Consider the following 144,179-nt stretch of genomic DNA (forward strand, 5'->3'; position numbering starts at 1 on the left):
CAGGAGCCTCCCCTGATTGTCATGACCTCTCAAAGATAATTGAGAATGCCCTTACGATGACCTCTGCCACCTCCCTCAGCATTCACAAGTGCACCTGTCAGATCCCATAGACCCATGTATGTCCGGTGTGTTTAGATATTCCCTAAACTGATCCTCCTCCACCAAGTCTTCCTTGCTCCAGACTTTCCCACTGGACTCTGGGACCTGACTGCTGAGGTCAATCAGCAGATTGCTGGGGGGGGTGGCGGGAAGAAGTGAAGAAGGCATCAAATACCTTGGCCTTTTTGGTGTCCGTTGTAACCAAGCCCCTGCCCCATGTGGCAGTAACCCCACATTTATCATAATTTCCCTTTTGCTGATCATACACCTACAGAAGCCCTTCTTGTTGCACTTCACATCCCTTGCTATCTTCAACTCCAGATAGGCTTTGGCTTCCCTAATCCCACCCCTGCACACTTGCACAGTGTTTCTATCTTCCACCAGGGTCACCTGTTCGCTCTCCCCCTCTTATATGCTTCCTTTTTATATTTAATTTTAGTCAGGGGTTCCTTGTTAATCTATACAGGCTTTCTGCCACTCCTGCTTGACTTTCTGCTCATTGGGATGGACCATCCTTGAGCTTGGAGGAAGCAATCCTTGAAAATCACCAGCTCTCCTGGATCCCTCCTCTCCAAGACCATATTCCACAGGATTTTTCCAAGCAAATTCCTGAACAGGACAAAATCTGCTCTCCTGAAGTTCAGGGTTGTGATCCTGCTGTTTGTTTCTTCCTCCCAGGATCCTGAACTCCACCATCCCATGGTCACTGCAGGCAAAGCTGCCCCCAACCTTCACATACCCAACCAGTTCCCCCTTGTTTGTACATTTCAGGTCCAGCAAAGAGCCTCCCCTTGTCAGCTCCTCTACCATCTGTGTCAGGAAGTTCAGGAAGTTACCAATGCTCTCCAGAAACTCCCTTGACTGCTTGCATCCTGCTGTGTTGCCCTTCCAACAGATTTCAGGTTGGTTCAAGTCTCCCTATGACCAGGGCCTGCAAACATAAGGCTTCTTCCAACTGCCTGAAGAATGTCACACACTTGTCCTGATCAGGTGGTCTGTAGCAGATGACTACCACAACATTGCCACCTTGGACTCCCTTTAATCTTGACTCATTAGGTCTCAGCTGGCTAATCACTGGTCCTCGGGCAAAACTTCATGTGTTCCTCCTGCTCTCTTCCTTCCTCACTGCCCCAGCCTGTGCTTCCTAAAGAGCCTGTATCCATCCATTGCAGCACTCCAGCCATGTAAGCTATTCCACTACATCTCTGTGATCCCAATGACATCATAGCCCCGCAACTGCACACAGGCCTTGAATTCCTTCCACATTAAGCCACGAATTGTTTTAAAGTCTGTTATAATTAGCATCTTTAAAATAACCCAGTAATACTGTTGCCCAAAAGAATAATCACATACACAAAAGAATTTCAACAAAAGAGGAGGAAAGGAAGAAACAATCCTGTGCATTTTATTGGTATTGAGGTACAGTCCAATTGCAATTGGCTAAACAAGACTTCCCCCCCCTTTTTTTTTTAACTGAAATGCAACATATAAAAAAGATGATTGAACAGTCAGCTGTAAATACAAAACCTGTTCACAAAAATTAAAAAAAAAAAAAAAAGCAGCCTGTTTTGGACATATAACTTCATATTTATGGCCCAGTTAATTCAAGATCATAAGAATAGTTTTGTTTTCTGTACTATAGGTGCTTTCTACACAAGGATCCAACACAAGCATTGTTCCTGGGCTTATAAATTACCATAGGTGAAGACGCACGTGACTGACAAGATACAGGTCGCTTACTCTTCTTCATGGTAAGAACATTGTCTTCCTTTGGAGGAGGCACGTGTACAGGTTTCCAAGGAATGGGGTTATAATATGCTGGAGCTGGATACAAATTTCCATCAGCAAATCCTAAAACATGTAGAAAATACACATAACTAAAAAGGAATATGTACACTACAAGCTTTACAATCCAAGCAGTTATAATAATCATCTGGACTAACAAAGACACAACTTCTTCTTCAGAGGAAGACAGCCTAGGCACATCACATAATTCAAATGATTCAAAGTAATAAATCTTCCACTTTTTTTTTTTTTAACCAATAACTGGCGTATTCTTCATCTCTATTTAAAATAATAAGTAGGTCGAATGTTGTGTAACATTCAAAACGCTCAGTCCTTTGTATACTTAAAAGCTGTAAATGTCTACAAATTGGCTACTTCTGTGCATTATTTCAAAGCATTTATAAATAAAACTTCCTGTCACCACATACTTTTCAATCTTTGCTTAACTGTTATTCTTCATTTCATTGAGAAGAAAAATACACTAATTATCCACATATACATTAATAATGTGCAATTAATAACCTAGGGCTCATAAAGCAATATTAGAAAACCTAAACTGGAACCGAAGGAACATGTTGCCCTTTCAGTCATTTTGTGTGCAGTGAAATTTCAGTATGCACTGAAATCATGTGGTTCATATGAAATCATGTGAATCACGTGGTTGGGTAAAACAAAGTCTGTAATATATTCTGTTGCATGAACACAACTGAATAGAGAAATATTTTTCAAAAAAATCACTTAAGTGATTGCAGCTGTGGGGAAGTAATGAACGTCCAAAACAAAACATGAAGACCAAAGTGTTTCACCACCTATAAAAAGATGTAAGCAAAAGAGCAGAGGTTGTTCACCTGCTTTATAAGTTTTCTTAAACATTCAGAGCCCGGAATTTAGGTCCTAAAATATTTTCTGTTGCAAATCCAAACAACAACAATGATTTTAATTCTATGAATAAAGGCAAAAGTATATATATATTTTTAAAGAAAATTTAATTAAGCACTCAAATGCAAAATACAATACTGTTTCTTACTGCTCTTCTGCTTTTGTACCACGTGGGATGACAAAAAAATAGAAAAATAAAGTGAGACTCACAAAACACCACACTATCAACAGCATTCTCTTTAACACTTCCCTTTAAAACAAAAAAGGAATAGGATTACAGAAGCCAAGAAGGTGCGATGCAGGTGCAAAGCTAAATGGAAGGGAAACCTTAGCTCAGAACACAGGTTGATTCCCCTGTCTCCTTTTTCAGACAGGACTTCCATCAGCCTGTTATTAATCTTTGCGTCTCAAAACCCCGCCTCTTTTCTAAGGGGGATTCAGGTGCGATAAGGTGGCACACACCTGTAACACAAACACTAACTTCACAAGGATGCTAACATAACTGACTTGCTTCACAGGAACCAGTGATTGGCTCTACTGATTCCTATGCCTGATAAGGAAAACGCGATCAAAATCAGTTAAAATTCGGTATGCCACATTATTCTCTCAAATAGTATTTTCCCCCCATATATCATGAAGGGCTATGAAAAATGCACACAGGGTCTCAGAATAAAAGCTTCTCTGACTTATACCATATGAGATATTCATTCCTCTGTGCTAAAATTAGATATTGGATGAAAATCTTAAACAGGCTTCATTTTACATTAAAAGATTAGAGGGAAGGAACCACAAAGCTAAGTCACTACATATGTGTAGTAGAAGTACAAACCTGCAGACTTCCCATGTGGGAAGCCATAACCATTTAAAACAGGGCGTGGTTTATTTCTAGCATTATGTAGCCATTCCTTAAAGATCTTCTCTGATCTTGCTTTCTTCTCCTGCAGCTCAGCTTCCCTTTCTTTTTCTTTTTCCTAAAAATAAAAAAAATCTAAGATACTTATAGACAAAGCCCTGTACAATATATATATAAAATGGTAAAGAAATCTTTCGCAAATTCCCAGGCTGCTGAATATATTTCAAATATGTTTTCAAATACAAATATGTTTTCCTGACAATAGAAAAGTTGCATTCTTTTTTCTTTAAGTCTGAAAAACAAAAGCATCAACCTCCACATTAATCCAGTGTTTCTCCGAGAAAAAGCTCTCAGAAACCTTTTGGAAAACTACACGTAGAAGATATTCTGAAGATGATGGGCAGACAACCAGGGCCTACTGTGCTGCAGTTAGACTAAAGAGGCTATTGCATCTGGGAGAGCCATCCACTCTTCTCATTTACCCATACTCATACAGCCCTCTATCAGTCATGACCAGGCTGCCTCCAAGCCTGGAGCAGGCTTGGGGAACCATTAATCAGAACTAAGAGGAAAACCAGTATGTTTAGGCATGGCATTTGGATGTAAACTGTTTAATTGATACCGTGAGCATGGCTTACAAGAACCTACGCAATGAAAACATGACTAAAAGAACGCATGTGGTTTAAATCTGTCTGATGACTTTCATTTTCTTGGGTTTCAAGGTCCTTGCACTGTGCATTTTAGAGGCTCAGCAGAGACACAGAATCAGTTTGTTAAGCAGGAAATAAACACCACCAGTACAGAATATCTGAAAGTGTTTTAATTATATGGGACATTTTAAAAGACTGCAAAATTAAGGTCATTAAGGCCTGAAAATTGATCTGATACAGCTTATGGTATTTTAAAGTTAATCCAAAGTAATTATTATATGTAGTTGTGAAATACTTACAAATGTGTTCTGCACTTTAAGAACAACTGCTGTAATCACAGGGAGAATATAGATAAATTCTTCTCCCCACAATCCTCCCCCACACTTAGCTGCAACAGTAGTGTAGTACTTCTATTAATATTACGTATTCTACTAAAAGATTATACTGTAATGTTAATTAAATTAAAATACAACCAATTAACTTCACAGATAAGGCATCTGGTTACACATTTCATAGTTTGCAGGCATAATCATTACAAATATGTGATATTTCAGAGGAATTCTGGATGATTCCTGCAAGCGTAGCCATGTTCTAAGCATTTGTTCTAGTGAACCAGAGGACCTCAAAGCCTGCACTTTAGGAAGCTTACAAGTAAGAGGCCTTCTGAAGCTCACTATAAAAATACATAGGTGATTAATTAATATAACATTAAAATTAGAACTCCTAGCATCAGATTGGTACAGACAGATACAAACTAAAATGCTTTTAATTAGAAATATGTGCAAGTATAATAATAATATAATGGTAATAGTGGTGCTGGGAGAAAAATGCCCAGAATGCTGCCTATTTTCTGCCTGGGTCACCCTGCAAAGGCCTGAGTAATAAAGGTACACTGTGTGGTTTGCATTTCTCTTCCCCTTATCACATCACAATTGCAGTGGGTTTGCAAACCCACCCTATTTAAAAAAACACGTTAATACGCATCTTGCTTTGCTGACCATACCTCGATGTCTTCAATGCACTAACATTACAACTCTTGAAAGTTTTTTTCATGTACAACACTGCCATTTGATAAATTCTAATCAAATTGATCAATCAATATATTTGATATAAGTTACAGATTAGGTAACCCCACCCAAATAATTAGTTGATTAATACCTTCTCTTTCTTCTTCTTTTCTGCCTCTTCAGCTCTCTTCTTCTTTAACCATTCTTTATACTTTACTTCGGCCTTTTCTTGTAACTGCATTTTTTCTAGTTCCTTTGCGGCTTTTTCTGCCATTTCTTTGCTCAGCTTGCTTTCCCTTTCCCTTCTTTCCTACATGAAACAGATCAAAGAAACAGAATAGAAACTTTTCAGTATATTTCAGTGGGCAATCCTTTTGAGGGATACAGTTAATTTTATTACATAATTACAAATAAAATTATCATAAACCTGAAAAAATATCATATTGCAAGCTCTTTGAAGACAGATCCTATTCATCACTAGGTTCCAGATAAAACAGTTTTAAACATACAAACTTGACAGAAAACATGATTAAAAATTTACTTTCAGCACGCCTTATGCTATTATGTTTACTACTCTGTTTTATTTGTTCAGACATTTTTTTTACAACACTTCAGACAGTTCTCAATATTTCTGGGAAAGAAATGTATGTTGCAGTTCTTGACAACGGTGTGTTAGTTTTACTTTTCAGTGAATCCAGAACAAACTACAGTTCCAAATGGAAGTCAGGCAAACTGCCCCTTTCTAACAGTCACTGAGATATGCAGATTGTTCAGCACACTTAAGCATAAATTGATATGAAAATAGGAAGTTCACATGTTTTGTGGTACTCTCTACATTTTTTATATTCTTTAGTTTATGCACGTATGGACTTCTATGAATCAATCTACACATTTCTCCTCTTCAAACGATGAAAGCAAAAACTAGAAAACATATTCTAGGGCAGGCAAGAAGCGGTAACTGAGTGTGAAGTGAAATTTTTACCTGTATAATTTCGAAGATACAATACACAGAGGTGTCACTCACTTCTATGTCTTTTCAGCATGTGTGTACCTAACAGTACACAACAATGTTTTGGAGACCGTTCTCTAAGCTCACAAGCACATATTGATGGCCTTTTCTTAATCTGGAGAGGAAGGTATTTTCATTTGAAGACTAACAATAGCTCTCATTTCCCTTCCCTGTAACCTTTATGAAGTGTCTGGGATTCTACTCATTCAGTACTACTTCTGCTTAGCTTGCTTAGCTCCGAATAACCTGCATACACACGCAGAGGCAAAGGTCTTTACCAGACTAGCTGTGCATGTAACTGGGAGGAGAGGCAGAAGACTTCAGTCAAGCAGTTTCCACTTCACAGAAAAGAACTGCTGAATAACAATGTTGTTTTTCTTTTAAGAAATCTTTTTCTTGTGTGCTCCCCTGCATACTCCTCTTGAACCAAGGAGATGTGTAGTTTAGCAGGAACTCACGCTGACTCAAAATTATTATAGTTGGCAGCATGGATGTCAAGTGCCTAGAACTACAACTGCAAAGTACAATAAACTGGGTCGGTCTTCGTTATGGAAAAGAGGAAAAACATATTTACAAGAAGAGCAGGAATATCCTTCCCTTCCCATTTTACCTCTTATAAGCACAAAAAGGCAGAAAGCTACAGCTCCACCCTGCTCGCCCCATGGGCCCCTGCCTGCCTTTTTTCCAGATTTATTGCACTTTTGGAAAATCCAGTTATGCATAAAGAAGCAGAAGCCATAATACTGGAGCTGGGGATGAGCACAATTCTCTCAGTCTGGTCTAAACAGGATATCTGGCGGTTCAATCCCTGTCCTCCATACCAAAATTTACCAGTAATCCAATATAGTAGCATCATACAGAATAAAAACTTTAGCTTATATTGTTCTGCAAAACACTAACTCATTCCTGCAATTTATTGGATGAGATGACAAGGTGCAAAACCAGGGCCAATAAAGAGAAAATGCATTGCTTTCAGGTTAAAACATTTGCCAGTTTTTTTTAAGACACAGTACTGGATAATAAATGCTTTCATGTTTGAATCTTTATCCACACTACATGAAATGGTCTTGATAAAGAAATAATTCTAAGCCTAATCCTAGCTTACTCCTGGAATTCATTTTTTCTGAGCATGTCATAATGCTAAACTGCAGACTTCCTATCAGAAGCCAGTTTACAGAACTGCTTGAGTTAGTGTGCCCCTCTCTGTGTTTGGCAACACTAGAAGCATGACTACAATTTTAACATCGGCAGCTAAATTATGCATTAACTCTGGGTTTTTCCACCCTTACAAGCTACGCCTTACTAACTCTATTTACCATAATCTCTGAGGTAGATGTTTCTTCACCTGAACCATGGTGATATTTTCAGTACCACTGTTTTGGTATACTCTTGTCAAATATTCCAGTCTGATGACAAACAGTTATTTGTGTACACACTGCACACAATTTCACAAAACAATTAGCTATTAACTATATTTTCTCCTTGGCTTGGTGGGTTTTTTTTTTTTTTTTTCATTTCACATTCTAGTGAACATCAGCTGAATCTGTTCTGCAGTGTAGGGAAAACAGATAGGAATACACTCCAATTTCAATGCATATTCTGGAATGTAAAGCTTCATAGAACTACAAAATAATGGAAGTCTTATTGATATGTTTTCATAACACTGTTTGTAAGGCCTGCACATGTGATAAAATTATTATTTACAACTAAGACCAATGAAAAAAGAATACCATTCCAGAAAAAAAAAAAAAAAGTAGAGATCCTGAAACATTTTTGTACTAGTAAAAAACAGAAACAAGATCTATCTTAACATGAAACAAACCCTTCCATGCTTAAATAAGTTAAAAAGGAAAAATAATCTATTTTTGGCAAATTATGCAGATCCTACGTATCACCTGCCTGAAAAACAAATTACCAATTGTCTAAGCTTTTCCTCCTCCTTCGTCTAAAATCCATCTTAATCTCTTTTATTCAGAGCTGTTCTCTGTCCCTTCATTACCAAATATTCCCCACATGCATCTCTCAACAACTCTTGTTTTGAGACAACGATAGTCTGGGACACATAAAAAGCATTAATGAGATGAGATATACAGGCTAACACAGTGAGTTAAAACCACTGGTGAAGAAGGCTTACAAAGATTTTAAATCTTTTGTTGTTTGCTGGCTTATCTCTATTGTACATGAAAGTAAGTTACAAAAGTAAGGATCTTTCAAAGCTACAGTCTTTAGCTAAGGGTCTTACCATATAAAAAGCATGAAAACAAATATAGGAGCAAATGAAAAAAATGGGCCTCTTCCATACCTAGGGGAATTGTTCAATAATGGACAACAATTATAAGCAGAAAATAGACTAAAAACCTTTCTAAAGACTGTAATTAAACTGCAGGGAAGCTTCTTAAATTATGTATCTTTAATCACAATACTTCAGATGAGTTTAGCCACTATCCAGGCTGACCCAAAGTTAAATTAGGTCCTATGAAAACAATGATATGCCATGCACACTACCATGAAAGCCACAACTATTGCTAAGTTTTACTTCCAGTGAGACATCCTTAAGACAGGGAGAGTCCCTGCAGACTTTGCAGCTGCCTAGAAATTATTCTGCAGACAAATCAGAAACGCTTCCTCTCTCTCGTGCACAGAACAGCTTTTCGTTCACGAAGTTAGTGTACGCCACATTCCCAGCTGCCTTAATAACCTGTTTCATGTCAAGCTCCTGTCACCCTTGCTTTCCCAGCTTCCCCCCATCCTCATTACTTTCCCTTACACAAGTCTATCACAAATGCTAGGAATGTGCATGTCATGTACATGTTCTTCAATCCTCTCTTCACTCTCCTTCCACATATATACGGGGGGAGGGAAATTATATCATTTGTTTATGCTTGGTGTTGTCAGATTGGGTTTTAAAAATTCTCTTTGATCTTGTGTTCAAAACAGACATGATCTATTCACTAAACCACTACCAAATTTACATACACTTTAAAATATGATTACAGGTATTACATAAATTAAGGTATCGATTGTAAAACATCCAATTACTCATTGCAAGAAAGGCTTGTTCTCCTGCCACCCCACCCAAGCACATTATTAAGGAGAAAGGATACAAATCTGGCCTGTGGGTTCACTGCTCTGGGCTGTGATCCTATCAAGCCTCGGAACCTAATGAAGCCTGGGCTAGGTCAGTACTTGGAAATCCCCCACCCAAAACAAATCCAGCCGTCCCACAAAGCAGTGGTGGAGATTCAGTAGGCAGCATATGTCTCACTGAGTCAGTACCAAACCAATGTCTCCTCAGCAGAACTATGAACTTTTCAAGAAAAACCAGACCTACGTATATGTGGAGAATTGTCAAAGGAATGTAAAATTTGAAGCAGCATCCCACTTTCTTCCTGACAGAAGGTAGAAATATTAAATAATTTTCCACGCAGAAAATAGCCCAACTGCCATTGAAACAGAGACACTATATCCAACTGGAAGAAAATTAATAAAATATATATTTCTGTATTTTCATATCAATGATTAAATGAGAGGCTGGAAAGGGTCAAGCGCAGAGCTGCTTTCTGTCCTGCATTTTCTATACGAAGTGTCACTGAATAGAAATATTTCTAGCAATTAATGTTGTGGTTTATATTTTTAAGATACTTCTCACAGCAATCCTTTCCCATTTTCTGGTCTGCAGAATGTGACAACATTTTTCTTTTCATACATAACTGATGGTTCTATTTCACAGCTGTTTGCTCTGACATCTTAGCTACCGTATTTTAGCATCATTTTATGCTGACCGATGGCGAAATACAGGAAAAGTCCACACTGCCAACATCAGAACATACATCCAAATTTCCTCATTTACCCTCATAATAAGCCTGAACGCCAACCACATTTAACAGCCTCAGAAATCTGGGCCGTTTGGCCAATTGTTATTACCTTTTCAATTTAGCCCTATTACACAGCTCAGTCACCAAGCCTAGCCCACAGAAATACTTCTTTAATCTCTTCAGAATTGGCATGTGAAAAGCACAAGAGGCTGGAAAGGAGGTCAGTGAAACAACACCGAGCTGCAGTTGTCTACTGACAGGCAGGTTTACAATGATTCACTGCTCAAGTTCACACAAAGTCAATGCAGACCGCACTGCAGTCTATTAATTGGAGAATTGCAGCACGGTTACGTACATGGATCGTTCTCCCAAACTGTGTTGCTTTCATCTGGGTACTCCATATATGTGACAAGCAGAGAGTCTTAGTGTACTTGGTCCCTGAACACTCTTGGGGTCTACAGAAGAATGCAGACTCCACGAATGTTGCTGAAATACACGAGCACTCGTATTTTAACCATCTGCCATCCTGAATTCCTCCTCCACAAGTCTATCTAAAACTCATTCTAACACTAACCATGAGAAATTAGTTCATTCTGCTTACAGAAATCTAAAGGTAAGTCTGGACACAATACCCATGGCATTGGCCATGGATGACCTCACAGAAAAGTTTTGTGTGAAGACACATCAACACTGAACTTTAAAAAAAAAAACAACAACTTTTTTAAAAGCACTCCAGGTCTATTGAAACCTGAAACCACCACAATATGCAGAAAAAAAAAAAAAACCTCTTAAGAAAGTAAGCCCAGAGTTACAAAAAAAAGGTTAGATATGTAAAGACAGAGTTGGGCACGTAAACAGAAAATTTAGATTGGTTCTCAAGGTTGGAAGGTATTTATGCTAGATATTTAAGCTTCCCTCACAAACACATTTCTTGAAAGGGTTCAGTCTTGAAAAAGGTGAACATCTCAGTGTCTCTTTCAAGTCTAAACTGTCAGCAAAACCCACAGCACATCAGGCTCTACATAAAATGTAGCAGCAACCACTGCTTTGACTCAGAACAATAGTTCAGCTGCTAGAACATTAACCTAGGACAGGGAAGATCCAGATTTCATTACCTCTCTGCCTGAGGGGATTCAAACTAACATGTCCCACTGTGGTGAGAACATTCCATCTACCAGGCTGCGGGCTGGGATGACAGGATTCTCCACACCTTCTGCTGAAGCAGTACCACTCCTCACAAAATAATTAACAATTCATTGGATGAAAGAAAGAGAGCATCAGCGAGCATGACTTTTTTAACTTGAAAGTCATGCTCAAGCTGCCAAACAATCCGTGTTCTATATTAACAATGGTGAGATAAAGTATGCATTAAACAAGAAGTCTTTGGAGTAAGAGTTGGAAACTAAGTCTCTCTTCTGGGTGGAATCACGCAACACACCAAGAAATGAAAGTACTCCAAGAACACTGTCTTTCATTATTTTATAGTGTGTTGGTTCTAGGCTTTCATATTTCTTACTGCTTTTTCCTTCTGATAAAGACTATCAGCCAGTAGCAAAGTAAATTCTAAGAACAAAATTTTCAATGAAAAAGCATCAAAACAGAATTTTCCCATCCTGCATCTGTTTTCCATTAAAATTATATTTTTTTTGGTAAATAATGAAAGAAAAAATGAACAACAAAAAGTTGAATATCAAAGTTCTATGATTAACGCCTGCTTTGCTCATATTTACTTTTAAGAAAAAATAAAAACCAATGCCTTATTCTCTATTCAAAAATGCAGAAAGTATTTGAAATGCTACAGTCAAATTAAGATTGGTATTAGAATAATTAGTTTTTCCAATGTAAAATGTGTAACTCCATTCCTTGTGCTCTTACAACTTTGCTAGATATCACATTAATATAGCATAAAGTATTATGTGCAAGTTAAAGACTAAAGATAAGGATGTTAACAACATGAGTTTCAGAATTATGGTTATTTTGGGATGCAAGCATTCTGCTTTTGAGATTTCAGTTATTGTTGCAAATATACATATCACATATATGAATCATAGAATCGTTTAGGTTGGAAAAGACCTTTCAGATCATCCAGTCCAACCATTAACCTAACATTACCAAGTCCACCACTAAACCAATTAAGGGTACAGTAATAGTCTCATGTTTCCTGGTTTGGTGGCTGGATTTTTTTTTAATGAAAGTAAGAACTAGGAATCATTAAGATTGGAAAGGACCTGATCAGTCCAACCACCAACCCAACACCACCATGCCCACTAAACCATGTCCGTAAGTGCCACATCTACCCACTTTTTGAATGCTTCCAGGGATGGTGACTCCACCACCTCTCTGGGCAGCTTGTTCCAATGCTTGACTACTCTTTCCGTGAAGAAATTTTTCCTAATATCCAATCTAAACCTCCCCTGACACAGCTTGAGCCCATTTCCTCTCGTCCTATCGCTAACTGCTTGGGAGAAGAGACCAACACCCCCCTCACTACACCCTCCTTTCGGGTAGTTGTAGAGAGTGATAAGGTCTCCCCCTCAGCCTCCTCTTCTCCAGGCTAAACAATCCCACTTCCTGGTTTTTGGCTGGGATGGAGTTAATTTTCTTCATAGCAGCTCCTGCAGTGCTATGTTTTGGATTTGTGACCAAAACAGCGTTGATAACACAACAGCGGTTTCCTTATTGCTGAGCAGTGCTTACACAGCTTCAAGGCCATTTCTGTTTCTCACTCTGTCCCAACAGCAAGTAGATCAGGGGTGCACAAGAAGTTGGGAGGGGACACAGCTGGCACAGCTGACCCTATGACGCATTGCTCAGCAATAAAAGCTGGGGGAAAGGAGGAAGGGGAAGGATGTTAGGAGTTACCGCATTTGTTTTCCCAAGTAACCGTTATGGGAGATGAAGCCCTGCTTTCCTGGAAAAGGCTGAACACCACCCTGCCGATGGGACGTAGTGAATGAATTCCTTACTTTGCTTTGCCTGTGCGCACAACTTTTGCTTTACCTATTAAACTGTCTTTATTGCAGCTCATGAGTTTTCTCACTTTTACCCTTCCAATTCTCTCCCCCATCCCACTGTGGGGGAGTGAGTAAGCAGCTATGTGGGGCTTAGCTGCCTACACAGGCTAACCCACAACCATTTATAATATAAATATTTATATGTTCACATACGCATATACATGAATTGAATACCCTAGATATTTCTAAGTTCATATTCTACTGGCATTCCAAGAATGAAGTAGCTTTGCAGAGTCAATAAAGGTGGATTAAATATGATTGGAAGATACCATATTAAATAGAGTGTAGAGGGTGGCGTGCACTGCATCAGTGTTAATTTTTTAAATATTTAATCAAAAAGCTGTTGTCATCAGGCCTGACCTTGAATCCTAATATTTTATTCAGCATTAATTCATAAGGGGTTCTGACTGTTATGACAATATTCTAAAGAATTAAACTGTCACATCAGTTTACTTCACAGTTTATGCATCCACAATGCATTTCTCAAAGCCTTTGGTACTTTGATTTGAAGGCAATTAATCAGCAATTACATATACCTTACTTAAGTGTTCAGTTCCATAGCTGTTGAAAGGCATGAAAGACTCCATATCTCAGGATCAAAAGGTCATGTAAAACACGAAAAGAAAAAAACTTGGTACTGTCGACAAGAAGATTCCTATTCTATGGCAAAACGTTAGGAAGTCAGTCATATATAACTGGGGTTCTTCAGATACAGTCCTGTAAAACAGATACTGTCTTGTAAAGGACTCTTGATAGGTGGGCAAGTCAAATGCAAATTACACTTACAAACTATAAAGGCAGGGGCTGGGTCCCTGTTTACATGAATCATAGAATCATAGAATCATTTAGGTTGGAAAAGACCTTTACGATCATCCAGTCCAACCATTAACCTAACATTACCAAGTCCACACTAAACCAATTCAGGGTAGACTAGACTAAGCCATGTCCAAAAGTGCCACGTCTACCCATTTTTTGAATGCTTCCAGGGATGGTGACTCCACCACTTGTCTGGGCGGCCTGTTCCAATGCTTGACTACCCTTTCCGTGAAGAAATTTTTCCTAATATCCAATCTAAAAAAAAAAAAAAAAAAAACCAAAAAAAACCCCTATCTGCGTTGGCCGGGAATCGAACCCGGGTCAACTGCTTGGAAGGCAGCTATGCTCACCACTATACCACCAACGCTGTGCTATGAAAACAGCAACATTTCACCTAAGACTACGTAAATGTCAAAACCATCCTCAGTTCTTTAGAGAAATACCAGTAAGAAGACACAAAATAAGGAAGAAAGGGAGTCTGGAAAGACAAAGGTTTTATAAACCAAACTCTAGCAAGGAGTTCTCCATACTGCACCTCATTCCTGGGAGATGAGGTTGTAAGGGTAGTCTTCTTCCTGGAAGAAGGCTACATATGTCTTGAATTAACTAACTCAAGGGCAAATGAGGGCAAAAACCCCAAACTGGCTTCAGACAGCAGCTTACACATTTTCCAAAACAGAAGAGAAGCTTTTTCACTAGCATCTCCAGAAACTTCCACTGAATAGAACACAGCAAGTTATCAGGCAGTAGAACCAGTGCCTGGTCACACTGTGAAAGAACTTAGAATTGAACCATATTGGACAAATTCTGAATAGTGGTGGTCTTCAAAAGAAACACTACAAAAGAAAGTATGAATGAGTGATCAACTCCAAACATCTATGACCTCACCTATCACATTTTTTTGCACAATTTGTACCCAGCCAGAGTTTTGTCATCACATATTAATCCATCAGAATTTAGATGACAGAAAAATATCTTTGGAAGGAACCAGAAATGGGATTCCCAAATATTCTGAAGTTGTCAAGCAGTACTTTTTATCTTCTTCCTTCAGCTGTTATTTACCCAAGTCTGTAAACAGTATCATCTACAGCCTGCTAAGCCAAACAGTGACGAAACTTTTATTTGTTAAGCAAGAACACATTTGACAAGACACAAGTCGCAAAGATGCCACTATGGAGAGGAGATTTTCAAACTATATCACACATGTAGGTCCCCTAATCCAAATAATTCCAAGATACAGTTTGGCGGGGGTGAGGAGAGGGTGCTGTTGGTGGTTATTTAGTTTTTTAAACTTACTCAGTGGTGGAGAACAATGACTGAAGTTAACTGATCTGTTCAGTATCTACAGGGAATCAGCATATAAACATGAAATTATAAATTCTAGCCATTCCTTACTTCTTGATTTTATTTTCAGTAAAAAACTTCATTCCACTAAGAATGGGTCCTTTCTTGTCCGTGTCCCCCTCCCCCCTCCAAAAAAAAAAAAAAGAAAATAAAAAGAGCACATAAAGCACCAGAATGAATGGACCTGGAGAACATAAGCTTTCACAAGCAGTAATTCTAACCTGAAGAAATGAGACAGTAGTTAGTTTTCAATACGTATTCAAGATTTAGTTCTATTATGAGATGGGGATCAAGGACATCGATTTCTTTTTTTTTTTTTTTTAACGTCCACAGTTCAGCTATGAGTTGCCTACACAGAGCTCCTTACCAAACCTGAGCCTAAATACAGCAATTAGTAATCAAGCAAACATTTTAACATTCCAGAAAGATTAAGACAGATTCTAATGGCTTTGCTGTTCTATGTCCAGTTCTGCATACCACTCAAATCATGGCTACTTTAATAACGAAAACATGACACCGAACACCAACTTTGTTTGCTCAGCATTTATAATCATGCCCACCTCATTTTTACCAATAAATCTAACAGTAACTCAGAAATAAAAGTTTTATTTACATACAAAATCATGTTAGGTTCAAGCAAATTTTCTTCTGGAATCAAAGGCATGTTTGGAGATATTTTAGAGTTAAAATATTTTGATTGATATTCCTTGTCTTGTTAAAAAACAGAGCTCTGTTACATCTAAAAAAAAGCAAGTCAAACAGAAGATTTACTGTTTGCCCACAAATGACTCAACCTTAGGAGAGGGAGAAAATAAGACTATTTTTGTCCAGCAGAGATCTAGTATCTTACTGAAAATTGTAAAGGCATTAGTAGAACGAGGATAGCGCCTGACAGTTGATTTTATTAAGCTTTTAATTCGTAGTGAGCTGCAAAATTTTTCCGTATTTGCATAAACATATTTCACAGCTTAGAATGTTCTTTGATAGCTCATATTTCAATATTACTTCCAGTTCATTTATAACCTTTAAAATCACAAAAGCTATTTACATGGAAGAATATTAAATGGTTAGGATTCCTTTATTTTCAAAAATAGTTTATGCAAAATGATTGGAAGCATAAAAAAACTTCACAGCATATAGTTTTAAATATATATTAAACAATAAAAAATGAAACTGCCAGTGAACAAAAATAGTGCTGAAGCTTTGCTTCCTAATCTGACCCTAAAGGACTATGTTTAATAACCAGAGCATCACATCTGACATTGCCATGGAACAAAATGCAAGAAAACTCGCTTGGCATACAGGAAAACAGCAGTATTCTTTTATGCACATACATTCTCCTTCTGACATAAATGTGTCTCATATTCACAGTATGAAAATTTTTCCAGCAGTGTCTCCTGGTGCTGGATGCTCAAGATGAAGGAAAAAGTTTCATGTATGCTCAACCATCCCTTACTTCGTCAGTACAGTATTCAGCAATGGGAAAGGATACAGACTTGTGGAGATCATAGAGGTAACATCCCCAAAAGTACGGCCTCCAGTCAAGTAAAGCATTTTCTGCAGTCTACAAACAGGGGCTCAGAATTAGTGACTGGATATGAAAACGGTGAGTGCTTAGTGCATGCTTCAGTGAAGAATACTGCGACTTTTGCCTCAAGGAACACCTTTTGATGCTTCTAGGAGGAAATTAAGGGAGCTTTCCCAAATATGAGATGTATACACTCTCCCCAAGAAAATCACAGCAACTGTCAGTGCTCATGAATCTAACTTTAAACTTAATGTGAAATCTTCACACAATTTTAAACACCTTCCTAGACACTAAATTAACATATTTAGCCTTCAGTCTGTGTCCAGATCCACAAATAATCTTGTGGCAACTTGAAGTGCTAAGGCCTATGCAGCACAAATGCTAATATCCTAAAGACAGCTAAGCTTTTAAGTTCAGTTTGTTCTTGATTTGAGTGTGGTTTACAGAAAAGACTAGCCAATGAATCATCTGATTTAAACGAAAATCAGATTACTTTTGGTAAAAGCTTGGGACATGGCCTAAGGATGACCTTATCCTTCCAAAATATAGTATGATAAAGTCCAGACACAAATATGTTTTTTCCGCTGTCCTCTGGGCTGATGTGATTACCATAAAAAAAAACCCTCCTATTCCCATTGACAATAGAAAAGAAGTTGTTAATCAGTAAATCCACAAAGACACAGGTCCAAGGAGGACCCAAATAGGCAGACGTTTACAGAAGCTGACAGTGGGAGTGGGATGAGGGGGACGAGAACGTTCACTGTTTTGAACTGTGAACAATTTTAACAGGCAGCCGAAACTCTTTCAAGCCAATGAATAGTTAAGACACCTATAGTTTAATTTCCATTTTAGAATAGGAAAATACCATTGTTTGTGCTGAATATTAAATCTACTTTTTGCCATGTACTTTAATAAAAAAGGATCCTTTCTACATCATAATAAATGCTTAAAGCAGGATCAGTTTTGGGGCAGGTTTATGCCAATCACCCAGTCAGCATTGCGACTAAGAGTAATTAGGTTAGATCCAAACACAGGTTATTCTAGTGGTTCTAGACTGAATCTGAAGAAAGAGTTCTGAAATGGTGAAGACAAACGTGTGAGGTCTGGATATCTAGCCCAGCTAGTGCCACTGTGATATTTTTAATCAATTTTCATCTATTTCATTCAGAACTGGAAGTACAGAATGGTAAGCAACTGGTATTGCTACAGACTGTAAGACAATGAACACATGTGCCCACGAACTACCAGGGGCTGAACAAGCCCAAGCCTCCCAAATGTTCCTATTTTTGCCACCCAGTACACATGCTTGCTTTGTGTGACACAGAGCTGTACAGTGCCCTGCTGAGATCAGGATTCTGTCTGCTTCTGACCCTGGACTTAGGCATCCCTCTCAAGATAGCTTAAAAATTTTTTTGATCCCACTCAGAAATGACTTTTTGGATGAAGGAATTCCCAATTGCTAACTGTGGTCTACTGAGAATTTCCTGAATCTGGCCTCACACCTCAATTATCCCTCTAAACTCTACCATACTATTTGCCTGTCCACAATGGTACTTAACTAAATCCTTCTTCTGGCTCTACTTGGTGTACAAGACATTGCAGACAGTCGAGATGTACACTTTACCCAAAATGCTTGGGCATTGAACCTAGGAAGTCAGAAAGAGCAGGGTATACTGAAGACCAGAACACCAACTATAATTAGCAGAAGGCTACTGCACAAGATGCAGGCCAACTGTCAGTTATCTGACTACTCAGAAAACAAATGTCTTTATACCTTATGGAAAAAAAAAATAAATCAGTCTTGGAAAAAATGTTTAACTCTGTTGGCGTGGTTTTATAATTTTCAGCTGAAACAGTCATTCATTCAGCAAACTAAAAACGTGGTTGTCCAAACAATCTAAGTAAATTTTACATAGGTTTACTTAAGCATGGTATGTACTAGCATATTTGCAGCCAAAGCAATATTTACCTCTTCTCTTTTTTTTTGGACCCATTCCTTGTGCTTCTCTTCAGCTATCCTTTTCCTCCTTTCACATTCTTGCTTTTGCTTCATCTTCTCAAGCTGTATATTAATTTCCTAATTAAAGAGAAAGTATACATCTTAAATCTGTGGTGACCATCTACACCAATATTCTCAATACTGGAATTAGTGGTGCAGTTAAAACAATGTAAGCATTAGATTTTGAAATTCTTCCTTCATTAAGATTTTGGAAAAGATGGATGACAGTCAACACAGAAATATTATGAAATACAATCAATAGAAACGTGTAATTTTTAGAATATGAACTGGAAATGCGTATTTTAATTAGGTTTTGGAAACAATTCAACATAACAAGTCACTCCTTAGCTTACTTAAATGTCCTTTCAGGCAGTGGAATCTTAATTTGCAGCAGTACTTTTTTATAATACTTAAAATTTACATGCTGTACTGCTCTGCATTCATGAAAGCATCAAAAGCTAAGTGAAATATTACTCACTTGTAAAATAACAAGTACCAGAACTACAGGAACCTTAGAGCTTAACCCAAAGTGTATTAAAGACAAAATTATTGCAGATTTTAGCAAACTTTGAAACAGGAGCTTTATTCTGAAGATGAGACAAGAAATCTCTAAGTATCTGTACAGGACATACAGTATACATGCAATCACTTACACCTCTCCCAGGAAATTAACTGATAAAGAAAAAACATAACCTCTCCCAGGAAATTAACTGATAAAGAAAAAACATAACTAAGATGACAATCTGAGATGTCTAGCTTCTCTAACAGTAGCATTAGCACAAACTGCTATTTTCCAATTAAAATTCATACCTTCAAACATAGATGGAATTATTTCCATGAAACTGATTTTATGGCCCCTACACTGCAGTCAGTTTCAGAGAGAACCCCCTCTTCTTATGACATTGAGTTTCAATTTAGTAAGACATCAAGAAAAAAATAGGAGCCTACAGAGAGCTCAAAGAAAACACAATACAGACACAGTTGTTACTGTACTGAGGCAAAGTTACAGCAACTAACACCTCCTTTGAGTTCTGAGGTGTCTGTGTTGCAGGGATCCTGGTTTCTGTAAAAGGTGATGGCACTGTGTGGTACTCTAAGTAGCTTAGAAGACCCCATTCACTATCCACTCCAAATGTTTATTCACATTTCTGACACTCAGGGCAGACTTGGAGCTGTTGTCAGCAAAATATCTGGGACTTCGCAATTGTTTCTTAGGATATCAGTTTAGAATACTTTTCATATGCAAATGTAGTAAGACATTTTTATATCACAATCACATGCTTTGTTCTCTTCTGGCATCTTACAAAAAGGTTGATTGTATTTTTTCGCCTCATATAAGCTATGTGAGTTGCCTACATTGAAGTTTAACATCTAATGTATTCAAATTCTTACAAATTAAAAATAAAACATTTACCAATTTCTACACGGCTTTAAGTAATGCTTGTCCTATGACTGCTCTTAATATATAGTTGAGAGACATCTTCTAGATTACATTTAGTATAAATGCTATTGTGTGATACACAAGAATAAATTGCTTTGGTTCCTCCTCAAGACCACATGAGGACTCCATATACAAACCACATTTTCTACATGACACCAGAAATTACTTTGGTTCATTTTTTGTACTTAAAAATCAAAATAGGGAGAGACAATTACCAAACTGGAATCTAAACGGGAAGTCATGAAACGTGTGGTGAATATTAATGGATTATAACATATTCCTCAAGTTTAACAAACTATTTTGGTGTTATGCTGACCTCTATAAGTCTGTTCCAGAACCCTCTAGCGGTGGGCGTTTTATAAACAACATGAGGTAGCCCACATAAAACAGCTGTACATTATATTCACTTTACAGATAAAGTGAATCACAGGAAAGTTAGGACATTGCTCAAGGTCAAATAGTAAATCAGTAACTGAAGTGAGAAATGATCTAACTTTGATGTGATTGTTCTAACCACTACCCAATACTTCCGAATTGATTTTAAACAACAGCACCATTTAATCAACTGCAACTACAAACATACTGTGTTGGGTTTGCATGGCAAGATTTCTGTAACCGGGGGGCTAGAGGGGTGGCTTCTGTGAGGAGCTGCTAGAAGCTTCCCCCATGTCCCACAGAGCCAGTGCCAGCCGGCTCCAAGATGGACCCGGCGCTGGCCAAGGCCGAGCCCAGCAGCGACGGTGGCAGCGCCTCTGGGCTAGCAGATCAAAGAAGGGGAAAAAGAAACAAGCAGGGCCCCAAAGTGCAGCCGGAGAGAGGAGTGAGAAGATGCGAGAGGAAGGGCTCTGCAGCCGCCCAGGTCCGTGCGGGAGGAGGGCAGGAGGGGCTCCAGGCACGGAGCAGAGATTCCCCTGCAGCCCCTGGTGCAGCCCCTGCTGAGGCAGCTGTGCCCCTGCAGCCATGCAGGCCCCCGGGGGAGCAGAGATCCCCCTGCCCCCGGGGAGGAGCCCACGCCGGAGCAGGGGGATGTGCCCCAAGGAGGCTGGGAGCCCGGGGGAAGCCCGCGCTGGAGCAGGCTCCTGGCAGGGCCTGTGGAGCCGTGGGGAGAGAGGAGCCCAGGCTGGAGCAGGTTTGCTGGCAGGAGCTGTGACCCCGCGGGGGACCCACGCTGGAGCAGGCTGCTCCTGAAGGGCTGCACCCCGTGGAGGGGACCCACGCTGGAGCAGTTGGGGAAGAGCTGCAGCCCGTGGGAAGGAGCCACGCTGGAGCAGTGCCTGGAGGACTGTCTGCCGTGGGAGGGACCCCACGCTGGAGCAGGGGCAGAGGGTGAGGAGTCCTGCCCTGAGGAGGAAGGAGCGGCAGAGACAGCGTGGGATGAGCTGACCCCGACCCCCTGTGCTGCTCAGGGGAGCAGGCAGAGAAAACCAGGAGTGAAGTTGAGCCCGGGAAGAAGGGAGAGGTGGGGGGAAGGTGTTTTAAGATTTGTTCTTATTTCTCATTATCCTACCCTGATTTAATTGCCAATAAATTAAACTAATTTCCCCAAACTGAGTCTGTTTTGCCCATGATGGTAATTGGTGAATGTCCTTATCTCAACCCACGAGCCTTTCGTTGTATTTTCTTCCCTCTGTCCAGCTGAGGAGAGAGAGTGATAGAGCAGCTTTGGTGGGCACCTGGAGTCCACACATATTAATCAAGAAAAGATATAGCACTCTCACTTAATTCTGACCCCACCCCAGTATTCAAGAACTGTTCATTTGCAAGGGGGCAAAAGATAGAAGGAGGGAAAAAATTGCTGGGACAGGGAAGCCTATCCTGGGAAAGAACACCAAACAGTTGTATAATGACACACTAAGTGGGTAACAATGCTGTGCCTCATATCTAACCAAGTAGCTTGGAATACTTACACCCAGCACACGCCCTGTCGTGTTTTACTACCTACATGCAGACATATGTACCCATGATGAAAATCAAGGTACCAATTATATAAACATGTTTTAATCCTTTAAACTCAAACCATTACCTGACAGTTGGATAAGCAAAACATTATACAGCACCACTTCAATGAAGCATAGCATTTAGCAAAAGAGAATACACGTAGCATGAATCATGTTAGCATCGTCAAACGCAAACACTATGGAGGCCCAAGACACTAAAAAATAATGGAAAAAACTACTTGTGTTTCCACAACCAAAAGAAAAAAACAAAATTATTGTGCTTACTATCTTCTATTAGACTTAACATCAAGCCAATCGGATGTATTCACCTCTGCAGCTCGAGCTTGTAAGCGGGCACGAAGTTCCTTCTCTTTGCCAATGAACCATTCTTCCCATGGTGAAAGACTATCTTTCAAAGGTGACTCTTTTTCCCCCCCTGCTATTGTAGAGTCTTCAGCCCTCCTGAATTAAAAATGAGAAACGTAAAAGAATATTATATGTAATATATTTGATTGAAAAGTTAGGCAGTGCTACTGCCTTTAAAAATGACATTTCTTTTATGGCATACTGTGATAATAATTACATAATTTTTCTACTTGCTTAGTAATCTCCAGAATGGATAAATGGCATTTATAGTGCACCTCTGACCATCCCCCTTACATTCTACTTACTAAATTCTAGCTCGGTAGTGATTCCCCCCCCCCCCCCCATTCCAAACTGTGGAACAGATTCAAGCATTACCTTTTATGAACTAAACAAAAACTAACACCGGAAACATCAAACTGTCACCTTCCTTCTCACACATGGAAACCAAGGGAAATCAGAGATTTAACATTATCATCCTGTCCTTGGTCACAGAGAGGCTCCGTGTATCAAGTGGCCTTTAGCACAAGCAAAGGATAATAAATAATATCTTTTCTTCTTTCAAGGCCTGTAGAATTGGATTCATGGTATCAAGCCACCTCAGTATGAAGAATCCATTCACTCTAATAGGTAAAATTTTCCACCCTAAAAAGCTTTCACAGGAAACATACTTAATATGGCTTACATACAATACTTCATGATATTATACATGGTTCTATTAAACTTTTAATAGGATACCTTCCATAACTCATTCATAACTCATTTATTCATGCAGCAATCCTAGCCCCAGGCCAGAAATATCTTTTATGATATTCTATACATGTACTATCTCATAAGTAAGACAGTATATTAGGCTCTAAGTCAACAAAAACTGAAAACAAGCCAACAGATTTCTTTATAAGATTTCTTCTATCTTATAAAGAATTTTTTCTTAACAACAAAACAGCGAAACTAGATTTCACTTTAGTATATTATATGGGCTTATGGGCTCTGGAAATACCTACCTACGTACATACTTCACTACAGTGAGTAATTCTGTTTGCTGAATTCAAACCACAGAAGCATCATCGAAACAAGCATATGATGTTAATGCTCCTGAAATAAATCTTTTAAGCATAAGCTATCCAGTTTGTGTCAATACAAAAGTATTACGTATTCACTGGAAATAGCAATACTCTGTTGCAAAACATTTTATGTCCCAGTAATCTTTAGAATACATTTCTGTGATACAAAGCATTTGGGGACGATGTCAGCACTAAGTAGTTTTGTCCTACTCTTCTCAATTGTTGTTACCCATATGTGTGTGTGTGCCAACGTGACCGTTCGCTGGTGAAGCTGTGACATACCCAAGGGAATTCATTCACGCTGAAACTAACCTGGAAAAGGCTTGTTTTCCCCACACAGAATCAGCCCCCAACCCTCTTTACACTGTGCTGCCACAGAGGTGTAGCACAACGGAACTGACAGGACACCCTGACACACAGACCACGCATGGACAGAAGCAGCGCAGGCCAAGCACTCCCAAGCCCAGTGCTGTCCAACACATTCTGCTGCACCCTAGGGCTTTTATGCTACTTAACAAAGACCAAAAATTTAACAGAGACAGTTTTTAAACAGGCACATAGAGTAAGGGATGCAACTTAAGAATGCATAATAACATATTTTGTTAGAAAATAACTCTCGGAAAGTTTATTATAGATAAGGATAATAGTATTATGCATTCAAATTCAGGAAACCAACACAACTTTGTCCAGACTTGACGCTTTGGGCGGGGATACTTCCTCAATACATTCTTTTGCTGTGCACGATTTGCATTATGGCACCCTCTACTAGAATAATGCTGACGTATTAGACCAACCTGAGAAAAAGTACTAATAGAAGGAGTGAATTAAGAAAAATAATATTTACTATGTGTTTTCTTCTATCAGTAATTATAAAGTTCATGCTGTTAGCTTCTCAAAAAAATAATTCACAGCAATAAATTAAAAACTTACTGTATACAAAGTAAGAAGCAACAGAAAATGAAGCTTAAAGAGGAAAACACAAGCTCAATATAAAGAACTATTAGGAGAAACATTTCTCCTCTTCTGTAGTACTGTGTCTAAAGCTCTCAGATGGCACCGGAGCACGGACTGGACCCAAGCCTTCTCAGTGTGCATCCCAGGCACTGGTCGCACTCTCTCTGGCACACTGATTATGTATTTTGAGCCACACAGACCTTGAATTTCATGGGACCATTTTCTGAAACGCTAGCGTGTTCACAGCTACGACCTTCCTCAGAATAATTAAAATAACAGACTTCTTAAAGCACCACATTCTCAAGTGCAGATTTGTTTTTAAATAAGTATCTTAAATCAAATTAGATACATTTGGCATTAGAACTGAAGTCTGATTAATAGAAAACACTGTGATTACCATATACCATATATTCACTTAAGTCACACCATCAGACCTAACACCAATCCATAATGAAAGTATGAAAATGCCTAACACTATTTCACAAGACCTTGTTTTCAGTCTTTCTCTTTTGCAAATATTGCATTTCCCACGTTAAATGTCTGCCTCCGGCTAATTTTTGTGTAGTTTTAAGAGGACAACAACAACAAAAAGACTCTGAGAGAGCGTGTGCATATGTGGCAGGGTAGTGGCTATGTAAGAAGTGTTTTTTATTATTATACTTTTGAGATCTTGGCAGCTATACACGGAAGCTGCTATATGAACCTTTGGTAGACACTTATTACAACACAGCAGCAGTACTATTCAGGTGCAGTGTCTGCATGAGCGAAGCACATATTGTGCCTGCAGAGTTTTATGAGATTGCTCCAATTCAGGCCCTAACAGAGGTCATCTTCAGTTGCATCTTACTGCTGCCAGGGAATACTGCAGCAACAGGCCCAAAAATTGAGAGCTGTTTCAAGTAGCATCTCAAACATGCTACTACTACATGTAGTAGTTTGAACTGAGCGCTACAGAACTTCAAGGTACGTGAACAGAATTGCTTATTGGGAAGGAGTAAAAGGAGAAGTAACAGAAAACCTGATACAGGAGAGACTGTAAACTGGCTAATATCCTTTTCACTCTGAAGCTTCTATTTCTGATTATGCTTGAACGCTTCCCCTGGCCTTTTAGCACCTTTTTCAAGAAATGCTTGTAAGAAAAGTTCAGTGTGGTCCACATTCCTTCACTACTCTCCATGGAAGTTTGAGAACCACACTGGAACTCTGCACTCCTGTGAAGCTCAGCTGTCCTTCCCTTACCACACCGGCACTTTTAGCTCAGTTCAGTCTTGCTGGTTACATCCAACATCAGTTACTGCACAGATCTGCAAAGCTTCCATTGCGAAGGTTGTTTTTCAGAATGAGACAGGCACTCCCTGCTCTTCCCCCTTCTATTTCAAAGGGATGAATAAGAATTATTTATTCTCCTGTCAAGCAGAGGAGATCCCAAGGAAAAGAAGACATATTAAATTTGCATGTAATTACAAGGGAATGAAATTAAGCCACGGGAACAAGAACTGTGCAGCGCATACACACAAAACTGGCACTGGATATAGCTATATACATTAGCCGAAACAGCCCTTTAGTCTCCAAGAACATTTAAAAGGAAGACAGGAACGACTGTACCTTTTTAACCTGCAAAGACCCTGAGGCTCTGGTCAACAGCTCATGGATATTTTACAAACCCATAAAAATACTCAACTGCCCATAGAAGAGACTGCTGTAACCTGAGACTTCCCAAGATATGATAAAACGGGAAAGAGGTGCCTAAAGCGCTTATCTATGCGAACAAATCTGTATTTATGTGAACTAATCCTCCGCCCCCGAGGAAGGCCTCAAGCGGAGGGAGGGGAGTACGGCAGCCCGGCTCCTCACGCAAGGGGCGGCCCCGCGCTCCCTGCTCCAACCTAGGCCCAGACGCAGGGGTTACCTATGGCCTCGCCGGCTCCGGGAGGCCGCCGCCCGCTCCTCCTCCTCCTCCTCCTCCTCCTCGCCGCTCGGAGAGCTGGGGCGGGACGCGGGGGAGAGCGGGGAGCAGCCGGAGGGACTGAGGGGCTCCTCGCCCTCGGAGCTGGCGGAGGACGGCGGGCTGAGGCGGGCGGCCCTCCTCCTCCTGCCGCGGGTCCGGGCGCCGCTGTTCATGCCGGCGGGTGGCGCCTGAGGGAGAGGGCGGCGGTTAACGGCCCTTAACGGCGGTTAACGGCGGCCGCCGGCAGGCGCAGACGGCCCGGCACCACCCGCGCTCCCGGCGGCCCCCGCGGCTTCCCCGCCGCCGCCGCCATGGCAACCGGGACGCCGCGCGGCCAATCGCCGGGCCCGCCCGCCGCACGCGCCCCGCCGCCCTCCCGTGCGGGCCGGGCCGGGCAGCGCCTGCGGGCGGACACCGGGAACACGCGGGGCCGGGGCCGCGGCCGGCGGCCGCTGCTTTTGCGTTGCCCAGGAAAGTCCTGCCAGGACGAGGGAGGAACCCCGGCCCGGGGAAGGCAGCAGGCCCTGCAACCGCGCGGCCCTGGTCATCTCCACTCCCGTCTGCCGGTTCATATGAACCCTTCCCAGCTGTTCCTTCTTCCTTAAGAACATCTGTGTACGGTCACCGGCTCAATGACCAGGAACCAGCAACCTGATGATGATGCCAGTACATCAGAAGAAGGTAGCTTATGGTTTTCTAATAGCCAAGACAAAGATTGCATTGCAACATCCCATTTCAGTCCCCACAATTAGAATCTCATTTCTAATTTAAAGACTTTTGGTTTTCATACACCTCTGCTAGGCTAATGGTGTCCTTCCCCTTCTCTCCTATCAGTTAATTCTCCAGAGCCTACAACTATTTGTTCTAAATAAAACTTTTTTTTTTTTTTAATACATTCATGTCCTTTCTTTTGTGTCACTAGATACTTCACCAGTATTCCATCGTGGTTCCAAATCCCAGGAACACAGTCCTCCTTCACTGCCGATATCAGACCGCCTTGACCGCCTTTTTAGCCAAATCCTTAAGCAGGATCAGCAACAATCACACACATCACCAAAGCTTTTCATTGCCTTTGAATCTCATCTACCAAGGAGATAACCGCTGACTAGCAGTGGGTAGCGTTTTATAACTTCATTTTTGCTGTGGTTGACTAAGCAGAAGGGTCACTACTATTAACATGAGATGTAAAAGTTTGAATGTGATTGTAAATTTGGTTGCTATATTGATAAAATTGTCCTTGCCAAGATTCTCCAGGCAGGTGAGTTTAAAAAGAAATCTATTTTTAGTTGGACAAGCAAGTTGAAAAATAAGCAACGGTATTAAAAATGCTTTGTCTAAAATGGGAAAGTCATTTGTGACATTTAAGGCAACTGACTTGCCATAAAAACTGAATTTCACTGGCTCAGTGATACAAAAAGGCCATCAAACCTACACAACCATTATGTATGCCTGAACACCACCAAAAATGAGTGTCGTGAGGTGGGAGACATTTCAACGCCATCATTAACCATCCTAAAGAATGCCCAAATGATCATACTTGGGAATTTTAGGATGGGGTGCTTGGAACGCAGATTCATGGGCACCCGAGTCCATCATTTCTCTACCAAGAGGGCTGCTTCTCTCCTGTTTCTCAGGAGCATATACTTCTCCCTTCCTCTTGCTCACCGGACCCTTCACTGAGCCACATTACCTTACTAATGTAGTACAAAACCACTGCTCTGCTCTGGTGAGACCTCACCTGGAGCACTGCCTCCAGCTCTGGGGCCCTCAGCACAAGGACATGGACCTGTTGGAGCGGGTCCAGAGGAGGGCCACCAAAATGATCCGAGGGCTGGAGCACCTCTCCCACGAGGCCAGGCTGAGGGATTTGGGGTTGTTCAGCCTGGAGAAGAGAAGGCTGCGGGGAGACCTTGTTGCGGCCTTCCAGTACTTAAAGGGGGCCTACCGGAAAGTTGGGGAGAATCATTTTAGCAAGGCCTGTTGTGACAGGACCAGGAATAATGGATTTAAACTAAAGAAAAATAATAGATTTAGACTGGATATAAGGAAGATGTTTTTCACAATGAGGGTGGTGAGGCACTGGAACAGGTTGCCCAGAGAGGTGGTGGAGGCCCCATCCCTGGAAACACTCAAGGCCAGGTTGGACGGGGCTCTGAGCACCCTGATCTGGTTAAAGCTGTCCCTGCTCACTGCAGGGGGTTGGGCTGGATGACCTCTAAAGGTCCCTTCCAACCCAAAGCATTCTATGATTCTAAGTCTTTGGCCAAGCAACTTGCGGTCTGAGCAAGTTAAAGCTCAGGGAGACGTCTGACAAGCACAGAGGCCAAAACAAGGCAAGCGCCAGGCGTGCACGGCCACAAAGTGGAAGGGAGAGGCAGAGCTGAGGTGTGAGGGATTTCCCCCTTTCAGCAGTGGAGCTTCTTGATTTGGCTTACGTTCCCATGGGAACTGCAGTTTTGGCAGCTAGGAGAAATATCATTATGGTTCCTCTAAGGAAAAAAAGTTATCCTATAGCTGATAATGTGTGCTCATAACCAGCTGATCATCTGCAGCAGTTCTCCAGCAAGCTGAAAAATACAAAAAAAGCCTGAATGCATCTCTGATCTAAGCACTCCCATAATATCGACTACATCACTATGCAGGAAATTGATATTCATGATGTTAAAATAACTCTAGCCACTTGTGGTAAATTGTTGAGCTGATCATCATCAGATAAAGATGCAAGTATTACTAGCTACAGTCTCTAACAGAAAACAAACTACACCTCTTAAAATAATTTAAGCTGGTGATTCAGGTGTTGGAAACAGCAGAATATCACTAGAACCTAAATTTCATGCCACATAAAGTTACAACAAGAAGAGGAGTTAAAATTGCACTGCATTCTTAGGATACAAGGTGCACAATGCAGTGCCTCAGCTTTGTTAAACACAAACCATCTATAGTTCTACGTGAACGTCTGTGTATGTGCTGCAGGCAGCTAAGAGATAAAAGAAGTATAAAAGTTGTTTACTACAGGGCTAAACAAGCACTGTGAGCAAAGCTTCGCATCATGGCAGGCATGGAAACTTCCAAGCATTTCAACAGGCTGCAGACCAAGGGAATTTCAAAACATCTTATGAAGGCCTGAAAACCTCCCCCGACCTCAAGGTCCATTTCATAGTAAGAACTGGCAACAGTCTTAAATGAATAGAAGAAAGAAAGAAAAACCTGTCCTGTCTCACCAAATTGAGGAATTCTGGAGCTCCCTGCACTGGGCATCTCTCGCTTCTGATGAAGCCCCACAGCTGCTTATCCAGGATGGTCAGAAACTATGAAATGATGTCTCAAGGCAAGGCAGCAGCCAGCTGCACTCTTGCCAAAGACACAAACATTGGAGCCTTTCTCTTCCCTCCCTGTATTATTCTACAGAATAAGATAATTCCTTGGGGATTTGAGAACAGGAATTGGGCAAATAGCTTCTATTAACAAACCTTAGTATTGTGACAAGGTACCAGAGTTTATTCGTTGAGACTGCCTATACAGAGGGTGGTAAAACCAGTTCACCTTTTGGGGAATTAAAGCATCATTAGTGGAATGGCGGAAGCATCCAACTTTGAAGAAAAGCAAACGCAATAAAATAATACCGCCATTATCCCTCTTCTTACCGTTCTGCCCAACTTGTCAAGTCAGCTCCACAGTCACTGCACCCTAGTTAATACAGGCAAGGTAAGAGCCCAAACAATGTCATTTTGTAAAATACTACCAATTGAAACAACAATCCTGCAGGTTCAGGTACACAACTCCTGTGGCCATAGAAGGACTGCCAAGCAGACAAATGGCACATTACAAGGACGTGCTTCGTGGCAAAACCTTAATGCTGTGAACTTAGTGTCTTAATAGGAAAGAATGCCTCTAAAAAGCATCTGCTGCAGCAGGAATTAAGTGCCAACTCTGCCAAAGCCTATGGGCAAAATCAAACTGACAAGATGAAGCAGAGAAGTTGCCACAAACAACTGAGTATAGCGAATAAATACATGTACACACACCCCTATGGTTGTTACCATTGTGAAAAATCAGCCTAATTTCCCACCAAAGAAATTACAAAAACTGCATTCAGTCTTGCAGTGCTAACTGAATCAACACCACCACAGGCTGTGGAGTAAGTCCTTTAAGCTAGGTAGCAACAGGGAGTTAAATTCAGAGTAAACACAGAGTGATATATTCACAGACCTGTACCTTCTGTTTGTTCAGTCATGCCAACCAGCGTGTCTGAACATGCAAATGCTCCTGACAAATTGCTCACAAGTAATCCCTAATTGCCATCCACAGTATTCGAAAAACCATTTTACATAGAAAACGATGTCAAGAAAGCAATTTTACAGGTAACAAACATAGGAATGATTTAAATCCTAGGCATAAATCAACTACCCTGAATTACTAACTACCCTGATTTGACAACTCTCTGAAATATTTCAGCTGGCCAACTTTTCTTTATGAAATAGTTGAATTTTAGAAATTCAACTGTAATCTGATGAACTCAGCCTCTGAAAACATAAGAGCCATCAGAAGGAAACCTCTCGGTTCAACTTGATTAATACTAGCCAGATTTAATGAAAAGAATCAGATCACAGTGCTTTCAGATGTAACGTCTAGTTCTGTACTTGCATTCAGGAACACAGAAAAAGTATAAAAATAATCCTACTGAAAAAACCCAAAACTTAACTAAATTTAGGCACAAACTAAGGCTTAGACAACATGCCTTAAGCTTGTTGTCTAAGCATACATTTATGAAGGAAAGAACGTATATCTTAATTTTACTTGCAACCTGGAAAAAAAATAGGACATTTGAACCAAATGTAGTAAAATTTAAGAAGCCTTCCCGAGTCGTCAGATTTTCCAGTGTGGGGGAAAACAGTGCAGCAGGCATGGCAGTGAGGAAGAAAGCCACTTGGCTCCACGCCTAGTGTCAGAGCAACGAGCACTGCCTATACTCATCTACTGGCTATTTTTGCGCCTGCAGTTGTAGTTCTGCCTGACTAGAGGCCGTGACATCTGACAGGTCTTGGATTGCTTCAGTTTTCCTTCACGGTACGGTGTATTCTCAGCTTTGCAGTACACTGTACCACTGCTAGCCCCAGTGCAGATTCTGCTGATGGCAGATGTGGAGCCATCTGCTTTCAAGGAGCGCGGCCTTGAGAAGGTGAGAATTTCTCTCTTAGAATCACAGAATCGTTTAGGTTGGAAAAGACCTTCAAGATCATCCGGTCCAACCATTAACCCACACTACCAAGTCTACTCTAAGCCAATCAAGGGTAGACTAGACTAAACCATGTCCCGAAGTGCCACATCTACCTCTACCTGTCTTTTAAACACCTCCAGGGATGGTGACTCCACCACCTCTCTGGGCAGCCTGTTCCAATGCTTGACCACCCTTTCCGTAAAGAAATTTTTCCTAATTTCCAACCTAAACCTCCCCTGGCACAGCTTAAGCCCATTTCCTCTTGTCCTATGGCTAACTACTTGGGAGAAGAGCCCAACACCCACCTCACTACACCCTTCTTTCAGGTAGTTGTAGAGAGCGATAAGGGCTCCCCTCAGCCTCCTCCTCTCCAGACTAAACCACCCCAGTTCCCTCAGCCGCTCCTCATAACACCTGTGCTCCAGACCCTTCACCAGCTTCGTTGCCCTTCTCTGGACACGCTCCAGCACCTCAATGTCTTTCTTGTACTGAGGGGCCCAAAACTGGACACAGTATTCCAGGTTGGACACAGTATTCCAGGTAATCTTGGTATCTTGGTAATCCAGTATTCTTGGTTAGGGGAACGTGCAAGAACTCTACAAAACATATTTATATGCAAATGCCATCTTTTTGAATCAATAGCAGGATCTCCTCAACTCAGCTGTTTTACGTTAGTTGGGAGATCACAGCCCTGCTGCTTTTGAACAGCCTTTGCTTGTTCAGCTAGTTTACGCTTCTGCACAGTCTTTCTCTCTTTTAAAACTTCAGTTATTAACACATTTAGTTGTTCATTTTGGGGCTGGAATTTTCAAAAGACACTTATAGGCTACACTTTTGTCATATTTTGTTACCCTCAAATCTAAATAATTTCCCTGTAGCAAATGCCACAGTCACCATTAACTAGTATTTCTTAGGTAAAACCTAAATGGTATTTTGTAGTAGTGTAGTGTAATGAATACAGCATATGAAGTGTCCATGCACCCTCCAAGTTCTTACAGTATACAAGAGTAAAGAAAACAGTAATTTGTGATGTATTATCCCATTTCAGATTTCATTAAATTATCAACTGAACTCATGCTAAGAGTAAATCAGACTCTACTGTACGATCTATGAAAGGTAATATTAAAAAAAACTCTTGCTAAAAATAAACTTATTATGCTAGCAGTGAAAGATCAAAAGCATCTATGTAATTAAAAATTATTAAATTGAGAGTACATATGAAACAAACTCTGCATTGTGCTTTTAATTAAAAATATTACCCTGTAAATTAAAACCGAAGGCTTAAAAATAGTAATCAAGGTCAGAAGAATTATTGGAGAAAAGTATCTTTGTGTAACTTTGAAATTTCTGAGTAAATTTATGATTGAACACTGGACATTCTACTGGAAAGAAATGAAAAAGGGCAGAAGGGATCTAGACCAAAAAGTTGCTAAGTAGAATCATGACTTTTGTAAGAGAATAAAAAGGCTCCACTTCAAATCAAGAGATCTCACCAGCATACTGCCACAGAGCAGGCTAATAGCTGTCCGTAAAAAATTACTCTTAATGGGGGGAAAGGTAGGGAATACCTTAGCAACAATTTCGGCAATTTTATTTGACTCCCTGCAGAAAACCGCTTCCTCACAACAGCAGAAGATGAGGAAGGAAAACAAACAAAGAAATAAAATGTTCTCCTTGCCGTAAGTTTTCCTTTTTTTAAAAAGTCAAGAGCAAATTCTTTTTGTCTGCTAAATCCAGTGTTGGAGCTCAGTACAACAGTTGTTTAGAGGGCCTTAGAAGCAAGGTATGTGACATTGTCACTGTAAGAACACTTTCAGCTAGCTTTAGGCTCTAGGAAATCAGAGGATTTATTTCCTGCGGACACCCTAGAAGGGTGTAACTTGTGAATTTTCCGTTGTCCGAGTATCAAACCTGAAATTAGGAAGCTTTGCCTAACTGAGGAGATGGCTGCCTGGGTGACAGCTCTGAAAGCCACTTGGACAGAGGTAACCGAAAAACCGCACGCATTACTAACACAGCACGACTTCAAGGCAAGTTGTCCCCTCGTATTTGATACCGCTTTTGGAGCGGGGAGGGAGCGACTTCTCAGTGGATGGCTTTCCTATTGCAGCTGTGAACATCTGAACATTACGCTCTGCTACCAAGATCGGCTCGTCCAGCAAAGACACGACAAAGGAGACGTCAAGTACCTGGTGGCTGGATTTCTCCAGGTTCTCCTTATGCGATCATCCGTAGGTGTTGGGCACATAGTGATACTGAGACAGGCGAGTTTTGCAGCACTGCTTCTTGACGGGTTGATTTTAGTAGCCAGTACCTGTATTCTTTCACTTCTACCAGCAAATAAAACCTGCGTGTGTTGGAAGACACTGCGCTGACTGCATTAAAAATTGACCGTTAGCATAACTGTAACTTCAAAACCATATTGATGTAGAAATTAAATACTTCAACTCCAAATGGATCGCATCTGACCATTTTAATAGCATCTCAGTGAAGACTCATTTGTAAAACAGAAGAAATAAATCCATACTGAAGAACACTGTTTGAAACTGATAGTTGCATTCCCTTCCCTACCAATTACAAAATGGCATCTGACATTGATCATCCTTTTGGAGAAGTATTTTTGTTGGAAGTATTCTCGTTACCTGTGACTGGTTGGCCAACAGAGGGAGTGCGGAACAGACTGGGACTCTTATAAATGGCTAAAAAAACCCCCACAACTCTCAGCATGGAAATAGCATCAAAACCAAAATCATAATCTGTAAGCCATACTAAAAACATTTCAACTCAAATACAGTATGTAATAATGTCTTTATTAAAGAGATTGCTTTGTATGAGGGCAAACACTTCTCTGAAGGTTTTAACCTTTTGCATGCCAAGAGTCAGCATTAGTCTGAGATCATAAATCCACTTGTAAATTGAAAACTTTCTTTCTTCGCTGGCACTTCTTTCCCGAAACTCTCACCACATATAGCAGAGAGCAGATGACATGTTATTTATGCTCAATAATTTTACATGTGTACCATTTTCAGCCTTAACTTTTGAAAAACAGAGATAAATAACAATCAACATTCATGTACCCTTTATTTGCTTTCAGTGTAACATTCCATGCTAATTGCAGATGTAATATTCATGAGTGTAGATATAAGAATTAACAACTCTGGGTTGGTTTTCTTCTCTTTTGTTTCTACATGTGAATATTTTGGCTTACAAAATTAACAGCACACAGTAAATAATCCTCCCATACTTTGTACAAACTACATGATTTTGATATACAAGGATTCTGTTTTTATTACAGTGACAATATACAACCATGTCTATTTACAATGCAAAAAGTATATAAACCACATTTTAAACATTCTGCTACTGGCAGCCACTATTGTTTAGGAGGTAGCTTTAATTAACAAAATGAACTGAAGCCACATTTCCCATCATGTGTTCTATCAAATAATTTACAATACAAAGATAAAAATTCATTGTATGAACAGTATATACAGTTTAATTCTCAAAACAGCAATCTAGCTTTAAATCTTAACGAGAATGTCTCCAGAGTAACTGGGATGGCAGTGGATTTGCTCTTGATATAGCATATTGTTCAAGAAACATACATAATTCCTTAATCATGCATTCATAACTTTATATCGATCAGATTTCAAACTAAATATAGATAAATTGATCACTGATTGTACTTAAATCATTTGGGTCTCAGGACTTGAACGGTTTAAAAATAACGCACTGATCTACATGAAAATCAGTGACTTTGCACAGTGTACTTCACTCTCAGTAAAATAATTGGCAAAAATGCTTTTCTTTTATTGCAAAATTGCTTTCTGTTTTGTGTATCCGTAGCTGTTATTGGGGTGCTGTAACATTCAACAGGCTGCAGAGTATTAGCCAGTCCTTCTGCAAGGACACGAGCTGTGTACACTGACAGCACTGCTAACAGCCCCCCGATGCATCGATATTCCTTCCAATGTGTGACCCGACTGCGTAATACTGAAGAAAGCTGCTGTGGTTCACCTGAAGTAATGCATCATCGCTGGAAAAATGTGTTCAACCCTATTATTCCTGACAGCTGTTAATACGCTTATTTCATAGTCTACAGATATTGTGGATTACAGGTGCTTTATCGTAACAAAATCTTTTTTTAAAATCGAACATTGACTTGAAATACAAAACAAACATGGTATTCCTATATTGCTGTCACAGTTATGTATGGGAGAATTAATCCCTTTTTTGGCCCTGCAGTAAAATTCATCCTGAGATTCAATGCTGAATACACTATACAAAGCTAGCAAGAGTTTTTTGCTTAATTATAGAAAAGTCACATTTAAAAATAATTTCTTTAATATTAAACAGCTGTCCTTTATATTGTGCTTTGGCAGGAAAAAAAAAAATCAACAGAACTTACCTCGCCAAGAGCAGAAGCAAAGTACAACTGGAGTACAATGTGGAAACACACCATCAGCATGTAAAAAACTGTATAAAAGAAACCACTGTTGCGTGGAAAGAGTAAAAATACTGGGTAACAAATTTGGTTTACCAATTATTTACAGTCAGGGCAATTGATTTATTTGTTTAATTATTTTTAAATGTATGGCTCAAGAAGTTACTGCCCGCTTCCCTTCTTTACAAATGACACTGAACGATGATTACAAAAGTGCTTCCTGCTCGAAAGGTCAAAACAGGCAACAGTCTACGAAGCATTATACCTCTTTATTAGAACAGCTGATGGCAAAAAGCCTTTTCAGTCTTTAATTCTCGGTATGTTGTAGGCATAACGAACCAAAGGGAATCCTCGGCTTTGGTAGAAACACGCACGGCCGCAGGCCTGCACTTGGTCTGAGCTGTCCGACACGAAGGAGTCGTCCTCGTCCGCGTAGTCGGAGTGGGCTGACTGGGTGCCGCAGTCCGACCAGTAGCCATCCGGCCTTTGGCAAGGCACCACTGCCAGCGCGGGGCAGCTGTGTGATTTTATTAAATGTTTACAGGGCACGGGCTTGGATAAGAGGAGCGATTCACAACATTCACACACGGCGATGTTACCCTGCAAATGGGTGTACACGCCACAGTCATAGTAAAAATCCTGCGTCACGCAGCCCCCTTGAGTATTGACAGCAATCGCTACCGCTCCGTTCTTCCTGGTCAAATGGCGCCTGAGCAACTTCCAGTCTTCCTTGAACTTTGGGTTGAAGAACACGTACAGAACTGGATTCAGGCAAGCAGGTAACGGGAAAAATATCAAAGTAACAGACTTCATGATTTCAGGGCTGATAGATATCGCAGTGATCAACGGTGCAAATGAGAAAAACGCAACGGGGCAGAAAAAGATGCAGTTCGTGAAGATTAGCCAAGCGACATGCTTAATCATGCTGGACTGCGAGTTTTCGGAGAGGTCCTCTTTTTCCAAGTTGCAATACAGTTTAGTGTAGATAATAACCATTAGCAAAAATGCTAATGAATTCAGGAGCACTAGAGTTACTGTGAAACCTAACGAAGGTGTTTCTCCGGTGGGGAAGGGCAAGCAAAGGGGTGATGCTGAGTACTCCGCTTTATAAAAAAGTGGTAAGCATCCCGCTACCACAGCACACAGGAAAGCAAAAACTGCCGCAATTTGAAATTGTTTTTGGCGATTGCTTTTCCCCTTTTTAATGATCTCCTTCGCAGAGAAGCTCCGTTCAACAGCTGCCAACATCAGGAAAAAAATGGCACTTTCTGATGAAAAGACTGCGAGAAACCCAGCAACTCTGCAACCACTGCCAGTCTCCCACCATATGCCAAACTCAGCAAATCTTCCCCAAGAGACAGCATCCAAGAAAGTTAAAATACCAGTATAGACTCCCATAAATAAGTTAGAGACAGAAATCAGGCCTATAAACAGTTTGGAAGATGGCAATGGAGTACAGGATGCAAATATTGTTAACATGACAAGCAGGTTGAAGAACAAAGCAACCAAAAAAATAAACCAGACAGTAAGTCGAATCATCCAGCTGCCCAATAAATATTCACAAGGCTTAAAAGCACCTAGAAGAAAAAAAAAAAAAAAAAAAAACAGAAGGACAACCAATTTAGGAAAAAAAATTGGGCCTTAATAAGCAAGATTTTCAAAAGGTATTACAAGAGCACTCCTCATTAATTCATGAATAGACTACACAGCTGAACTGCTAAATAGGTCAGCTGAAAGTAAACTATTGTGCTGAAGCTATTTACTAATTAATTATGCCTGAAATAATAATTACTGTGATGAATGGTCACTTGAGAATACTTTCTATAAACAAGCTAGCTAAACAAACTTAATTACCTTTTAGCTACACAAAATAGCTTTTATTAGTGCCACCTAAATACTTTTTTTCTTTAGATTTCATACTTCGTAACAAAATAAAAGCAAGTGTCCGCAACTGACTTAGAAGGGGAAAGGATTTTTTAGAAGTAACATGTTCTCTCAAAAAATGATTCACAAACATGCCTTCCGGAGTAACTTCTGGTCACAAGGAAACATCTGTAAAACAGCCGACAAATTCAATTTATCAGCTTTAATAGGGACAGGAATTCATCACAAGCCCTCTCCCCCACCCTCGTCACTGAAAGGCACTGTGAGCTTGGAAAGCTGTACAGGGAAAATGAATTTTTTCTTCTTTTGCCACTTAGAAAAGCTTAAATAATAAAAAATACCCAACAAGCGAAATAATATGAGGCGAGACAAGGAAAAAAGGTCACTGCTGCTTACCTTTCTAATCCTTCTAATTGCTATTTATTCCATAGGGAAATCCTACTGATTTTAAGTAACAATTAGAAGAGTTTAACCTCTCCTGCATCCCCATTAGGCACTGCTAATTGTCTGAAACACAATAGCTGGGGTTGGGCACTCTGGGAGCTGAAGGCAGAGCAGAAAAATGCCAAGCAGTGCTGCCACCTCGGGCTGGGGCTTCTGCGCCAGATTCAGCCCGTGACTCCTGGCTCTGCGCAGCTCATGCCCTCCCTTTAGGCAGGTGAAAGGTAAGTACAACCCATCCCTAACGCGGGCTGGAGCAACCGCGGAGAACCATCAGATGTCAGTGCAAGAATCTCCCAAGGCCTAAAGCAATTTCCAGATACTTAACCGACAAGTCAAAAACCAATCTGTTTGTTTAAATGAGCAAGCTTCATTTCTGGGTGAGAAATAATGGTGCTAACTGGATTATGAGACCAGTAAAATCAGCAGCAGAATCCCTTTTTTTGCAGGTATCCTCGAGTAAGACATTCTCGCAAGAATAATTATTTTTACAGTACGTTCACATGATGCAACAATACCTGCTAAGCTGAATCTACTTAAAAATAAAAACAACTTCCTACTTAGGAAATTTAAAAACATCAATGCTGTGCTTCCAAAATCAATTTGAAGTCTGTTTTCTAGTAGCTGTACAGTGAGGTATCTTTAGATAAAGAAAACCCACCACATTTTCCTGTCTTTCTCGCAAGGTCTAACTCTCCTTAGAGTTAAAGTTACCCTCCTCTCTCGCTAATATTCCCAGCCCACCGGGGGAAATTCATGCTCGGAAGGATGAGTTTCACAGCTTTCAGTGCTATGCTACTTGAGGGCCACTGTTCAGCAATCCATTCCTGCCATTAGGCAAAGCGGAAAGTGGATATACGAGATGAGCAATGATTCAGAACTTACACAGTGGGTGGAGTGTCCTACTTATGACCAGACGACAGCATGGCATAGAAAACAAGTTGTTAGTATGGGAGGGACTGGTGAAAAACAAGGCAAATTGTGAACTTGTAAAACAAGCTCTTCATTCCTTTTACAGCTACAGCATCTCTGGCATGGGCAAAAAGAGACAGCTAAAGGCTTTAAAGATTTAACCCACGTAACACACCATCTGAATTCTCGTTCTGTGAACAGGAGATCAAAAGCAAATAAGCAGCATTGGTCAAATTAATTCTCAGATCACGTACAGTTACATTAATAATATATTTGACATTCTGACCACCAGGTTTTTTTTGGCTGTGATCAAGAAGTCCTTGTAATATTTTATATACTAAAGCTGGAGCTAGACCAAATTATGAAGAGTGAACAGATTTTCGTAATGGATGTAAAATACCAGTTTAGGAGAAGAGAATGAAAAAAGGCTTGGAAAACCCCTGTTCATCCAGACTTAACTTCACTGGAAGCATTCTGTTCCCCTATCTATGTGTTCCTATTTCTGCAAACAGGAGGGTACAAGATGTATAGAAGGAATCCTCTGGAGAGCCTGTGGCAAAGGCAAGGAAGTAGGAGGCACCACCACAGCAAGCGCTTTAGGAGCTGAGTGGAACCGTGTGTGGAAATTCACGGTACGAGGAAAATAGGCAGAAGGGCAGCAATGAAGCTGCCTAGAATGAAAATATTTGTTTGCAAGATCAAAAGACTTTCAACACTCCTGGACTGTTCAAGCCTGAATTGGAGTAGCTCTGGTACACCAATAAGACTACTCCTTGCACAAATATCTGTAGCAGTTTAAGATGATACTGCCTGCTCCAGCTACTTGTAACAGCCCTCTGCTGTCAGTTAATGCAGCTGTAGCAAGGGTGGCGAACAGATCATGTGAACGTTCCTCATCCTCTCTCCTGCAAAGACGTCAGGGTTAGTTAAAACCACCAACAACAGCAGTTCGAGTTAAGCTTTTGAAGCACAGGCCGACTTCTCACTGCAACAGATGAGCGTTCATACCGTCTGCTCCACAGGCATCTCTTTGTCAAGAGTAATGCAGAATTAGGGGGCAGTGCATTAAACGCAGCAAGCTCCAAATAAAAGTATTACAGTCTTGTATGTTCTGCTTATGCTTACTTCTCCAATATAGTGCTATGTGTCTAAAGCTGAGGCAAATCTTTGTGATTGCTCATCCAAAACAACACTGACATCAAATGAAGTTTCACCCAAGCGTTGTAGAATTTAATCTTCTATGTACAGAAAAACTACGAGGAATGAAACATGTAATTCTGCAGACAGCTATTTGCATAACACCATGCCTGAAGTTCACAGTGTGGCTAAAGCACATTATAAGATTTACCTGTTGCTGGTGTACAGTGAATAATAGTCTGTCCCAGTTCCTCATTTTCCTCATTTCTTAGAACATCTGCATCAGCTGTATCCAAGTAAAAATGGAAAACAGGTTACATGTAGGAAGAAAAAAAAAGTGAAATTGCAGCGAAGCTGCCTAGGATGGAAGTAGTCCTTTGAAAGATCAAAGGCTTGACACTTCACCAACATTCAAGGCTGTAACAAGTGGAACTGTTCTGGTTTGCCATGTAAGGTTGAACGCTCAGTGCAGAAATTGCTGCAGCGGTTTGAGTTACTACTGCCTGTCCCAGCTACTCACAGTTCTTTATAACAAAGCAGCAACATCTTTCATCACTGAGGAAAGACCTATGGGCCTTGAAGTAGACAGTGGAAGGACAAGTCCTTTCTGAACAGGAAGGTCGAAATACCGAGACCCATAAAACATTTTCATTCTCGCAGAAAATTACAGGAACAATACTAGCAGTTTGGATTTTTTTTTTCTCCTTAAAAAAAAGGCAAATCTTACACATTTAGGAAGAACATGGCACTGCCTATCTGTAAGCAGCCACTAAACGCTTTTAGAGACAGCTTTTGTATCCCTATAAAGATTTACATTTTCCAACTTTCCTTACTCAAAGACAACATACACTGTTTATTCGGTCTAGTCTGGCCCAAACTAATACTGCCCATTCAGTACAATGAAACACTTACCCTTCTCACGATCCATCAAGGCACCTTGATCTTGGTGACTGGCATCTTCAGCATTAGAGTTTAAATAAGAATCACAACCCCAAAACGCACAGCACTGGTAAGCATACGGTACAGAGAGTGACCTGAAATGCAGGGAAAACAACAAAGAGTGTTACCCATTGTAACCTGAGCTAAGATTACCATCTATTAAAAATATTTAAGTGGCACACTTCAGTGCTAAAACCTGAAACTTCTTTTTGTCACGGTCGCTAATAAAAACTATTGCAGATTGGATCAGTTGTAACCATTTCTGATGAACTTTTGCACTAAGATAAAGGACAGATGATGCATCCAAGTCTTGTCTGCTGCAAGGAGTACGAAGAAAGTTCTGTGATGTTTAGCTCTCTTTACTACTCATTCTACTCCATATACAAAACAAATTCTGATCAGTGTTTGTGGCGTTGCTGTACAAATTAAACTGAAAACTAATTAAGCAAGTTGATTAAAGAGCAACTGTTCTAAAAAAGTTAATTCCCAGATGACCACAGTGTTAAAAGTGTATCTTTCCTTCTCACTCTTCATTTTGTCGCCCCAAAATAAGACTTTTTTTTTTTTTTTTTCTGTTGTCTTTTTGTATGTTTGATAGAAATGGTGCATACTATTAATCCTGGCAGGGAAGTACGGTTGCATACAGAGTTTTTAAAAGTCCACCAAAAAAATTAAATAATAGCAGGCCAGAAGCTAATTTTTCTGACTCAAGGCTACAGTATCAACTACCTGCAGTATTGTTCCTGAATTCTGTTCTTGTAAATATTTAGAAGGAACATCAGTCTACAGGATCCCACAATGCATTAGTTCTCAAACACAGATGAAAACCTAAAAACCAATCTGCTGGTTCCACATGGGACTGCTGAGGCCTGACACAGATTCCTTTGCTGGCCCTCAGACAAATTAACGGTATCTTCCTCTCCATTTTTTCCATCAGACAATATTGGAAACAATTTCTAACTGCTTCTTGAGCATGGAAACATTAATATGCAGAAAGATCTTTGAAAATGCAAAGCAGTTAATCACTGTCTGATCTACCTCCCACTGAAATCAGGACCAGGTTTCCATTTGAATTATTACTGTGACTCTTATTGTTTGCCTCCAAGAATAAACAGCATATGTATAAAGCATATATTATGGAATCAGACACCTGTGTGTCTGCTCCCGTCTTCCACACTCTGAAAGACAGATGTGCTCAGTTCAATAAGAAACGGAATCCACCCAAACCACTACTCCAAATTCAGACGATACCTGCCTGAAAAGTGGTGGAGGAAAAATATACAAGGTTCCAAGAAAATTGTCTGCAAATGGCTCCTATACCAGAATAGTCAGATGCCCTTTTACGTAAGCCAACATTAAGGCCCTGCAGGAATCAGCACATTGTTCGTCATGAGTATTATCTACACTGGCTTAATTTATTGTCATGTTGCTCGTTGCTGTCAAGATAAGCGAGGCACTCTGTAGTGTTATTTACCAACGTACCGGAGCTTTGCGAAGTTCTTTGCCGCCAAAGCTTCTTTCAGCTCAGAATTGCCTGCAAGTTTAAGCTGGTTCAGTCCACTCAATCCTTCAGTTGGAACCGAAGTGAGTTCATTGAAACTTAGGTCTCTGAAACATGAATATTAAGACAGTGTTACAACACAGTAAGTTTGAAGATCCTATAGCATACAATTAATTGGAGGAGGAAGGCTTTTTAAAGTCTCACATTGAGGCTGTGGTCTGGCAAATGCCTGTCAGTGCAGCAGGCACTTTCAAGAAGTCTGCCCTGCATCCATTCAGCTAGTGAGAGGTTTTGTGATCCACAGAGATGAAACATTCGATGGGCACATGCCAGTTTTAAGCTAAAAACATTTACTATCTCAGCAGTTTAATGATAGAGAGAGGAGGTCGCTGCACAGAACAACCTACTTACAGGTTAACAATAGCTCCAACAGTGGTGAAAGCTTCCTTGTGGATCTGATGGATCCGATTTCTACTGAGGTCGCTGCAATGAATGCCAAATGAGATTATTTTAGCAGTTTCATCAAAATGTTGTAACAGCCACTGTACTGAGGAAAAAAACGCTAAAGGTGACAAATACATGATGCCTTTCACAGAAAAGGTGAACCAGACTCCCATTTCCTCTCTCTCCCCAGTCAGCCAGGTGCAGTAGCAGCCAAATCCCTTGGTAAGGCAGCTGTATCCTGCTTCACCTCATCCCCAAAGTAGAATCCATCTCCCATTCCTGCCCTCTTCCCCTTCCTTCTGTTTACAGCTCAGCCTGCACTCCCAAGGCAGAGGCCAGCTTTGACACCACGCATGCCCAGGCTGAAGGTGCCAGGACAATCCCTTTGGTGACAACTGCACCTGCAGCAGGGCACATCAGCAGAGGTGGGGGAAGACAACAAAAGAACAAGCAGAACAGCATCTGCTTTGTTGGATTTCAAAATGCAGACCAGCTCCTGCTGGACCACCATGACTTTTACTATGACATTCCTTTTAAAACACCTGTCAATTTGTGGATTTTTTTTTTTTTCCTGGTAATTTCAATGTTCCTATATAATCTTCATATAGCTAGAGATATAAGGGGAGGGGATAATTTTGTTTACTAGTCTGCTCCTCCTGAGGAAAGCAGATAGGATGGCTCCAATAAATACTATATAATGGAATAATATAGTAATAATGTAATGCAAAATAGCAGGCTACTGAGAAAAAATATCCTCTTTTCATCTCCATATATATATTTTTTTTTAAAAAAAGTCTTTATAGGCTATAAAACCAAAATGGAGAATAGAAAGAATGGGACTGAAACTGGCTGCTGCTAGTATCTCTTGTACATGGTTTGCTTCACCTTAGGATCCAGCATACTTGGCCTTTTGCCATCGATCAGATTTGTAACACCAACCCCTGACATCAGGTTACATGGGAATCAAAAATATTATCTTGTTTTACTCAGTATGCAGCTACATGCACTTACAGGATACGAAGGGAGGACAGTCCTTGAAAAGTATCCTCTGTGATTTCACGGATTTGATTATGCTGTAAGGAACTGCAAAGTGAAGAAGTAGAAACAACTTTATAGGCAAACTGGGCTGACTTCAAACCAAGGGATAGCTCGGTGCCTGCTAATACATAGATTCAGCCCTACCAATGGCAAGATTTCTCTAATTTCCCCTTGGAGGCAAACTGTTTAAGTATCTGCTCTGCACTTCACATTAGCCATGTTAATAAAACCATGAAGCTCTTTCGTGGCGCTTCTGCCCAATCCCAATTCGCAACTCATTTAATTTATAAGAGACTGTTAAGTGTGGACTGAACTATTTCCAAGCTAAAAGTAACACTTTGTGAACTTTGAAGAGTCACACTGAGATTTAAAACAAATCTGCTTAATTCTGAAGGAATCTTTAGGCCATATTCTTACCCTGGGTGCACTTTCACTTCTCAAAATACAGACTTATGAAAGGAAAATGTTGAGAAGAGCTAATGGACAAATTACACTCCCAGTTCACTAGCTCCCTTTACAATGAACCATGTGTACAATGAGCCCCGAAGATGTCAAAAGTGTAACAGCAAAAGCCTGTGAGAAGTTTATTAGCCCCACTCTGGTTAAGAGGAAAGAAGCTTGAGAGCAGTAGAGGTAGACGGAGAAGTGGGAACATATGCAGACAAAAAAATTGTGTAGGGTCTGGAAATTAAGCTTCAGCTTTAAAGCAACAAAGTAAGGAAAAGCAAAAATGAGTTTTGAATGTGTCTTACAGGCACTAGAGGAAAAAAACATTTTACACAAGCATAGGGTGATGGCTGGAGGGAACTGAAGAAGAGTGGAAGAGATAAGAGGCCGGAAAGAAAACACGTAAATGCTCATTCCATTTATGCATATGGCAATACTACTATGAAATGCAGGATTAAGGTGTCCTTAATTCTTTTTTGCACCATAGGGACAATTAAACCTTAGCTAATTGAGGAAAACACAAGTGGTTGAATCTCTGTCCAGCACAGTCCTCACATGAGATGGTCATATCATCTCTCTCTGTCCTTAATCTTAGAAACTTATGATCAAACACAAAGCAGAAAAGTTTCTAGAGAAACTTGGACTCAGCATACTAAGGAGATAATAAAGATAAACAGCGTGTGTTTCTACTTACATTTCTTCCAAGGAGTGGCAGCCCTTAAAACTTGGGAGGTCCTTTATATTGTTATAAGACAAGTCCCTTCAAAACAGAAAATGGGAGAAAGGTGCTTAGTTCAACTCTTTTCTACTTGAAACAATTAAACAGATTGGCAGAAAAGTCTGCCTGTTAGTAACATTCTGCGGAAAAACTAAGGGCAGTTTAGAGAAAAATCTTGAATGGAATCACAAGTGTGATCTCTCCACAGTCATCCTAACTAGCCCCATGTCGATTAGACATATTATACACACCCAAAAAAGTAGAAAGACATAACTGCTACGTCAAGCTTGCAACAGTCGGCAAATAGCAGAAATAAGGCTGTCTATAACTCTGTAAAATGTTGATTCATTGCCTTTTATTCACTCTATCCATGTAACCCTTTTAAAAACTACATTTCTATCTCTCTCCCCGTTTTTGTCTCTTTTTTTTTTTTCTTTTTTTACTTTCCTGAAATATTCAACAGTGATGTAAAGCAAGTAAACATGAAGAAAAAAAAAAATCATCCCAAAACTCTATTTGGCAAACATTAACAACTGAAACTAGTGTTCTGTAATTGAAAAGTAATGGAGAAACAGGCCATGCCTTTGTAGTGGCTTCAGCAGCTCACAAGGTCCCTCCCAACCAACATTTTTCATTCTATAGGCACTGCTTTCAGCTCTGCATCTAGATATACACATACCCCAAAACCATACTGTACAAATTCCCTGAATTCTGAGAGTGGTAACCTAAAAAGGTTTATTGATAATCTGCTTTTTTAGAATAAACTAGATAGATGGTATGCAACGCAGGAATTTGGTGCAAATTTTTATTTAGCATGTTGGTATGTCCCTAAGCAGGGCTAGGAAAGTTCAGATTTTCCTGTGAAACTATGCAACAAAAAGAGCCTAGAAACTTGCAAGCAACCTTCAAATTTCTGTTCAAAAGATAAACTGCCATTTGAAAATAAATCCTACCTTGTCATTCTTTTTCCCTAGTTGTTCTTGTATAAAACAGAACACATTTTTCTCCCCCATTTTTCAGCACTTGCTTTTGTTCCAAATTTTCTTGCATGTATCCTTTGTAAACATGATGGCTTTGTCTCTCCCTGCAATGGTTTCATTTCCCCCCCCCCCCCCCATTTATTTTAAACACATCCTTACTGCTTTTCCTGTCTTGCCTTTGTATCACTATCCTCCTCCTAATCCTCACCTCCATTTCTCTTGGTTCCGGGTGCTCTCTCCTGTGTTCCCAAACACAAAAAGTCAAAGCACTATAACTGAACTCTTTCTTAACCTCTGAATGTAGATGATTACTGTTGTGTTAAGAATGAATGGTGGCAGAGTGAATTTGAAGATGCAAAGACTGTTCTGCAGCACCACCTTACATATCTTTTATAAAATATGAAAGAAGTACAGTCCCCCTATAAAGGGGACCCTGTTTCAGGAATATAAGGCAATACATCAACTCTGCCATGAGTCTTGATTTGAAGAATCAAGAAACCAGAATCAGACTTCCAACACTGATAGAACTACTAGGATGAGCAATTCTAAGCAATACTTTTGCTTTAAATTAGATTTAAGTTTCTTTTAAAACATGTTGATGCAGATGAAAATAGGAGCAAAATGTATATACTTACAAGGTTCGAAGCACCTTTTGCTCTTGGCACAAATTAACAGGAATACTGTTTATCTTGGTCCCCGTTAGAGTTCTGTGGAAAAAAAACCCCAAACCATATATAAACGTTTGCATTGTTGATGGTAAATGGCATAACAAGCATATGTAAGAGCAGAATGAGGATGATGTCTCAGCTATCGGGGTGCTAGATTCACCCACCAAAATTTTTTTTAGTTTTTTTTTTTTGGAAGAGGCCAACTTTTCTGTTTTTCAGGTCTGTGACAGGGGGTTAGTATCAATGGCCTTTTTGGAGGCTGCTGTCAGCTTACCCTATTAAAAAAAAAAATTAAGAGGCACCCAGGTATTTGCTGTATAATATTATATATATAGAAATGCTCTCCAGAACCACTAATCATATTTCAATCACTTCAAAAGAGGCAAAACCAAGAAATTACTGGAAATTATTTCTGTAGAAGATACTTACAAACTCTCCAGATTAACGGTTCCTGTCAAATTAGGAAACCACTGCACCATGCTGGCACCCCGAATGACCCTAAGAAAAGCCCCACAAAAATCAGCTGTAAACTATTAGGCAAATAATCGTGACATTCAATCCTGCTCTCAAGTGGATGTTTTCATTAAGGAGACATTCTAACATCCTTATTGCTTTTGTTTAAGTTTTACACGTGAAGATAGTCTTTTCATTGCTTTTTATACTAGTAATTTGCTTAATAAATTACTCCTCCATGAGCAAACAACTGGAATTCATCAAGCTGGGAAGAGTCGTATCAATACACGTTTGAAAAGGGCATAAACTCTTAGGTAGTTTGTAGTTCAAAGTTTGAAGTCTCACTCCATTTTGCTTTCTCGTCACCCCCAGAACTGGTATCTTCTGAGAGCATGCATGCACTAACCTGCAAAACATTCTCACAATGTACATCCCTGTTCAAAAACCACCTAGGACATATTGCAGTTTGTTTAAGTAAGAACCTGAGCATTTGGCCTGAGGTTATGTGTCTTATGCAAGGTAATGAAGATTTTAAAAAAAAAAAAAAAAAAAGTTGTAGAGCATATTTACTAGAGCTTCTTAAGAAACTGGATATTCCCAACAATAACAATGTTTATAAAAGTTTACTCAAAAAAATTATAAGGTAAGAGGCAGTCAGAGAACTTAGTTATTTTGAGTTCTTCACCACAAGACTTCATATCCATTTACTGTACTATATAGTTGAGGTGATACTTACAGGGAATGCAGATCTGACAGATTCTGAAATGCTGAGTTCCCCACAAAAGACAAAGGATTATCATACAAATGTCTGGGAAATGAAAAACATGTTTCAATCACTGTTCTTACAGTCACTGTCTGCTAAAGACTAAAAATAGATGCATGAAAATTACTTACATCGTTCTTAGAAGGGGGTTTCCTGCAAATGCACCATCAGGAATTATGGAAATGTAGTTACTGTGAAATCCCCTAAAGATATTAGCAAAGAAGAAAACCAACATTTAAAAATATACTGCCAGTAGATTCAACCAATAGTCATTTTCTTCACACCTACTCAATTCCCAATCCTGCCAAAAATAGGACTGTAGTTAAATAGGAGTAAGTCAAACTGTAGGAGTAACTTTGAAGGCATGATTTCTGTCTACTGCACATCAGCTAAACTGAAAATATTTCATTAGAAAGAAACTGTTCTGTCCAAAACACGATCCTGTGCTTTCTCTCTTCTTCCTCCCCTCCTAAGGAGGGGACAAGGAAAACATGTGTGATCAGTGAATACTTAATTCTGCTACTGGAGGCCAAAACCAGCTCATGATTAAGATCTATGCTAATGGTTCTCCTGAATAAATTGCTTGCTTATGTAACTCCAAAATAATTTTTAATAGGTTCCCTCTCTAGCTGATGATTATATTTTCCTTTAATTATAGTATCACTTAGCATAACTTAATCTGATCTAGGCTGCTGCATAATGAGACAAGCCTTCTTAAATCCGGGAATTTCTTTTCCCTTTTTATTTATGGAAAGGAGAAAGAAAACTGGTAAAAAGGGAGAATAAGTAATACTCACAACTCCTTTAGACTTGGGAGTGCTTTTATGGCTTCAGGGAACTCTACCATGTTATTATAATTTAAATCCCTACAAGAAACAAAGCAGGAAAATTATAAAATTCTTAATAGTGATCATGAATTGTTAAAATAATTTTTATTTAACACAATTCAATGAAAGTAAAAAGTTCTCAGAACACCTTTAACTAGACCATAGAATAACTTGATTTTTAACTTAGATTTAGCCTTCTGACGTTTTACATGCTTTATAACCAGCTAATAACTTAGGTAAGATATTTAATATAATCCAGAGAATTATTCACATTAAGTCAAGTGACATTTCCTTACAGCAAAGCTCAGTATTTTTCAACAACTCACGGATTTTTCTTCAACAGAATTTACATGGAAATGAACTAAGATTTCAAAGTTTAAAAAAAAAAAAAAAAGAAAACCAAACAGTAGATATAAATGACTATTCTTTATTAGCTTACTAAGAAAACTTTTCTTTCAGGTTTTATAAAATAAACAGTAAATAAGCCGTTAGGTAATAGCAGACCTTGTAGCAAAACCAATTATAAATATTGAAAGGAAGCAGAGGGAAATCTCATCACACTGAATCACTGCACATCACTGATAGGGATCTGCTGAAATCTCAGTTAACCTGTCACTGTTCTAGCAGTAATGTCAGGGCTGGCTATAGTCTTTTTTCTGCAAAAAGGATTCCTTATGAGAGGGAAAAACATTTTGAGTGTCTTACATCAGCTGTGCACATTTACATAGCATCTCATTATGACTTAATTGAGCGTCTAAGAGAATGACAAGATAGCTGGAGTAAGCAGCATTCCTGGACTCATCCAAACTCCTCACATTAACAGAGGTTATCACTGGCTTTAACACACCCTTGCCCTCCTTTGTTTGTTTTATTTATTTAGCATTCTGCTAAGCATAACAAAATGCACTGCTGAAGGAGATCCTGCATCCACCAAGCAAACTGAAGGGAAATGGGTAGTGTAACCCAAGCGGCTGAAAGCCATTCCTCACCAGGGAGGCGTTCCGGAGGCTGAGGAGCGCTGTGGCGCTAGGATCTGGCTTCCACAGGCACCCGGTTCTGGGGGGAGTATGAGTTGTCAGCGGGGACGACAGACATGGGGCGAGGGGAAGGTGATGCTTCCTGCCCCCATCCCTTGTTTCTGTCCAGAGGAACATAAGGCTCACTGTTTCACATAGACCAGTCCACCATCTTAATATTTGCCAGTATTTGAAGTGAACTCAGGTGAATCTCTTGTATGAGGATTTCTACCAGCCTGCAGAGGATCGATTCGGGAGCTGTGGGCACGCATGAGTGACAGCCCCCTTGGCAGGCAGTGGTGCCCACCCAGCAATGGAGGAGCAGCAGAGAAACAGCCCGCTGGGGCCCTCTGAGAAACCTCCTATCGTCACACAACAGTTTTGGCAGTGTATCTGAAATATGTTTAATCCTACAGTAAATCTGAGAAATAAATATTTTTCCATTAGCACCCACAGAGCCACTCAAAACACTGACTCAGTGGAGTGCTACGCAAAGATACACCAGCCAGATCAGGGCTAGGAACATTAGAGCCACATCACCCAGAGTGACATTTCACCCAGGCTAATATTTACCTGCTTCTCAACAGGGTTAATTGGTTTTGGTGGAGCACTGCACTGATACTAGCCTTCAGTTCCAAAACCTGAGCTGGAACTGTGTTGTTGGTGTATGTTATGCTGTGCACACATGCCTTATTTGCAAAATCTTCCCCATACCAGTAAAGTAACCTTGATTAAGCTGGGAATGAGACAAACACCGAACAATTAATTACTTTAAGAAGCATACTTACAAGGTTTCAAGGTTGTCTAATCCATCAAAGCAGTGTTTTCCTATAGTTTTTATTTTATTATTATGCAGATGTCTAAAAAACAAAAACAAAACAAGTATGAAAATAAGTGAATGATTTCATGTAAGTTAACAAATTAGCAGATATTTGTATGAAATCAAGACAGTTAAATGGTTTAGAAAAAACATTACATGGGGTGGATTATGCAGAAGAATGTTTTTCACGTCTAGACAGAAATATTTCATCCTCATATGGGAACAGAACAGATTGCCCACAGTCAAGACAACCTATTCTAAACCTTTACTCACTATCCAGAAGTGTGATAAAAATACGATTTAAACATATAAGTCAGAGTAATTTTTATATTCATCCTTAGAGATATTTAAGACTACACAGAAACAGGTCTGTGGCAGATAATATTTTCATTTTTTAATATCTCTGAAAGCTTTCTCTGACAACCATTGGTTTGAAATATTCATTACTAAAATGAGATGTCAGGAAAATATACGGCAATCTCACTATCCATAGCCCATTTGACTTTCTGTTTAGGAGAAAGTCTTTAGCAAACCTTCAGCAGTTTGCCTAATTATACATGGTATTATCTCGTGTTGGCTGTATAGGCTGTTACTAGACAACTGAGCTAAAAATAGCAAAATACCATTTTCAGTGCCATCTTAGCTTAATCAAAACTGTAACTGAGGAGAGAATCAAAGCGACCTATGAAATACAGTTACAAATACTCACAGAACAACAAGACTTGAAAGGTTTGTAAATGCATAGTCAGGAATGTGTGTTATTTTGTTAAGAGCCAGCGTTAATGCCTGCAGAGAGGGGAGATTGCTGAGCGGATAGATGGGGACTTCTGTCAAACTGTTGTCATCCAACCAAAGGTGACGCAACTGCACCAGACCCTCAAAACTGTCTTCTGGTATGGCAGTAATATGGTTAGCATCTAAACGCCTACATTAAAACAGAAAGAATTCACATAGTAAGTTCACAAGCTATAGATAAGTAAAAATGTTGATTAAAGTGCTATTACTCCTGAATGATCTTTCTTTAAGCTTAAATATGGTTTTACTGAAATAATTTAGTATCAGAAACTTTGAAGGTTTACCGAATGATGCACAAACACCGTTTGAAGGCAAATGAAGAGCCCATAAAAGAAAGCTTCATAAAAATCTCTTCTCAGACATTTTTAATACGGCATTTTAACAAATTCATATGCTTATAATCAGCTTAAACTGAATGGGTAACTCTATAGACACCTGTCCCCCACAAACCCCCCAGCTACTAATACTGGAACAAGTCTTTAAAATGGTAGCTTGACAGTGCACCAAAGATTACAGAGGCATTTACTCATTTGAATTGAACTGATTATCCCTATAGGTACATTGTATACTGTCATATGCTTTGTTTTGTGGTACTACTACACACCTTAAGCAACTACTTTAGAGAACAGGATTATCAAAAGCAGTTCTTGAATGAAGTCGGTTATGAATCATCCTGGCAAATAAAACATTATACCATTAACTGAAACTGAGAAATTTCTTTCACTCTTGCACCTGATCCTTTCTAGCATGCTCCACAAAATAAATGCAAAATAGCACATTAGCACTGTTGACTATTGTATGTTATTGGATTTGCCATCACACTTTTTCCCCAAATGAACTCCGACTGCAAACATTAGCAGTAGTAACACATGTGGAAAGTGACTTAGCTATCTTTCATACGGAAAGTCAAACCACGTGCGACAATTACTTCTGCTACAGTTACCGGCTCATCTATGCTATTGGGTTTCACAGCTTCTTCAGGTTTCAAAGCATCAAACCAAAAGAACTCCACACCTGGAAACCTAGGAGGCTAAAATGCACGTCCTCAGCTCCAACTCCAGATGTGAAGCCCTCACGACGGGAGGCGCAGGTGTTACTGTCAGAGTCTCACCTAGAATCCTTATCCACGACAACTGACAAACCTGATACTGCACTTCTTGTCTGATGGCTTTGGCAGCAACAACAGAAACTCTTGTGCAAAATGACACGTGCTTCTTCCTCATGCAATATGCTCCGAACCAATTTCGTTTTTCATCTTCCTACATTAGCAGTGAGGTTACTTGGATAGAATCACTGGCAACCAGGGCAGGCAAATGCACAGACAGGGACCGGTTCCAAGTTTGTCTACACTATACCACATAACCAGATGCATTGGGGATGACGGTGGAAAACCACCCGTACTGAAAGTTCAAGCTTGGATTTACACAGACAGAAGCCCCAGGAATGGGGCATCCATGCAGCATCCCAGCAAGGGATGACCCAGGAAGCAGCAAAACATTAATAAAGTGCTATTCTTCCTAAGGCAGTGAGAGGAAAGGTCAGCAGTGATAGCCTGCGAGATGAAATAATCGGACTGTAACAAATCCGAGCTGGCGCAGGGCTGAAAGCAACAGGTGATGTTTGACTGCCTTTGACTGCCTTCTGACTTAGAGGCTGTCTTCTCTAGGTCAACACACAGCTGAACCATGGTGACTTCACTGCAAACATGGAAGAAGACACCTTGCATAACTGCTTTGAAATGACTGGTGTACCAGCCGTGGTATGTATGCTGCTGTCTGGGGAGACAAAACACATATATGCTTCTCCATTAGCATTGATGTTCATTACAATACAAATCAGCACAGGTTTTGAGTTATATTAAGCATTCACTGTTTCTAAAGCCATGATCAGACATGCTCTTGGAAGTCTAGCTGGGTTAGTTTAAGAAGTCATTGCCTCCAGCCGTTCATCCCGTCCCTCTCTGGGCTGGCAGAGTGGACCAAGTGACTGCGCTACATTTGTCCCTGGGCACAGTCACGACAGCTTAAACAGTAGTGAAAGTACTTCTGGACCCCAACACTTAAAGGACATGCTGAATTCAAAGGCAGAAGACAAACTTGATCAAGAATTAACACACAATCTATTTCTGTGAAAGAGAGTTTTGTTGTTGTGATGTACATGGTTTAAATACTTCAAATTATTAGGGAAAAAAGTCAGCAGCTGAATTTTCATGTAATAAAAAGTCAAGAAATGCATCAAATTAAGTAACAAATACACCAATATAAGTGGGAGCTTACAAAACTGTCTGCAGTCAAACGCTCTCTCCTAAGATGAGTGAGGTGCCATTAGCTCTAAAGCTGTACATCAAAGAGCTAATTCCTACGGTTCTTACACTGGCATCCCCTTATCATTCGCCCCATGGTCTGACAGGTGTGTACGTTATCCTGTTTGAATGCTTTTAGGCTGCACTGAGACTGGAACGTTTCAGAGAAATTAATTGTCTGATGATAATAAAGAAAAAACTTAAGGGGGGGTAAGGAAAAAAGCCTGCGGCTCTGCTTCAGAAAAAAAAAAACAAAACCCAAAACCCAACCTAGAAATTACCTGTCTTTTTTTCTCTCTCCTAAATTCACACACCTCCCTGAAGATCAAAAGAATTATTTTCCAGTGGAATAAACATATCCGAGTCTTCTCTTCAACTAATTTCTCCCTGCCTCCCCCCCGCCTTTTTTTTTTTTTTTTTTTTTTTTAAGCAAAGCAGCATACTCAAGAGGCAGGCCTCAGTCCTTGTGACTACTTGTCTACACCTATGTTTGTACTTTCACTGTGCTCCTTCCTAAATTCCATTTGCTCAAGCAGACTTTGGAAAACAAACACACCAAAGCCCCAAGCCCCGCTCCTCCTCTCCCACCGTTCAAGGAGAAGATGACCAGAGGAAGAACGGATGCATGCATTGAGGGAGTCGAACTCTCAACCAGCGAGAACAAAGAGGGTCACGGAGAAGATGATGGACCCTTCATCCCATTTGGAGGGTGAAAGCAGGCACCTTTCTGGCTCTCTGTCACTTCTTTGCAAACATTTGGCATCATCTTAACAAATGCAACGCCTGAGTAGAGCTGAAAGTAATTAGCGATGCCAAACCATAAAGCCAAAGTCAAGCAGAAAGACAGGACATCTCCCTGTGATTATTTGTGTGTCTCACTCCCCATTTACATAGCAACTTCCTCATCTCTGAGTCTGAAGATCAGTGTGCTAGCCCAAGGTTTTCCCAGAGGCCAATGGATATATCAATAAAATATTTGAAAACGGACAGTTTGCCCAGAGTTTTCATTGAGCTGCATTTATAATTTTAAAGCAAAAACCTGTGATTTGCAAATGTTACAGGAAAAAGCACAGCATCAAAAAAAACCAAAGTGGGCATTATTATGATTGCACAAAAAAATATTTATTGGTGCTGGATTTCTGTTATTAGTTGTCATGCCTCAAGACTTATTTTTAACTAATTTGGCTATTTCTGTCTCATCCACATTTTTTGTGTTCCTTCATGCCTCTTAGTGTAAGCCTGAGTGCCACAGTTTTTTTCTTTTTTTTTTTTTTCCTCTTCCAAATAGTCAAAGTGTATCCACATTATTTTCAATGCACGAAACACAGCTGAAATGCTTCTATTTAATGTCAAATGCACATAATGGAGTACTTTGTGAAACAACTGAAAAGCAAACCTATAATATTTGACAACTTCCACAAAATATTACAACTAAGGACCACACCTCGTCTTAGGATGGGGTAAGGGAGTATCCACTAGCTCCAGTAACTGGCAAAGTACAAGTAATATTCTTGGGCTGAACTTTTACGAAGCCTGTCCTTTTCCATTAAAGTGTTAAAGATAAGACTACGTTCTTTAAATTAGAGCTTGCAGCATGTACTTAAATTCCTTAATCTTTCAGAAGCTACTCCAATTCCAGCTTCCCTATAGGCATTGGCTTGTGAGAGACCTTTACTTTTAGTCTATAAATTCAGAGTTCACTTGCGCAGCTGTCATCTTCACTTTTATTACCTGTCAGGTTCCCTCCTCACACAAACTCCAACTTCACAAGAAAAAAGAGCAGGAGGATGATAGAAACCTATATATTCAGCAGCTCTTATATCAGTATTTGACATATTGTTAAAACAAGTAAAGAACATAGCAACTTAAAGGTCTTCAAACAATTAACTCAGCTTTAAGGAAACTGTAAAACTAATATGAACTCCCACCTCAATTCAAATGAATAGAAGTTCCAAAGTCTAACACACACATATATATGATTTTTTTTATATTTATATAGTAATATAAACACACGCAGAGTTACCATTCTGACTCCGGTATATTTCAAATTTCCATAAAGCTTTTCACTACAAATCTCAGGCCAAGCCTGCCAGGAGTATGTTAATGTACGCAGAGCAGATACCTGGGAGGTAGCAGAGCATGGCATCCAGCTTTTTTAGTACAATACAGTTGGGGGGGGGCGGCAGGAAAAAACTTTGTTAAATTTATTAATTTCTGAAGCATTGGGAGCTTAAGGTGGAAAAACCCAACCAAACATCAACCACAACAAAAAAAATCACCAAATCTCCCTAGTGCTTCCTCAGGATGTCCCAGGAGGCAGCCAAGCCTCCTCCTCCCCTGGTCTCCGAGCACCCCTGCACCGCACCGAACCACCGCGGAAACTGCTGTGCCAGACACCTGCACAAAAGCGGGTGTTTGCCAGGTACAGCAAGAAGCGGGCACAGCAGCACTGTCACTGGGCACAGGGTCTCCTGGCAGGGTTAAGAAGGCTGAAAGAAGAGGATCCTCATGGCCCTGTTTGGGCTGGCCAGCAGCACTGCTTAGAGCAGGCTCCCTGCCGCCCGCATCCCTCGCGGGTGGCATCAGGGAGGCCTCCAGGACCACGCTCGCACACCTCCGGCTGCCCAGTCCCTCCGGTGCTGCTTCTCTGGTTTATCCTTTTCCCATCCTCCGAAAGACGCCAGGTGCTAGGCAGCGGGGGTTCCTCCCTGCCCGACCGGGGGGAGGCAAGGCGGAGCATCGCGTGGCCGCACAGGCGGGGTCACGCCGCAGCCAGGCTGCGAAACCTGCAGCTTTGCGTGATCCCAGCTGGTCTGGGGGGAGCAGGAACGTGACGGGGAGAGCTGGGCACAAAGCTGGGTAGGGGGAGAAAGAAAAAAGCCTGTGTTTTGCTCTCATCCTGTAGTCTCTCCAGGCACGTTATGGTCAACCCTCGCTCTGCTGGGGCGAGCCACCGACAGCATGCCAGTGGCCATCGCTGTGGATGCTGCCCAAGGAGCCGGCCATGCTCCTCGCCACAAAGCCCGCCTGGGCGCTGCGGATGCGAGATACATCTCGTAAATGTTGTCTTAGTAATAATACTGATTATGAACGTACCGCCACACGTTTTGTTAACGCTATTTGCCTGGGAAGAGGAGACCGTCACGGATTTGTTTGCAGCTACTATCCCAGCCTCACTAGCTCTCATCTGTGACCACACTCAGCCTTCCGAGCTTCAGCAACTTGGAAATGTTAACAACCTTGTGCTAATAGCAGGAGTTTAACATTGATGTTAATAAAAGGGAAATCACTCCCGACTCTTGTGTTAAACCACTTCTGTTCAATGGCAATCATTAAAGAACTTTTGCTCTTTAAAGTGCTCCTTCAAAAACCACAAAGAAATCACTCAAATAACACTGGAGTAGATTTTTAGGTTTTGAAGTTGAGTACTGATAAGCCTGGTACCTAAGAAATTCTGCTACAATGCAAGGCAATAAACCCACCATGTTAACAGAGGTACTTTAAAATACTCAGCACGTTTGCTCACTGTATCAAGCAGCAGCTCTCTGTACCTCATGTGTTGAGAACATCAATATAAGGATTTGCTTTATTCAAAGACAAATTTACAGCACCTCTCAGAAACTAATGATACACGCCAAAGCTATTTCAACCATCAGTATTGATGTGCAAGCGTATCTGTGCTTCCATTTAAACATTTAAGATGGTACCAGTCAGAGATAACACAGAGGTTGCCGCAAATTACCCACAGAGGATTCAGCTGATCTTTACCTACACGCTGTGTAACTTCCACCATCCGGGTTAAGTTTCTGATCATTCTGTTTCTAAACGATTTCCCCGTTTTTATTTAAACATTAGCAATTCCCTGAGCAAGTCCAGACAGTTAAAAAAACATAAGATTACAAAAATCCCAGAAATTCCTGAAGCTCACAAGAAATACCCATACTTCACTCTCAAGAAAACCAAAACAGCTTCTAAAAGTGAACATGGCATAGAAAAATGAGATTCTTGTCATTCGGGAAGTATGTAAACTTCACGAAGCAGAATATTTAAACTGCTCACATTTAAAGATTTTCAGCACAATCAAACATGCTCTTATAAATTCTTTTCTCTTAAAAAAATGCAAGGGAGAAAAGCATATTCAGCATATTTGAGTTTGTGTTGTTTTTGCAGGTTACAGAGAGAATGTGTGTGAATTTCTCCCTTTCCCATAGTTTAATCCTATAGCTTAACACAGATTCACTTGAGGGCTGGTCCCCTTTAACCCTTTAGTAACAGTGAAGCAGGGAACTAAAAAAACCTCTGGAGAAGATGACCCATTAGCAGGTGGTTAGGTGAAAAACCACCTGCCACGGTTAAAGGTGCATACTACATATAAGAACATATAATGCTTCTTAACTTCATCTAGCCACTGCTGTTAATGAACATCTTCCACAGTCTCCCAGACAAGATTATCCTTAGAGAGCCCTGTCTGTCAAAACTCTGTCAAAACAGAAACCACAAAACACACTTTAAGAAAAAAATTAGCAGAATTAGAAGAGAACTGTGTATTTTTTGATACAAGGCAATGTTTGCATTGTCCTCTCCAAATTCAGGGATCTTCCCTTCTGACACCTTTCAATGTGCTTGTGGTTTATGTTACTAAAATTGTCACCAACATGAACCACCACTTAAAGCTGTGCTGTTTCATTATGGTACCAGCAGAATGTTTCCAGATTTGATTTGTGTTTTGGGTTTTTTTATAAATACAGATGTAACTTCATCTGTATAAGGAATCCTTCCTAAAATCAGAAAATATTAATAAGGCTATAGCAGATATGTGCTATGGCACATTTAAAATGTGCCCTGACTGACTGAAATATGCCTCCATCCTCTGTCTCCACCCTTTTTCCGTACATTTTTGCCCCACAAAGCAACATCCTGGTCTCATGTCTCTCAATCCCACAGTAGGACCCCAGTCTTTCCTGCCTGGGCCAAGCCGATTCCCTCTCCCAGAAAAATATAATCACATTCCAGTTCAGCACATTCACACCTTCTGCCGCATCCTGCCTCAAGCCTGCTCCAGCCTTCCGAGATAGGAAGGCAGACTGCAAAACTGGTTATGATCCTGCAGCGGAGGCTGCGAGCAGACCAGGCTAGGGAGGCAGAACTGCTACCGGGTACCACAGAAAATTACTGCTGACCCCACGCATGAAGACACTTAGCCTGCAGCTCAGGTGAACACCCACACAAAGAGAAAGGCAGGAGCTACCACAGCCGAGTACCACACTGGCATAGTCCCCATACCCACAATTTGGGAATCTGGTGGAACAGCGTAGCTGCAGTGCTTTGAACTATTGCTGCAGAACGCTCTAATATTCCCCGCATGTGGGCATGTGTGCACATGTGCAGGGACAGTACCTTGGTGACTCCTGAACTACAATTATACGTTAGCAGCTATTGACAAGCTTTCAAAAATGACTCTTGGATTTGATGGCAAATGCGCAATAAAATTAGCGGCAATTCAGTTTTTGAGTTTAAATAGAACACAGTTCTCCTTTCCAAAGCCCCTGAAAGTCTTTGTTTAAATAACGTAGTACCAGTATTCGTCACACACTCAGGATTGTGCTAGAATATTCCATGCTATGACTTAAAATTCATATGTAGCTGGGTTTCTGGGGTGAATTAGAGCAACCCTAGAAGCTGCTGTAGTTTACAGAACTACTGTACAAATCCCCACGTTCTGAGTCGAAGCTCAGAATAAGCAGCGTTACCAAAAAAGCCATCCCAGTCAAATATGCTTCTTATGCTAAGGCACCTAAACGAGCGACCCTCTGAAATGGCTCCGCGGTCCTTTCAGGCTCTGCACACGCTGCCAGGGCGGCACACCGCTCTACTGCCTCTGGCTTTCCGTATGACCCTTGGATCGCCCATAAACCTCACCGACACCATTTCCAGATCTGAAGTACGAAGTACGCCAGTTCATTACCTTGTGATAACAAAAACACACTGTTGGTGCTTTGCAGTAATTGAAATGCACCAAGACTATTGCTTACATTTGTGAAGCTCCTTATTTGTCAGGTTTTTCTGCTACCAAAAGCCACAGGTGCAAGCTGGGCAAGCAGCGCCTTCTGTCTCGGTAACGCAGTCCCACGCAGTCCCAGACAGCATGGCATCTTGCAATGGGAGAACACAACCTGCCAGACAAACTTCTCTGCCATGCTAGACGGCAAGTTTCCACTCAGTAAAACTCTTACATTTTGCTAAATTTCATGTCCATAAATAAAGGACTCTCTTCTAACTCTCTTTTGGAGGCCAGAGCCGGGAAAATATCCAATGTAAATGGAAAATAAAGAGCTGTCGTTTAGCATTCTGAACCAGGCTGGCTACTCGCCAGCTATAAAATAAACATTAGAGATCATGAAGCTCCTGTAACCATCTTTATTTCCACCCAGGTATGTTTACTGGGCTCGTTAATACATACAGTGTGGCAACCGTCTTCCTACGTAGCTAGAAACTGGAGCACGTTAAGAGAGAAATTGGATAGTTCAACAGGAGTTGCAAACCAAATGATTATCAATATACTATAAAGTTTTATGAGCAAGTAATTTGTGTCTTCACCAAGAAAAAATGCCCCTAAAGCCTACTTCAGAGCAAACTGGGAAACTGCCAAAAGAGAGTCAGTTAAGTGATGTTTAAACTTGCAGGTTCTGGATGGAGATTATGTATTAAAAACGTAGAAGCAGATTTTCTAACATACATTCTGCAAAGAGTTATTTGTTTTAGGAGAAGGTCACAGCAGCTCAGGAGCTTTAAATCCATTTTTGACACGAATTCCTTTAAAAAAAAAATCCTTTTTTTCCCTTTTTTTTTTAATTAATAAAGCAGCATGCTGGCACTTATGTTTGCATTTTCGCAAAATTCAGAGGACCAGTCCTACACTGCTTTGCCAGAAGGTACTCCCTACATTACTAGGTGATATGCATAACTATACTGTAATTTTACGAGTGGTGCAATAAGCTGAGAGTTTTCCTGAAGTTTGTTGAAATGACAGAAGTGCATTCCAGTGAAGTAAACAAATTGCATGGGGAAAATGCTTTACATTTCTCACTACGCTTGTCTTGAAAACCAATTTATTCTCAAATTGCTGCCAATTGTAACAAATTATGGTGATCTTGCAATGCAGACAGATATCCCTCTCAGGAACAGAGAGGGACAACCCAAAGATTTTTCTTCCACTGGTGTGGATCATGCTTTCTGAGCTTCTGACACTGATGGCTTCCAGACTGGATTTGCCCACTGTATTTTTAATGGCTATTCTGAAAACTCAATCTGGTTTTCCTCAGAAAAAGAACTAACAAGTAGCTTGCTACTTATTAACCCAAGTTCCTCCTTTTTTCACCTTCCTAAAGTTGATACAGTTTATCATTTGCCTATGAACAATGAAGCTCCCAGAAAGGGAAACCTCACCACACTTTAAATTGTTACTATTATATTTTAATTAATATTATGTCAAGAGATTATATTGGTTACATTATACAATATTACATAATCATTTAATGATTTTTTCCAACAACTGTTTGCTTTTTTTAAATGGTTCTAGCATCATCTTGTTTCCAATCATATTAAAAATATATGAATTTTTAAAAAAAAATGAAAAAGAGAGAGATATGCTGGCTTAATTTATACATTCATTATTTTTCCTTTAATTTTGTCCCTTCCCTTTTGCACATAAAACTATCATTGAACCAGCAACTGGAGATTTAAAATTTTAAACTTTAATTAGAGAACAAACATTGCCCTAAGTAAGCAGAGAAAAAAGTATGTTCATCAAAAATGAAACAGATGATTTGTAGACAACAGAAGTATTTACTAAAGTAGTTTCTTTTTTGGCATCACAGAAATGCTGGAAGCCAGGAAGGAGTTTTGTTTTGTTTTTTTAAATAATTACTAAAGGGTTATTCACATCATTTAATTTGAAGGATTTTTATTACAGTGCATAGAATTTGCACAAAGCAGACTGTGGCCCTCAGACCAAGGTGTTCTCTTCTACACACACACTAAAACAAGAGGGGAAACCTGGACATGAAATTTGCAAAGCGGATGCAAATGGAAACCTGCATCCGTCCTACCCTTGGATCCAGAAACCTGGAAAAGTCCAGGCCAACTCATGGCATGAAAACTCGCTGCTCTTTCCTGCTACGAGCTGCGTGCTTCCCACGCTCGCCGTCGCACGCAGGAGATTCTTGCTGGTAAGCAGCCCAACAGAAGCAGGTCGGTGGCTGCGCCAGGAGGTGGCACGTACCTGCACTGCACGGGCTCCCACTCCCCAGCGGGATAATCTGCAGCCAGTCTTATTCTCTGCTCCGTGCTGCTTACTGTACTTTCTTCGGATGGAAAAGGCGGGAATACCCAAGCAACTATGAGAAGGTAGTGGCCAAGATCCAAGTTCAGGGAATACAGAAAGCACCTTTGCGAAAGTTGCGTAATAGTTTTGCAAAGCAATACTAATTTTTTTTTTTTTTTTTTGCAAAGCTATTCCATAATCTGATGCAACACTGAGAGAAACAGGATCTTAGGCCAGAAACCTGAATTATGGCACAGAGGGAATAGATAATCTGCCCCCTCTCTCTGTAGGTAAGCAGAAAGAAGGAAAAATTTTGAAGCCCTTCCCCCCGTTCCACCTCCTCATCACAGTGATAAGCATCTACCACCTAGAGAGCTGTAACTAACTATTACAGTCTGATTAAGATGCTTTGTAAAACATAATAAACCATGAGATAGTATAAGCACATATGAAATATCTTATGAGCAACTAGCAATAATGGCTGAGGTGTTCATAACTGTGTGATTTCAACACCTTCCAGTAAAACCAATACTATGCATGTCTCAAGCAATACTCCTTCCCAGAAACCCCTTTCCCTCCTCCAGATACAAAAGACTTGGGCATGATTCATTTTTGCACAACATTTTAAAATTGCTTGAACACCTTAGGACATGCAAGAAGGATGATACATGTTTAACTCCACCACCACTGCATTTATACAGCAATTGTGTACCTGGATTTGGGTTTTGAAAGAGTTTGGATTTGGGTCACCCCACAAAAGGTGACGAATAAAATTCCTTATGAACTTTACTTGGGAAATTTTGCTCCAGTTGAAATTGCAATATCAGAAAGTCCAGGCACGTTATTACACACACGATTATACTTCAGAACTCTACAGAATGAAGCAAATGTGTATAAAGTGACTGAAAGTGGACGTTGGAGAACAATGCAAGAACAAAAGCAAAGTAAGAAAACTTACAAGGATTGTAAACCGCTTAATCCTCTGATGGCCTCATTAGGTATAGTCTTCAGCTGATTGTTCTGTAGGGTTCTGTAAAAATCCACTGTGTTAGTAAAGTAGAATTTGACAATAATCTTTATCAACAGTACAGATGACAGAAGAGCCCATGGTCCTGTTACGGTTTCACAGATTTGTAGTATACATAAAAGCATGTAGAATTATCAAGACCACATACCCAAAGGCAATGATGAAACAAGAAAATGGTCTATTTCAGTTTTATTTACAACTCATTAATTAACTGCATTAATTTGCAGAGAACAAGCCTCTGACATAATACGCCAAAATTCCCCTGGGAACTCACTGAAGAAGTTCAACAACTTAACACTAGTACAAATTTGCTACAATGAATGATATTTTATTATTTTCTTGTGAAATCATCCTATACAGGCTACAAAATACACAAACCTCTAATTTTTCTTAAAGCCGCATCAATACACAATGCATTAACAATCTAATTTACAAAGTGTGTTCACAACAAAGCACCTCTGGGCATAACATTAAAAAAACACAGAATGAAACTAGAGCCAAGCTGAATTAAGTTATACTGGGTTTTGTTTTTTGGTTGGGTTTTTGTTGTTTTGTTTTGGTTTTTTTAAGAACTTCTCTTATGGGACAACATATTACTGCACAATGAGTTCTTTTATAAAGAGAATGTAAGTAACTGAGATCTCACACATTACAAAATATTATTAGATTTTGGTGCTTACTGGGGTAAAATGCAAGTGGCCAAGTAAGTTAACTGTTAATTAATATCCAAGTCCCAAATTTTTCAAGAACCGCTAGAATTTCAGGTACCTCCAGTGTTGAGTACCCTGATGGAGACACCTTCCAGAGCCTTGACACACTGCATTCAATTTACAGAACATCCTTAAGTAGTACTGCAGATGGGCAGTTTCCTAATCTGTACCCTGCTTATGCTGTTTGTTTATGCTTCTTTCTTTACAACCTCAGGGTCCTTTTCCACTAGGTTTTTAAATATCTGTTCAATTAACTATCTATTACACTACTAGCAATTGGAAATATTTACATCAGCATAAATGCTACAATTTCTGGATACAGGTTTTTAAAACCCCAAACAACAGAAAGCTCTTTCATCTTTAGCTATGGGGAAACAGTTGAAATTAATATTCTTATCTCAGAAAAAAAAAACCAGGATATGGGAAACAGAGCATACAATTCTAACTTTTTTTATTAAAACTTCTTTTTCTAATAGTAACTCATTTTCACCTAAAGAAGCATCGAACTATGGAAAATATTTCTATCACCGGTAGGGAATAATTCAAAGGTCAAACAGTGCTTTAAACCTCTGTAAGTACTAGTACCACCTGATAATGTCAGGGCACCTGATGGAGTAAACTCAGGGGATGAAGAACAATAAGAAACTTTCCATGTCCTTTTTAGAATTTTTCCTTCTTAGGGTTCTTCTGCTACAAGATACACTCCAGAAGCAAGTGTTCTAATTAAATGAAGTAATTACAGTTTAGTCAGATTCACCACTGCTCATCATCACCAATTAGAGCAGGCTTTAAAAAAAAAAAAAGTAGGAGAGCTGTAATTTGGGGAGGGAGGGGGGCAGCAGAGAAAGAGGAAAAAAAATTTAATCCAGCCTACCAGTAAACAGGCTGGCTGTGCAGTAAGAAAGCATACAGCTAGCTATGAAGCTCTAAAACCCAATTACTTACAGAACTTTGAGTTCTTTCAACCCAGACAAGGCCTTCGGATGGATAAAAGAAAGGTCATTGCCAGCCAGTCGCCTGGAAAAAAATTGCAATAATAATTTCAGTCACAAAATACAGTACTTCTACAATCATCTAACAAGGAAAATCACCAATACATCAAATCTTGCAAACAGTTATGCATTTTGTATCCAATTATGCCACATTCACAATCTTCCAAGTTTGCATCAGTTATTTCGGTTGCCGCACATTTTTAACGACGAGAACACACTACTCAGTGTCATGGATATGCTTTTGCAAACATGCTAGAAAAAACACACCCCAGAATGATAAGGAATCTTCTTATGGTACTAGATTTGAAAAATGCATTTACCAACTATTAATGTGATGGTCCAGATTTCAGCACTGCTCTGCTGAAACTCATGCTCTGGTACCCATGTGTTTTTAATCTATACAGCAGTTTCTAAAGAAACTATGCAGTTAAGTAAAAATAGCTAGATGCTAGCATAAGGCAGGGAAATTTTCTATGAAAATCCCAAATGTGAAGATGATATTTGCAAGCAGGCAGCACATGTTCACGGTGCTGACAACTGACAGGATGCCTGCTGACATTACCAAGACGTAATCTTGGTAATCTCTCATCTTTTTGGTCAGCTATTTGGACAAACTTTTCGGAAAAGAAAACTGTTTTGGGGGAGGGAGAAAGGGAACAGGCTTCTCAGCCATACTCACTCTTGCTCAAAATGTGGCCAGTTTCAAACTTGGACTGCTCAATACTAACACAAAGTAAGTCGTGAAAACCACCATGGTATTAAAAGTAACAAATACAGGAGATGCTGCAGAAGACAAAGCAGGAAGGCAGAAACAGCAGCCAAAACAGCTGCTTTCAAATAGCTCATTCCCCCTTCCCCCACTCCTTTTTTTCCTTCACCCTTTTTACTTCTATCCTGACCAGCAGACCCTGTGTGGTCCAACCTTTATTGAGCTGCTAATAGTTGTGACACAAGATACTTTATTAAGGGTAAAAGACAATAATGCAGAACACCTGGTAATCCATAGCTGCCAAAAGATGCCATCATTCCAGCAAAAGTATTTGCTTTCAGACTCGGTTTCATATCCAAGCTAAGCAAACACAATGTTAGAGAAGGCTGTACAATGAAATCATCCAGTGGAAATACTATGTACAATGCAGTAAGTGTTAATAATTAAAAAACAGTCAATGTACTTTAACAAAGGTTACAGAACATCAAAACCACCTCTGCTGTTACAAGGCACTGTGAAGCAAGCCAGCCACACTAAGGGGAAAATATTATTTCAAAGAGGCAAATGAAGGAAATAACGAGAGCATCATCTAAAGTATCAGCTTGCCAGAACATAGCAACGTTATTACATTTTTATCTTAGTCTCTATTTCTAACTACATAAAAGAGATTACCCAAAGCATTTGATGCCTACATAAATCTGCTTGCAACAGAATTAATGACTTAATAAAATGCTGCCTGATAGAGGATGCTAGTTATGCTTATCAAATCCATTTGACAAAGGTAGATGGTCTTATTTATAAACCAAGGGAGAAGAGGACAGCTTCTCATGAACGGGGAGGTGACAGCAGCAGCAGATACTACTCGGTTTTAGAAAACTGTGTTACTATTGTTCATTAAAGTTGACCTTGGTATTTAGTCCTTGTATTCTCAACACCCCCTCCCCAATTGCCATAGCTGTGGCTCTGACATCATCACAAGCATGCTTAAATCTCAGTTCTTCTGTCTTTAAAAAAAAAAAAAAAAAAAAAAAAAAAAGACAAGGCATCTCCTGACTGCTGAGAGAAGTTTGTCTGCATGGCTTATGTATAACCAAACAGCTCTGAAACCGGAAAAGAAATAAAAAGAATCAATGTATACTTATTCTTGAAATCTCCTGTCTACAAACAACATCAGGATTTCAGAGCTGTGACATGATTTTCCAAATACTTCGTATTTTTAACAAGAATGAAAAATTCCAGATGGCAACTAAACACTCTCCTAAAATTCATTTTGTTATCAGCAGCTGCCCAAATCAACTGTATTGACTATATGGGGGGACATGGAGGGAGGTTTGCAGTTATTTCACGGCTTTCTTTTTAACAATTTCCTAAGAAGTTCACTGTAAACAGAAAGAAACGTTGATGAAACATGCTGGGTCTCTACACCAGACACCAGTGATCTGCAAAACACATGTTTATTTTAAAAAGTGTTCAAAACATCAAAATAGAAATTCTTAAATCGAGCGCAATTTAACTGAGGCTATAGCACCGAATTGTTTTGACACTCAAACACTACTAGTTGATGCCGATTACCTGCCACATGCTTCAAGAAGGGGCAGCCCTGGTAAATGTGTGTCAGGCAGCTCCGGCTGCAGCTCTGTCGAGGTTCCCCATTAAACGGGCTGGTGTGCAGCTTGTCAGGCATCTGCTGTAATTTCTCCCTCCCCCCAAAGAGGCTGGGGATTATGACTTGTTTTAAAAAAAGCTAAAATAAATCCAGTTGAATAGCCTCCCCCAATCTCACTGAGTGTCACTAACACAACCTACAGAGCACGGGAAACAAAATACAGCTGAGCCAGAGCAAGGCTTGCGTGACTTCAAATAGCAAGACTTGCCTGCCTCAAGGCAACTCCTGTTTATTCAGCCTTTTTGCAACCAACCAACAGAAAAAAACCAACCTGCAATCCATTACATTTCCGTTTCTCCTCCATCTGGCAACCTTCCAGGAAACAGGATACAACTAGCCAAGTGTGCAAAGGCTTTACTAATCAGTTTGCCAAATATACATTTATCATTCACGTCCTAGCCTTGGGGAGCGTGGCTGCTCGTTAGGAGGCTTCAACTGCAGCTCTCCAGCAGGCAAAGACCAACGTATCAGGCGCTGCTCTCAACATGCACTGCAGCAGCTGGGAGGATGTAAAGATTTCTCTTTACATAAGCAGGCTCAGGTTCATTTTAAAGAGAGAAACGAAAAATTAATAGCATATAATATAGCGCACGTACAGCATATAAATTAAGACGTCACTGAAGTCATCCAGTCAGGTTTCCCACATGTTCCCTCCTTTCAGCATGTCTCAAAAATAGTCACATTCAGATTTTCAAATACAACGTTTAAAACAAGTATTTAAAAAGCACCTCTGTTTCTCTCTTTCCACCTCTCACACACACAGTCAATGGGCTAAGGAAAATCACAGCTTTACCAAGCCCCAAACTCCAGCACAACAGAAAGGAAGGAAGCTTCATCTCCTTGCAACAAGACTCACTAACCTGCTCGGGATCAGCCCGTGGTGGGACAACTCCATACTGCTATGGAGCTGCCTGAAGGCAGCCCTACATTTACGCTATCAAGAGCCGAGTACTCATCCTTCCCTTCATTTTGAGTGGAAAGAGTTTCAGAGACCTGGTCTGGAAGTCCAGCTATAGTTACTGAGTCGAGGCGCATCACCATTAGAGCTCTTTTTCCAAAAGGCAGAGGACTGTAAAACAGATTCATCCACAAAGACAGTAAAGACTTTTATTTAATAGATGATTATAAAGTGCCCTGCTATGCTACAGGCCACAAAAAACTTAATTTGCTGTCTTTTATTTCTCAAGGCACACAGACACAGCAGCAGGCATCATATGAAGTGGGGTGTAAATGTGTAATCACACTGACCAAGAGTTTTCCTGCTAACTCCATCACGACTCCCCTTGTTTGGAAATTCTGCCCAGGACTGCGGGTATCCCGAGTTAGCCCAGCTGAGTTACACCTTGGAGGCTTCTGCAGTGGAATTACAGTTGTAATGTGTGACCACATTAGTATCTTTCTTCTAGGTTGGCAATCTCCTTGTAATTGCTTGGTATTGAAAACTGTGGTCCTCTATTTTTACTTTGAAGGAAAAAAAAAAATGGAGTGTTTCAATGGGACAAAATTTGTGCAAATTTGGACAAATTCAAATAGACAAAATCAATTTCAGCATAGCAGGATATTAGAGCAGGACATACAGAGGACAAAATACCTCTGCTATCCTGTTATATATAGGTGAGCAATACCCTCTAATCATTATTTTAAGTGACACAGTAAATGATCTCCATACGTAGAGGACACCTTGTTGTTATTACAGAAATCAGGATACAATCTGGCTGGGGAATAATCTTCCATGGTATTTCACCCCCAGAGTACATAGCAAGCATAGCTTCTTGTACCGAAACTCTTCTGAAAGCAGCAAAGACTGCTTTCTCTCTTTTGGGAAATTAAAACTTCTGCAATTATGAGTCTGGCAACCTGGCTGCATGTTAACTGAGCCAAGTTAATCACTGGTGTCACTGCAAAATCGGGGAGGATGTCCCAGGGATACATTTTTGTCCGTAACAATTAAAACCATCACTCTCATTTTGACAGGATGCAATAGAAACTTCTTGGAAACCTCTCTGCTTGCCTTGCATCCCAGATGGTGGCGAACCTCGGGTTACTTGAGCAAAGAATTAGGTCTCATTCTGCCCTTCTGAAGATCTCATGCACATAACACAAAGTGGTTTTGCTGTGGTTTTTTTTTTTTCTTTGTCGGTATTCTGGGATCCTCCTAACCTTATCTGTCCATCTTGTCTCTGATAAGAATACATTGGCTACTTTTTCCACAGATCAACTATAATCTTACTTCCTCACTGAAAATTCAAATACTGACACAGACTGCAATCCTGACAGGTCATTATAAATCAGCCAATATATTATTTTTATTTCTACATTAACTGCTTTCTGGTAAACCCCAAGACCTAGTCAAGGCTGAACATCCCAGTTGCCTTTGGACCATCCACCGCTGGCTGTCTGCCCACGCAACATCTCCTTTTAGCTTTCCAACTTTTACCTACCTATTTTCATCCCACTGAAAAAAATTCCATTGCTTCCCCACTTGTACTTTTGCAATTTCTTTACTTCTTTGCTGCCTTACGTCTCACTAGTCTGCCATCCTTACGTGCCCGTCCCTAACATCAACTTTTTCAGGGTTCTTCGTGCTTCTCACGCATACTTGAATTTTACTTCATGTTCTCCTGCAACAGAAGTAACCTTTGAAAACGCCTTATAGACACACTTGCTGGGTATCATGGATTACATTTTCTCAAGCTTAAGAAAAGAGCTTCAGGTTCCACTTATTCCAGAAAAGCAGCCACTTTGGAACAGAATTCAGTTTTCTTAACAGATGATGCACAGTTATGTGCTACAGTTCATTCACCAAGATTTGAAACTTTACACAAAAGGTACAGCCATCTGCAGGAAAATACCAGGGGCTCGCTGCTTCCCCCATGCAGAGATCCCCTGCCTGGCAAGGGCACACGCCTGTGCAGACAGCTCTTACCCAAGCTGGGCAGCTGCAGAAGGGGACGGGCTAGTAAGCGGAAGCCGTATCGCCGGACTAAACTTCGCTTTGCTTATCTGTGATTAGCAAACAGCCCCTTTGGGACTTTTGTCAGCTGCAGCCTGCTGCACGGCTGTGAAGCCAATCAATAACCCACAGATTACTCCCAATTCCTCCACGCCAATTTAGCATAACTAAATGGATACTTTATTCTACGGCTGCTAATGGAAAATGCATTTGTCCCCCTCTCCTTTTCTTGCAGTAGTTTCAGTATTATACAACCTCAACCGCTATTTATAAAATCGTGAGTATGTAAGCCAAGACACATCAGGACTGTAAAAGGAAGTCTGTAACTGCAACCAGCACTGAAACTGCACCAACTCCATCCAGCTGAGTAGGCACTTCTCATCCTGAGACTTCTCTTTCTAGAAGTTACAGCTTTCTCACACTTATGCTGAACTTCAAGGTAATAGTTTGTTTTCAATATGCATTCCTGGTCTAAAAATTTTAAATGTTTAAGTAAACTAAACTGATTGATTGAAAGTGTAAAGCCTCTCCATAAGTTCTACTGTTAAATTGTCAGCAAGAGTCACCAGCACCCACTACAAGACAAAATATGGCTCTACGATATTCTTTTTCACAGACTATCAAAGAATATTTAATTTTTTTCTTGTTAACAGGAAAATAAATTATGACGGATTTTGAAGAAAGCAAGCATTCCCACCCATGCAAAATAAGCTCTATCATTCAATTTGCAAGCAGTATCTGTACTGGGGCAAGACCTCCTTGAAGTAGAGCCCACAGGCTAGAACACAACACATATGCATGAAAGGCAACACATATAACCTAAACCAATTATTATATAACACAAGCTGTTGAAGCAAGCTGTCTTTGTAGTCCCAACTAGTGCTCTCCAGCAAAAAAACAGAAGTTCACACAAGTTTTCTAACATGGACATGTCTTCAAAATAAGCAACAATATCTTGTTGTCTTGTAAACTGGTAACACCTAGCCTACAGCAGTAATGACAAGCTGTTGCAGTATGCAACTTTGATTCCTCTTGCCTCCAAAGCAGAATAGATGTATAAAGTGCACCTTCTTCTCGCTAATTGTCTTTGCACATCTTGCAGTAGGTCATGATAGCCTCCCTTTGCTCTACCATCAGCCAGGTAAACCTTTCCCTTGACGGCTATCTTAAGGCACTTGGGTAAGTCTGCATATATACTGATCTAGGTTCTGCCACTCTGGATTTCTATTTCCCCTCTGTTGCACAAATAGCAATCATTACAGATGCCATTGTGTTTACTGGAGAAGGAGCTACCCAAGACAAATACCCCACGTTCCTCACCATGATGCACAAACTTAAATACTCAGTGGCAGAGTAAGTAGAAGCTCGGTGGCTTTCGGGATTTTATTCCTTCTTCCTGTCCCCTCAAAAAGCCGTATCTAACATTAACTTCTCCTTTTCGCTGTGGATGCCGAGACATCGGGGGCACTTAGCTGTGCTATGGGAATGACTTCCACAGTGGTGAGCCAGCTGCTGAGAAAGCAGAGGGGGAATTGTGGTTGACAGCTCCAGTTCAGAGGACTCCGACACTTTTAGAAGGATTTGTGGATTTGATACCAACTTCATCACGGTCCAGTGCAAAGAGCGGCATGCAAGGGAGATGGGCTCTCTGCTGCCCGGGCGGATCGGCAGATGGGCTGCTGCACTGAACTGACAGGAGCTCTTCCAGCATCAATACACTCTTTCCTAGCTATAAATACATTTCACTTACCTAGTCTGTAAAGCAGAGACACAGAGATGAAAGTAAACAAGCTCGGTTTTGACCAACTGGGATGCAGCAATTGAATTGACTATACATTTGTGCTTTTAGCAGATAGTGCTATTTGGATGCTCAGCAGGTTTCCAAGATCATGAAATATATCGATGGTTAGATGTGAGAGAGTGGAAAAAATGACCGTTGAGATACTAAAACCTCAAAGTTGCTTTGATCTGTCCATACAGCCTGTCCCTTGCCCTGGCACTTACTGGCTTTCCAGACATGGGATCTTTTGAATGACCATGCATATAGCAAGTGATGCTGCAACATGTGGAAGTGGATTAAATCTACATATACTTGGCAATTAAACCTCTGTTACCAGTTTTCTAACCACTTCAGATACATACTGGGTAAACAAAAGACCCAGGTTTTGCAGACACCTTCACAATGAATGACCTTCAAGAAGTGGGAGTAATTTTCACTATGATTCTTTGTTTCAGATTTAGGTCAGTTAACTTTTCCCCAGCTGAGAAAAAAGCAAATATTTTATCAGAATCATCTAGAATTTTACTTTTATACAGGAAGGGCAGGAAAAGAACTTTACATGAGTACAGGTTACTACTACTGTGCCAGGGTAAAATCTGCCAATGCTCATTAGGCAAGAGTGCCTCAGTACTCACAAAAAATATATCAAAATACAACCACCCAAGAGGAGGGGAGGAAAGGAGGTAAAAGAATGACTTAATTCCTCACCATGTCTTCTCATGGTAACATACAGTGTCATACCAAGACACTATGATGACAGAATGCACTCAATTACTTTCTCAGAGTACAGAGATAATCATTTACCTCCAACATATAGGATTTGTTTTTTCTGCTTTTCTGTCTGAATATCTAAGGCTTTTGCTACTCTTCTTAATGCTTGAGCCTGGACTTGGCTGCCTGCTCGCTTGCACACGTACATCTTTTGTCCCACGCTCCAATTCCTGAAACCGAAAAGAGGAGGTGGACTGCACGGTACGAGCACTTTTTGGGGGACTATCTGGAGAGACACAGCCTGAGAGCTTCTGCGGCTACCGCTCGGCCTCCAGAAGTTTCTTATCTGGTTTATATGTTCAGACAGCCCCAACCTGGCAGCTCAGGCAGCATTAATAAATTCAGTCTTGTAAGACGGGTCTTGAAGCACAACACCAAACAGTTCAGCCTCCAGGCCATTTAGCTAAGCCAGCTTCTGTGTGCGTGTGCATGTGAAAATAATGCTGAACACTGAAACTCGAAGACAACAGATAAGGAAAAAGTTTTGTTTCCCTCTAAATGTACCTGCAGCAGAATAACCAGTCTTGGGATCCTTACACACAGCCATGCCAACTCTTGAAATTAACATGTAGAAACAGAAACTGGAAAGAAACTTCCTCATCTTCTAAAAACAACGGAATTTATCCCCAACAAACAGGAAAAATATGCAACTGTTAAGCACAGCAAGAACCTTCTAAGCTACAGAAATATTATTCTTGTATCAGCAGGACTGAAATTCATGCAGAATCAAACCGATTTAGGACTCACATAGATAAGAAAACATTAATTAAACACAGGTTGGCCAACATGTTTTTAAACATCGTTTAGCATCTAGTGCAGACCAAGTAGGTGATGTTTAAAAATATCTTAGCTGACTGTGGTTAATTCTACTTGGGAGTCTTTGCCTAAAGGTTTGTCTTGACTAGAATTTGAAGGTGCAAGTTACAACATGCCGACGCACTTTCTAAAGCTGCGGCACACACAAGGCAGCAAATGTTTCTAATGTATGCTAGCTGGTCAAGTCAAAGCTTAGGCTCTTAACTTGCTACCAACACGTGAAACCTACACCTTGCATTTTCTTCATTAGAACTTTACCTCTTGGAATTTAAGCTGCAGCAACTGAGGAAATTACCTCCTCCAGCTGTTCAAATATTCAGAGCTGGCAGATGGATGAAGAGCACTCATCAGCTTCCAATCCAACGTCAGCCGGCTATTTTTGAAATACCAACAGAGGATGTCTACCCTGCTGCCTTTATAACAAAGCAGCTGAAGAGAGCTCTTGGCTTGTTCCTCAGGCTCTGCTGGTGAGGCTGAATAGACAGATATGGGGCGGTAGCGTCTCCAATCGTACCAGCTAGTTTCACAAGAGGATGTTTAACCACAGCCTCAGTTACCACATGTCGGCTAACACGAGGCATCAGGACAACTTTTCTCATGAAGATTCATCCTTACCTCTCCTACTCGAAACAAGCCCTTTGTCTCCAGCTTCCCACTACAAATCATGTTTACGAAAGGGAGAGGAATTACACCATCTCATCAACATTCTCACGCTACCTTGAAAATACCATTTTAAAAGACTTAACACAGAAGGACAAAAACCTCCTTCCACCAAATGGTCCACAGCCAGGTGAGGAAAGACACTGCATCCCAAACTAACAGCTCAGCGTTGGTGGCCTTGGCAGAACTCCAAGACATGCCTTATTCATAAAACCAAAGTAATAAAAAAGACAGACACTCCCCCTCCCTCCCCAAGGATAATACAACTTGGTGCTGATGCAGAAATTAGAAGGAAGGGGACCATCTAAATTACACACTGAAATAGATACTACAAAAGCAAGCAGCTGTGACATTTCAGCCAGGTGGTCATCTTCAGCTGCAGTCAAGAGGAAAAATAACACTAGACATTTCCCTTGCAGATACTTCCTGATTACAACCTTATGGCAAAAACACCTCATTTTCACTGCTAGTATGCATTTTAATTAATCCTTAAGTTCTTAAAATATACTTTGTCAATTAAAAGCCATGATTAGAGACTCTGGCGGGGCGGGGGAGGGGGGAGTTGAGATGTTTAAGCAGATCTCTTAGTGCTGTAATCAGCATAGATATAATTAACTAGTCAAGCAGATTCTCAGTTGTACTATTTCTCTTCCTGAAAAATTACAGTTGCACGCGTGCTCTCACTCGTTTATTCATCTCTCAAAAAGCTGATTAGGATTGTCTTTCAGAAAAGAGAAAACTTTTATTGATCTAAACCTTTCTTTTATCATTTTATTTCCCTAACCATTTTCACCAGCTATTGAATAAAAACCTTAATAAAGTTTGCCCTTGATTAAAAAAATAACTATCCAAGGGTAGTGTCACAGAAGAGAGACTGTTTCACATCATGTATGAACAGAAAGCAGAAACACAACAGACCCTGGCATCAGCATCCATCGGGAAGGTAATGGAGCACTGCTGTCTCTTGGTGCCTTCAGGAGCGGTTATCTTCCTTGCAGTTGCTGGGAATGATATGGTCTTCAAAACCCCAACAGTCAGAGAGCACCCTCCCTAACCCTTGCTGGAGAAGGTCATAGCCCTGCCCCAAGGCTGACTGGTTGGGAGGTGACTGGTGTTCCCCTTTGAACCACCACGTGCTTGTGTCACAGGAAACCTACAGACAGACAGCAGGACAGCTTGCTGCCCTCTGACTTCCTACCAGCTCTCACATGGACCCGCAGCCAGACATCCAAAACCTTATCTTCTAAACCTTACCCATCTGTGCAAGGCAAATAAGATGACACATTTTAAAGGGTTAAGAGTAGAAATCAAAACAAGGTAAAAGGTCATTAAGTCGAGGAGACTTTTGCTTTATTTGAGTGGTTCAAGCTTCTGAAGCCAGACTGGAAAACCAGCCAAGAATAAAAATCATTTTGATTTGCCTTCCTTGATGAAAGAGTGCCTTTTTAATTAATCCAGCAGATCATTCACAAATACAGTGAATGGAAATCATAGAGTTAAAATCCTTCAGACTACTTTAGATAACTCCAAATATTAGAAGGAACTGCAACCCTTCAGAAGAGCATCAAAACCATAACACAGCCTGGCGCTTCTAGTCAAAAATTCACACTGGAAAATGGTTTCTGCTTTCTAAAAACACTGCATTATCTAACTATATTTCCCTCTTCTAGCTTTCTATAAATACTTTAAGGTGTGGTTAGAAAACTGTGGCCAAGTTCTTCAAGGATTTTTAGTTTCCATATCAAGTTCAGGGCTGCAGCATATTTACATTAACATTTTCTGGAGAATACACTTCATTAACTGCTGTGGCAAAACCCTTGGTGGTCTGCTCCTCGCTGACTCTGACCATTGCCTTTTCAATCATTTGCAAATTCCTTCCAGATGGGTATCAGTTACACAGCGATGGAGAATTTTTATAATATTTATAAATAGTGCAAGAATCCTACAGACATATAAGCGTGCTATGCAGTGACACACACGACAAGGCTGTGAAGAGGGGCACGTGGAGCATGTAATGCAACGGGTGGATTCTGCCCACGGACAAGCTGGAACCCCTTTGCTTGTACCTGCGAGTAATACTCAGGTAGGACACTATCTCAAAGGTACCAAAAAAAATCAGATTATACCCGCAAATTTGATACTGCGCAGGGGAGTCAGTTCCCTGAACACAGCCATTTAGTGCCATTTCAGGTGCCCTCTTCTACCTGTCCCCAGCTGCCATTCCAGGCGGCCATCCGTCTCCCATCTGCATCAGACCTGCCAGTCTTGTGCAGGAGTCTTGGATAACCCAGCACATCTGAAAATGGCATGGGATGCATACATTGAAGCACCCAGGTCACTCCCCCTTTGGTGACAAAGAAGGCACCTTTTGATCAAGCAGCCAGCTTTTACATGTCTGGTACACTGCTTCTTTCACTTTTATTTGCTATTGTTCATTACAGGATTCAGAAAACGATCCTCTGAAGTCTCTCCAGACTACCAAATAATTCATTGCATTAAGGAAATGACAGCCCCCATTTTAAAATCACTCCTACTGCATTTTTTAATCCCATACTCTCTATAGATGCACTGCATAAAACTCAGTTGCCTACATAATACATCTAATTCCCTCCCATTTACATTCAATTCAATTCTGTGATACTATTTTGCAATATTAATTAACTAAGTCTGTCAGGGTCTAATCACCCAGAGCATTTGACAAATGGCAGAGGTAAAGCACAGCATAAAGAGAAAGGTGACTGGGGCTGTCTCCTGGATGAAGAGCTACCAGAGTCCGTGGTGGTGTGGGTACTTACTGCATTCCCTTTAAGTCTGTGGGATTTTCATTTGCTTTAGGTGTGTAATTCTTGGGAAAAAAATCTAGATGGAAAAGTCACTTCTAGCATAGACTTGAACAGCACTTCGCTTTAACTCTTGTCTCTTTTTCTTTGGCATGGAACACCCAGGTTTCTGTGCTGAAAAAGCAACTTTGCCAGTGCCTGGCAGTCAGAATTTGGATCTGTTCAACAATAAATAAAAGCCAGGAAGAAAGTTTGAAAATCATCTTAGAGCAGAGAGGGAAAATTGTGGTTGTACAGTGGGAAGTACGACAGTTTGGTATTTTCTGTCCACAACCAGCAAAAATAAAGACCGAAAAATTTCTGTACCCTGTCCCATAGAGAAAAACGAACGAGCGGAATGAAGCGAAAACGTGTCATGTCTGGGGCTGGTCATTTCTATTAAGGGGGGAAGCTGCTTTTGTTTGAATCTACTTTACTCTAGGAAGTACTCTAGAACACTCTAGTGTTCTTCCCTCTAGGAAGAACACGAACTGAAGCAAGGGAACCTGGAGTTGACTTGTGCACGGGCGACCGTAACCAGGGCTTTACAGAGAAGGAAGAAACCTTCCTCGTTTCACTGCTGGTGGGCATGGCCAGAGCCTCTGCAAATAGGCTTCAAAGTCAAAGCATTATGCTGATGCAAAACATTACTAACAGCTCACAGGTCTCGGTTCATGGTTTTCAACTGAGAAGTACTGTACATAGACACTCCCTACTTATGGCTCTGCTCTCATGGTCATTTTCCTGTCTTTCTGCATCCATGATAGCAGTTGAATTGGAGAAAGTTTTTCTTTTTAATCTTTCTGGACAGTCTCCTACCTCTGCAGCTGTAGGAGGTAACTCAAACATAAAATGAAAATATTTTTTTTTCTATTGTACTAAGGAATTATGATTGATTCTAATATGTCCAAACATTTGGCAAATATCATTTTTCCTGTAAAGTTGTTTTTTGGTGGTGTTTTTTTCTTTCAGAAGTTGCTTTAACATATCAAGCAAGCATGCTAGGAATGATTTAAAGCTTCTGGGTGTTCACATAGAATTCTGAGCTTAATGCTAGCCTAATTTTTTGCAAACTGAAATGCTGGAATTTAGGGGGACAATGATGTACACGTAGCAAATGGCTCTTACGCAATAAGCACAATAGATGATGGCTGAAGGCTCTGCCTTTTCTCTACCTCCTGACACACCCCAGGGTTTATGGAAGTTACACAATATGCACACCCACCAGTTAGGTTTTATTGCTTAATTACTTATAGGGAAAAAATGAAGTCTCCCACAGTCATCTGAAGTTGGGAAAACAGAATCGTTTGTTTTTTCAACTTTCGGTGTGAAATATGACTATAAAGAATATGGAAAAAACTCGACTACAAATATAGTCTACCAAAACAACATACAGACATACAGCAGCACATATTATAAAGCACATAAGGAATGTTGGCTAGTATATATTCTGAGCCAAGCAAGGCTCCCCAGACCTCTAATTATTTCTTTTAATTGACTACTCATGCCATAGAGCCTTTCTTAAATTGTGTCAATTACATGCACCATCCGAAATCCTGGTAAATCTATTTTCCTTCATGAGGTATTCTCGACTATATTGCAAATGTAAGCAGTGCCTGAAATCCAAGGGAATAAACCAGAACTTGTAAAGTCAGAACAATGCTTCCCTACTTCATAAGGATTTGCCTCTTTGGAGAAATGAGCTGTTCTTTCCCTAAGGTGCATTTATTGAAAAATCTCTCAACACAACATTCATCGATCCAGTCTAGCCAAATAAGGACAGCCTTACTTTGTATTTTAAATGCTCTTTGATATGAGAAAAGCTACTTTGACACTGTGAAAATGCAAGAGAAGCAAAGCAAATTGCAGTGGTATTGTCTTATCTATTGCTTATTACCGGAAGTTCTCAACGCTTGCTGGCAAAGGTTGCACCATTACCCTCTCTTCATAGATAAGGAAACTAAGGCACACAGAAGTCACTTCTCATATAATAGTACTTACTGAAGTAGTTTGATATTCAAAGCCTTCCCCCTGTGAAGGGAGACTCTGAAACCCAACCTAATCCAGGGCTATGCTGTGAAAGAGTGCTTCAACTTTGCAAAGGCATCTCAGTTAAGACTTCAGTTCAGCAAAACACCGGGTACATGAGTCTTAGTGCAGCTCGAGGATTCAGAATTCTGAGTATCACCTAAGTAAAACTTAAAAAAAAAAAAGCTAAAAAAGAGAGCAGGCCAAGAGGGAGATGGAAACTGGAGAGAGAATTTCTGCCAGAGAAACTAAGAACAAGAAGCCCTGTACCACAGAACTGGAATTTCTGATACAGGTCAGGATGGGCTTGTGAATGCTGCATCTGCAGCCTACGGGGGCAATGGGAGCAAGCTGCTCAGTAAATGAAACAACATATATTTTATGGAACTTATGCAACAGCTATACTGTAGCTCCTTCGGAAACAATGCTAATTACACACCTCTCGTGTTATCTTTGGATAACACTGTAATTAGTATGTGTCATCACTCTAGCCATGATTAAAATAATTACTGTAAAAAGTCCCTTGTAAGTAGCATTTACTGTTCCGGTTTCCAAACATGCACAGGATTTTTTTTTTTAAAGTATAATTGCTTTCTCTGTTCGCAGCTCAACACTATTTCTTTCCCCACCCACCTTCCACTTTATGCAGCCATCTGGTGTTGTAGCAAAACTTTAATGTGTGTGAAATACTTACAGCTCTTCCAAGTAGGGAAAGTTCTTGAATGCATCCTCCGGTAGCCTTGTGATGTTATTCATGCTGATATCTCTAGAGAAGAAGAAATACAGATTTATCAAGAAACAGTAGGGTATTTTGACACTCTAGGAAAAGGAGGAGAAAAAGAAAGCCTAATCAGATGGTATGATAACAGAAAGAAAATATTCTAGCATCCCACAGTAATATCTCTTTCTAGAAATTTGCATGCTAAACTTTCAAAGCACAGTAATTTGAGGATCCAGTCGCAGCAAAGACCTATATAATGGAAAGCTGATAAAAAAGTTTTCTGACACATCTAAGAAAAATTAAAAAAAATCACTGTGAAACTACAGGGTGTGCATGTATGGAAGAGGTTCTACAGTACTGTTATCCCCAGTACTAATTTTTACCAACTTACACATGCATACAATTTTAACACAGATGATTAAGACCGCTCTAAAACCACAGCATATGAAAAAATTAAAAAAAAAAAAAAAAGATTGTGACCACCCACCACGCAAATTTTCATCCCACAATGTCTTTTTAAAAAAAAAAAAAAAAAAAAAGAATACATGCATTGGGACTTAATAAAGAGCTTCTGGCAAACATGGCTTCTGGAACAACTGACAAGAATAGCAGAAACATGTCCTAGCTCTACCACAGTCATATTTTTTTTTTCTACAAAACCTATAGAAGTCCTCGAGGTAATAGTTTTAAGCAGATTTCATTCTCAGTCCGTGAGCAGAGACAGGCCGGCAGCAAGTGCTTACATGATAGGTATGCAGACCTGTTCAGCTTTTTTCTTTCCGAAGGAGCAGTAAGTGGCAAACTTGGTGCCATCACCTCAGTTCACACCTACATAACCATCATGGATAATCCAGTCCTAAAGCAAGTTATTACTCAATGTGAGTAAAAGTAGCACGAAAACAATTCAGTTTGATAATTAAACTAATAACTGCCTAACAATTCACGACATAACCCAAGTTCTTACTTTCCACTTGGTTACTGGTTTTTTTTAATATGTAGTTTAAATGAGCCATTCAGCGAGACTCGTTAGTACAGCTTCCTTCTGCTTGCTGTCCTCCACACATTGTTCACTAGCACCTATGTGCCACCTCCCCACGTATTTCAGGTAAAAAGCAACCAAACGAAACCAAAGCACCCCTTCCATCTCACTGATAGTCAGCAAGTACCACTGAAGCTCCTGCATGAATATCTGAAGGACTGGTGACTGCATGCAGGACAGCAGATTTTGTTTGCCACCTAAAAAGCTCAACCTCAGAATAAAGTACCAGTCCTTGCCTACTGCTGGTCAGATATTCTTAGCCCACCCATAGCCACCCCTGTTTTTCAAACATCTGCCTCAACTGGAATTATCACTTCTTCTGATGAGGTGGAAAAAGGTCAATTTAGACTCTCCCTGCTATGCTGGAAGGGCACAAATCCCTGAAGAACCATTTTGCAGCAGCAAAAACAGCCCCCTTGAGAAATTAAAAAGTTTCACATTCAGGTTATCTTCCATGGCTCCCACCCACGACAGGACTCGGTGCTGACCTCGGGAGGTTCAGAGTCGGGCCCCTAAGGGGAGCAAGGAGCATGCGGAGGGGTCGGTGCCACTGCTGAGGAAGTGGTGCCTTGGGATATCTGTGCCTTTTTTCATGCTCTGACAAACCAAATGCCATGTCAGTACCATATAACCTACCAAAAACGTTGCAACAAATTAAACCGCTTCTTGCAAAGAGTGCCCACACTATTCTTCCAGTTGCCAGACCATAATGTCTAACATAGCTCATTAAAAAAAGTTTCCTTATTTATACTGACAACAGAATGCACTATATAAAAAAAAAAAAACCATAGTTACTGGGGGTGTCGCGTGGAATATTTTTTCCCCACAGCAGTTGACAATGTCAACTGATGTCAGTGAATTTATGTTGAGATTAACACGTAACTGGCAACTGGTCTGCTGCCCCCGACCGAGCAGCACAGGCCCCCAGCCGCCACCGACACGAACACTGCACTCTTACATTAAATCTAGATGCAACAGTTTCATTAAACTATATGTTTATTAAATAGCAGGCCACAACTCCAGTTCTCATACCCCAGTGTAAACTAAGAGAGTTATTCCTCAGCAGCTGGCAAGAGCATACTAACGTAACCCAAGAGCAATGGAGATCAAAATAAGGTTCAGCACATACAAAACAAACCCAATTGTGAGAGATGACCGAGAAAATCCACTGTGGCACAACAGACTCCTTCAGGGAGCTGAACTGGAGATGATTTATTTCTGAACTCCACAGCCTGCGTGTTTTAAGAGGTGCTTTGTATCTCAGCGGCAGCTTGGGTACCGTGAGATGCTGCAGTTGCTGCAGGGGACATTTTTCATTCTTGTGCAGAGAAGTAAATAAAAGTATCAGATACATGAATCGTCAGCTGTCTGCTCCATGGTAGACTGCAAATTTTATTCTCCCTACTCCCCATATGCATTTTTCAAATTGTCATGAATACACGCATTCCACACATCCCGGCTAGTCCTCTCCTTTCCATATGACTACACATCCCCTTCCAGTATCAACCGGGAAGCATTTACGAAGAGGACAGAAGGGTAAGAATGGAGTGGAGACCCTACATGAATCCTAAGAAATAGTCACCTGTGCAAGAAAATTACAACTCTCTTAAAAGACTGTCCAGGTGATCTAAAACCCTATGCTCATATATACCGTATTAAACGGTGGTAGTAAAAATAGGTCAACAGTACGTATCATCAGAAAGCGCTTTATGAATGGCTATACATCGCTTTGTCAAGGATTTTGACTGCAGCCCCATTTGTTGTACTACATGACAGCTCTTTAGGACCCAAGTAGGAAATCACATCCATCTGAAAGCAATGGTCTTCAAGTTTCCAGAGCTATAAATGCCTGATTTTCAGAAGCGTCATATGCGATCCTAAACAAAGCCAATGGAAATCATGTAGACATACAGCATGGCTGACATCCCAGTTCTATGTATTTTGGGCTTTCCCTAGGATCTGAAATTAGCAAAGAATGTTTTTTGCCTGTAGCTCCAAGTGTTAGCATCTACAATTTTAATACGTGGAGTAAACTCTTTGGGTGTAATCACAAAACAGAACACCTTAAATAATGAAGATTTGAGAAGCATCATCAACAACCACAAATTCGACTGAAATTTATTTTCAGCAAAACTGCATTTGTAACAAAACAGGGACAAAAATAAATTGCAATTCTGTCTTCAGCATTATGATGTGAATCTTCAGGAACTGCTTATCATGATGCCTTGCTAAAAAGCTGGAAATATTACAAAATTTCTGTATTTGCCTTCATTACACATGATAGTAACTCCTACTCAGTAAATAAGCCAGGCTTTACACCACTGATTTGCAGACTTTGGGAAACACCAAGACACTAACTTTCAACGTATCTTAATGACCACCATACAAGTTTTAAATCAATTTTTGCTTAATTAAAAACGTTACGTAAAAGCAGTTTTGCTGCACAAATAACAAACTGATTGCCAATGCCTCACCAATCCAGGGGCTTGGACAGGTCACACTTCGAAAAACTGCTAGAAAAAAATTAAGTTTCAATGTAAGGGATGAGAAGGTCAAAACGCACTAATCTTATCCGAAGTGCTCTATCAGCAAAAAAACAACCAATACAGAAGGGAACAACTGATACAGAAGGAAATAAACACAAAGAATTGTAGAAGCCGAAATGAGAAACTTGATTTCTTTAAATATAATTCCCTCCCCAGTTTACAGAATATCCTCAGACAAAGAATGAGTTCATGGGCACTATTTGCTGGTAATAAAATACTAAGTAGTTCTTGAGCTTCAATGCAAGCATTAACAAACAATATTAGCAGACACATACCCATACCACTAAAATTAGATGAATTAATAACTGCTCCACAAAAAAGTCTGGATAGTCAATTTGGAAGATACTTTTAATAACACATACTTTATAGAACTACAACAAAAATGGACTAGCACCATATATTATGACAAAATGATGGCAAATACTCCCAAAAAACCACTGCCCAAAACCAAAAATAGCCCTTGCCAAGTTTCTATCGCTTTTATTTCAGAAAATAGTCACTTTACTGTTTCTACAATTTCACAAAAACAAATCAGTGCATGCAGAATCAAGGAGGCTGTCCACGTAATAAAGATAAAATATTACTACAGGCCTTGGATACGTCAAAGAAATCTCCACTGAGAAGTTGCCCTACTCCACCTGTTCCGCCACCTCTACCAGAAAGACCTCAGGCCTATGAGCCCAGAGCTCATTTAAGGTCCTAATATATAAAATAAAGTTCTAAGAACAAAGAAATACCTAAGAGTACTTTCCCGACCTCCAGCAGTGTCCATGGGAATGACGCTACCACACAACGGAAGGATCACGTCAGTAGTTGCCTGATGCAGCATTTCAGCCGGGCTACACTGAGGGTCCCATTCTGGATCAGGTTATGGCATCCAGACATAAGTCCCCCAAAACCAGCACAACACCTACAAACCTTTCAATCACTACCAAAAAAAAAAAAAAAAAAACCCACCCCCAAAAAACAACAAACAAAACTAAACACCAAAAAACCCCCACACTTGCCCTGAATTTTACTGGTACACTGAAGTTCTGGCTCAGTATCCGAAAAGCTTATCTTAAATTTCTTGTTCTTTCATCACTTCGCAGTATGATCCGTCAGCCCCAGCAACCTACAGCTCTGTCCTGAAATTAAACTCAGCCCCACGCTTACATTTGGGACATTTTCCCTGGGAAGCGCAAAACGGACACAACAGCTTTAAGAGGAAAAAGATGAGGACAGCGATGCCATGGTTTCACACCGTAGCTTCATCAAGAAAAGGAAGAGGAAGCCAGGGGCAGACCTGCACCTTTCAGCAGTTAGCCATTAACTGGGCTTATCTGTACTAAGCAGCCAGGCTAAATCTTCGCTCGCTAACCAACTTTAACCGAGGCAGGTCAGGGCGTGATCGGGCAAGGAGCTGGCATCAAAACTAAACCAGGGAGCAGCCGAAGGTGGTAACCTCTTTAGCAAGAAGAGGCTGCATCGCGGGGATAACATGAATCACAGCCTTATAGGTACAAGTAGTTTCGCCATTTCAGGTAGGAGAGATGTAATGCCAGAATAAAAACACAACCGGGCTCCCTCCTACAGTGCTCCTGCTGCCCTGCCTGCAGTTTTGACGACAAATAAGGCTCTTGCACTCAGTCAGAAGTTTTGTCCTTCTTCCAGGAAGGTACTACAGAAAGAAAACAAACAAACAAAAACCCAACAAAACACAAAACAACTAAAACAAGCAGCTTTAAGAAACCTACTAAAAATGTTATTTTACCATCCCAGGTACTGCAGAGCCTGATTTTTACAAGCCAAAGGTGAAAAATCAAGCCATGGTACTCCAGCCGTCACTTGCCGTCTTCACCCTGCTTCAGTAGATCCCTTCAGGTTATTCCGACAACTACTTTAATCTCTATTTCCAGCTTAGTTTAGCAAAGTCCCCTGCTTTCACCTAAACACAGAAACACTTTAAAGTCTTTAAAACACCTGTACGTATACTAACCAGCAAGGACACTAAAAGCTATGAAAACCTCCCTCTGTTGAAAACAGGCATCAAATGAGATAAATTAACTTGGGAGAGGAAAGCACCTTTACTGGACACAGTAAAACCACACAGCGCCACATCTCCTCTGCATAAAGCAGGAGGTATAGACTACTCTTAGAGCACCCAGCAGTGGAGATTTCAGAAACCTGAACTAGGCAATATAATCACATCAACTTTTTTATTATACTCCTCTTGTGCAAGAATTCCAGTTCCTGATGGCAAGTTTTGGTTGCGGTTTTGGGGTTTTTTTTAGGGTTTTTTAAGGATTCATTATTCTACCACTAACCAAAGTCAAACTTCCCCAGGCTTCAGGATGAGCAGAAACACTTCGTATCTCGAATGGCAACTTACTAATTCTCTCACATTTTAAACAAAGAAACTCCTACTTATCTTTAGAAAGTCGCTTCAGCCACAGCTTTCATCAGTGGTATCACACAGAAGAGAATTAGATAAAATGCACAGCAAGTCACAGCGTCTCCTGCAGGGCACAGATCACCACCTCTCTCATTTTAAAGTACTGCCTCTACCATAAAGTAGCCCGACTCTTGTTACATTTATCCTAAACATCTTTCTTACCGATTGCCAGAGCTGGATTCTGGCTAGAATCTGCTGACTAGAGATGATGGAAATGGAGGAGGGGGCCGATAATTTTTGCACGAGAAGAAAAGCTGCAACAACAGAGAGGGACCACAAAACGGGTAACAGACTTCCTGTAGAGGGCTACAGAAAGGACAGGCAAAAATGATAAATACATTAGCCCAAGATATAGTCAGAGCATGAAAGCTAATGACCCACAATAGCTGATGGGCATTGAAAAGGAAAATGATGCCAGTCTCTCTGGACTGAGGGACATTTAGCCGCAACAGCCCTTTTTTTTTTCCTGACAATACCTACTGTTCTTCACTGCATCTCCCCAGCCAAAAGGTATGCACATTTGAGGCAAAGAAACCTTCCTCGCTACCCAGCTCTGGTGTGCTGGTATGTCTCCTAAAACTGACAGGAGCTGCCGGTGGTACGCTTTCTATCCTGTGCTCCAACCTCGGCTATCAACACTTGGATCCGCACCGAACTGGGGCACACGCACCTTCCCACCACATTTGTGCACTGCATCCGAAGGCACGCTAACGACCTAAAATACTGCACTTTGTAAAAAGGACCTTAAGCCGGAAACACGTGAAATATCTAGCTACAGAAAAGGAAAGTTAGATCTCAGCCAAACCCAATCGAGATTGGCTGCTTAAAAAATAAAATCAAAATACACCCCTGTGCTCCCCTGCACTTCATTAAGAGCTAACTTCTTTTTGGCTCTCCACCTAACCTCTATCTTTTGCAAAGTCTAGAAGGGAAGGGAGAGAGGGAAGCGGGGGGGAGAGAGAGAGGAGTGTTTGTTGAAGGAAAGAAGATCATGTTTCAACAAGGCACCTTTAAAATCCTATAAAATACTCCCTCTGAGCAAGCTTAACCTGTTTGCTGATAGATAATAGCATGTAATACTGTAGGCTCCATTCAGTCTTTTCCAAGGTCTGGGCCCTCTGCCACCGAGTTATTTAATTATAACACTTACAAAATTATTTAGGCAGAGCTATCCATATTTGAATAAAGCCCTCCTACCTACTTGTACAAAACCATTAGGTAAAAGGTCTTAATCTTATGTAAAATTCCCCAGGTAGTAACCCTGATCCAGTTTCAGTGGTACTAGGAAAAGCTGGAGCTGTTAATATTTTTAGAAACTATGTTAAATAAGCCAGGTTATTGCAAATGCAAGTCAGCAAGATGCTGGAAAACACTCAGCAACAATTAGCCACCCTTACCACTGGGACCATTGATATCTGGAAGATGTCCCAATTACATTAACGTTGGTGAAGACAAAGCAACAGATGTTCTTCTTAGTATACCAGATCAACAATTTTTTGTTGATTATCCAAAAAAAGGGACAGAAGTTTACGTAGCTGTATGGCAATGGTCAATGCTTCAAATTCAGTCCAGGCCACGCCTGGATTAACCAGAAGAACTGCCTGGTGTTCCCTGTGGCAGCAGGGAGAAGCAGAGGAGCTGGAGCAGAAGGTGGGCAGAGGGGAGAAGAGAATCAGGGAAACTCAAGGTTAGAGCAATCCAAGTTGTACTGCGGTGCTACTGTCTTGAAGAAACATTTGGTGCCGAACTCCTTGTAGGAACACGCTCACATGATGAAAACCAACATAATTTTCAACCAAATCACACACCTCAGCAGCCAGTCCCAGGGGAGACCAGAAGCTGAATTACATCCCTGGTTTAGACCTACTTTCCCATTTAGCCAGTTCCTTCAGGATGAACATAAAACCACTGAAGGGATGGAGTAAATGAGCTTGCATTAATACTGTCCCATGTCTTAATCGTATTCAGTATGTAATGAAAGCATAGAAAGCCTAGAGGATCAGCAAGGAAATTCTAATTACATTAATTCAATTGAAAAGAGTTTGGGGTTTTTTTTGTTTTGTTTTACTGTATCTTCCTGATAAGAAGTGAACAATTCTCTTCCAGAAGCACCACCTCACAACTACTGCTTTGAACAGTAATTGCCTGCACCGTGAATCCAACGAGTGCAGCTAAAATTCAAGGATGTACGTTACATGCAGACATGCCAACCCCAACAGCTAGAAATCATGAACAGGAGGCAAACAAGTATCAGGCAAAGGAAAGATGATGTTTACAGAGGAGCCTACACTTGGAAAATGTTTGAGCTTGCAATGGTGTTTGAGTTTAAATAAAAGTTAAAGTAATACGCTGAGTAATTAGTTCTTACCTTTTATATACTACCTACATCTATTACTGCAAGGTTTGGCTACCTCAGCCTATACTATTAGCTAACATTTAAATGGTAATAGCACACCGATGCCCCAATATGTTAGACTGGTATTGTATTTAAAATTTACATTCTCCCAACTTCTGACAAGGTCTGCACAACTACCAGTGCCCATCTCTCAGAGGGAAGGGCCCAACTCGAGGGCACCTCTGGGTATGCCAACAGCCAGGACTCTGCAGTATTAACTATCCCATATCCTCCAATTCTTACTGCCATGCCCAAACGCATTTTTCTCGTTCTGATCTTCATCTGCTGTTCCCTTTAACATGGACAAAGCTGTTAATGATAAAACAAAATGGAAGATTTTAAACCAATTTTTGCATTAATGTAGATTTTTCTCCTTGTGATTCCATCTCTCCCCAACAATCTTAAGTATGGTCCCACTGCCTCTGACGTGATCAGAGACCTCCAACACTTAAAAAGCACAGAAACCTGTTCTATATTCACAGCCCATTCTGCAGTCACAAAAAGCCTATCAGCCATGCCATTTTTTCATTTATGAGCATGTTTCCTTTTCCACTTCTAGGAAACATTCTTGCAAGAAAGGAAATACACAAATACTTAAAGCCTTAGTCAACATCTGCTGTGACTGGCTAAGACACAGGTTGCCTTCCCACCCAGCAAATACACTTGCCATTTCCTAAGTACCCATGCTATCTCTCTAATGAGCACAATGTCTTATCATCTGTTGTTTGTATTGCAACAAGAAGCTAAGGGCCCTAGTTCAACATGTCAACGTGACTGGCACTGTACAAATACACAGTTGGAGACACTCCTCACCTAGAAGAGTTTGCTGCTTAAATGGACAAGACAAACAGCACGGGAGGGAAAACAGGCACACAGAGGTGAAGTAACCCGCCCAAAGTCACCAGCAGAGCCTGGAGCCCCCTCCAGTTGCCCAATGCTGCTCACGTGCTACGTCCAGCTAATACCCACCATGTCCTTTTCAAAAGACATGAATTACCTTTATTTTCCTTTTTTTTTTTTTTCTTTTTTTCTTTTTAGCAGTGAAACAGGACAGGAGACTGTTCTGACAGTTCCTCATTTGCTGGATGTGTAGGTTCACTCCATTTGGTAGAGGCAGAAAGAAGTTATGCTCTAACAGCTTTGCAAGCAGATTATATGCAATGTTTCCATCCACTTTTCTGTGGCTTTAACTAGAACGTTTGTGTGACCGCTCACTTTGGTATAAAGCACTTAACCTGCTTTTTCATGGAAGCAATCAAACTTCAGAGTACCCACCAACCCTGGCTATTAGAGGGGATTGACATATTCAGAAGTTTCAGGAAACAGGGTTAGATGGAGCCCTTTTTCAGTACAAATACAAAAAACCCATATAAATCCTGTTGATTCCAGTAAGCTTTTAGTATTTTGCTGAAGCAGGACCTACAACATTTTCACTGACAGCCACAGAAAGGCTGAAAAATTTCAGACAGGTCTGTTCCTGCAAAAGAAGTAACATCCCCCTCTTTCCCCCACCATATTTGTAAGTTATTTCTCCTGCCTCCTCCTTCCCATGTCACATCAACCTGTTGGGTTTTTTTTTCTTCCAACATGATGTCTTAGCTTTCTTTCAGACACAGTAACTAGCTCTAATGTACCCTATTCATGTGCCAATCAAGCCATCATCAAGATCTTAGTGAGAACAATACTTGTATGCAAAGACCTATTTTGAACTGGTATTTGAGTCACTGCAGGCCAGCCATTAAGCAATCACACATACGGTTAATGGCCTATGTTGACACATGGTGGGGAATTAACCCAGAAAAAAATTCCACTGCATTATTATGAAAGAGATCGTATCCTGGAATAGGAATATAGCACAAGTTAACATGCTCTTTGGTTAATTTTTAAGAGCCACACGTTTGGTGCGGATTACGGGCTGAAGGAAGGGCTTATTGTAAGCTGAGGAGGAAACAAAATGTCTTTCAGTACAAGTGTATTTCCCTTACATAGTTAGACGTTATTTATAGCAGAGAGTAAAATTATGCATTATTCATGGTTTTATAATCATTTAGTCTCAAGAATACAGCAACACCAGGGAATTGAGTTAAAAAAAAAGGAAAAGAAAAAGAAAAAAAAAAAAAATCAGGCCATGAGTGTGACAGGCACATTTAATCAAGCAGTCTGAGGGCAAGCCTGCGCTGAGACACTCCTCTTATACCTATGAGCATCCATCAAAATGGAATAACCAACCTGTGCAAGACCATGAATAAGTCCATGGACAAAACCGAGTGGGAACTCGGATGATCCACATCCCCGATCTGTAACCAGCCTCGTATGCCCTGCTACCACCCAAACTGCTGGCAGGGGAGCTCTCAGCATGGTTGCATCACAGCTACCCTCCACCTTGACAGTTTTTAAAAATCATTTATAAAAAGCAACATGGTTATCCAAGACTCCAAGGGTAACTACAGATTAAAACATCGGAAAAGTCATTGCGTTTGGTGATAATTCCCTCAAATTTACAGCCACTTGAGGTAACACAGACTACAGGGGGACTTCAGGAGAGCAGCAGAGCCGTTAAAATCTGTAAAGACCAACATTTTTCAAAGGACCACTGCATAGCATCTTTGCCACGCAGACTCATCATGCCCTGCAACTAGCACAGCAGTTGTTGAGGGGGATCAAATCTAAGCAACATCATTATTTTATGCTGATTCCATGTCTTCTACACTTTATCCAGCTTGTCTCCTGTCTCCAAACAGCACAGCTTGGGCTACACATGAAGCCAAGGCAAACTGTAACCCTGGCAGTGGAGCCTTTGCGTGCAAGTGTTCAAAATGCTGTCCTCCTATTAGTGATACTTTTGTATTTCACTGACATGTCTTCCAGACATGGGAAACTACAGCGAATACTTTAATACCTTCATCTCATTTAACAATAGTCCCAGTAAACTGGCTGGAATAACAACACTCCAGGTAAGAGGCTTGAACCTGGCATCATCATCAGTTTTGGCAAGACTTGAGATTATTTGTAAAATCCACTAAAGGTAAGCAGAAGGATTTTTTTTTTTTTTTTTTTAAATCCACAGGTCTCCACACATAAAGGGAAAAGGAGAACGCAGTAAGTTACATGCTTAAGGCTTCAACCTACTACATCGTCCAGGGTGTAGTTGCATGATGGGTTTTCTTTCTGATGAAGGAAATTGGCTTATATTCCCATCACTTTCCACCTCCATGGTGGAACTGTTTACGGGCAGCATTCTGTAATCAGATCATTATAATAATCTGGATATAAACAAAAACATTTCTGGGTTTTGGCCTCTACTATGGAGCAATAGACTCCTATGGTAGTAGGAAAGAGGAAAGGTAGTGAGTGAGACAGTGGGAACTTCGCACTCAAAGAAAATGTGACATGTAGCTATGCCTGCAATGAAATCAACACCAGATTCCCTAAAGGAGTTTTACAGAAAGGTATTTGTCATGTTTTAAGTAAATAAAGTTTAACACTGTGTTTGCAACCAAGTTAAAATAGGGCAGAATTGCCAGTTGCAACCGTTTTCCTTACCATCGCAGAGTCCTATTGAACCATCAACCACGAAGGTAACTATGTCTTTTTTTAATGACTCTACAGCTTTGATTTTTCTTTAATGAGTTAAGTCAGCCCCAGGTTAGAGACATATCCGAGTTTTAATTTAAAGCACACATTGCTAAACCCGACACAGACACTTTACACATGACCAAGCCAAGGTTTTGTTTGTTACTATTGAGGAAGTTCTCAAGCATTTTTTCCTTATTGAAAACTTCTGTGAACTACCATTACTGAAACACTAGGAACATCACCAAACTATGTAATCTAACCAGTTTAATGAGATCTAGGTTCCCCCCCCTCCAGTCTCAGGTCCCTGCTGCATACCCACAAACACCTACAAGGCACATTTTGTTCCATTTAACAGCTTCAAGGGCAATTCCGTAAAACTTAAACCGCCTCAAGAGGAGCACAGGGAGCCACGCTCACCCTTTGGACTCCAAGGACACCACATCTCGCTCCACCTAGCAACACAGTATTTACTACAACAAACAGTGCACACCAAAAGCTCCCTGTTACAACTCCGGACACAGACCCGTCAAAGGTTCAGTTCCTTGCCCCAGCACAGACTCATTTTGCGGGTTTGGACAGGTTGTTTCCTCTTCCCAAACCCCAGGTTCAAAGGAGAAAAATCTTTTCTGCATCTCTGAGAGGAAGGGGGAGGATAAAGCTGCCAATGATGTTTCTAAGCTGTCCAGACGGAGCCCAGCACTTAAATCTGCTTACACTGATAGAAAAGCAGTGCTATCATTACACACATACATTCATATAAAAATCTTCACTGCATTTTCACTCTGTGTTTTTGCTCTGTTGCAAAAAGAGAACACAAACAGCTACAAATCCAATTTCATAAAAATGCCAACTTTAGTAACTCTAAGTACTTTGAATTTTATTCATTTTCTTCTGGTTTATTTTTGTCTCCTAGTCTGTCCCACCCAATGTTTAGAAAGCAACCAGAGCCTCAAAAGTCTGGGTAAGCCCTACAGTTTTAGAAGGCTAAAAGCAAAAAAGCAAAACAAAATCGGTGCATGAACACAGTCACTGATACAATTAAGCCAGAAGACAAAATGTTTACATTTCAATCAGTCCAAACCTATATATAACAGCTTTAGCATTTAAGAATTTTTTTCACTTACATATAGCATGTAACTTGGATGTAACTAAAAAAAAAATCTTTTTCTGCAATACAGCACTATAATTATCTACATACTGTGGGAAAACTAAAAGCACACAGTACAGCTTTCTAGTGTCAAAATAGATTTCATGGCAGCACCTGGAATGGCCTTTATAGAACCAAACATGCTTTTACATAGCAATTTTCAAGGCATCTTAAAGTAGCTGACAAAGCACGAGCAGTTTTGATAAGATGTAAAACTTAGGTTTTGGAAATTCTTGATCGTCAATTATTGCACAGTACTTTAACAGAAAAGTAATTTCCACTTCATGACATTTGAAGGATTAAAGGCTGCCTGAAGTCTCCTGCGTGGCAGCATTCATGCGTGCTAACATACAACCCTTGCATTTCACTTGGGGAAATGCTACCTTCAACGAACTTTACGGTAAAGCGAGGGTTGCTGCCTATTGACAAGACATGTAGCTAAATGCAAGAATCCAAACAGCCTCACTAGCTGCATACGAGCTTCCCCTCCTTTTGAGTTACACTGGTTTCAGCTATATTCCTCTTTTTGATTTATCCGAGATGTATGGCCAAGTCCTTTACATGCATGAAGACATGGGTTGAGCATCCAACCTTACCTTCCAGTGAACCTTAGACATGACTGAAAATGTAAGCTGCATAAAACGTCTACCAGGACGCTCTTAAAGAAGAGCTACAGGTTCAGCTTCTACTTCAACAGTACAGGACTGAATAAGGGACATCAAGGAAGTATTTGAATTCAATTTTATTTTTTCTTGTATAATGAGAATGTCAGGAATTAGCTCATTCTTATCTGACTAATCACAGAGGCGACATTTCATTTCAAGCAGCAAAACTTCATGTATGCTTTGCCTCGTGAAAAAACACAACTCTTTCCTTGGTAGTCAAAGTTGTATAGCTTTTACTAATTTTTTTCAACCTGCATTTGCTGCCTTGGTATGTCTTGGTAAGTCTTGATATGCATTAAAGTCCAGGACCTACAGTGACAGCAGCAGTTGCGGTGTTTACATACATAACGGTGGATTTTCTCTCCCAAAGTCTGCAGTAAAAAACTAGCTAGCATTATGAGCGCTGGTGGGGGGGGTGGAATTTGGCCACCAACTGGAACAGTTCTCTCCCAGAAGATGGACAGATTAGTTCTACTTCTGCAAGTAACCCTGGGACAAAGCCTCCTCCCCCAGCCTCCCCCCAGACAGAGCAGGGTCTCACACCTAGAGACCTCCCTTTGCTGGAGCATCAGACTGCGCGACATTGCTCTCCCAAGAGCCGAGCTGCTCGCTCGCTCCCTCCAGCAGGCGAGCCAGCCCCCGCACCCAGGAGCCGGTCCCCTCTGTCACTGCCAGCGCATCTGCGTGCGGAGCCGTCACTGCCAGGGTTGTGCGAGCAACTTCACAGCACTGCACACGTAGGCGTCTCACGCGTTCTCGGGAACTTGGCAGAGGTACGGCCCTACTGCTGACACCGGCCAACAGATGACAAGTGCCCAGAGAGCTGCATCCTCCGACGCTTTGAGAGGCTGCCTGTGCCACGCTAAGCCCAAGGGGGGCACGACCAACTTCAGGGGATGTGGGTTGTCAACATAGTGGAAACTGCCAGGAGCAGTCACATCTGCAGGTAACAAGCCATCCAGTTAAAAACACAAATCTATAAAGGGAAATAGTCTGGATGAAGAGAAACCAACTGAAGGCACAAAAACTCCTCTGTATGCACCAAGACATGAAGGAGGAATGTCCTTATAGTGCTTCCACCTCCGAAGGTCAAAAGGCAAAAGGCAGACTCTCCTTCTACCTGCAGCAGAAAGCCACACAAGATGAGGAACAAGACTTTTTTCTTCTCTTCCCCACTCCCCCATAGTATTATCATGAACTATGCCTAAACGCAGATTTTAGGCGGCTATGCAGAGGCCACCACAAGCAACCTACCACAACCACCAACAGGCCTCCTGAGCCACTAACATGCCGAGAAGTTTTCCAGCGTAACAAACTAAGATAGACCAACTCTGACTGCGGTGTGGGTACTTAACTCAAAATTTGCCCCAAACTGGAGGAGACTTCTCCAGAATCCAAACAGTTGGTGAACCTGATTCTTCATCAACCAAGACTTTTCACACATTTAAACTACAACTAGAGGCTCAAACAAGGAAAATCTGGGGGAAAGGAATATATTTTGAATTATAAAAGCAAGGGTTGTGGGAAAAGATTTTATAATGGACCAACCGATAGAGATGTGGGAGAAGGAGTGGCAAGTTTCATGCACAGACTCTTTCTGAGGATCCTAATGGCATGCAGACATTTATTTTGCTGTTGTAGGACTTCCTGCTAACCTGCAGATGTTGTCCCTCCATCACTACAGCACACAAAGCAGCCAGCACAGTCTGAGGTGACAGCCATAAGAGGGTTAATGCACACTGCACACCAATTAGAAAAACCCTGCAGTTAATTTTAACTGCAATTGCAAAGAAAAAAAGAAAATAAGAGGAGAAAAAGAAACCCCCAAAAACCCCACTCTCCCACATGCCCAGAGAAAAAGCCGAGTATACTGTTGGCATGGGGAATCCAGCCCTTTACACATTCCCATTCCACGCCAGCACATTCACAGTAGTTTTCAATAAACATCTACACAAGTCACTGGAGGGGAGAAAAAAAAAAAAAATCTGTTTTCTTTCATACAATTCCACAAAAATAACTGTCATCACAACCATCCTTATGGCAGAAAAGTCCATATTTGCCTGCAGTGAAATCTGTCTGCAGCTGCCCTGTGGAAAAGACAGCCAATAATTGGCTTCTTTCACCTCTGTTAACCACGAACAAAAGTGTCATTCAGCTCCCAAATGGACAGAAGGCACCAATGGATGGTCAGCTCGCTGAGCCAATGGGCTGGAATAACAATAACCCTGAAGCATTTTCTTTTTCCTTTTGTTTAGTCTTTCAAAGCCCTTAATTAAGACCCTCACAAAGCACCCCTACAGGCTTCTTTCAATGGGGCATTACACGCCTGTTTTCTTGTATTTAAGGAAGAAAAGTAACAGGGATTTCTGAAACACATTAAGCAGTACACACAATTTCCATGTATTCACAACTGAAACACTGTTACATTTTAGCTTTTAAATATTACTGTCAATAAAGAGAAGTTCAAGCTTAGTGTGCCTGCTCTTTGCTGTACGTCCTTTGCTACGTCAAGAAAAAAAAAAAAATTACAGGCGGTCATAAATCTGGCATAACCACAACAGCTCACTCAAATCCATCGCAAGCCAGCAGCTCCCAAAATGAAGGCAAGTGGAACAACCCATGTTGATGAAACATCCCTGAGCATCCTGAAGCAGACAGCTGAGAAAGGACCGGGTAACGCAGGGAACTAATTTGTTGAGACTGCACATGACGCACTGGCATTGTCTGAAAATCGGAGCTTGCGAAGGCTAAGGTACAGACCCTGCTGGGTTTAGCGGCCTCGCGTACAATTAAGTATCTGCTTGCGTTTAGCACACGTGAAGGTAATCTGTACTCCATTATTTATGACCAAACTGACCTAATACCAATGTTTGTATATTAAACAGGACGTTTGAGGACTACCTCTGCTTTTTAGCAGTGTAGGCAGTCTCTGCTTAACAAAAACGCTATAGAAACTTGCAATATTTGAGCAAACAGCAGCTCTTTTCTTGAAGGACTTCTCTCCCAGCCACCAATAGGAAACAAAACAGTTTTAAGAAAACACCATTGAAATGTCACCCTCGTAGGTGCAGGCTGGTTTGAGGAAACCTAGCCGTCTGGCCCCTTCCCGCTCCAAAGCGTCCCGAGCAGCCGGCTAACGTGGCCCCTGGTTTTTGCGAGGCACCCAGCGTGTGCGGTGAGGGGAGCAGGGCTGAGCGGGGAGCACCAGGTCCAACCAGCACCTAACAAAGCCGTCGCCCGGCCAGCGGCGTCCAAGCCCTGGTGCCGGCCCTGCAGCGTGCGGCCGTCTCTCTCCGTTGCCTTGTAAACGCCCTTGTCCCATGAAAGGCGGCGTATGGGCAGCTTCCGCGCAGGAGACCGGCCCAGCAATAGGAGGTGCAGCCAGAAACTACCAAAACCATTAGCAGAGGGTATTTTTCATGTCAAAGAACCACAGGCTGAGGGTCTGGTAATCTCCAAAACGCCCTCTCCCCTGCAAGAAAATGGGAAAAGTCTTTTTATGACTGACAGAAACCCCACACAGCACGAAGAGGGAACAGAACAAAGACATTTTTCTTACTAACACCAATCTGAGCGAACATAAAAAGCAATGGTTTAAAATCCTCCTCTCTACGCTACCTACGTATCCAGCAGGCATTCTTTAACAAGCACCACTTGCTATAAAGACTTCATGAGTCTAGGCAAAATGCAACTGAGTATAAATCAGCTTAGACTTCTTTTTTTTTTTAATATACCAAAGAGTTAGCTGCTTGTGTCTGTATTGACGTAGTCAAGGAAGTAACTTGCCTTTCAGAAATGGTAATGTAGCGGCAGTACTCAGTGATTCTGCTATTCAAAACCAGACTGCCTATTTAAGTATCATACACCAAAATCTCTTCTAGCCTTACCTTAGGCCACTGATTTAAGGCCCCAACAAATAATACATGAGTATCACCTGTCCTACATGGTGTTCTTGTTTCCTCCTACTACAAGAAAATATGACATAACTGTACTAAAAGGGGGGTGGGGGGGGGGGTGGCGGGGAAGACAATGTCTGCTTGACTTCGTTTTGAAGGCCTAACTCCAAACACACGTTTTTGGAAAGCCTGTTCACAAGCCTTTATCAGAACGCTTTGTATCACTGACCTTGACAGAGCTTCAACATCGATCAAGCAGGAGTTTGCTCTCAAGTTCTGTTATATTATTGACAATTTCTGTGATTATTTACCACAGCAGTTCAAGATAGACAACTCTCCAGCAGCAAAGAGCAAGAAAAGTAATTTAAACTCTGAAAACAAGCATGAAATGTCATCCTAAGTGCATCCAATGCATCAGCTACAATCTAAATTCATACCATGCTGATAAAAATCTCACAAGAGTATCTGATAAAACTGCAATATAATGTGAAAATATGCCACTGCAATACAATGTAAAAAAGCAAAACAAGACCCAGCCTCCCCCTTGCCCGCCAAGGCCCCAGACACAGCTCCAAGTAGCACACGCAAAGGGTAAGGCTTGCCTCTCCCTAGTTGCATGGCTCAGCATCCAGGACAGAGGAATCTCAGTACCTAAACTTCTATGGTCTTAAACAACCAAAAAACAACACACACCCCCCCCACCCGAAAACCTGTCCAGACATCAGAGGTGCTCGCCATCATGACTGTTGGTCAGAAATCACATCCAAACTGGATTAGTTGTGCTAACCAAATTTAGTAGGACAGCTCTGGACTTCTGGATTCTGCCCTAACATGAATAAAAATAATACGACTTACCATTGCTGACCCAAAAACATAAACCAATACAAAATTAGCGTATTTTCTAATTTTTAAGGAAAATGTATACCAGCAAATGAAATCTTTCACAGAAACCCTCAGTCAAAAAAACCTGATTGCCATCGCTTGCCATTATAAATAAGAGGTCAAAGAAGGACTTACTACTAGTAATCTTTTTGAAAAGGTTAAGTTCTCTCTTCAATTTAACTCCATTCTCAGTATTCACATGACTACACCTATTTAAAACTGAGTAGATTTTAATCACTAAACTGTCAAGAAAAAAAGGGCATACTTAATGCAAACAGAACATTACAAGTATTTACATGAAAAACAAAGACCTACCACATTAACTATCCAGCCCACACTCTCAGCAACTGAGATTAAGGCTTGTCAAGTTTAATCATGTACATAGGATCAATTTTTTTATATAAACACATCTAATGCGCATGTGTGATGGAAAAGCAAGAGACCCACAAAAAGCAATCGAGTAATCCACCTGTATTTCTAGCATGCACATGCATCTTTCCAGCAATATGCATTTTACAGATGAACTCCAAGAAGAAGATTGGGCTTGTGAACCCTTGTCTTCTTGGCTATCTCCATACAACAAACCCGGGCATATTTTTACTTCATCATAGCTATCCTATAGGCAAGGTAATACGCTCTAGCTCCTACATAAAAGCCCCTGGTCAATGTAAATTCCTTTTTGATGTATAAACCTATGTTGCCGTGAAGACAACTATAATGGATGCAAGGTGGACAAAGAATACCCCTCCCAAGCTCCATTAATAGAGAGATCTGGTTTTTCTTGTTCTCACTTATTTCAAAGAAGTCCAGTTTATTTTGCCTTGAAAGACCATCAGTTTTACTGAATGAGTAAATTGGGCCCAGTAAAACTTGCCATGCAGCTTGAAACCTGCCCTTAAGACGGACACCTTAGTGCTACTCACACCCTGTCTTCCCCACTACTAATTTCATCATTTACTACCATCAACACATTAATTTTTCCAATCTACCACCAGCAAAATTGCAAAGATACTATTAAAAAAAACTAACCCCCTGAAAGTTTAGAGGGTGAAAAGGTTTTTATTGGAACTGGCAAACCATACCCTCTTTTCATTTTTAATAACAATACACCTACTAACATCAGTATTTAAGCTACCAGAAATGGAGTAGTGCTCTGCAATTATGGTGTCAGATCCCACAATAAATGCCAACACATCTTATATTCGCTACCAAATCTGAAAAATATAAAGCAGATGTAGTAATTTATTTTAGCTTTTAGTTGAGGGACAAGTAATCCTGCAACAGATCAGAGATTAGAGTGTTAAGGGATTACCTTAAAACAAAAGGCGAGAAAACATTCAGAATGTGATCTCTTTTTGTCTGTTTCTAAACAAACATCAGGATATAATGAAGACAGCAGTGTAATGTAAAAACATACATAGCTTTGTCATGTTGAAAACAGCTTATTTTTTCTACATACATGAAAACAGTCAATTTTACAAATATATTTACTTACTGTGTAATTAATAGTAGAGTTAAATAATTATTCCATCTTAATAAGAGCACTAGATATTCAGGGGTCCAAGACAAATGGAACCTTTTGCTACTTTTCATTTTATTTACCACAAAATCAGTTACAATAATGTAAGGACTATTTACAGTAAACATGGTAGAGAAGGAAGCATCCCCATCCCTTTGACATATCAGATTGTATTTGGTGTAACACAGAGACTAATTAAACTGCAAAAGACAAAGCTTTTAGAACTAATTCTGTACCACCCATTCCAAGAAATTATCAGTCATACCTCCTCTAACTACCACCGACTTAAAATGAAAAAGATTTTAACAAAGAATTTATGTGCTTCATTCCTGTTGGTCTTTACTATTCATGTTTTCTTTTTTTCTCTCCATACTGTGTATTAAGAAGGACAGCATGAGGAGCAATCAGAAGGATATAATCCTGAGAAATTTCCACAAGATTAAATATGTATTTCTTCGCTATCACAGGAGCGATCAGTCTGGCAGCATTGCCTCACATTCATCTCATAAGGAGTCATTCTCTTTTGACATTTAAATAGTGTATGACTAAACAACAGCTGCTAGTAAAAAGCAATGGTTGAATTAATGGATGTTATTTGCTAACTTAACGTCCTTTCCTTTTTACCTGTATTGCCCCACTACAGTATCGAAGTGCAGTGTAAATGTGCTTTGCTGCTGAACTCGTACTGCCTTTACTTAAGGGAGAAATGTTCGGAGCTTGTTCACTCAGTACATCTAGTAACTGGGTTCAGCAAAATGAAGCTTAACATGCTATGTAAAAAGGTATAAATTGCATTTCCAAGACAGCTCCAGGCACCGCCTTGTTTGGAGTTGCTTACCAAGCAACTACGTTTCTCCAAACAAACTAATGTGCAGAAGGGTAAAGGGCAGTGAAGGTAATTATTGGAAGGAAACCTCTCCCTAGGCCAGAAAAGAATAATTAAGCTTGTGCATGTTAAATCACATAGGGGAAGTGAACACTGAAGTAATCGAGTGTAAGCGATAGCAAGACCTATCTACAATCTTCTTGAAAGAAAATTAAGGCAGGGGGTCACCTAAAGCGGGATTGTTTAGGCAACACGAAGGCAGAATCCCCAAACTTCATTCACGGTTCTTTGTATAAAAGTACACGCTTTCCATACACACGCATGCATACCCCTCCACAGCGGAGAAAACGCTCAGTAACCCAGTAATTAAATGAGTATGCTGAAATCTAAAGCAGTTAAACTGCATTCTGCAAGCCTGGATCCAACATAGTTTACTTATTGCTCATTAATCTCTCCGCAGATGGTATCTTTTGAACAGTTCAAAATGCTTAAAATATGAGCAAGATTTTCAGTGTTTAAGATGCCTCTTGTGCTTCGACCGCCACGGTGTTTTGGAAACTGCCTTGTCTAAATGAATGCAACATATGGGAATAAGTGTGATGAGTTTCTAGTCTAGTCCTTCCACAAAAGCCTTGGGCCATTGTGTGAAAACTTAATGAAAGTCATTTGCACAACCCTGAAAAGCTGTTGAAGAAAAGCTGTAACAGAATCTCCTCCTTCCGAGTTGCATATCTGGGGCAAAGAGCCCTTCTAAGACATCAGCAATGCGCTGCTGCTGCTGACAAGGTGGCAGCAGAATAGGGGTTGTTTCTGTTTTGAATTGCGCAAACTCTTGGTTGTTATTTGCTGAAGCTTCTTGGATAATCTGCGTGTATTCTCTGAAAATAAACTACGTGCTAACTGCTTGCAAAATATGAAGAAAATACGGAGCAATGCTCTGTATTTCTAACATCCTATGTACTTCAGGGAGATCTAAACCAAAGAGACAACTTCATAATGACAAGTTAAGAAGCAATCCCATTTAAGGCCTTGTTTGTGTGTTCGAGCTCCAAAAGGAGAGAAGCAAAACGTGTAGCATAGACAGACCTTACAGCTTTCCCAATAATTTTGCAAATATGCATTGTTAAGTGACTTGCTACCAGCCTCAAAAGCAGCATCTGCTAGCACTGTTCTGCTGCAAGAACCCTTCTGCCTCCTTTACCAAACTTTAAAACTTTATAATCACTTGTCTCTTAACCCTTTTAGCAAAGCCCTTAGATTCACTTTCAAAGCTGGATCTTTCTACACACCAACAGATTCCCATTGATGTACAACAGAGCTAAACAGAACAGCATCAGGGCAGGGAACCTCACCACTATCCTACACAAGGCTTGCACTGCAATGCAAACAGGCAGGGCTCAGATCCTGAAGCAGGGTACCACTAGTCAATGGTTTTTCTTTCTTTAAATCAGAGATCCAAAGGACTTTTGTAATACTGAAAATGGTCATACGTAAAAATACATATGCATTTTCACTGTTGATTCACACTGTGATTCACCTGTTCTCTTAAAATCAGAAGCTACTTTTCAATTTGACATAGTAGTTTAAAGAAGGGCACCAACAATTAAAACTTACTTAACACACAAGTGATTACAGGCACTACATACTTGTCCTTTTTCTTAACAGCACAATGGCTACTAATTTATCATCGTTTGAAAGAAGCTTTTTTTTTTTTTTAAATGTATGTATATTATAAACACAGTATAGAATCCTCAGTTTCCCCAATACCTCAGAAGTGTGAAAAACCAGCAGAGACTGGTCACACAGGAGCTATCAGTGAAACTCCCACGTTTAACTAGCGCCTGTTGAAAGTAAGTACTCTGAACACGGATAACTCCTCAGTGATGCTGTCAGTCCTGAATGCTGCACTACAACAAACAGGGCAGGAAAAAAAAGGTGCAAACCCTTATTTTAAAAAGCCAGCTAAAGTTCAGAATAGTACCTGTTGCTTGTTTAGCCATTCAACAGATCAAGCTCCATGTAGGTGACTCCATACCCATTTTTGCCATGACTAATATTTACTATTCCAAGATGGTAGAAAATAAGATCGAAGTCCAGCTGTACCCTCAACAAATGGGGGGGCTCCGGTGAGTGTAACACGGTTTTATCAGACATAGCAAAACACAGACATCCACAAATGTTTGCCAGTTTGCACAGTATTCTATAAAACAGCCCAAAACCAGAAAGGCAATAGGAACCTACGGCAGGACGTGTATTCTGGCCCAGCAGGCTGTCGGACAGTACAGGTATGATGTCCAAGTGCCAAGTGTCCAAGTACCGATCTTGCAGTCACCGGGAAGCAAAGCAGGTGAACTAAACATTGCCCTTCCATACTGCGGGACGTTTACAGCTACGTATTGCCCGCTGGCACAGCTGAAGTTCATGGAGGAGGATTTCTTGCTGCCATGGTAAAGCAGAACTTCTCAACTTTGTGATTACTTGCACATTACATTCCTTATGGTTTGAAGCATTTGTTTCTATTATATTTATTATAGTAACAAAGCTTACATGGGCAAAAAATTATTAGTCTGGCACAGGCATTAAGACAACAAGCAGCCAAGGATCAAACCGTACAAAGCTCCCCCAGCCCTCCCAAATACCTTGCACAGAAAAGCCCGAAGGGCCTCAGCGGCTCCGTACGCACTGCGAGCCAGGAGCAAGCCCCGAGCCGTGGCTCCTGCCGGGCACTCGCGGGACAGAGATGAAACAGAAGCCGTCTAATCCCACTGAAGATGCCAAAGGACAAACCGGCAGGCAGAGCAATTTGCACAGCAAAGTGGCCTACAGTATCAGTCTGACCCTTTTATAGTAAAATAAATCAGACCAGACACCAAATTGTCAGAACTCAATTCACTGAAAAACACCGTTAGGAAGGAATTTTTTTTAATGTTTATATTATTATTCCACTATTCTCTACTCCTGATGGCTCCCAATCAACTGAGACCAGGTGATGCACCTTGCCTGAAAGAAGTGGGGAATATATTTGGCAAGACAAATATCCAGGGTATTTGGAAATATGCATCAATCTGATGTGTGTTACAGGATTTCTCCCATTGACGCAGTTAGTTATTAGGGTAAAAAAAAAAATTATCTTAGGTGAACGAAGAGGCAATGACAGTGCAAACAGTCCTACTCTTAAGCAGGATTTCTGATATATTATTGTTTAAACAATAGCCTTCTCTTTTGAACACATTGTAGATTTATTTGACTGGCACAATTACTTAGGAGAGTTGAAGAAGGGTTTTTTTGAAGAGGAAAAATTGGCGTTGCCGCACAATTGCAGAGGCTTCTGCTGAAACAATAAATGACTGCCATTTATAACCCTCAAAACAAATCAAAACCCTGCTTAAAACTCCTAAACATTGAGATACTGCACATTTTTGGTCTGGAAACTAGAGACCTGTTTTTGCAGGAAGCAGGTTAAAAAGAACACATCATGTAAACAAACTAGTTAGTTTATTGAAATTTTTGAAAATGAGATGTCAAGCAAGGGCAAGTCAGTTCTAAATAAATGATTAAATGACCTGGATATTGAAGACATTTAATGCCACTACTAAACACTTAGTACAAAGCCAGCATATTTGCCCTTGGAAAAGACATGGATTTTCTACACCTAGCAAAACTCACACTAGTTCTGTAAAATATTAACAGTTTGGTCAATATTAGCACATACACTTTCTTTTTTTTTTTTTTTTTTTTCTCCTTTTTTTTTTTTTTTTAAAACCCAAGTGTTAAAACCAACAGCAGTAAAAGAAGTACCAAAAGGCAGAAGCCTATCCAGGTCCAAACCACCAGCAATCACATTCTCAGAGTAGGGTCCCTTACACAGGACCATACCCTGTCCTCTCCCCAGCTCATCTTTTCCCCCTCCAATTCCATGAAGGCCACCAAGACCCCAAGGAGAGACCCAATGGCAACATAGCAGGGTGAGCATTTAGTGCCTCAAAAGGGCAGCGGCTTGAGTGAAACTGCAACCATAAGAGGTGAACAAGGAGTTTGTAGATTGCTGCTGGTGGTGGCTTTGCAGAATTCCCTTAAAGAACGTACAAATCTCAGCCTAAACGCACCAATCTTCCAAACAGCGCGGGGCTCCCCTCAGTAGGTTGAAGGGCTCCTAACTTGGAGAAAAAGCTCAGACAACTGCTGCAAGCTATAAACATGTTTCTCAGTCCAGGCAAGGTTTCCCCTAGTTAAAAACTCAACACATTTCTAGGGCTTTCAACCACAGTACCTGAAAAAGAAGATGGCTCCTTCACAGCTTTTACGTGCAAGAGTTGAGTGAAGGCCAAATCCACCAGTTCTGCCAAGTGGAGAACAGCAGACAGGTCTCCACACAGAAAGACCCGCTGCTCTAAAGAGAGAGGCCGGCACACCAAAGTCACAGGTTTCAGTGTCCCTTCACTCTTCCAGGTGAATCAACTATATTTGCTACTGTTCCAGAACAGCATTTAGAAAAATGGCAAGGAAACATCTGAAGTAAGAGTTATTTTTCAAAACATAAACGGAATTTAAAAACGATGGTCAGGACACCCCTTACATGAAATTTTAGTAATGAAGAAAGGATTGAAGCTAGACACCACCAAGTCCTTTTAACAGACATGGAGCAGCAAGCTTCCCCAGATGTCCTCTCTTGACTTGCACCATCTTCTCGTCCAAGGTGGTGCTGCAACAGGAGCAAAACATCCCTGCTTTCCTGCCACAACCCCAAAGCCCCGAGTGCAGGAAAAACAAACTCTCACTTTACAAGCTAACATGCTGTGGTGTCCTGTTTGGATGACAGGGAACAGTTGGTCCCATTTTGTACTCTGAAAGGGGAGGTAATGGTCATAGGAGGAGACAGACCCCAATACGTGTTCCAGTGGGACCCTCGCATTCTGTGCTCACATCTTCCACACCTGCAGAACACAGAACACCAAATACCAACCACCCCAGTGCCCAAATGGTTCAGAAAAAACATCACTTAGTATCACGTATCGGAAAGAATGAAACGCGACCGCCGTGAACTCTACCGCATGGTCGCATTATTAATATTGCATTGCCAAAATGGCTTTGCTCTGTATCTGGGGTTCTGGTCCCACGGCAAAACGCAGCATCGCCCAAAGTACGACGCCTTCGGCAAGAGCAGTTTGCTGGCTCACAGCAAACCTTGTGGCTAGCTTATAGATCAACCATGAAGTGTGAAGCCCCCAGCCCTCTGCCCTTACAGCCTCATACACCGCTTGCAAAGCCGGGAATGAAATATTCCGTATGTTTCCTTTGTCAGTGACATGCCTATTGAAAGCACAGCCACGCCGCTCTCCCCGCTGGGGCACTGGGTCAGGCTATTCATCTGTAACCATGCAGATGTCAAGAAGGTAATGGGAAAACTCCCAAACAAAAACACATTTTCACAGAACAAGGTTATAAAATACACAACTGCATTTACAGCATTATTAAGCTAAATTAAACAGGTTTAGGCCTCCCCTGCATACCTCTGAAATTGCACATCCATTTATGATTCATTGCTAATTGTGTACCATTTAAAAGTCCAAACACATTTGCTCAAAAATTTTAGGGCGAAAGAAGTCCTTGCAAGACCCTAGCATTCCTCCAGGATTGGTTTGGGAGAGAAAAGGAGGAGGTACACCACTTGGGGGCAGGGAGGGAGGAAGTCTTTGTATTTTAGTGAGAAAATGCTCAACAGACCTGCAGAGACGCCTGTTTACTCTCTGAGGACCTGACTGCTCAGGGCACTCTTCAGAGTGCTCTCAACAACTTCACCTGTCTTTGGATGTTGCTTCATCTTTTCCTTGAGACAAAGAATTAGCAGTCGCTCTCTTGGGAGAGAAAAAAAAATATTTTTTTCTGTCCCAAAGACAGCACCTTCTGCATCATTTCTATCCCTTCTTCCAGGCCACGTTGATGATTTGAGGCTCCTCCTGCATCTTCAATGCAAAGTTTACAGGAATTAGTTACCATATTTTAAAAAAAGTGAGAGTTCTTAAGCTTCGTAACAGTTTTCCTACCCCTGAAGAAAAGAATTAACTTTAATATTTTCTTAACTTCAGATCAAAAACACACCAAAAAAATTTTCAGACTCAAAAATTACTTCACTTATACCTTCACTGTGCCAAAAACTTGTCAAAAATCACCAACCATTGTCCAAATTACCTACAGGTAACAACGTTACAAAACAAGATTTTTAATTCCATGTATACTTATCAATATTAGACTTGAACAACATTAACAAAAAAACCCAACATTGATGCACACTGAGCATCAAATTTCAACAACAGACCTTACATGTTTTAGAGTTATCTCATGTTATACCAACAAACATCTGGCTACATTTAAAACTTGAGAAATACAAGAAACTTTTTTCAATAGTGAAAAATGTGTTGCTCTTGTCTTCCATATCCTCATTACTTTTCAGGTGTCCTTAATGAATTGTATTCATCAAATAGAAATGCAAAAAGCACACAAGGGAAGCCCGTAAAGAATTAATTTTTTACTTCTGCCATGCCATGAAGACTGTTCTTCCTTTGAGAAGACATCAAATTAAACAATACATATTGAATAATTAGGTTTTAAAAAAATTAATGTAAAAAGCTTAGCCAACAAACTTTTACTAACTCCAAAACACACTGTATGACTGTATGAAACAGGCCACCTAAGAAGAACAGGACTTCCCTATAACTCAGTAAGTATAAACAGCAAATATAAAAAAATATAGCAGGAAAACAAGGCTGACAAAGATTCATGAACATGATATTCTTACTTCCCAAAAACAAACACATCTCTCACAGATGTCAGATCCCAGTCCACCAGGGAATATATATCAGTATCACCTGTTCAAAAATAGCTCACTGCATTTTTTAAAACATGTTATCATATTGACTGACATTATACATAATGCCATCAGTTACATTATATATTCAAATTCAACAATAGTTTTCAGACACCTACTTTAAACTGTTATTTTTGAGATCACCACAGTCCTCTCTGTTGTTTTGTAAAAGGCATATATCATTAATAATGTAAGTTGACTGGCTGTATGCAGAAAGTGCTTTTGAATTCAGGGTGAAGCTAAAACACAGATTTCCCCTAATCTTTCAGCGACAGTAATATGTTTCTGGGAAGTGGAAAGTTCTGACCTTGTCACAATCCTGTAACAGTTAAACCATTCAACAGTAAAATAAAATACATTCTGCTATTTCAACTATGTATTTTAAAATAAATGACATACGATTTGAAAATATTGGAAACTTTCAACTTCAGTGAAACTCACTGACAGCTGCAGTAACTCAGTACTTTAAAAAAAAAAAAAAAAAAAAAGGCAAAAAGGTCAACTGTTTTGCCAGGTAGATCACATGCTGTTTCTGCATGATTTAATTACGCTTTCCAGGCACCCATACATCTAATGCTAGATGTTTCCTATTTGGACATACCCACTTCATTTGGAACACAAAATTTAATAACTCTGGGCCTGATTCCGAAACAAAGGCTTTCAAAGATGTTTATAGTGAGGGCGGTATTTATACAGTAAACACCAAGACCACCTTCTCCTCTGTGTGAGCTACTGTGACACCCATCGCCATGTGCAATTCTACATCAACCGAACCAGTTGCCTCTCTGTCAGCAAAGAAAATACCAACAGCTACCTCCACATTTCCAAAAAGGTTGTGCAGGGCAACCTGGCGGTGGGAGAGCATTAAGAACCAACATCACATGACCAGAAATCTCTTTTCAGACCAAAGTTGGAGAACATCTTATCAGAAAACTGCAGCGGTACCTGAAAGGCAGGTATGAAAAACTACGGAAGAATATTTCCCTATGGCAAAATCCTAGGTCGCCACTGCAGCAGACGGCGAGTCTACCAGGTGTGGAGGGTGGCCAGGGACCTCTAGCATGGGAAATGCTGTTGATACTTCTGTTAACAAAGGCCTCGTAACGTTCAAATCTCCGTTGCCTCAATTTACAGGTTTCTTCAGATAGGGATGGCTCCTTCTCCTCTTATCCTCTCTTACGTACCCTCTTCCACCTTTGTCTCTTATTTCTAGGATCATACAGATCTCTCGAATTCTTCCTCAAGCTATTTTTTACTTTCTGCTTCTTCCGTGAAGAACCCCAAAACCACAACTTGGCAGCACAGAGCTGCAGCCTGAAACACATTCATCCCTTAATAGAGCAACTGCTGGCCATGAAGTCCCATGCGGCCATGCTGAAGCTGAACAGCCCCATCCACTTCACTCCCTTGCTTATTTGCAAAACAAGAAGCAGGCAAACCTGAGTTGTTGGCAAATCCTCCAGAACATAAACACAACATCAGCTCATGCCCATTCCCAACAAGAGGACCATCTTTAGGAACAAGCTTTTAGGAAAAGCACAACGGTGGCCGAAAGGAGGGAAGGGAGAGGAGGGTCTCTGACACTCAGATGCTCCGGGAGCCCTGAAGCTCCCATGCTCTCCAAAATGAGATATGGGTGCTCAGCCCTTCTGAAATTTAGGCCAGTAATTTTCTCTGGGTAAATAAGAGCTTGTGTTCTGCAAAAATTGCTGGCTTAGATGTAGAATACAAAACAAATAAAGATCCTTGCGGAGGAGGTTTCTTTGGGTTTTGTTTTGTTTTTCAGTCCTTATATTACAGCTTCCATATTTTCCATCTCAAGCAGATAGTTACTAGCAAATTCCTCTCAAGAACTGAAAAGGTAATTATTTACTAGCATAAACTTACTTACTCTAAAGTCCAACTTTTTTCCATGTTGCAGACTTATCTTAGTCTTTATTCCCTAGAGTCACACTTAGGAGCCTCTGCCAGTAAGCACCAAACAAGAAATGACATATTGCTGATACAAATAAGCTCAACATACAAAATAAATGCCAAATACCTGACAAATTGCGTACTATGGCAGGGCACTGGGTTTTCTGAGGGGAGGAATAAAAGGAAAAGAGGAAAACACCACATTTGCTGCCAACAGAGAACACAAAAAGGGTAAAAACCATTTAGCAAACTCTGAAACAACTTCACTTTTCTGTGCCCTAAGAGCATCTGGCTTTTTACATGACCAACAGACAAATCGGCCAGTTTAAAATGAATCATAAAGACTCCGATCCCTGGGTGAGATCCGCCGGAGAGACTGCCGCTGGAGCCCCAGGCTCTGGTCCAGTCGCCAGGCTCTGCCCACCATCAGGCGCTGGATGCTGCACCGGCAAACTCAAGTCCCCTCCTGCCCACGGGATTTCACAGGCCTGTACAAACGCAACAACGTTTCTGCCAACTGATGGGAACATCCATATTAAAATGACATGATCGCGTCTTTCCAAAAGAAGTATGGAAAGCATGTTTTTTAAAAAGACGTAAGAATAAGCCTTTTATTACTTGCCATCACATCACCGGCATATGGCACAGGCAAGTGAAAAACTAAACATTGTAACTGTAAAACCTTCAAACCTCTAATTAGATAAGGCTTTTCTATCTCAGGAGGACTGCAATTATGCTACATTTTCCAGACTCAGGGTCATGTCTGGACATCTTTACTTTTCACCATAACAACTCTGCTAGGCAGCATTCACAAAACCTCAGCCAGGTCCTTACTGTGCTTATCTGACCATAGTGGGATGCTAAATATCTGCGTGTCAGTACCGGACGTATTAGAAGAAGACATCTCACATCTACCTACTGCGTTTCATCACCATTCTACCAAAAAATAAAAGCGCCAGTTGCAAAGAAAAAAAGATGGGGAAAAAGAAAAAAAGTGCAAGCTCTACTAAATCCAAACAGAACCATATCATTTTGCTGTTTATACATAAATGGAGTAGGAAATTAACTTAAACATGAGACAGCATAGGTACTTCCAGATAGTCCGAGTACTGAAAAGAAGATCATGAACTCTCTACAATTGCTGAAGCAACCTGTGGTATGAAACAAGTAAAAAAAGGATCCTTCTCAACCGCCACACCTTGATCTTACAAAGCCAGTGCATAACACAGCACACAGAAAGATGGACAGTATTAGGTTAAACGAGCAATTAAAACCAAGAGACCGTGATGACCATTTCATCCTGAAGGTCTATTCTCTAGGGCAGCCGGAGCTCAGAAGCCCTCCCTTCACAACTCAAAGAAAGTAAAATTAAAGCAAGGCACCCTGCCATTCCCTGAAAATACAAGCAAGAAGCACTAGAAGGAAAATTATCTGTACTGTTTTCATATTTCAAGTGCCCGAAATATAATAGCAGGCACTGAGAAGGGACTACATTCCTCGTGGTTGTCAGGCAAGCCCCTAAAACAGCCAGGCCCAAGTAAGACGTCTCCAAAGTCACGATCTAGAATTATCTGCTTTTCGTCTCCTGCACAAGACTCACACAAGTATTAAACCCCCAAAACTGGAATTTGAGTTCTCAAACTGACACCCATAAGAAAAACAAGTACAAGTGTGCCCTGCCATAACTTTCTTCCAGTAACATGGATGTTTTCTAGTACATGGCACGTTAAATATCATAACAAAGATCAGGAGCATACTGCATTGATTAAAAAACTCAAACAAACAACTTTTTCACATTCTTGCATAGGCATCTCAACTTGCTAGACGACAGTTATTTTGCAACAAAGCAAAATCACAACCTTCATAAACAGAAAAACAGGCAGCTGGTAATTAGGAGTTACATAAACACCTACCTAAATTATACAGAACAAATGGCCGCCTACAGTAAAAGTATCAAGTAATTATCCCTGGTCGTGTCCTCCTGACTCCTTCTGCGCTCCTTCCCATCCATCCCATTCCCTCCAGCCCCTCAGAGAGTTTGGATCTAGCGCTGCCACCTCTGTCTCTTCCGAGCACTTGGTATATCTCCCAAAAATCTCTTCACCAAGGTGACTGCGGTTGGGACGATGCACTCACCTTTCTTTATTCAAATTCCATCTCTCAAAGCGCACTCATGACTCAAAAGTAATGAGCAGATACTCTGTCTTTCCAGGCTGCGCGGTCTGATGCAACTACCCTCACGTGACCACACCGCACTTTGGTAACCAAATAACCCCCCTGCTATGACCCCAGTATTATGGTTATAATGCATTTAGCCAGGTATGAATGCAGTGGAGTGTCTACTCGATGCATGTTCCACAAAAAAGAAAATCTGCTGTGTCCGGAGGAGCTTTCTAGCCACCACAGTAGGCAAGGAATGAGCAGCGGATCAGTCAAGAGCTGAAGAGAGAGAAGTAAGGAAAGAGAAGGGGAATCTGAAAGGATACGCTTTTGGGGCTCTACAGAAATCACTGCCCGACCATTTGTGGCAGCCCAATGGCTGTATTTTAAAAATACACCTTGCATGTTAAATTATTAAAATTAATGCAAAGAAATTAAGACTGCAGGATAACAGAAGTAGTAAAACTTAAGTATCAACCCCCTTCCGTGATTCTCAATTGCCCCGAAACTCATACACTGCCAACTTGGGTTAACTGTGAGCAATTTTTCCTCAGTTGCTCCCTCCTAGCCAAGGCCAAAACGTAGGCACAACTTTGCTTTAGTATCGCGGAACATTGTTTGTAACACTCTCTCGGCCATCTCTACGCTACAGACTCTCTGCTGCTACGGCTATAATCAAAAAAAGCCCTGTAGCAATGCTAAGGGGATTTCCTGGCATCATTCGCCGCCTGACATGAAGCACAGAAAAGCTTTCTTCACATACCGAAGACACTTTGCCATGACACAAACATGTCAGCTAAGGGGTGTGATTTTCTTTTTTTTTTCCTCCACGCAAGCCAGCTCTGCTTCTCTGGCAAAACCATACATTGCACAGCCCGAGCAGGTCAGAAATGAGTTTTCTATTGCCTACAAAACTGTTTTCTACATACCCTAAACTTTCAGTGGCCTCGCTACAACACAGACTATTCAAGCATAGAAGTACCAAGAATTCACCCATTTTTTTTCCTTCTGTAAATAAGGAAACAGGAACTAAACACAAAAAATGAGGACCACGAGTATCCTTCACTGCCACAGAATGAGACGGGTAAGAAGTTTCTGCTCGAGTTTAGAGAATGCAAAACCAACAGCGACACAAACTCGTCCCAAAACACGCTGAAGTGCGTGCAGGTGTCCTCTCACTTGTGTTGTAAGCACAAGTCGGCTTCTGGAAATTTACCTGCACAGTAAGTAGGAACTTACAAACTGAAACTCTTTGGCAACCTTATCTCTCTAATGGGTGTTGGCTGTGACGACTTGTACCCATTAGACAACAAATGCCATGTTGCAGACACGCAGGGATGTACCGAGCCCGTTTTACAAGACAGACAGACAATATAGTAGCCATAAAACCTTGTGCTTAAATGCGGCTTTTACCAGACAAGCTTCAAGCACTTTATGAAATTGGGTAACATCTCTGTTTCATCTGTGGAGGAAAGAGAAGACAGTTTACCAGCGAGTCCAAGGCTTCACAACGACAGCTCCTGAGTCCCTACCCCAGACACTCACAAAACACCATGTCTGCCACAGAAAAACCACCACGAAGTCAGCTCCCACTAACACCATACGAGCACAAAAAGGAACAAAATATTTAAGCGCAGGTAACAACCGAGACCTGTAACTTTTGCCATTCATCAAGTACTACACAAGCAAAAGGCCCAGTAACCTTTCCCCACCCAGCTTGAACAATTAAAAGAAAAAAAAAAAAAGTCCAAACAGGTAGGAGAAATTGGAAACCTACTCAGTAAACAAAACCTCCAGTAACTAAGAATCAGGCTCCCTTTGCATATTAAGTGTAGGCAAACAAAGAAGAAAAAAGGTGACATTTTTGAAGTCATACGCTACTACTTTATTTTGACAATGCAGCAGTTCAGTACCGATCTGAAACCACGCGCCGTAATTTGCCGTAGTGTGCTCTGTATTATACGCTGTAAATGCAGCGAAGCTTTAGTAATAGCAGACCTGACCGCTGGCCCATACAAGACCTCGCTCCAGCCTGTGAAATCTTTGCTGAGAAGTGGGGCAAGACTGACAGGTTTTATTGTGAAACTTAACAGGTTCGGGGATTAGCAAAACTACCATACTGAAAGCTGCAAATCCCTCCTCGGTCATGTCTCTACAGAAGAGAGTGCTCGTTCCTCAATTAAAATTTTATTATTAAAGTTACCAAAACTCAACACCAGATCCACCGGTTTGTGCCTTGTTTACAATACCACAGGACACCGGAGAAACTGTTTTAAGAGTTTATATTTTTCTCCATCCACAAGCAAAACTCAGCAAAGCTCACGAGCCTTATTTGTGCCGGTTCTTCGAGGTTCAGCTGGGCATCCCATACCCAGAGATTTTGTAAAAACGAAGGCATCCTTAGTTAACTGGATTTACACATGCTGCGGGCTGAAAATGCCTTGACTTCTGGGAGAAGGTCGGCTGCCCTGGGAGCTGGTTTCTGAAGAAAGCCGCGGGGACAGGCGCTGCAGTGCGAGGCCATGGCGCAGGGCTCACGCCTGCACAGGCAGCGATGCCCCCGCCTCAGCACGGGGCCGGGGCCGCCACCGACCCGGACCCCACCGGGATCCCCCCCCGCCTCAGCACGGGGCCGGCACCGACCCGGACCCCACCGGGGTCCCCCCCCCCGCCTCAGCACGGGGCCGCCACCGACCCGGACCCCACCGGGATCCCCCCCCGCCTCAGCACGGGGCCGCCACCGACCCGGACCCCACCGGGGTCCCCCCCCGCCTCAGCACAGGGCCGGCACCGACCCGGACCCCACCGGGATCCCCCCCCGCTCCCACAGGACCCCAGCAGCTCCCCCGCCTCGCTCCGCTAACCCTCCCGGCCTTTCAGACGCCCGAGGCCGATCCCTTCGGCGTTTCGGAGGGGGCTGCCCGGCCGCCTCGCCCCCGCCCGCCGCAGCCCAGGAGCGCCCGCCGGGCCGGGCCGGGCCGGGCCGAGCCCCCCGCGGGGCTCCGAGGAGCGGAGCGGCGGCCGGGCCCGGGGCCAGGTGCCGCCGCAGGCCCCCGCCGCCCTCACCTGCCCCAGCGGGGCCGGGCCCTGCCGCGGCCCGGCGGGCCCCGCCGCTGCCCCCAGGCCGCCCCCCACGGGCCGGGCCGGGCGGGCGGGGAGCGCGGCGGCCCCGGGGGCGGCCGTGTTACAGCCGCGGCAGCGCCAACAAATACATAAACACGCAACTATCGGGTTTTTCCTTCAATAAAGGGGGGACGCAGCACCCGCCCCCCGGCCCCACCGCGGCTGCCTGCCCGCCCCGGCCCCCGCCCCGACTCACAGGGCGTGCGTGAAGGCGCTGAGTCCCGGGGGCACGGCGGCCAGCCCCCGCCCGGAGCAGTCCACGCCGCGGTCGCCGTCGCAGCTGCAGGAGGCCGGGCAGGGCGGGGGGGACGCTCCGCCGCTGGGCCCGGCCCAGCTCCCCAGGCCCCAGGCGACGAGGCCGAGCAGAGCGAGGCACCGCATCGCCGGCCCCCGCCGACCGCCGGCCAGCCTCCCCCGGCTCGGCTCGGCTCGGCCTGCCGCTCTCCGCCGGCGCCCTGCGCGCACCGAGCCCCCCCACCGGCTGGCGGAAAAACAGATACTTAAAAAAAAAAAAAAAAACAAAACACAAAAACCACCAGCAACAACAAAAAAAATAAAAATAAAAAGGCGCCTCCGGCCGGCGCAGCGCGGCCCTGGGGCTGCCTCAGCGGCGCGCCCGGGAAGCCAGCCCTCCGCCGCCCGCCCGCCCCATCCAACGCCCGCAGCGCCCGTCGCCGCCGCTCATCTCAGCCCAGCAGGTACCGCGCGGGGGCGGCCATGGCCGGCTCGCCCGCGCCGCTGCCGGCGGGTGGCGGTGCCCAGGGAGCGGAGCGGAGCGGAGCGGGCCGGCGGCCGTGCGCCCCGGCCCCTGCGGCTGCCTGCGGCGGGGCTGCCCTCGGCGCCCGCCCGCCCCTGCCGGCCCTCGGTCGCTGCGAGCCGCGGCGGCGGCTGCTGCTCTGCGCCCGGCGCCGAGGTGCGTATGCTAATGAGGCGGCCGCCCCCGCGCTCCTATTGGCGCAGAGCGGGCGCGGGGCTGGTGAATATGCAAAGCGCAGCGCGGCCGCAGCCAACGGGCGCGGGGGGCGGGGCCGCCCGGCGGGGGGGGCGGGGCCACCCCGCGCTCCCGCCGCGCCCCCGGGGACGCGCGGCCGGCGCCGCCGGGACCCGCCGGGACCCCCCGGCCCCTCGCTCTGGGGCCCGCCGGGGAGCGCCCGCTTGCGGAAACGCGACTGAGCGAGCGGAGGAGCCGCGGGGCCGCGGCCAGGCTGGCCCTGTGAGCGAGGGCAGCGCCGGGCGCCGCCACCCCGGACACCATTTCCCCTGCTCCAGCCCGGGCTTTGCCGCGGCGGGACCCGCGCCGCAGCCGCCAAGCACCGGTGCGAAGCAGCCCCCGGGCCTGCGGCGAGGGGCGGCAAAGGCGGCAGCCGGCTCCTGTGCCCCGTGCGGGGCCCGGTACGAGAGGATCCCGGCTGGCACCGCACGTCCATCTTGGAGCAGGGCGCGGTGCCGGGCCGTCCCTCGCCCGGGCAGACCTGAGCCTTTCGCTCGCCCGGTGCCAAAGCAGGCGCGGCTGCATCACAAACTCTTCTCAAAATCGTTTTGCTTTAGAACCGCTTCCCTGGCACACAAAACACCACCGATTTTATCTGGCTTTTACAAAACCTATACATCTTCACCAAACTTGTGCGGGCTGCCAGCCTGTGTCCTCTTTTCCTTACTGCCTTAAAAAACAAAACCAAAACAAAACTGAAAATCTGTCTATTCTTGTACTTAGGACCCTCCGTCACCACATGCGTGCTGCTTTTCTCTTTAACCCTTTTTTTTTTTTTTTTTTAACATGCTTTCTTTTCATAGAATCATAGAATCATTTAGGTTGGAAAAGACCTTCAAGATCATCCAGTCCAACCATTAACCTACACTACCAAGTCCACTCTAAACCAATCAAGGGTAGACTAGACTAAACCATGTCCCGAAGTGCCACATCTACCCGTTTTTTGAACACTTCCAGGGATGGGGACTCCACCACCTCTCTGGGCAGCCTCTTCCAATGCTTGACCACCCTTTCCGTAAAGAAACTTTTCCTAATTTCCAACCTAAACCTCCCCTGGCACAGCTTGAGCCCATTTCCTCTCGTCCTATCGCTAACTGCTTGGGAGAAGAGACCAACACCCGGCTCACTACACCCTCCTTTCAGGCAGTTGTAGAGAGCGATAAGGTCTCCCCTCAGCCTCCTCTTCTCCAGCCTAAACAACCCCAGTTCCCTCAGGAACTGAGGTTTTGGACCCTTCTAGCCTGCAGCCACCACCAGGAACGAGCCCGCTAGATGTTCAGCTTGGCTCGGCCACGCACCGAGCACCGTGCACTCGCCGCATCTCACTGGGGATGTCACAGCAGCACTCGGGTACCACCCGCTGGGACCTCTCATAGAATCATAGAATCATAGAATCATCTAGGTTGGAAAAGACCTTTAAGATCATCCAGTCCAACCATTAACCTACACTACCAAGCCCACTCTAGACTAATCAAGGGTAGACCAGACTAAACCATATCCCGAAGTGCCACATCTACCCGTTTTTTAAACGCCTCCAGGGATGGTGACTCCACCACCTCTCTGGGCAGCCTGTTCCAATGCCTGACCACCCTTTCCGTAAAGAAATTTTTCCTAATTTCCAGTCTAAACCTCCCTTGGCGCAGCTTAAGCCCATTTCCTCTTGTCCTATCGCTAGCTACTTGGGAGAAGAGACCAACACCCACCTCACTACAACCTCCTTTCACACTCTCACTCTTGGCTCCCTCGGGCCCAGACCCCGAAACGGGCTCTGAGCAGATGGAGCTGGCTGAAGTGAGCACCGCAAAGGCACCGGGTGCCCTGATGGCAAACACTCGCACTGTCTACTTTACGTGTCTCGTTTGGATGCTCTGAATGTGCCTGGGGAGTTGCCGGCCCGGCTCCGCTGCCGGCACGGCTCCCAGCTGCAGCTGGGGCCACAGCCAGGCAGGTGCCTGCGCAGCCCAGCCTCGACAGCCCCGATACCCAGAGAGCCCACGGCGATCAGAGAAAGCCCACGGCGATCAGAGAAAGCCCTTCTGCCGCTACGTAGGTAGGTAGGTATCGTTCTGTTCATTTCGTGGGCGGATGATGGAGGAGCGCAGAAACACGTAAGCCACCGATAACCCGCCTGCGCCGTAGCAGGGAAATGGGACGAACCACACCGCTGCGCACGCACCGAGCCCCGCCGACTTCCCCGAAGCCAGGAGCGGATTTGCGACGGTGGTTGAACCCTCAGTCCAAAGCAAGAGCCACCGTGCAAGGCGCGAGGGTTTCACACGGCGCGGCGACGCTTACTTCAAGTTGCTGCAGTCGAATCTGAAAAACCCCAAATAAGCGCCCATGCACGGCGAGTCAAACGCGTCGGGGACGAGGCGCGCTTGGCCCTGGCCCGACACCGGTGCTCTGATGCACGTGCCGGCGGGTCAGGAGCCGGGGGGCCCACACCTTGCACCCCACCTTACCGAGGGCCGTCTTCGCCGACGCAGGCATCGCAGGGGACGCTCTCCACACCGGCCTGAGGTCTGGGCTAATCACGCCTGCCTTGCGCGGAATAAGGTGGGGGAAAAGAAGAAAACTGTCGGCCTAAAAGCGGTCACTTGGTGAAATAAAGCGGTCACTTGGTGAAATTTAAAAATCCGGCATGTAAATAGTGGAGACCTGAAGATTTAAAATCATCTGTGCTCAAGAAGGTAGGGTACACACTGAGGACCCTAGAAATACAGACCTTCCAGCCACTGCCTCCACCTCCTACATGTCTCCCCATAATTTTTCAACTGTTAATTCCCTTCTAAAAATGCTAACGCTATTTTACCTAGTTACTAAAAATATTATTCTCTTCCATATTGGGAATCCTGTTCCTGATGCACTGATTTTTTTTATGAACATCATCATTCATCACTGCAAAAATAAGGTCATTTTAATAACTCGCTGTGTGCTTGTCCTACAGCTTGTGAGCAGTACAAAGTTCTCGCCAAAGTTGAATTTACCGACGTATGATAAAGCTTTGACATAGATATATAGACACATACAGCTATCTCTTGTCCTTCTCCCTAGTCGATCTTGGCCGGGGAAACACATCAAGTCAAACCCATGTTGTTCTAACAACTGTTGGGGCCAAAGAGACTGCACGTCCGTGTCACTCTCTGCACCTGCGCGCAGGGACAGCGATGGAGTAGCAGCAACCAGAATAGCGGGGGAAAAAAATTTAAAGGAATTATTTTCTAGACGCAGTTTTACAAAACAGACCCAAACGAACACAGATGAGAAAAAGTGACCTTTTTTCCCCCAGCTAGCAAAGAAAAATAGCAAAGTGCTTTTACTCAGTCTGCAAATAGTCTCACTTCACTAACCAAAAATAATGGGAGCAGAAGCAGCCCTTGTTGGCTGCACAGCGTTTGGAAGGCGAATAGTAGCATGGAGCATACTTTGTACTGCAGTACTGGCGACTTGCAGTGCCCTCAGACCTTCTCTTCTGGAAAAAAAGGACAGATTTCTAGTAAAAGCAGAAAAACAAAGCACTTTTTTTTTCATCCTTTGAAACACTGGAATAGTTTAGCTTTTCCTCTCAATCCTTGCCTGCTTCCAATCTTTCGATTTCTTTTCCCAGCATCACTTTGGGTGTTTTTTCCTTAGTGGAGCTATCTCAGGTCTCCATCTTCCAAACTCCTGTCCTAAGAGCAATCCACTTGTCCTTTCCATTCAGAGGATACGGCTTTGCTTCTTCCAGTTAATCTGTAACTCGTTCTGGCAAATTAACTTCAATCCTTTCCTTATTTTTTCAACCCCTGCCTCTCCCTCACTAGTGCTGTTGGAGTACTGCTCTCTCCTCTCCACCAACATCCCACAGTTCTCTCTCTTTCTTCTTATACAGCCACCTGTTTGCAGGCACTTATTGGGTTTATTTTCCTTTATAAGGAAACCCCTAATGTTTATTGCAAAGCTGGTTTATTAATGTAATAAAGATCTACAGGCTACAGCATATTTAAGCTGAAGAAAATAATGGGTACATTTTATTAAATGACCTATTTAACTAAAAATTGTACCCATGGACTTTGAAATTATCATGGTTAAAAAATCTAGTCCGAAACAATCCTCAACGCCACAAATTCCAAGAAGCATCCTCCGAAATACAGCGTAAGGCAGCAATTAGCTTGTTTAATAGAAAAAAAAAAAACCTACAAAGGAGAGAAAAACCCCAAGGGGTGCTTTAAACCACGTGAAGGAGATGAGGATCTAACAACCAAGTCAATTAAAAAAAAGTAAGTGAAAGATTTGCTTCAGTTGAGCTGTGGAGAAACTACGCTCTGCTCTTCAGGGAAACTGGAAAGCACGGTAAACCAGTCTATCACTGCATAAGTTCTTCAGGATTTAAAGCCCAGTGTACAGGCAGGTGTTTGTGAAACTTTTGTCAGGCGTTTGCTGAAAAAACATTAGGAAAGCTTGAAAGTTGTAGGGAAAAATTACAAATACCTGGACATAGTATTTTTTCTGCTATTGCCACAAAACTGTCTAGCAACACTTCGAAGACACAAATTAATTTGGATTTGATAGGAGTTTGATGTGAAAGAGCATACAGATTAAGACCCAAAGAACAGGCACAAAAATAAATACAATTTGAAGTTTGACCGGAGCAGCAGAACTCCTCAAGGCTGGAGCTGTGCCGTGGGAGGATGGCAGGTGAATGGGAATGGTCATGGTCATGGTCACGATAAAAACTTTGTTTTTCTTTAAGAAATTATTAGACTTTATAAAACAGGTAGCTCACCAGTATTGGACCATCATCATCCTCCTCAGATTTTTCTTTGTCCAGCGTTGCTTTTGCCAATTGATGCCATGAAAGCAGCACTGATTTAAGACAGAATTGTGCAAATGGTTAATGCTAATATTGGTCCAAAGCAGGTGAGAGGTGTGGCAGAGGAAGGCAGGGACCGACACGCTGTTGGTGTGTTGGTCCTGCCTTGTGAGCTGCTCCTTTCCCCCATTCAAGTCCCATATTGTTGAGAAATTAATTAACACTTTGATTCCAGTTCCAAGGACGTTAACGGTATGCTGGAGAACATCACACAGAGCTGCTGTGAGTAGAAAAACGAAGTCTGGAATACCTGCACTGACAGAGCAAGTTCTCTTAAAAATTAAAGTATACTCCTTCCCAGAAAGGAGGCTGGAACTTTTACTCAGTTGAAGTAGAACTGAAAATCTGTTCCGGAAACAAGTGTCAAATGAAAGAGAGAGGCTAAACAAGAGTTCAGAGTTTTGTTAAGAAAATGACTGCAAAGATCCAAACCTTGATATAGCAGAAAAGGAGAAACAATTATTAGATTGGGAAAAAAAAAAAGTTAAGAATTGTTTTGGTAGGGCCAAAAGCTTTCCCAGCAAATGACTTTGTCAATACCTACTTTACATCTCTGTAACACAAGACAAAATAACGAGGACAAGCAAGACCACTAAGACCCATAGTTTAAAGAGTAAAGGAAAGAAATATACAACTTAAATATTGCATAAAAACAGGAGAGAAAATTAATTTTAAAAATGCTCATAATTAAGTATTACCTCTGTATGTACACAATACTTGACTTCCAACGGTACAGTGCCTCTAACCCCATTTCTGTATATGCATTGCCTACATGGTCCAGAGCGTAGTGTATTTTGCGGTCTGGCATGGTGAATCTATCCTTGCTCAGTTATCTGAAAAGCTGCCTCCAGAATCCAGTGAGCTGGGCTGTGAACAGAAAAGGGATGTTACACCATAAATACAAGAGAATAACACCAGACAGTTTATTCCCACACCTTCAGTAAATTGAACAGAGCAAAGCTAAAAGAGAAGACAGCCCAGAAAGTGGGGTCTTTGTTGGTTTTTTGTTTGGTTTGGCTTTTTTTTTTTTTTTTTTAGCCTAGAAGTATCAGCTTCTCTGCTGTCTAGAATTAGCTCTGCAGATTCTCCAGTACTATGTATTCCCTTTTAAATAAATAGTTCCCATTATACTGTAATAGCATCATAACATACCTAATTTTATCTTAGCACTCTAACCCAATGATCAGCTGAAAATAGGTAGCTACACAGGATTGAAAAAGTGATTTAGGGCCAAATAACTAGTATGTAAGGTTAGGTTTTAGCCCAATATTCATGTCAATCTGTATTCCATCTAGAAATTGTTGTACTGAAAGATGCTAAAACACGCTCCAATTCCTTTTGTGCATCTTATTCTAAAGGTAGCACGATATTCCACTGTAAGTGGAGTACAGCACATGATTGTCTTACTGTACGAAAGCAGCGTAAGGCAGGAAGCATCGAGCACCCGTCCTTCGGGCACCTTCCCCTCCTGCCCACCCCCACCCAACCTAGGGCAGCGATGGGCAGGCTGATCCCCCAGGCAGGATCCCGGCTCCTCCCGCTTTCCGATGAATCCCCCCCAGATTGCAGGCCTTTGGCAGAACCCCCGGGATGGGCCGACACCGCACACCCCTCCTCTCTGCCCAACCCCTTGCCTCCTCCCTGAGATGCTGCGTTAGATTTGAGCATCGCTTGACTTCATATGCACTTTGCGGTAATTCAGCAAGCTTCCGAGTTACACGGAGCTAAAGGACCCTCACATTTTAAAGAAACGGGAATGATCTGTGCTAAAATGCAGGTGGGTCCTAGTTTTAAAAGTTACTTTTCTTCTATGAAATATTCATTACAGGCACGGCGCTATCAAGACTTTCTACAGACATTCTGGCCTGAAATACTTTTAACATCAAGTCAAATCAAATGATAGCCAAAGCGAAATCAGCTCGTGACCAGAGGGTTTATATATGATGAGCAAATACTCGGCAGGGAGGAGGTGGCAAAGAATGACAGCAACTCAGCCAAGACAGAGCCCCCGCGATCAAGAGCTGAATAGGGAAACAGCCTGCAAGAGCAAAGGCTAATAGCTCCAAGCCAAGCCTACCCGCCAATACGAATACAAATACGCCAATATAAAGTGTTCAAAAAACGGGTAGACGTGGCACTTTGGGACACGGTTTAGTCTAGTCTACCCTTGATTGGTTTAGAGTAGACTTGGTAGTGTAGGTTGATGGTTGGACTGGATGATCTTAAAGGTCTTTTCCAACCTAAACGATTCTGTGATTCTATGATTGCTAACAAGGCAAGGTACACATCCGCTGATGGGTACGTGAAGCATTTGGGCATGTTTCACGGTATGTGGCCAACTGCGAAGGCGCGCTAAGGGCCCCAGGGCTCCCCGGCAGCACCGGGGAGCAGCCGCTGCCCTGCCCAGCCCCCCTGCCCGGGAGCCTCCGGAGGAAACGACAAGAATTTCACTTTTTGAGTCACGCAGCCAATTTTTAACTGTTTTTAATACGCCACGGAAGCGCTGACCAGTATGAAATTTAAGGCCAGGCATTAAACTAGGAATTAAAAAAAACTAAACAAAGCAGTGCTTTGAGGGTGAAATCTACCTTTACGGAGGACCAGCTTAAGGATTATGTAGCTTTAAATCCTCCTTAAACCCTAGTTTGAGGAATTATAGCAGAGCCCAAGTAACGTAAAGGAGTAAACTTAACTTTGATGATAAATTACTCCCAGAACATGCCCACGATCCTAAGCTGTTTAGCAAAATATTATTAAAGCTCCTGTGTTAGAGTGAATAAAATCCTTTTGTTTAAGTTCTTCATCAAAGAAAACTTGATTTGATACATAAGCTATCATCACCACAGAATAACCCAAATGCTCTGGAAAAAAAAAAATACACCTGGAGAGATACATGGGCTCTTATAAGGGAATCATTAATCATAATGTAATCATTTGGTAACAAACTATTTTCAGTGCAGTGCTAACAAATTATTTCTAAGTCATAGATGTAAGAATATCCCTGATGAAGACCGAGGGGATACATGTCTCCTAGGTTTCAAGCTGAATTTTCTATTAGTATAAATTAACCCAATAACACTCCTGGATGCAATGCATTGATTTAAATCATGCTGCACAGGTGCCAGATACCTTACTTTGGAGCGGTCTCCGAAATGACTAAGTCACTGCACAAGACTGATCTCCTGCTGTACGTGGAGCCTTGAAGATGAAGCGTTGGGTTTGTTTTGTCATAGCACGCAATTCCTCATCGCTATCTAACACTTCGTCCGTACTGTCATTTGTGTCTCATTCAAACACTGCAGTGGAACAAAAATGTTATTTTTATTCGTATTTTGAAGCAGTATAAACATTACTAATCTGTGGGTGCCTCAGTTTCTGTAGGATTGACTTTAGATTGTCCTTTTGAAAAGCTCTTATCTTCACAAGGCAACTGATACAACAGGCTTCGGCAGAGTCCTTATTACCAGAGTAACTGAGGAATCCCAGCCTTATTTTACATAGTTTGTATCTTGGGGGAAGGAAGGGAAGCGAACTGCTAAGTAATTAAGATTTATCATCAAATTGAGCTATCAGATACTAAGCTATCTTCAAAATTTGGGGCATAAGCGTACACCGCTCATTTTGGGCCTATTTTATCCCATTTTATCCTCCCCGCCAATGTCTTACCCTCATCTTTTTTGCTCACTGCTAAGTCATTCCCCGTAATTTCTGCCTGGCTTGCCATGCAGAGAGGTTCAAGTTTTGTCCTGTAGCGTGAGGTTAATGCAAAACTGACTGCAGCTGCAGAACAAACCAAAGAGCTGCAAATGCCAGAGCCCTGCTGTTCGCCCAGAGAACAGCCCTGCTTTTAACTCGCAGAAGACGGTCGCTACGGTTCTTCTGCCAGGTGACAAGGTGACACCCCTCGCCAAGCCTCCCAAAGCTTGCCTTCACTATTTGCAGATGGGGTGTACGCCGCAGGACAAAATCCAGACAAATCAATCCTTTAGAAGCCATAAACGTTTCTCCACTTTGGGGATCAGCCTGTTTGGAGGCAGCCAACTCATTTTTGGAAATATTTTTATGTTGTCTTCTCTGTCATTAGATATTGAGAAGGGTATATGAAAGTTGAAACAAATTCTTCACGTTTTGAAATCACAACCGAGGCTGAAGTCACAGTACGTATTTCCACTGCGGAGGGGCTGGTGCCGACTCAAGAACAGGCACGCGCTAGCACTGATGCTCTCCAAGGGGGCCGGGAGCTTTTCGGGGATACTTTTAGTGGAGGGGAGCAAACATACCAGCCACCGATGAATCGCTACTTGGGACATACATCCACTGGCCACCACACCAAGAATGACCTAACACCACAATATTAATTCCTAGCATGCCAGACAGGACGTGGAAATTAATGTGAAAACTGTGGGGGACACCTAGGACAAAGCAACGAACCTATCTGGCAGTGCTTAATAGATGACAGAAACTTCAAAGCCACAACCATCAGTTTTCATAAGCGATAACTGCAACCCTTTATCATCATGATCCATTTTTTTTTACTTACCGAGTTGCATTCTACTTGTCTAATTAGAATTAGTCTTGCTATTTCATTTGAGTATGTCCTCACATTTATCTAAAGCTGTTGCTGTACATGGTTAAATTACAGTGTGACCCACATCTAAGGCCAGCAGCAGCTCAGACAGACACGTTATACGTATTTACTACTTCCACGAAACAGCAACACAAATAAAATTTCTTAGGGACTCCATATTTGTCATGGAGATGACTGAAAATCATCATAGCTACTGCAGCCTCTCGGCTTCAGTAAGATTATGGTCAGGAGTCTGCCAAAAAAAAAGCAAGTTTTAATACGTATACCAGAGTAGGTATTTGCATCTCAAGCTGTCTGCTCGTGCTGAGGGACAGGCTCACTTTTGTGCTCCTTGGAGGGGAAAAGAAAAAAAAAAAAAAATTTGCCCCAAATGAAATCACAGAGGAAATGCAAAAAGTCTTATTTAATTTTCTATTGTAATTTTTTCCTACTTCTCAGAAACACTTATCTTACGATACCAGCCACAAAACCTACAATTTCTTAGCAATAGATTGAGGCTCTCTGGAGCCAAACTATTTGTTCTGTGTTTGCACGCTGCACAATACAATAGGATCCCGATTCAAACCCGGGACTTCTAGGCGCTACTGCAATGCCAGTAGTACAATAAATCACTAACTTTTGCCTTTTACTTACAGCCACTTGAAGTAGGTGAAAGGCCTGATGACTTATTTCCCTGCTGTTAGCCATCCAGGCTCCAACACAGATTAGATTTTATTCAGACAATGCTACTGTACTGCTCAGGCAGAGAAGCTAAGCTGCGATTAGATAAGAACCACGTACAGGTGGTTTTACTTACCTTTGGAAGCACACAACTCAAAAGTCTTGCACTCTATGGGAAAATGACTTTTTGGTGATGGTGGTGGGGTAGTTTTGGGGCTTTTTTCCCCCTCTACAGATCTATTTTCTAGCTAGCCAAGGAGAAATCAGAAAGAAACATGGAAGAACGTTTGTCTGAGTGCCTCTAACATGCTATGATGGAAAAAATGTAGTTACTTCATACAAAAACCTGGGTAACTTAGATAGCATGTTTGCCTCTATGCTATCAAGTCAGAATAACCAGCTAGGAAAATACACTATTTTTAAAAAAAAATGGTGAAAAGGGTGGGAATTTACTTTAGTGGGAGAAAACAACTGTTTAAATATCACCACTTCTCAACAGGACACACCATTTCAGTGTAAGGTTTTATAAGACTGAACACGAATGCTCAGCAATATTGGAATGTATCCATCTTCCTCCAGCTTTTATATTAAGAGAAGCCTTTTTATATAAGGAAGATTTATCAATACATAAACTATACAATTAAACAGATACAAAGGTCATATAGGTATCTGAGGATTGTTCAGTTTGGAATGAATAGATGCAGTTTTGTAAGTCTTGCAGTGTGTGACAAGGCTCCTTCATTTTTCTCTGAGGAGTGGGGAAGAATGATTAGCATGTGTCTGAGCAGAAGACTTTATTTTAAACCTTTTAAGCCTTTGTTACCAATAAAATACCCAATTTACTTTGTAAAACCACCCAAACAAACAAAAAAAAAACCCCAACAAACAAAGGTGAGGGATGCAGAGTTTGTTTTACTTTTCATTATTTTGTCACTCTAGACCTAAGATGGGTCTCTAAAACAACAAGAAATAGTAGCATATCAGAACTTCAAATTCAATGGTAATTTAATTTTAAAGGATTTCCCTGGAACTTCTGTTGCAGTTTTCTTGGTTTGTTTTTTTTACAATTAGAACTAGCTACCAGTTTTATCCTGAGGCACACTTCTGAATTTCTTATGTCTTTTGTTGAACGTGCTGGTTTAGCCTCAGACCCTCCAGGCAAAGGACAACTTCCCCTATAAAAGTGAGCACTGCAACCCAGGCTTTTCTCAAAACCAGCTTCTCATCAGGGTTTTTACAAGATGAAGGATCACAGAAATCCAGACTGTTTCATATCTTGGGCATCCATGTAATTCCAATCAGTTTGTCTACCTACTGTGGTCTCACCCTTTCCTTGCACCAATGCAATTCCTTTGACCATGCACTTTGCTTTTTGAGTTCACTTAGGCCAATGCAAATAGACTCAAAAAACCTGACCATGTAATTCATTGGTTTCTGCTAGCTTACTGAACTGAACTGGCTCCGTACACAGCCAAAACCCAGCAGATGCCAGCACAAGCAAGTGCTCATAATTGAGGACAAGAGGGTGACAGGAGTGCCAAGTTTCATCAGTTTATGCCAATATGTAGGCAGCCTCAGATACAGAGAAGTTTTGCTTTTCAAAATTAGCATTTTTGGGTTTAAATCAAGATGAAAACACTTTTTTGCATTCAGCATCAGCCTCCAGAAGAAATGATCAGAATAGAGGAAAATAATTTTGCAGTAAAACACTGAAGTTGCTTCTTTTATTTAGTTTACGAGTAAGTTTGGTTCTGCTCAGTCCATGCATGTTCAAGATGGGATACTAGCTTGGACAAAATACCTTTCCAGCTTGTTTGGATACTGACTGCTAAATCACAGTTGACATCAGAAGTCAGAAATAAACTATGTTCCACCACCTTCTTCAGCTGTTTTAAAACCAGTTAAGCCTGTAATTGCAACGAAAAACATGAGGTAGATAAACTACTGGGTTTTTAAGTCATGAAATCACATTACTTCAGTCAGCCTTCAGTTCAGTGTTATAAGCCTTATGTTGAAATTCACAGTTTATCTCTAAGTCTGAACCATATTTAGCAGAACAGATAGCCACTGTGTAAACCAGATCATGGAAATTACTTGATTTTAAAATAAAATTGAAAATGTGTTTTTATTTCCAGTTCATGTGTTATCAGTCCTACTACATCAAATAGTCATATAAATACTTTTGCATATATTTTTGAATTCACAGTACAGCCTACCCACATTAAGAAGAAGTCTTTTTACATTCAGAACTGAAGCATTTTCTCCTACCTTTATCTCACTTCATAACTCCAGGCACATTTTTCTGAGGAGCTGACAACCTTACAAGGTCTTTAAACAAGGAATTACAGAAATTCAACATCTCATTAATTGAGATACATGCTTCACACAATTAAAAGATAATATCTGACTCTGAATAATATGGATCATGTACATTTATGACGCTGAGACTAAAGAGGTCTCAAAAATGCAGGAGGTCCCAAGGTATTATAGATATTTGATAGAATTCTAATTTTCTTCTCCAACAAATCACAAAACATTGGGGTAGAAAAGGGAAGATCTGTAAGCAATCAGGTGAACAAAACAGTAAGTTTTTCTCATCTGACGTCCACGCACATGCAGGGTATTTATGTTATGCCCTAGACATTATAACACCCAATTATAGCAGCCGGAAAACAGTACTCAATGTAAAGTCAGAAGAAAAACACACAAACACAATGCAAGTGAAATTTAACTTTTATTTTTCTGTTGATAAAACCCAAAGATCCCTCACAGCAGCAATAGATGCAGAAGTTATCTGCAGAAATGATACCTCTTCTTAATCTGTTTGCATACCCAAGTATGCCAAGTGTGTAGGGACTGCATATCAACACAGTACAGGCACTGCTCAGTAGTAACAGAGATCAAGTTTCTTGGCATATTTTAACCCATCCTTTCCTTAATATTATAAGGTTTTCATAGTATTAAAGATGACTGTTAATGAGTTGTCTGTTTATTGGATTTTTTGTTGTTGCAATTTAAAACCTTTTTATTAAATTCTACACATACAACTTATATGCCCAGCTACACCTCCCCACATTTTGTAGTAGTTGACAAACTGTATCCAAATGCTACAATTCAGAATGAAAATGCTACCGCATTTAGCAGCTCTAGCTGCACTAAATATTTCCGTAGAGTAACAAAACACACGTCTTTGTTCAGTAACACAAGGGATACAGGTTTTAAAATGCACATTTCTATCTTGTATCCATACTTTTCTTTAATATATATATATATTTATATATAGCTCTAAAACAAATCTCTACTATTTTACAATTAAATTAAAACACATCCACAATTGGTCTAACTAGTCATTTTGGTCTCAATACTTTAAACATTAGTTGTTCCATAAAAATATACAATTCTGCAACATGGTTGTATCAGTAACATGAGGCCTTTTGAAAGAGGCCTATGACAGATATCAGCCGTGCAAATCAGTGCTCAATGCCATCTAACCGATAAATATTTATACTGCATTTTCAAACTATCAGTATCTTTAAAATCCAAATTTCTCTTTGCAGGCTTACCATGCTTACAAACATGCAGAAAGCAATCACATTTCTCATTTGCCTGTAGCAATCATATTTTTTTCATTCCCAATAGATCAACTGACAAAGCACAAACTTCATGCTGTCATTTTAGATCGCTAACCTTTTCCTTTCTTTCACATACTGAATTATTTCACAATGGATCATACTGCTCCATGTGAAAAGACTAGGGATTAGCCACATAGTAAGAACTGCACTTTTTAGTTTAAGCCTCTAAGAATCAAATTACTAATAGTCAATTAGGATGCATTCATAGCTGCCATACAAGTGAACAGACACCCAGTAGACAATCAAGTTAATTCTAGATATATACCAAAAGGTGAAGCTTTAAAAACAAAACAAAACCCAAAACCTAAACTACACAAGTACAGCCTCAAACCTGGTAGATTCCAAGAAGTGGACCTCTGTCCAGAAAATGTTTCTTCAAAATGGCACACAAGAACCATGCCACCATCAACCACGCTTGAGATAAGATATTAATCGCTTATACCTGGACATTTCCTTATTACCACCACAGCACCATTCCACATAAAAGTTTTATAGCAATGGCCATGTAGTACTTCTGTAGTACAAACAAGAACCCTCCAAATCAGAAGCAGTCAGTAATAAAACCCTGGACAATTTCACATGTCAGCGTAACCTAGCATATAAGCCTCAGAACATTTACTCTTACAAATGTAATAATCAATAATTTAGGTACTATCTATTCCAAGACCAGTACAGTCAGTCTGTAGATAAGACTACAACAGAGCATACCAAAAAACGCAAGAGGTATGACAGTTAAGATGAGTATTTCTTTTAAACAGCAGAAAGTCAGGGAAACATCTGGAATTCTTTTGCACTGCATTAACATATCTTCTGTTTGTGAACATAAAAATACATCCAGAGAGTCAATCCAGAACTGCATACACAATTACATTTCTCCCCTTACTGCTTTAAGATTAGTACAAAATAATATAAGTTTCAGGAATGATTGTTGCAAATTTGTAAATGTCAGCTATTACAAAATCATTATGTGAGAACACCAACTGTAAATTATTTACAGGTGAGGTAATAACAATTTCCAGAGTAACAAATTACAATTTAGAAGTGTAAAAATAATGTACTCACCAAAACATTACAAAATCTGGTATCATTATCAGCTACACAGTAGATAATGATTAGGTTTTGTAGTTGATATACAACATATTCTTAAGAAAAGTGCCAAAATACTGCTACATAAGAATCTTTTTTCCCAAAATCATTCAGCAAAAAAACCTGCAGATTCTACATTAAGTAATGCCAAAAGAAAAGAGGAAAAAAGGGATGCTAATTGTAGAAGTATGTCTTATTAAATGCCTTTGAAAAATCTGCAAATTCACTTCCATGCTTAAAGGTCTGACATGAAAGACGTACAAAAAAAAAAATCAATAGCCATATCAACATATATGCTTTTTTCAGGGTACTTTAGGCCATTTTAAAAGTACACATTCCTCTTATGCTACGAAACACATGGAGATTGAAAACATTCTAAAAATGGCTGAACTGCCACGGGTTGTTGCGATCAGTGGCACAAAGTCCTGCTGGGTGCCAGTCAGTACTGATGCACCCCAGGGGTCTATACTGGGGTCCGTGCTGTTTAACATTTTCATTAACTAACACGGGTGACAGGACAGAGTACCCTCCCAGCCAGCCATTCAGAGGGACCTCGGCAGGCTGGAGAAATGGGCAAACAGGAATCTCACAAAGTTCAGCAAAGGAAAGTGCAAAGTCTTACACCTGGGGAGGAATAACCCCATGCACCAGTAGAGGCTGGGGGGCTGCCCAGCTGCAAAGCAGCCTTGCAGAGAATGGTACCCAGCTGACCATGAGCCACCGATGTACCCCTGTGGCAAAGCAGCCCAGCAGCCTCCTGGTCGGCATTAGGAAGAGCACTGCCAGCAAGTTGAGGGAAGTGATTCTTCCCCTCTGCTGAGCCCTGGTGAGACACAGCTCAAGTGCTGGGTCCAGTTTGGGGCTCCCCAGTTCAGTACAGCCACGGGCATACAAAAGCGAGTCCAGTGAAGGGCCACAAAGGTGATTAGGTGATTGGAGCATCTGACAGTCAAGGAGAGGCTGAGAGAACTGGGATTGTCTAGCCTGGAGAAGAGAAAGCTCAGGGGTGATCTTACCAATGTGTGTAAATGCCTGACAGGGCATAAAAAGAGCCAGACTCTTCTCAGCAGCAGCCAGTGACTGGACAAGAGGCAATGGGCACAAACGGAAATATAGGAAACTCCATTTAAACATAAGAATGGACCTTCGTAGTGTGAGAGAGATCAAAACACTAGAACAGGTTGCCCAGAGATCTTCTGGAGTCTCCATCTTTGGAGATGCTCAAAAATCCAGCTTGTCACAGTCCTGAGCAACCTGCTCTAGCTAACCCTCCTCTGAGGAGGGGGGTTGGACTAGATGACCTCCAGGATCATCTGTGATCTCCAATCATTCTGTGATTCTATGAAAGGACAGTGTCTTTTGTAGCCCAGGCATTGGATCAACTGAATCACAAAGCAAACTATAAAACGTAAATGGAATATATTTTCTCTTTAAGTTATTGCATACAATGTTAATTTTGCTGCCTGCGTTTTGCCGATCTCATTTTTTCAAATCTCGACTCCATTTCTTCCAGGACCTTTGGCGTGTATCGCACAACTAATTTAACCTTTCCTTGAGCTGCCTTCAGCAGTTCTACTGCTTTTTCATGGTGTTCACCTTCAACACTCTGCAAAGCATAAACCATTAAGTACAGGATTAATAAAGACATACACTGAAACCAGATTTTTTCTTTTTTTTGTACAACTTCTATATAATCAAGTAGTGGAAGTATTCTAGTTTGAAGACTACACAAAGACAACGTCACCCAAGTTCAGGATTTATTCTTCAGCAAATCAGTAAGAGGTGATGATAAATATACTCATTAGTATTAACAAAAGAATAGAGCAAAACTTTTGGTTAGGTTTATGCTGAACAATTAAATTTTGTATTTACATACAGTAAGTGAAACAAGGCTAACATCAGGCAATTATGAAGTTACACTTAAATATCAACAACTTCAGGAGGACACTTATTTGAAATTCAAGATTGTTTATCTTCTTTCGGCATGCATTTTAAATTCAGTAGTCATCCTCAATTTGCCTAATAAGTTGCCACAGACAACCGCAAGATAGCTGCCTTCTTGATGTTATCCTGCGTTACAACAAGGCAAAACAGTGCATACTGGGCACCTGCAATAGAGCAGCTAACATGCAGCGTGCTGCTTATCTTAGTGCTCCACATGTCTCACAGTAAATGCAAGGTATTCAAGTTAATTTCCCCTAAACTGATTAAGAACAGCCTAACCCAACTCAGTAAGAACAGAATAAAAACACTTTCCTAAAACAACTCTCAGAATTTGTTAGGGTTATATTAGATTCATCTAATTACAAATTTTAAGCAACAATTCTCAACAACTGCATCCAAATATACATTCCTGGACAGCATACATTTTATCAGCAAAACTTATTTCTCCCAAACTTATTAAACACAACGATGGGACTACCCCAAGCCTACCTCCCACTGGTGCTATTAGAAGCTAGAAGGCAGGTGATGTACCTGTTGATTGGAGGGTTTCCCCGTTACTATAAAGTTACTTACAGAAAGAAAGACAACAGTTAAAAAAACCCAAGTTATTTCTCTTCTATCAGACTTAGACAACACATACATTTGAATGTTTTCATTATTGTTATTCAAGTGGATGTGTAGGCTGTTCTGTTTAAAACTGGTAATAGAAGGCTTTGTAAAATTCTATGTTTAATTATATCAAAACACCTAAAATTCTGGAGTACGCTCAAAATCTCCCAGTTGAAAAAAAACTTAAACTTATTTTAAGGCAGATTCACTGCAGTCTTGGCAGTGGCAATTTTTTTTTTTTTAAGTATTAAATTACAAATTACAATTACAAGAAAATGCCTGTCATGTATTAAGATGACAGGATTCCATCCGTAAACATCAGAAGCTGCTTCTTCTGACACCACATTAGCATTCTCAACAGTATTTTATGCACTCACTCACTGTATTCTTACAATGGCTCTATATATTTATACATCTGCATGCACACACACGCAGTCATTGTTAGCTGTACCAACTCTCTGATGATCAGGTTCAGTTTGGGGTGGAGTGGTGGTTTTGCTGTAAGAGGGTCTGTGGGTGAGGAAGGCCTCATCTGAAGACAGGTCTACACCTGTCCCTCAATGCTTCAAAATAACAGGAAGGCTACGCCAAGGACAGTTGCATCACCATGGCCATGACTTCTCTTACATCTCCTGAAAAGGACAGTTGGACTTCCAGGTAACAGTCAGGAGCCAAGTATGTCAGAGATCTGTGCTAGCAGGGACTTCCCAGAGTACAGACACCCAGTAAGTCTCTCTTCCTTTCATGTGTTAAAAATCCCCACTTGGGTTAAAGAGCACAGGATTCAGTTTGACCCTCAGTCAAACTGGGTTTCCAGATGTAATTATGAGAACATTAATTTTAAGCTAGCATACAGCTTCTCTGTAAATAAAAGCAAGAGTTTGAGAGCTATTTACATGCATTTGACTAGCAGCTGCCTTAAGTCAAAGCCTGTCAGTAGCCTCCTCTTTCCAGTCACCCTGTGTTTTGCTTTTTGTATTGTAACTCTTCAGAAGAGGATACTTATTAAAAATTAATATCCACAACAGCACTTTAGACACATACCCCTTAAAAAAAATGCTAGAAAGCCTCCGTTTTTGAAGCTCAGTACAATTAAGTGGAAGGAAAAAAACCCCACACAACTGAAGATAACACCAACTTGTAGTTCCATCTTATTACAGCTCTCATTATGCAGTAGCATTTTTACTGGGATAATGAGAATCTGGTCAGTCTAACGCAACATAGCATAATTTACTACTTACCTTAGAAGGTGCAGAAAACCATATTAATTAAAATCTGCATCATGAAACTTGGATGTAAGAGGAAGCCATAATGGCAGTTTAATACTATTTCACAAAACAGTACTTTGACTAGATTTGTACAACCCCTCAGAATCTGAAATACTGACATAAATAGCACAGTTCCCAGTTGAGATAGATAACCACAGTATAATCCTAGAACTCTCAATGCACACAACTCTACAGAAACCTAAGCAAGTTGCTCTTGCAAGGACAAAAAGAAACTATTTTGCCAAGATTAAAACACGACACCAAGCTTGTGCCATGTATATTCTCTGCATGCCCCCAAGTGGAAACGAGTAGTTACTGCTACATAAAGTGAAAACCAATTCCTACCACTCCGTTTACAGAAAGCAGCTGGTCTCCGCGTTTCAGGCCTCCATGTCTATCAGCTATACCGCCAGGGATAATTCGAGAGATATAGATTGGAGAATTTTGTTCTTTGCCTCCCATAATGTTGAATCCAAGACCTTCTTCGGTTTTGGGTAGTTCAACCACTCTGGGATGGGAATGACCTTCACTAGCAGCAAATGCAGCTACAGTGGCCTGTTAAGAAACAAGATTTTCTGATTTATAATAAATTAAATATAGACCCCTTAGCTAGACACAGTGAGCAAGCCAAAGAAGTATTTTTATCTTAAAGTACTCAAATATTAAGACAAATGAGATTAATTCCCTAGATACCAACACTAGCATGAAAAATTTAGAACTCCAAGAATAAAATTAAAATAGAAGAAACTTAAAAACAACAAGTCTTTTGTTATACCTTTTAATAACTCGTTAAGTTTATCCATTTTATCAGACATCTACATAATATCCTTCTGAATTTTAAATAATCTTCTTCCGCTTCTAAAGTAACAAACTACCATATTTCACACAAGTTAAGGTTTGGCTTTTACCTTTGCTGTTGCATTAGCTCGAACTTCTGGGCTACTGCTGATATCCACAGTTTCATATACATGTTCATACACCTTTAGAGACAAAACAGTTTAAGTGTGGGGAAAACACATTTTTCTGCTTAGATAATATAACAAAATATCAGATACCACTTCAAAATGTGTAAATAAAAAAGTACACACCACTAATAAGAAGTTACTCTCTGATTCACTACAAGGTGTCAAGGGACAATCTACCATACTATGAAGAAACAACTCTCTCAGCATCTTTATTGCTCACTTAATCCATGCATATCTAGATCTCAACCTAAACGTTCCTTCCTTCCACACCATTCAGACCTCACCATTAATTTAGAAGTGCTTATGGCTAGTCTAACACACCTGACTGGAGACATGGACAACTACCTTCTCATCTGATTCAAGCTGGAACTCTTCAGTAAGGATGCATGTGAAATCACTTAAGGACAGCTCTTCAAAGCCCTCCCAACAACCCAGCCCTCCCCCCAAAACCTTGTATGTTCCTTCAACTGATGCAACTGACTGAATCTCTTTAAGAAAAAAATGGTATCAAAATGACAGAGGCAGTAAGAATACTAATGCTAAAGAGGTGCTTACACTGAGAGCTAACCCACATCCTCACATCTACCTGCCAGTCATTTGGACTTGCTAAGCAATAAACACACTGTCCTCCATGGGATGAAAACATTAAGATGACACCTTAAGGATGAAAACATTATGATGCCTACAAACAGATCTCTTAAATCATTCCAGGTGTTATCATCAGTGGTAGCACCAACAGCAACAGTAGGGCATATTCAATCACTTAATCTCCAAAAGGGTATCTGGAATGAAGATGAGGTGGTGCAAGGCTCTACCTCAAGGTGATGTGCAAGGTCACGTGGATTTGGCTTAAGAGAGGCAATTTGTACTTTGTCCATTCTTACATTCCAACAGAAAAACAGCCTGCTAGCTGCCAGTAAGGACAGACTCTCAAAATAACCTCTAAAAAGTGATTTGCTCCTGAGCCATTATTTAATACACCCATGCTATCCCAAATTATCTTCTTTTTAACTTTTAAAAATAAGTCTTGTTCTGTTAAGCTCTAAGCCAAATCAGCTTTTAGAAAGAACAAAATCAGATTATTACACTGAACGCAAAAATGCAAAAGTATAACATACTGGTTTTTAACTCAAGGTAACTACTTACGTCAAGTTAACTTACCTCCCTTACAGCATTACAGAATTCACTTTGAAGGACCCTTTGCAAAGCCTGTAGCTTTTGTGGTGGCACTTCTCCACTTCTCTGTAATTTTTCCAGCAACTCAATTGCTCTGCAGATGTCTACAGAAAAATAAAGCACTAGTAATGAGGAATGACTGAGAAAACTCAAGGGTAGTTTTTTGGTTTGGTTTTTTTTTGTTTGTTTTAATTTAAGTTAATGGAGCAGTCTGTGTGTGTGTGTGTGCGCACTTTTATATACCTTAAAACCACGTATTCATTTCTCCCATAAAACTATGTATCTACAAAATGTTACAATAAACCACCACATTTTTGCACTATTTTTAAGTCAACCAGAGCAATCCAACCCTGTAACATATCTGGAGGTACCACTGCCATACGTATATTTTAAAGACAATCTGATTTTTCCTTGAAGTTTAAATCAGGCTGAAATATTTCACTGATATAAACACTTTCAATATTTCATATGCATAACTTTGTAATTTATCTACTGCATGGATAACATTTTCTTAAAACCAGCTAGAATACTGTCAAATATGCTAACGTTCCTTTTATATTAAAAAAAATTATTTCAACAAGAGCACACTCGATGCTTTCCCTACAACAGGGCTGGGAACTATCTGGCCTATTTTTTTTTTTCCACAGTGCTCAGAAAAACAACCAAACTCCTTTTGATATTCTCAGCTGAGAGAGAACATCTCATTAGTCTAGAATCCTCAACCCCAAACCTCTTTGTTCCAGTTCCTAGAAATTTGTTCCTAAGAATTCGCATTGTCCGTATTCTCATAAATGCAGATGCTGCTTTGTGAAACTGAACACCCTGTGAAGGATTTGATTCCAGACTAGTATGACTCAAGATGGGCATCAAACGCTATGTGACATGCTCCTGACAGCTCTACAAGAGTAGAATGCATTAATACCTCTCATTTGTATTTCCAAAGTGTTACATTAATGATGATTCTGAATCACGCAAGTCCTAGAACAGTCTCTCAGAAAAGCAGACAGAAAGGATTCATTATCACAAAGGCAAAGCAGTAGTGATTAATCTACTACACAAATAAGGCACAGATTATTTTAGAAAAGGATGAAGTCCAGGACACTGCTATATCCCAAACACATTGCTTCCTTTTTTCAGTAATTAACCCTTAGGCAATCATTTCTCACGTGAATGCGCATCTACTCAATGGCATCATGTCAGCACAGAAGACATACAAGAGTCACAAACTTCTCCTAAACGGCAAGTGTAAGAAGGGAGAATTTACCTAACAGGATGAAAAAACAGTGGGGTGTACGTTCTGAAATGAAGTGCACTGGCAAGAGACAAGCCAGTTATGTTCTGTCCACTTTCATAAATTATCAGTCAGACACATCTTACAGACTCCTACACTGAGATCAGGTGGTGCAGTCAATTAAACAAGGTACGACTTAACCTCACAGACTGGTCATCCACTAGCACAGTTAAAGCTGTGTCCATATCACGGACTGGAAACAAACCCTCCATGGAAGAGCATCCAAGTATTATCACTACAGCCACAAGGCACAAATTACTTCAGATGAGAGTTAAGGTTTCTACGTGCCATGAGAACTTGGCATTTTTTGGCAAGCGTTTTCAAGCTTTACAAGCATCAGGTATCTAAAGCAAAGAAATACCAAAACCTAAATTTTAGCTATCACTAATCCCAAGTCTGCAGAGAACTTTTCACACAAGCATGCACATTTGCTATTTGTACAACAGTTACAAAACTGAAAAAAAAAAAATGCTTCTAAAGCTTTTTAATTTCCTGATTTAAAATACAAAAGATTTGTTGAAATTGAAGAGATTCTAGATGTGATTGTTTATTAATCCTTCTATCTTTTTATGATGCAAAATCACCAACATTCTTAGTAATCTTTGTGTTCAGCAACAGCAGTACAAATCATCTTAATTTCTTGAAGTCTTGCACTGAACAGCTTGAAGCTGAACAAATGGCAAAAGCAGCACTTCCATTCCTGCATCACTCCATATATTCATGAAAGAAGTCTAGTAAGTATGCAAATTACAATACAACTATCATTTAAATACTTGCAGATGTTTGCAGACAAATGACTATTTTGTGCACATAGAGAGTACAGTTCTCCACAGCTGTTCTTGAGTCTGTGGTCCATGAACCATGTTAAGCTGTAAGGTGCATGAACTTGTTATCTAACAGTTCATTAGGATACCGCAAGAAATTTTAAAGGGTGAGAGCAATCTCACACTGCACCTCTTGCTCAGGTAGATACAGGCAATGGATCCCATTACCAGGACACCTTTTCCCCCAACAGTTGTTTTGTTTTACCCTGTTGACAGGACTCCATTATATCAGTCTGAAAGTGAAATGAGCTAACTTTCTGGCACTGAACTGCATTAGCCACTATTAGTCAAAAGCTCAAGATTCAATCTCTCCCAGCAACACTGCTCTGGAAAGGAACTAGTTTGGCTGGGAACAGATGGCAAAACACACCTTACAACTGTGCCCCGGAGAAGAAAAGATTGTTGACTGCTCTGCGGATGTAGTTTGCTTCCTCCTGAACTACTGCTCGGGGTATGATCTGCTGAAAGCTGTCTTCCTTGCAATATTAACACTATAGTTTGTCCAACTGTTCAGAACCAGAGACTGAAATGAACACTACATAATTGTTTCCATGATGAATTTCAACAAAGAACGACGTAGAAATAACTCCAGAGGTAGGTGATTAAAAAAACCATAAAACTAATTGTGAAATGGAATCCAGACAAAATTAAAAAAATTATTTTCTTTTAACCTTTTCATCCTTTTTGAATCAGTTGCCTGTTCACAAATAATTTTTTGTGATCACAGGATACTAGATTGAAGTTCTGAAAAAAAAAGATACGTTTAAACTAAAAGAATGTGGAAAAAAGAGCCAGCAAGATGCCACCACTACAAGCATATGTGTGAACAAAACACAGAAAGAGTAAAAACACAGCACCCTCATAGATACTCCTGATTAACCACCTCCACTGCTTATGTTCCAATAGCCTGGATTCCTAAGGTGTATGTAGAGTTATCACACAACACCACCAAACCATAAGAATAACTTTGACACGTTGAATGTTTTTTCATCCCTGCACTCCAGTGAATTTGAGTGGTGGTATTTGCAATACAGCTTAGAGCAGAGAACAGACGGGGAGAATTTTCAATTGCCCTGATGGTAAGCATATGGTAACCATTTTAAATCAGCTAATTTTCTACACTATTCTCTCTTTTCTTATGCTATATGTCAACAACATTAACCATGTTCACTTTCAAGCTGATAATGACTCATCATCAGGTTATCTGCAGTCAGCCCCATACAATTAACAGATGTTATTTCTTTCTCTAAATAAAGCTCTTGTTTTTGTAGGTCCATTATACTGTGCTCCCTTTTTCCTCTTTTCTTAAAAAGACCAATATGCCAGAAGACTAAATAGCTCCTTTGTTCCACTGATCCCTAAGTAACTCTGCAGATTTGTTTGTTTTCATGGACAGAGCATAGTGGCAGGGTAATGAGGTGGAGGAGGATGCTGCCTGAGGTTTAACTCAGTAGACCTACCAAGAGCAACTAATCCACTGCCAAAGTAGCTGCCCTAATTAACAAGCTTTGGAGTAGGGAGGGTAGATGAGCTGCGGAGTGGGAAGCAAAGTTCTTACGTAAGTTACTATTTACAGGCCTTCTCTCACACAAGTGCTTCACTTGTGGAATGGGAAGGAGGGTTAGGCAAACAGAAAAACTGAATTCTGTGGTAGGTAACACGTGACAGTACCAAACACGCTAAAGTGGGTATGTACAGTACATCTACAAAAAAAAAAAAAACCCCAACATCTAGCACTGTGAGCAAAGGTGATTGTCCCAATGGGAACAGCAGTGGGAAGAGAGTCAGTTCATCCAATCACCTACACTCTACTTAACTGCTTTCCTTTTCAAGAATAGGATTTCTCATTCTCACTATTCTTTTCCCATTAAAATTCCATTTTCACATCCCTATTTTCCTAAATACACACTAATAAACCAATCCTATACATTGTTATACAAGCATGTGTTCACTGAGCTACTGTGGACCTTACAGAGTTCTGAAGAACCACCCTGAAGAAAGTTTATCATTGTTTCTTAAAAGCCCTGGATAAGAGACACAAACGCACTACAGAAAGAATACACGAGGTTTTGTATTTTATCTGTTTCCATACTAATTCTAGTTACGCACTGCACGGTATTAAGAGCACAAATTAAGACTATAAACTGGAAAATCGGGGTGAAAACATAAATATGAGTTGGCAATGGAGTTGAGCAGAACCATGAACAAGTGTAGGGGAACTCCTGCATGTGTCAGTTGTCTTCTATAAAAAGAAGTAAATTATTATTGCTAAGACACCGCCTAACAGCTTGAACTTTGGCTGTGTTCAAGAGTGAGTTTTGCCGGGAGAGAAAGAGAAACAAGGAGTTAGCAGGTGGAGTTAAGAGCTGGCAGAAGTGCTGACAGCAGCGAAGGCACGGCAGACACATCTACAGAAGGCCCGGGGCGAGCGCGTCCATGGAAACCCAGCCACAAGCCGAAACGCGAGGAAAGTCTTCGGGGGCTGCATAAAGGAAAGCCGAGGGAGCAAGGCCCGCCAGCACGCTGAAAGAGCCAGGAGGGCAGGGAGACATTTTCAAAGCCGCCAGCGCACGGCCGCTCTCCGGCTGTCCCCGGGAGAGAGGCGCCGCCCGGTGCCCCGCGGCGGGCCGGCCAGGGCAGCACCACCATCGCCGCCCGCTCCCGCTCCCGCCTCCGGCACGGCACGGCACGGCACGGCACGGCACGGCACGGCACGGCACGGCACGGCACGGCACGGCGGCGCGCCGCTCCCCGAGGCCTCCGGCCGGGAGAGGAGGGGGCGGACGGGGAAGACCGTCCCAGGGGCTCGGGCCAGAGCCCCGGCAGCGCGCCCCAGGCTGGGCCCGAGCAGCGGCTGAGCAACCGCCCCAGCTCGCCCGCGGCTGACAGCGGCCAGGAGCGCCCGTCCCTCGGCCGGAGCCGCGCTCGCCGTGCTCACCTCGCTCCAGCCGCACCGGCTCGCCCAGCGCCGCCATCTTCTCCTCGCCGCGGCCCGCTCGGGAAGTGACGCAGCGCTGCCGGAAGGGGCGCGGGGGGGGGGCTGCCGCCGACAGGGGGCGACAAGGCGGCCCCGGTCGCGACAGCGGCTTCAGTCACGGTAGCGGCGGGCGGCTGCCCCGTGAGCGGCCTGGGGGCCGCCGCAGGGTTCACCTCGGGGGTGCGGGGGCGTGCGGCGGGCGCAGAGCAGCAGCGGGGCCCCGCGGAGGCTGGCAGCGGCCTGGCCCGCCCGGCAGCGTCATGGCGCCTGCTGCCCAAAATCGCGGCGAGTTGGCTAGAAAATGCCCTCTCCTTTCTGTTTTCCTCACCCCTCAACGTCACTGAGGACTCTTCACACGCTAAAAACACCACAGGGGGAGTGGATGTCTTTCTGTGCACCTGAGTGCCCCTGGAGATGGAATATATATACATAAATGTTGTCCTGCCTGTGGGAAATGTGAAGCATGTGCTTTATGTTTCTTGTTTGGCATAAATTTAAGCTATGTGTGGGGCTAATGTATTGCGTTTACCTTCTTTATTAAATAATCTAAGTACAAGTAGGACACTTAACTCTGTGAGGCTTTTTCTGGAAAAGAATGGGAGACTACTTCAGGACATGTATTTCTATATTCTTCATTTATTCTAAGGGTATGACTCTCTCATGTTCGGCTTTGATTTTGTCTGCATTTTGCATTTTTTGCTGTGAAAGAGAATGGTTCTCAACAGGTCCCAAAAGTGTCTGCTAATGTGACAGTGATGTACTCTCTCCTTTCTCTGTTTCCTTTTAATGCCAGTTCCTCCCAGTTTGAAGGATGCTGCGTGTGCATTGCAATGAAAAGGTCATATGAATGTAATTTTGCAGGTGAACAAAATTAAATTCTCACAGAATAGTTTCCAGCAAGAAAAAGTGTTTTAGCAGCTGGAACCGTAGAATGTTCCTGGAATAAAATCCAGATGTTTCTATCACAGTGGTGCAGGAACTACCAAGTGATTGAAATTTTAAATAGCCTGCTCTGACTTTGGACAGATGAGCATATGGAGAAAAATGAGTGTTCAGCAATATTTCATAAATGATAAGATTTTTCCAAAAGACGTGTGATAAGAATACATGTTTAAACATACCTTTAAAGTAGCATTATTCTGTACTTCAGTGAAGGCCAAAGATTCAGAAGTTAAAGCAGCTGCTTTAACTTTCCTGTAGACCCAGTGAACTGGACAATGATGTTATGAGAATAAGAAAATCCAAAAAGTAGATTTTATGTAGTGCTTCCACTGTCTAGTTCATAGCACTGTCTAACTTAAACTGTATTCCTCCAAGAATTTGCACTGATTTATACCTGCAGAAAAAAAAAAAAAACAACAACAAAGTTTGGTTTTCTAATTTGTGATCTCTGAAGAATGTTGATAATCTAATAGTTACTTGGTTTTGTTTGTTCTTTGTTTCTAAAAGGGAACTTACTTTCTCTGATAATCTTTTACTTGAGAAAGCTAGGTCTTTTTACACCAGCAGTTCTGTGGATAGCAGGAAAACTGGTGGGGTTATAATCTTACAAAAGAATGGAAAAGAAGCAGTTGAAGTGACTGTTCATTCTGTATGGTGTTTGCTTTTTTATAACACCTATGGAACTCGACCAACTGAAAAATATCTGAAAGAAAACTTCGGTATAAAATTTGACATTGCTGTCTGTTTTAATAACAAAGCTAAAAGTTGGCATGCACACCTTTTCTGTCTCCTCTAGGAGAATCAAAGAATAACAGGCTTGATATTCCAGTGGAAGTGGAATGCCAGTGCAGGACCACAATAGGAGGGAAAATAAGGCTACGGATTATATAGAAAAAGTATGAATAACCATTTGCTTTTTCCTTTCTGAGGTACTGCATTTAAGTGCCTTGCTGTATTTTTGCAGGACTGCCAGATTTTTGCAGTGGTGTCTTAAGTTACAAAGCTAGTCATTACTATGGCAGAGGTATTTTGGTGGGTTTTTTTTGTCTGCAAAAATAAGAAAATGTATTTGAATTAAAGAAATAGCCACTGTGTAAGTCTGAAGTCTAATTCTGTCCCAAAAGAAGGGAATGAACTGCCAAGTCTATAGCATACTATAT

At 41.4% G+C, this 144,179-nt stretch overlaps 3 protein-coding genes and 1 non-coding gene across 4 annotated transcripts; all 4 read right to left on the reverse strand.

Moving 5' to 3' along the window:
* Nucleotides 1-1,735: 1,735 nt before the first annotated feature.
* Nucleotides 1,736-26,678, reverse strand: CCDC34 (coiled-coil domain containing 34). Its single transcript, XM_075713172.1, has 6 exons — nt 26,467-26,678; nt 22,506-22,638; nt 18,769-18,876; nt 5,425-5,583; nt 3,593-3,734; nt 1,736-1,950 (listed from the first exon to the last, which is right to left on the reverse strand). The coding sequence occupies exons 1-6, from the start codon at nt 26,676-26,678 to the stop codon at nt 1,736-1,738; spliced, it is 969 nt and encodes a 322-aa protein (XP_075569287.1).
* On the reverse strand, nt 14,223-14,294 carry TRNAG-UCC (transfer RNA glycine (anticodon UCC)). Its single transcript has one exon. It is a non-coding gene; the product is annotated as a tRNA-Gly (tRNA).
* A 9,789-nt stretch (nt 26,679-36,467) lies between the features above and the next one.
* Nucleotides 36,468-115,595, reverse strand: LGR4 (leucine rich repeat containing G protein-coupled receptor 4). Its single transcript, XM_075712146.1, has 18 exons — nt 115,411-115,595; nt 80,201-80,272; nt 65,258-65,329; nt 63,534-63,605; nt 51,865-52,080; nt 51,124-51,195; nt 49,290-49,358; nt 48,624-48,695; nt 48,466-48,537; nt 47,706-47,774; nt 47,244-47,315; nt 45,605-45,670; nt 44,437-44,508; nt 43,393-43,464; nt 42,963-43,088; nt 41,454-41,575; nt 40,753-40,827; nt 36,468-37,744 (listed from the first exon to the last, which is right to left on the reverse strand). Exons 1-18 carry the CDS (start codon nt 115,593-115,595, stop codon nt 36,468-36,470), a joined length of 2,853 nt encoding a protein of 950 aa, XP_075568261.1.
* Nucleotides 115,596-129,042: 13,447 nt separating this feature from the next.
* Nucleotides 129,043-142,105, reverse strand: LIN7C (lin-7 cell polarity scaffold C). The gene is made up of 5 exons (XM_075712598.1): nt 142,039-142,105; nt 136,971-137,089; nt 135,753-135,824; nt 135,190-135,399; nt 129,043-132,629 (listed from the first exon to the last, which is right to left on the reverse strand). Exons 1-5 carry the CDS (start codon nt 142,073-142,075, stop codon nt 132,474-132,476), a joined length of 594 nt encoding a protein of 197 aa, XP_075568713.1. The 5' UTR covers nt 142,076-142,105; the 3' UTR covers nt 129,043-132,473.
* Between the last annotated feature and the right edge of the window lie 2,074 nt (nt 142,106-144,179).

The sequence above is a fragment of the Pelecanus crispus genome, chromosome 6 (genome assembly GCF_030463565.1).
Source record: "Pelecanus crispus isolate bPelCri1 chromosome 6, bPelCri1.pri, whole genome shotgun sequence".
In the NCBI taxonomy this organism is placed as follows: Eukaryota; Metazoa; Chordata; class Aves; order Pelecaniformes; family Pelecanidae; genus Pelecanus; species Pelecanus crispus.

Coding starts and splice junctions, on each gene's coding strand:
- CCDC34 (XM_075713172.1), bottom strand. CDS start 26,678: ATGAACAGCGGCGCCCGGACCCGCGGCAGGAGGAGGAGGGCCGCCCGC. Junction 22,639..26,466: donor CGGAGCCGGCGAGGCCATAG/GTAACCCCTGCG, acceptor TTTTTAATTCAG/GAGGGCTGAAGACTCTACAA. Junction 3,735..5,424: donor AAAAGAAGAAGAAAGAGAAG/GTATTAATCAAC, acceptor TTTTATTTTTAG/GAAAAAGAAAAAGAAAGGGA.
- LGR4 (XM_075712146.1), bottom strand. CDS start 115,595: ATGCGGTGCCTCGCTCTGCTCGGCCTCGTCGCCTGGGGCCTGGGGAGC. Junction 48,696..49,289: donor CTCCCAAGTCTAAAGGAGTT/GTGAGTATTACT, acceptor TAATATCTTTAG/GGGATTTCACAGTAACTACA. Junction 45,671..47,243: donor CAAAAGGTGCTTCGAACCTT/GTAAGTATATAC, acceptor TCTGTTTTGAAG/GGACTTGTCTTATAACAATA.
- LIN7C (XM_075712598.1), bottom strand. CDS start 142,075: ATGGCGGCGCTGGGCGAGCCGGTGCGGCTGGAGCGAG. Junction 137,090..142,038: donor GCCGGTGCGGCTGGAGCGAG/GTGAGCACGGCG, acceptor ATTTTTCTGTAG/ACATCTGCAGAGCAATTGAG. Junction 135,825..136,970: donor TCTGTAATGCTGTAAGGGAG/GTAAGTTAACTT, acceptor TTGTCTCTAAAG/GTGTATGAACATGTATATGA.